The sequence below is a fragment of the Clarias gariepinus genome, chromosome 28 (assembly GCF_024256425.1).
Source record: "Clarias gariepinus isolate MV-2021 ecotype Netherlands chromosome 28, CGAR_prim_01v2, whole genome shotgun sequence".
Taxonomy (NCBI): domain Eukaryota; kingdom Metazoa; phylum Chordata; class Actinopteri; order Siluriformes; family Clariidae; genus Clarias; species Clarias gariepinus.
Genome location: NC_071127.1, coordinates 17,897,622 through 18,041,800, shown reverse-complemented (window position 1 = coordinate 18,041,800; position 144,179 = coordinate 17,897,622). Strand labels below are relative to the sequence as shown.

General features: G+C 39.6%; 1 protein-coding gene across 1 annotated transcript; it reads right to left on the bottom strand.

Moving 5' to 3' along the window:
- Positions 1–29,227: 29,227 nt before the first annotated feature.
- Positions 29,228–136,108, bottom strand: efna3a (ephrin-A3a). Its single transcript, XM_053490335.1, has 5 exons — positions 135,933–136,108; positions 33,389–33,690; positions 32,799–32,864; positions 32,242–32,313; positions 29,228–29,844 (listed from the first exon to the last, which is right to left on the bottom strand). Exons 1-5 carry the CDS (start codon positions 136,034–136,036, stop codon positions 29,726–29,728), a joined length of 663 nt encoding a protein of 220 aa, XP_053346310.1. The 5' UTR covers positions 136,037–136,108; the 3' UTR covers positions 29,228–29,725.
- Positions 136,109–144,179: the final 8,071 nt, after the last annotated feature.

Here is a 144,179-nt window from a genome sequence, read left to right as displayed (position 1 = left end):
GAGAACTCAGAGGAAACCCAGTGTGTAAAAACATGTGGAACTCCACACAGGAAGTGACCCGAGCTTCGACAGGATTGACAGCTCGACACTTTCCCGCTCTCGCACCACGCTGTTCTCCTGATCGCATGCTACCTTTAATTCTCTTGTGTAAGGCCCGTATGAGGTTAAATCGTAAGCGTCTGGGATATTTTAAAAAATATTATTACAACTCATATTTCTGTAAAAGCAACCGAGTGTCACTGACCTTCTCCATATGTGAATTAACCGCTGTAGTTAAGATGTTCAGATTTTTAAATTTTTTTGCCAAAAAATAGGTATTTGTATTTACATTCTTACAAGTAAAAAGCTGTATATGCTGAATGCTCAGGGAGAAATCCTAGAAAGCCAATCCTCATGAAAATACTAATCTAATATACTGTATATATATTGAGTTTTAGCTTTCTAGGATTTCTAGTATATACCATAGGATTTTTATATACTGTACTAGAAATCATAAAAAGCCGAAAAAAAACATATCTATCTATTTATCTATCTATCTATCTATCTATCTATCTATCTATATATATATATATATATATATATATATATATATATATATAGATAGATAGATAGATAGATAGATAGATAGATAGAAAAGCCAAAAAATGTTTACACACATTAGATAATTTATATAGCATGATGTATATTATATTAACCTCTTATGACCTCATACGACATGACAGGACAGGAAATTTTCTGTAAACTACATTGTCTACACACCCTTGTATAATCTTCATATGAAGACCATTAGGTATAATTCTTTGGCCAGAGTAAATGCAGTGTACGACAGTGGAGTCCAAGGCTCAAGAGGTTAATATAATATTCATAATAGTATCTCATTATTATCATAATACTATATATATATATATATATATATATATAGTATTATGATATAATATATATACACAGTACTGTGCAAAAGTCTTAGGCACCATATTATATGCTGTACCAGTTTATATATATATATAACTGGTTTATATACCAGTTATTATAAATTTTAATATATATATATGTTTATCATGTCTGCATAATTATGTACTAAATAATTCTGTATTTCCATATATATCTTAAAAATTATTTAAATAAATAACATTACAGGAGAATATAAGCATGGCTGTAAAGAAAGAAAATATAGTACAAGACATTTTTTTATTTTTCTTATAAAACTGCACAAATCTGTGTCTAAAACTCTCTTCAAATATTGAATGATATATCATTTTTTTATTGTTCTTTATGGAAGTTTCTTTTATGCAGAAATGTTTTCAAAAGCATCTTTTGCTCATGCCATATTTTTGTACGTACCCAAGACCTTTGCACAGAACTATAAGTAAAACAGCTGTTAGGTTTTACTGAGCTTGCTGGAGAATATAAGTTTATCTGGGAACTTTTTCACACTCGCTCTTTTCAATTTTTATGCAAATCCTAGGAGCGTACATTAGGTTTTTTATTTCCATCTGAAAACTGGTCTGTCTCGTACTATATTTCTTTCTTTACATCCATGCTTATATTCTCCCTTAATGTTATTTATTTAAATAATTTTTAAGATATATATGGAAATACAGAATTATTTAGTACATAATTATGCAGACATGATAAACATACAGTATATAACAAACTTGGTACAGCATATAATATCGTGCCTACGACTCTTGCACAATACTGTATGTAGCAATGTATATATATATATATATGAAGTACATGTACATGTAGCAATACTGAAATTTCAGTTTCCAAGACATTTCTGTTTCCCGAAACACTTTTATCACTTTATTCTCCTTATCCTGATAAAACACACACACAAAAAAACAGGTTCCAAAGAAACACTTTTGCAGAACGCAAGCTTTCAGCTCCTATACCTGTCGTCATGTGATGTACGGTTGTGTAAGCAGAAGAAAGACACTACTTAATTATTAATGTGTGAAGTTTTTTAGTGCTTGTCTAGTTCTATACCTCGAGGGAGCTCAAGCCTGGATCTGTCTCTCGAGCCCTGGGTTAAGATTTCGCTGTCAGAAATGGTATTCGCACATGAAATACATAGACCTTGACTTGTGTGTAACAGATGGTTATAGATATGCTGAGGACATGCAAGGTGTGTGTGTGTGTGTGTTTTCATGTGTGTGTGTGTGTGTGTGTGTGTGTGTGTTTGAATTTATGCTTAGCACATGAGCCTTAGGCTGTTGTGAAGGAATCTGTGGAAGGATTGTGTGTATGTGTGTGTGTGTGTGTGTGTGTGTAGTTGCGATTCAAGGAGACCACAGTGCCTCAATATATCTGCAGGCCAGATGCTAACTACTCCATCTCCTTCTTTCTTTGCCCCTCTCTCTTTTCTTTCCACTTGTGGTTACCGTGCGCCAGTCTATTCATTAAGGGGCCCTTAATGGTCACACACAGGCCTTTGTGTGTGTGTGTGTGTGTAGGGTGTAATGATGTAAGGATGGCTTATTTGGAATTTCAAGCTTGTGGAGATTATATATATATATATATATATATATATATATATATATATATATATATATATATATATATATATATATATATATTTTACCATTGTCTCAAAGCTGTATTAAAATTAGACTTGTGCTTATTATAGTATTTTTTTTCTGTCTGTCTTTCTTTTCCATTCATGTCCTTTTTAGTTCCATGAATTGAAATGCCATTTGCTTTGGCACAGGAGGTCCTCATTTGGGCCTGACACAGTGTACATAAATGTGTGCGTGTGTGTGTATTCGTGAGTGGAGTGTGTGCACCACCCACATACAGTGTATTACAATTTCTGCAAAATCCATGATGTAATGAAGAAAAGGAGAAGCGAAGAAGGTGCTAGAGCTGCCTGTGCAACAATACTCTACGATCTCTACACCAGAATATCCGTTGTGTGTTGGAGTTCATGTACGCTTTGAGAAAACTCTGCATAGGATGAGGACGGATTTCTCCGAATGCATTAAAAACCCGCGTGCTAACGCAGCACCGTAGGAATACTGCATTGTCGGCGGGAACTTTCCCGCGACTCCTGCACTGTTTCGGGTTTCCTGCGCCGTGTTCTCTGCCCTCTCGCAGTGTCTCTATTTATTTCTTCGCAAAAAAGCCTGCTGTGGGGGAGTTTAAAATAGTGTGCGGTAGCCCAGTCAGCTGACGCACAACCACAAGCAAAGCAAAGCAGAGCAAAGCGAAACACCCCTGAAGCACAGGACACACTAATGCACAGGAAAGATCAAGACAGGACAATCGCAGGATTGCGCAACATGTCCCAACACTAACGCTTAAGTGCTGTCTCAGGAGGTGTAGCGAATTTTCTCTTGAAAGCCGATCCACAATGTTTGGCCTCGTGGCACATAATGACTTCAATAAGGAACGATAGGAAGGAGGAGAAATCTGATCTCAGATCGGACAGCCTTGGAGGCCTGCAGGACTGAGGTTGGATCTCTGTGGGAGCGCAAGGTCCTGCTGTCACACACTTCAGCACTTAGGCTTTAATTACGGCTGCTAAGCACTACCAGCTGGGCGGGGAGTGCAGATGTTTCGCACACGCGCACACACACACACACACACATTTACGCACAACATTAATGAAGGTAATTCCTTAGAGATTTAGAAAAGCTTCGACACACAGGGATGCTAGAGATGTATGATATGCCGTCTATATGAATCTATTCCTCATCTCATTAACTGACTGTTTAACAGATTTCATGAAACAAATATACTTTAATAGGATCAAATATGCCAGAGCTAATATCTGTGCCACAGACGAGATCTGTTTCCTATCTGTGGAGTCGTGTCACGGCTCTGTTTCTGACAGCACGTCCCTAACACTCCACCTCCCCCAATTACTTAAACCCAAGGGCATTTATCAAGTCTCATTTTTCTTTTCTTTTTTTTAAGATCGTATATTACTCTTCCTCTCAGTGTCTCAGTTTGAGAAGCCTTGCGCCTTGTGTGAGCTCCTTAATTGCCCAGGTTAAATGTTCTGTGTTACATCGCTGCCGAAATCTTCCTTGGACTTCCCACAGCACGTTGAGGCAGGGGTAGCTCAGTGGTTAAGGCATTGGACTACTGATCAGAAGGTTCCAGGTTTAAACCCCACCACCATAACCTTGCCATTGTAAGGGTCCTTGAGCAAGGGTCTTAACCCTCACCTGCTCAGATGCGTAATAAGATAGAAAAGTCAGTCGCTCTGGATAAGGGCATCTTCCAAAGTTAATACAGTAGGTGCCCAACACCCACTTACTGTATCTCAAGGCATCACACCCTGCACGCCACCACGTTCCCTCTGCCTTGACTGGACCGTCCCTCAGAGATCGTGGAAGTCATGTGTCCAGGCTGTTTTCTGTCCTGGCTCCTAGGTGAGGGAATGAACTTCCTCTAGATGTCCCTACAGCAGAGTCTCTGGCAATCTTTTAACAAGTTTTAAGAACTATCCACTTCTTAGGTGTTTGGATTAACCTCCCCAAAAGATCATTCCTTACCATGATGGTACTTCTAGTCAGTAACCTAGTGAACCAGTGTAAGTATATATTTATTGATGGAAACTGAAAAGTGCTTAGGCAAGTCGGACTGACTAAGGGCATCTGCCAAATGTCATAAATGTTAATGTGAATGGGCTACACACCACCTCTACCTCCACCATCAATCTTTCTAAGGGTTTAAATTTACTCTTTTAACATTTCTTCCTTGTCTCTGTGTGTTTAGGTCCTGGCAAATAATTGACCTGTATCTGCATCGACATCCATCTCAAGCTCTCGATTAGACTTGCTTTTAACCTTCTACAGTATATTGTAGCATTTTACCACCAGAAAGAATGTTGGAGAGACGAATGAGCTTAATTGCTGCCCAATGCAAGGACTGGGAGTACTTTATTTAACACAGCACTTGTATAGCATGAGCAGCACATTCACACAAGAACCACATCCAATTTAGCCTTAGCATAAACCAGAACACATTCAACAGGTCATACACTCAACAAACAGGGCACTAACCCAAACACCCTTCACCAACATGGTGAACACATAGCAACCCCTCCCGCGAAGCATGATGGTCATCAGCTGCCGCCCCGCCTACGCCACAATATGTTCATTTGGCTATTATCTGTTAGCTTTTGCTTACTTTCTGTTTTGCTCTTTTAGAAGTATTAAGCATGTTTTTCTATTCCAATGCTTCCTTTCCTTATAAATCAGTGGTTGAACCATTGGACTACAAATCGGAAGGGCACATATACAAACCCCAGTACCACCAGTACCTCAGCTGGACCCTTAAGCAAAGCCCCCAATATTCTACCATTTAGATGTATAATGCAACAAAATGCAAGTGGCTCTGGATAAGGACGTCAGCTAAATGCCATAAATACAAATTGTAAATAAATACAAACATCTGGTGGTGTTGCTGTTCACTATTTCCACAGCAGTATTTTAACCCTACAGTGTGTTCTCTGCGAACACTCTTAAGCTTTTAACTTTAATTCAGTGCCAGATTATCAGTTAGTGCAGGTTTTTCCTGTTAAACAGGAAACCATTCTGCTCCAAGTAGGAAACTTAAGGTGTCGATTTTTAAGTTCAAACCCTGACTGGTCTTTCTAAAGGGTTCCAGTAGGTTCTTGAAAGTTCACCCATGTCACTCCACTGCTGCACTGGATTCCTGTGGCTGAAAGCAGAGCCTTTGAAAGGCATGAATTGAACCAATTCCTCTTTGAAACCAGGTAGAAAAACAATACAGAGTTTGTTGACTCCAGGTGCTGGGAGGAGCACGACTGTCCCTTGACTGTCAATCAATAAGCACTTAGAAAAATCAAAGACATATTTCTTACGTTCTGTATATCCTGACATGCTTCAGACTTCAGCTTTCTTTGTTGTGTATAGAAAGAATGCAACCCTAACCTTGCTCCTGTATACCCTTCTGCTTTGGAAAGGAAAGCCTTTATGCCAGCTTCTATGTGTTGTTAAAAAGGATATACAGTAGACATTAACTTAGCCAATCAGAATTAAAGTATTCTTAATTATAGTATAACATTCTTCCTTTACAGCAAATAATCTAATGTGAATACCAATAAGGAACTGGCTTCTTCTTGCTTTTTTTTTTTTTTTGAGTGCTTTTTTCTTTTCTTGGATTATTCATCTGCGTAGGTTATTTGGGCAGGTTTTACTCTGGAGGTCCTTCCTGGCGCAACGCATCCATTTATCCAGGCTTGGGATGCACTAGGTCTTAGTGACTGGGATTTAAACCGCATAAGTGCATAGGGTTAGTGCCTTGCCCATGGGCCCAACACATGCAACCCAGTGGTGGAGAGGCTCAAACACCCAACCCCCAAATCACCCACCCAAAGCTTTAACCACCTGAGCCATCACTGTTTCTCCGTTGCTAGCGATCGCAGCAAAGGTGTAATACCCTAACCAATTGCTTTTAAGGTCCCATATTGATTAACACAGTTTCAACAGAATATGCCTCCAGCTGAAATGCTTTCAGATAATCCATAATTTAACACCTCTAACTGCTTTTATTTCACTCCTCTTCTGAACATGCTGTTTTAGTGTCTATTAGCTATAAATGAGCTAATACTGAGCCACACCCCACCAGAGAACAGCAAAGTTGATTAACATGCCAGGGGAGGGGATTTTCTTATATGAAGTCACATTAGGAGAATTTGCTAATCTGATTTGCTTGTTTAAGCCTCTGACAATAAAAAAATGGAAAAAGGACAAAAAAAACAGGTGCTTTTTTTTTCTTTGAGACTTGAGACCCAGATTGCATTTGTATTCACTTTCACCTTCACTCCCAAACACACAGACCCATAATCAGGGTAGAACTAGGAACCTTATACTGCTAATGCGTTCCAATGTGTGCCTAGACAATCCTTTATTTACTTTGATAAAGTTTGATCATTAGTAAGCAATGTATTCACATTATAAAGAATATAGCATGGGAAAATTGAGGGGTGCTACTACACAAGCTTTCTTTTGTTGCCCTCGAGCTTGAACTAAGGAAATACAAAATGACCCTGATGCTCATACTGAAAACCTTTTCAACACACCTATCACTGTAAGACTTCACAGAATACAGATGTGCATGAGCAGTGACTCATAATCCCACTAACTGCTTTCACCCAGATGATAATGGAGAAGCTTTTCAGGGTCTGGTTCCTCTCAAGGTCTATCACTTATGTTGTTTCAGTGAGCTTTTATATTCCAGCGGTGCCTTCTGTCTCCCAATCTACATTTATATTCCTGTAAAGCTGTTTACTTATAATGTCTATTCTTGAAATACATGCATAAATACAATAGAATTTATTTTTCAGCTAAGATGGAGCAGGCTCAAATGGTTAAGCCTCTGAGTTACTGATTGGAAGGTCGGAGGTTCAAGCACCAGCACAGCCAAGTTGCCCTGTCAAGCCCTTGAGCAAGGCCTTAACCCTCCCTGCTCCGCGGGTGCTGTATGCTGGCTAACCCTGCACTCTGACCCCTTACTGGGATAAATAAAAAAATAATTTCACTGTGCTGTTATTTATCCATAATCTAGGATTCACAAATTCAATGGGTTATTGTTCATGTAGATGAACTTGGCATGAAATAAACCTTGCAGTTTGGGCTAATCACCGCTTCGTATGTCATCACAACTACATCATCGTGCCACACACTCTACAATTTGAATGACTCAAAGGTGATGCAGAACTGTTTTCCCTTCTAAACATATTTCAGTCCAAAATTAGTCTGCTGTCAAAATAATATTACTCTTGTTGTGGAATTTATGAATAATATTGCCTATGGAGCTAACATTAGCCAGTCAGTTGCAGCATCTGGTTGTGTTTATTGCTCTGTGCATGGTCCACAGTGCCAGTGCCTTGTGCCACTACAGGGGTGTGTGTTGTGGTGGCACTGACTATAAAAAGAACAGTGACTGGGAAAACCAGGCAGATATAAGCAACCTTTTTTTTTTTCCAAGGACATTTTAACTTGTTTATTCCCAAAGGCCCACAAAGCAGCTCCTTAAGCCCTGATTCTCCTACTGAGCCTCAGTCAATCTCTCACCATAGGCCCCTTAAAATGGCTTCTTTTGTCTGATTTTCTTCATGCCCATGCCAAGTTCAGCTTCAGCTCATGTGCCAAACTTAAGTCCAAATTCAATTCACCATTCTCAGTGCGTGCACAACACCAACTCTGCTCCACAAAGTCTGGGCGTGGGGACAGTCAGTATTGGATGGTGGAGTCGCTGTCCTGGTCCACCTGAAAAGGTGCAGCCTTTTGGGATCCATGTCTTATTTCCAAGGGTTATTTCATGCTTCTTCCAAGACATTTAGTATATTTCACTTCCAGGCCGCATCCTTCAAAGGACAAATTTGAAGATTGATTATGTCGTAGTGTCACGACTAAGGCTCCTTCAAATGCAGCCTTCTTGTTTCCATGAGGAACAGGGTTTTGTTACACGTAGTTAAGTGGTATTACATGACGTTACCCAACGGCCCACATTTGACCTATGCCACAACCTGTTTTTTTTTTTCCTAGATCGTTGTATATATTAATTTTGCTCCATATTACATTGACATGATGGTAAGGGCAGAAACAACCGGAAAAAAGGAAATCCTCTGTAGACCAGACCGTCTCATTTTGGTTCGGCCCCTTTGGTTCGCAGTCAGCAAAGGCCACCAGCCTACGAGAAACGTGTCCCCGGAATTGAGACACACCCAATACAGTATGTCTCCAGTACTTATGTGATGTTTAGGACTCTTATTTTGACGTTTGTGTTTGCCACTGTTTCTGTTTCCACTCTCTTTATTACATCCTGATAAGCTTCAAGTTCTAGTGTCTGTTAAGTGTTATTCAATATGTTTTTTTTTCTATTTTAGTATGTTTATTAAAAGAAAGTCTCAATCTAGCCTCTGAATTCCTGACATCCTGAGCACATCCCGTAATTCAATCCTTAAAACTATTAATAAGTGCATTTATTTATTATTAGTGTGCTCTCAAGATACAGCGACAAAAACAGCAGATTCTTGGAACGCATGTTGATTTAAAAGACTGCGTTTATCGGCGCTGGGAAATGGGCACAGCTCATGTTATGAAGTGTTCCTTCACCAGTCTGCTTGTAAGATCATATTCCTTACAGAGCGGCCTAAGAATCCATAAAAGCTACATACTGATGTTTACATAAAACTTACATAAATACCAATTCAGTGTAATTGAATGCTGTGTTACTCTGCCTTAATGTGATGTTTTGATTCCGATTGCCATGGCACTGTTTTGTGGATTTGGGTAGGGAGAGGTTTTGCACATGTCATACATCCACTGGTGCACCACTGAGCGAAATGTTTTGCACATAATCCCTACTTTACATATTGCGAAAGGAAACATTATGCACCATGAAGTAATGGAAAGTGGCCGATGTGGCTCACCCAGTGCTGGGACACATGTGGAGGTACAATACAACACAATAGTATCAGGGGGTTCAAGTGGTGAAGAAACTTTAGAGTCTCGTGCAGTTACTTAGAAATTCGGCACAAATAATATCAAACACACATGGCTGCCTGGATCCAAGCCTGGGGAAGTTACTCCTACCAGCTGGGTTTGTCGTACTGTACAGAGAGTCCAGGGACTGGGTTTGGTGGTTAACATGAATCTTGTAGAGAAAAAGTCAACAATGGAGGAATGAAATAATAATAATGGTATGAGTTTTATAATGGAAGAAATACAGTGTTTAAATGTTTAATAAGAGGCTAAGACGCATTATTATATATGTATATTTACAATAAATAAATAAATAAAAACTCAATGTCACCCACTAAATTTCCTTTTTTTTTTTTTTTTTTTCCATAAACACTGAAATGGAATGGATAGGGCACCATTCCATCGCAGAGCACCACACACACATCCACACACTCATATTCACATAGGGGAAATATCATTGCCAAGAACAGGAAATTAAAGCTCCAGCAGACACGGTTCACTGAAACACTCTCAGGATCAATTAATCTAAATTTCTGCCACGACATACTGTACATCAAATGACAGTTTTACATTTTACTGGAAATATTAAAAGTAAATGTTAAACATAAAACTTAAACCTGGTTGCCAGGTTTACGTCATACCGTATTTACGTATATCATACGTTTATATTATACGTCAATTTGTTGATTTGTCAAATTTGCAATTTGACCTCAACATCAGTATTTAAGACATTTTAAAAATATATATATTTAAATAGAATTTCTTTAAATTCCTAACAATCAGCTATCTTTATTTAACATTTACAGTTGAAATTTACATTGAACCTCAAAGCAAGTACAGTACTGACTCCGTGCACATCCAGGGTTTGGGGTTCTGGTTTGTGTGCATAGGCTTTGCATGATCTCCTGTGCCTATGTAGATTTCCTTCTCACACTCCGGTTTTCTCCAACAGTCTAAAGACATGACTGGCACACTTCCAAATTATGTGCTATTATGTCCTGTGATGGCTTGGAGTTCCATTCAGGGTGTCTTGGATTGTCTTCAGGCCCTCTGCAACCTTATAAATGATAAGAAGTATAGATAATGGATGGGTTTATAGACACAAGCCCTTTTTGTTATGTGGATGGTCTCTTCAGTTCTGACCATAAGTTTTCATGAAGCTGAATTCTGGAGCCTGGGATGACCATCGATTTTTCTGTTCCAACAGTGATGTCGGTATTGATTTCTTTTTCAAAGATCCATTTGTCGTCAAGTTTTAATCTCATGGCAGAGGCAGCAAACTCGAATTTATTTTCCTTAGATGTCTTGCACATAGTTTTAAGCAATTTTTAGATCCATTACCTGATTTGTGAAGGTCAACAACAATTTATCTCTTTTGTGTCAGCGAAATCTGCAGTTCCCCTCATGGCTAACAAAGGGAGATCACAATAAAAAAAAAAAATCATAATATTCCTTTAATTGCAAATAATAATAATAATAATAATAATAATACAGTATTATATAGACCTTTTATAAATGAGCCATGAATTTGGTTTGCATTTAACACTGCATCAGTTACAGTTACACCGTTGTCTGGGACTGCCACAAAGAGTGCCCTAGACACTGTAATCTCTCATACAACAAATTTCAAAAGACAACAAATCCATTATGCTGAAATTAAACAAGCCTTTGATGTAGCTTCATATAAAATCCAGTGTACAGTATGTAAATCTTAGACTTTTATAAGCTTATTATCTACTGTACACTAGGTAATTATACTTGTTTTTGATTTTTTATGAGATTTATTTCACATAATTAAACATATTGCTGCTTAATGAGAGACAGTGAAGGATTTTAACCTCATCTCTTGTTCTATCTGCCCTGCTGCTCTCTTATTAAAACAGGTTTTACTAAAAGTGTGAGATCACTTCTAAATCCACTTCTATATAATGGTGCAGTACACTTTTCACACCAAGTGTGCAAAGAAGGCCCTTTAAAAAATCCCAAATGAGGAATCAATGTGTACCGGTGAGGTTTGAGAGGCTCCAAGTGGGTGATTTCAGGGGTAGTTCAGTGGTTAAGGCATCGAGCTACGGTTCGGAAGATCCCAGGTTCAAACCCCACAACCACCAAGTTGCCACTGTTGGGCCCTTGAACAAGGCCCTTAACCCTCAACTGCTCAGATGTGTAATGAGGTCAAAATGTAAGTCGGTCTGGATAAGAGTGTCTGCCAAATGCCTAAATGTAAATTTCATCGTTTAACCATCAGGAACTGTGTGACTCACCCTCATATTACTAACTAGTGCTAGAAATACTTCTCATTTCCTTTGCCTGGTAAACATCTTCTGATCACCATTGAAGCCATGGATACAGTAACATCCTACAAAAGGGTAAAGGGCTGAATGGTTCTCACTGTTCACCGGATTCTGCTTGCATTCCTGGCACTTAAGTTACCTTTCCCACCACAACAAATGGGTCTTTTCCTAATCTATACTGTGTAATCTCCTACAGCATGGAGAGGCAAAAAGTGATGCCATTAGAACATCAAAGATTGCTTTATGCCCCTCAAACCTGCAGGTCTGCAAAGAGAAAAACAGCAAAATGCAAGAAAAAACAAATAAAGAAAAAGGTTTTCCCAGAACTGAGCACCGACTGGAAGTCCATCCATAGCTTTAAGAGAAAAAAAAGTCTTATTATTCTACGTACATAGTTGAAAAAGGCTTGCATTGTTTAATAAAACAAGTGTCACAGATCATAATAGACAAAAGTTTACTTAGGTGTAGCGGGGTGAGACCCTAGTCATTGACAGTTGTTGGGTTTGGTACAGGTTTAACACCAGATGTCCTTCCTGACCCACATCCAATGGCTGGGTTTTGGGCATTGGGTATGACTCGAACCCCAGCCTTTGTCATGGCAGACGAGAAACCCATCACTAAGCCACCAATGCCCCCTAGTCATTGACAGTTAGTAGTACAACAGTGAAAAGTAAATAGGCATTAAAATTGGTAAAGTCCATGTTTTTAATACAAATTGTACATGATTACATTGGAAAATAAAAGCAAATGTTTAAATTTAAACCAGTTTCCTTAAACAGCTAGAGATGGAAGCCAGTCTTGTGAAGGAAGTCGTTTGGGATATTGCTGAGAAACTCCTGAATCTGTGCCTCCAGGTCCTCCAGTGTGTGAGTTCTGGTCCCGTACACCTCCCTCTTTTTGAGTGGCCCCACAGGGGAAAAAAAATCACATGGAGTGAGATCACGAGGTGCAATGTGCAAATCATCTTACTCACACTATACTGTACTACTGGATCCTCAGTTAAACCTACAGGTAGAAAAAAAACATGGACTTGGTTTTGTTCCCCATAACTCCATAACACATTTTGTAGTTTAGCAGAGTTTCTGCAATACAATTAAATAAATAAATAATAATAAAAAAAGATTTTATGAAGTACGACCCTGAAGTCAATAATCATGGCTTCTTTTAAAACTGCATGCCAAAGTAACTGAAGGAAAATCCAGAGGTGTCACTTTACCTCTTTAATGATGTCAGAAAAGTCTGAGGATGAACAGAGAATATGTAACAGAATATGAGAAATGTACAGTAGCTCTTTTTTTTCTAATTCTTTTTTCCAGGAAGAAAAGAGAATGCTAGTTTTTTTACCTGAAGACCTGAAGCAAAGCGGCCAACACAAAGATCTCTAGGGTTGTGTCCCAGAAATGTTAAAAATGCAAATGTAACCCCTAAACCACTCGGAGCAGTTAATTTGGAATAAATTATCATGTGTGGAAATATTTGTGATTTAAAGGTCCCAATTTTTACTATTTCTATAACAAGTTAACCCAGGTCTCAGAGCTTCCCCTAAAGTGTTTGAAATACCCTCAAACTTATTTTGTATCCATATCCTTAGCTTTCCACTTGAGCAAAGCACAATTAAGCAATAAGGCATTATTCCCTTATATGAGGTCACAATATAGGGATCATCCAATTAGTTTGTTTAAACCATAACCAATACAAAAATGAGGACAAATAGCAGGCTTTTTTCCTTAATGATTTTTGTTTGTACATGCACATCATGTCTAAAAATTACTAAAAAGTGCATTTTGCATAATAGGTTCCCTTTAAGATATAAACTTTCGGCTTATTCTCTTTTTGACTGCCTCGTTTTTTGTACATATTATGCTATGGAATCTAAACATTACATATTTTGCCATCATAGCAGTCCATACGTCACTCATCTGCATTCATCCAGTCTCTGCATCTGAGCATGCATATGAGAATAAGAATAAGAAGTTGGGGGGGGGGGGGGCACAAAATTATTTGCTACACTACATCACAACAAATTTCAGTGTTGGTGTGCCTGTCCTTATTTAAGTGGCTGCAGTGATGGATGCACTCATTTTGAGCTCAGTGGCCCTATTAAATACCAACCTTCCTGTCACACACCTCATTGCCACACAGCCCTCTCAGCCTTTGTAAGATCGGGGAGAGCTGCATAGGCCCTGTGCATCTAAAAGCCATTTTATTTTAACATTTAGTCACACTTCGCTTTTTGCATTCATCTTTCTCATCCCTATTTTTCATTTCTATGTATTTAAGAAGTGTGTTATTATTTTATTTTTGGACTTTTAAATGAAGTATTTTTCACCCATAACTAGATGACTCACTGATTATGACATCACTAGTGGCACAGACTGATGAAGTACTGCACAAAATAATACACTACACCACATGCAATTGCAGGAGCAAAAGCCCTATGATCATCTCCACCTTCTGTCCAAAACAGAACATGTGTTAGGATAATGTTAGGTACAGTTCTGGTGTCTGCTGTCAAATTTGGTTCACTCTAAAGGCCAACTGGTAACTTTAGATTATTGTAAATAAATATTGACATATTGTGTTTTATTTTCATTAGCCTATATACTGTACATTGAAACTAAATGTTGTTTCTCTCGTACAATACAGTAACAATACGCAAGGCTACATAAAATGCAAAAACACAACAGTGCAAGAAAAAAAAAATTTACATGACAATAAATACACAGAGCATGGCCAATAAGCTGTAACTGATTGTTTAGTATTAACGGTAACATGACCACTATTTCCAGGTGAACTGTACAACATTAATCACATTGATCACCAACTACTTTGTGAAAGGATCATGGGAACCCAAGGTTCATCCATGCTGCATGGACCAAAGGCCAATTTCTAAGAAAGTTAATGATGTCCACAATAGAAAGGCACCAGAACAATCAGGTGGCCAGCAGACTACGGGGCCCAGCAGGCAAAGAGCCCAAGGCGGCTGACTTGGCCTCCAAACATCCTAGATCCCACTCCAATCAAGCATCCAGGTCTGATCCAAGGAGGCCACATCCCGCAACTCACAGCACCCAAAGGATCAGCTGCCTGGGTCCTTGTATCAGACACACTACACATCCAGAGGCACTGTGGAGCCAGATCCCAAGGGGACGGAGCTGCCCCAGTGGGACAAGAGGAAACCTCAAACCAAGGTGGCTTCAAAGTTAAGGGTTTTAATGTTATGGCTGAACAGTGTATAAATACAGAATTAATTTTGGCGGAAAATGAGTTCTATAAATAAAAATATGACTGATGCAACTTTGCCAAGTGTATTTGTGCAACATTTTGAGTCATACCGGGCTAGGTGATTGATTAGCCCAGGAGGATTTTGAGACATAGCAGGATGTTGAGTAATCTGACTGTTGGAGGAAAGAAACTGTTGCATAGTCTGCTGGTGGTGGTACAGTATTAATGTTCCTGTACCTTCTGCCAGAATCCATGGGAAGGACGAAAGGCATTGTTTGTATACTAGTGGCTTTGTGGATGTCGTGATGGAGACCCTTTTCAGTTGTTCTCACAATCCACTATAGGGTCTTGGGGTATAAAGACTGAGCAGTTCCCATAGCACATGGTCAGGATGCTCTCTATTATCCCTCTGTAGAAGAAGATGATGATGGGAAGGGGGGGGGGGGGGGGCATGTGAATTTGGAGGTGGGTCTTTTGGGCCAGGCAGGTGGTATTAAAAGTTCAGAAAAGTCTTTCTTCCACATCAAGAAACTTGGATTTTTTGACTTTCCACAGTTCCACAGTTGTCATCTACTGAGCTCCTACTGAATCAACAACCATCTATTTATTCATCTCAACATTTGACCCCTACAATTAAATAAAGTCAAGGGCAACAGATGGGAATGTTCTAAGAACCCTATCGTTAGGGTAAAATCATCCTTCCATCTCTCATACCACAGCAGTTTGTCTTTGTAGAAAAAAAAAAAGATGGAGGATTGAAACCCTGTATTAATTATAGTGGTCTAAAGCCATAATCTCATTGGGATTTGTGGAAGGGATGAGTGTAAGACCACTTTCATGAAAGCCTTAAGACGCAATGAATACCTGGTAATATTCTTATGGTTATATATAATATGTCTTTAGACTTACAGACTTACATTAATTGGCCACTTCAAGAGATGCTGAATAGATTTGTAATGTTAGTGGCATTCTAAAATTGGAGACATTCTCAGAAAGTGCATTTTGTCACTAAGCCATGAAAATATACTTAAATTGCATACATGTGCATTACTTTCTAAAAAGCTACATATTGATAATTGAAGCTATAATGGTTTAATATTGTAGGTACTAATTGGCACTAATTGGTCAGAGGGCACTAAATACCTCTTCTTTCTAATGTCTCATAAAAACCTGGAAAATGTCTTCCAAGACAATCAATGCTCCAAGACTTAAACTCACTTAGATATACGGACCAGGATTCATACAAACCAAAGATTATGCTGTTTGTCAAAAAATACCTCCAAACTTCATACCTACCACCTGTACCTACCACTCCAAAACATAAAGTCACATAATACTGTAGTAATTGTCTCAGTAAAGGCCTGCTGTCTTTTAGCTTTAGCTAAACTTGCTACTACTATGGAGACAGCAAGAAAAATATTTTAGGAAGTGTTACTACAGATACTATGAACAACACATGCTGTCCACCTTCCACACAAGCCGTCTAAGAAAAATCCTATAAGCATTTTGGCCTCAGATACTCACCAATTAGCACTAGGAAAACAAGGCTACAATTAGGGAACAACCTAAACAACCCTCTTTTGGACACTTGAGGGCTAGAACTAGAGAGGATGGCCAAAGACAACATGGAGACCCATCATACTGTAGTGACCATGAAGCCAAAAAACACCAGCAGACATGGGGAACCCTACAGAAAGTGGTCATGGCAGAATGGGGTGGAAGAACTTCACTGCTGCCATGCATGTCATGGGCTAAGTGGTTTAGGTGTTGGATGACCGATTGCAAGGTCACATATTCGAACCCCAGCACCACCAAGCTGTTACTGTTGAGCCCTTGAGCAAGGCCTCCAAACCTCAAATGTATGAGATAAGTTTACATTGCTCTGGATAAATGCATGTGCCAGATGTCATAAATGTGGTCCATCAGAGGACTTTTTGACTGTTTGATAGATGGGTACTGTGATAAGAACTCAAGGAGGTTCACGTTGATCAATAGATTTTGGACTCTTTGAGGTTCTCGCCCATTTCCAGGTCACTTCCTTGCTCGCTATAGCTTCCTAGCTATATAAACCTAGCTATATAAACGTTAATTAGAATACACTTTATGCTGTTTTACTTGTGTTTTCACACCAGACTATGTTTGTGCACGTGGATCCTCACATACTTCATCTGTGTCTCCATTGTTACCCAAGTGCTGTGGTATGATATATGCAGAATTTTATATACTTATATATACACTCGCTGTGTGTTGTGTGTATGCTAATGAATGAGAAGTGTATGTTGTGATGTTTGCCCCAACTTCCCTTCTCCTCCTCCTTCCCATTTACTGGCTATTCTTGGAATGTCCAAATTATAGTCTGTCAGTATGTGGCTGGGAAGTGTGGTTCTTAAATTCTACTTTTCCCCTCCAATCTGTTTTCCTCTTTCGCCATCTTTCTCTCAACCCCCTCTCTATGCACATTTTTTATTGGTCATAACACTACTTCATCTCCCTCATCACCCACTTTCCTTGTTTTATTGTTTGCTTCCTTTTTGGCCAGGTCTTAGCAGGCTGTAACATTTACAATTACTTTATTCTGACCTTCTTACTTGTCCTTGCCCAAGTCATTCATGATGTTACTTTTTAGGAATATTCTATATTCTGATTTTTTTTTTTTTTTTAAATAAGGCATATTCGTTGCTCTTAAATCCCCCCCCCCCCCCCCCTCCTGCATGCATTGTTTCCTTTCATCTATTTCCTTTTTCTTTCTTTCTTATAATTATAACAGCAAAAAGATTTGGATCCATAAATGATTCAAAGCCTTAAGTATAATCTCAAAAGTGTGAGTAAATGTGTGAGATTAATGTTTTTTTTTTTTTTGTGTGTGTGTGTGCCCAGTTTAAACCAGTTCATTGTGTTGCTTACTCATCTCTTCTTGCTTGGGACCAGATAGTTTGGGATGTAGAGCAAAGTTAAATATTAAACACATGCCGGGTGGAGTTTGCTTAAATCTGTGCTGTGTTTCAGTTATTTATGATTTTAAACTTTAATGTTCTTTTGTGATATTGGCTTGAGTAAGGAGCAGTAATAAATCCAGCAGTAAAAGTAAGACAGTTTGATTTACAAGGGGAATTCATGTCAAACTGGGATTTTTTTGATTGCGCAAAATAACAGAACACAGTTATGAGAATAAAATCTCCTTTTATTTCTCTATATAATGCCCTTATACACTAATACAGTACGTTTAAAACGTCTAGAGTTCCACCATAAAGGTAAAAAACTTTCTCCGTATGCAAGAGCCATGATCGGTCTGCCTGCTTCAGGTCTGAAACGCTGGCCTCCCAGGAATTCCCAGGAAATGTCTCAGGGCTAGGTCAGGACTGTACAGAAGATGTTGCAATAAGTTTCTGTAATGTGCAAGTGGTGTTGGTCAATCGCTGTGTGTATAGTTCCCACAGACGGATGAGTCTCTTCCACAAGTGGGTGACAAGTTATCCGTCGATTTTCAAGGATCAGGCTGTTCCACTCGCTGAATGTTCATGGGAATGACTGCAATGTGCCTCGTTGTACTGTACGGCCTTCTTTAAAACAGTTTCCACTCTAATGCACCGTTCCAATTTTGCTACAGCTACAGTACGAGTCTCATCACTGTACTGTATTTAAAGTCAGTGGCTTTTACCCCTTCATTCACCAGAAATTACATCAAAAGTCCCAGTTTCACTTGAACGCCCCTCATAACCACAATATGCTATGCAGAAAACAATGAAATGCCATTTAAAGCCTGTCTCATTCAGTCACTCCCTCACCAAGTCCCATATTCATACGTACATCGGACACTTTGATTACAAACTCATTAATGCTTTATTGAAAGCAGTTACTGCTTCACTGTTCTGTAACGGGAAAATCTGCTGATCCATCGCTGCACTTAAGCGTTAGGATTAAACAGTGCTGAGTGTGAGCAGATTCTTAATGTGTGTGTGTGTGTGTGTGTGTGTGTGGTTATAAGGGTGTGGGTGAATGCTTGGGTGCGGTTGTTTTTGTGCATTCACCCCAGCTGTTGGATGCATTGCAGATGTAGCAGCAAGAAGAAGAAGAAAAAGCTGATTATTAGCTGCAAAACAGTAAAGTGAGTCAAGAAAAAGAGAGACTGGATAAAGCATGAAAACGACATTAAGCAAATGAAAGCAGTTAAATTATTACAGAAAATTAGTACAAAATGACCGCAGGATTGAAAGGAATGGGTTCACTGACCACGTTTTTAAGGAAAATCTTATAATGGCTGCTTAAACTGGTTTCTGACAATAACTGTGAGTTCACCGTAGTTCCGCGGTGTTCCCGCAGAGTATTTATGGTACATAAAGATACAGATACAGGTGCAGGTGCAGCAGGACACTCACAGTGGCTTGTGGCAGCATAGTCAGCATCTCACATTTCTACATCAATTCATAACTTGTATGAAATGCAGATGTAGATTTCTTTAAATATCCCACTCGGTTTACTTTACACCACACTGAGACAATTATGATTTAAACCTAGTACTCTGGGTAGGCTGTAATTAGATTTAGTTAACGTTTTTTTATACTACTTAGTACTTAAATGTTGCCACTTTGAAAGTCCAACACTACAGTTCATGACCTTATGATTTGGAGCATGGATGCAAGACCACCACCGTGTGGAATCCATGCTAGGAAGAACAGAGGGCAGTATGACCACCAACCTCCAATTCCATGTGATGACTCTGGGCATTTGCACATTTAGCCACAATATTTTGTGCACTGATTTCCACAAGAAGTAAAAACCCTGGAGGAAAAGCTTGTGGAGTAACCATTCTGCTGCAGGCACAAGCAGGGGCCGGGCATGTCCTTGGAGCTTGGTGCCGTCCAGAGGTGTTCTGCTAACTCAACCTCACCAACATGGGCCCCAGGTCGGTCACCAGGTGTTCGCCGACTTGTCTGTGCCGGCCACAGTGATTGTGATTAGCTTGAAACACATGGCTGTTGTCAGGTGTTGCCCAGAAGCTGGACATTCTGGAGTACCCTGACATGACTCGAGTGATACCACAACACCAAATTAGTCCAGGAGCACCTGCAGCATGCCAGAACAACAGCAGTGTATGTTCTCATTATCATTCCATTAACATTAAATAGATACCTGTCGCTGGGGGCTGTTGGCAAAAGACTTCCTTTGTGCAGGATGAGATCAAACTGATGGTGCTAGAACAATTCATTGATTGTCTGCAGCAGATTGGATCCAGTGCCACTCCCCAGTGTCACTCACAGAGGATTACATCCCTCTGCAGCAGTATTTACCTATCTATCAATTTAATTAGTCAAAAGCTCATTCATGACGATGCTCAAAATTGTAACAAGTGACTTGAACCCCTGTTGTTTGTAATACAAGACGTTCCACAAGGCTTTCCCCTTTTGAATTATTATACAACGGAAAGCCCAGTGGTGCCCCAGACATCATTCATGTGAATTGGGAGACGGGACCTTCTACCAGCGGAGATGAAATTCAGTATATTCTTGACCTAAGAGCAATACATCGTAGACTGGTTCTGTTAAAACACAGGAGACTCTGTTGCAGTTTCAAGGACAGCAATCCTGACTGTAATCACTTAGGAAAATTTACCCCGGGAAATATGGTCTTTGTTTCATTACTCATGTTGAGCTCTAAATTGGGACTCTTTGAGGTCACACAGCGATTTGGAGACACGTCCGGCAAAGCGATAGAGGCGATTTACTCAAAATTCACCACCTCATTCTCTTAAATCTGCGGAGAGAGGCAGCTCAATTCACTCTGGTCTCCTGTGGAGACCACATCTCACATCACAGTGAGAGCAGATTGCCAAGTTGCGGGAGGAATGTTCTGACATGTTTTATCCTGAAAATGTGATCTGTGATGAACTCAAGGCTATGCTTGACATGAATGTAATCAAGGAGTCGCGCAGTGATTGGAACAGCCTGGTGGTCTTGCTTGATGCTAGGCACATCTTGCTTTTATTTGACACCAGGTTAGAGATATTGGGATATTGGCAGATGCCCTTGAATCTCATGTTTTCAAACCCCCCCGATCCCCCCCCCCCCCAACCCCACCCTCCACCCCTGCAGTTCCGATTGTTTCAATTTTTCACCCTTTTCGAACCCCAGTAAAGTCCGGGGTAGTCCACCGTCTCATGCGGCGGGGGTACATGGCACTGGTTCATGAAGGGAGTGAGGGACACGTAAGTGGCAACAGATCTACACTTTCAGTGAATGTCTCTAATTAGGTTTTTCTGTGTTGCACCCGAGCGGCAAATCCAATAAGCTGAGGGAGCGATTCAGGTATGTTTGTGCCTGTGTGAGTGAGAAATCTAAGGAAATGTTCGTGGCAACACTGTGCTTTGACAACAGCCTCGATTCTTCATGGCATGGAATCTGCAAGATGTTGGAAACATTGCTCTGAGATGCTTTATGCAATTCATGAAGACTTTTCAAGTGATGATTGGCTGGTGTTATTGGTATTGGTATTTTCAGGGCCAACATGTGCCAAGAACCCATTCCCCACACCATTACAGTATACCACCTCCACCAGCCTGGATTGGAAAGACAAGCCAGGTTGTGTTATAGATTCATTGATGCCATGTTGTGATCCTACCCAATGTGGTCCACGGCAGAAATCAGGTGTGTCTCAGCCTTCTGTTCTTGGCTGACAGGAATTGAACTCCAAGTGGTCTTCTGCCATTGTAACAACATGATTTCAGGTGTCGTGCATTCTGAGATGCTTTTCCGTTCACCACAACTCCATAGAATACTTATCTTTTATATCTTGTAGTCTTTCTGGCAGCTTGAACTAATCCGGTCTTTGCCTGCTCTCATCAACAAGGTGCTTGGATCTGCAGAACTGCTGCTTGCTCTATGTTGTTTTCTTTATTGCACCATACTGAGTAAACTCTAGAGACGGTTGTGTGAGATTCTGATGACTTACCTTATGTGAACATTGAGCAGAGCTGCTGGCCCGCGTCTGTGTGGTTTTATACATTGCACTGCTGCATAAACATATATGCAAACATATATTCTCACAGTGCTCACTGGGTATGCATACTGCAAACATGGGGAAATTATCCAATTTTAAAAAAGGAAGCAGTTAGGGTTTTTTTTTTATTTCCTTTTAATATAAAAAAATCTGTTCCTCTGCATACTGTATTTTCATCACTTAAACGGTATTTACATTCAAAGAACACATTTGACTTTCAACTTTATTCTATATTTAGTCCTGTGTTTTACTTGCGAAGGCTAATGTTTTCTCTCTCTTTTTTCCCTCCCCCTTGCCTGTCAAATAGCCGGGCCAAGAAATCCACAGAGCCTTGGCTGGGCCCCAAATTAGAGTTGGAGAAAAAGCCCAGGAGGAAGCGGGAGCGTCACACTTAACGCATGCTCAGATGTCGCTGACATTTCCCCATTCATTTTCACTGAACTGAATAGTTCACCTTTGTGGCATTTTCTATCTTGTCTCAGGGCCAGGAAACTTTAATGACCAGCGACTTCTTGTTTAAAGAATACACTCATTTATCATTTAATAAGTGCTGTGAAGTATTCACATTTATTATTTTTTCAATCTAGATTTTTTTAAAGGTTTCCTTTCCAAGAGAACTGCTAACCAAAAAAAAAATATTTGAACTTTATTAGGACTAAATAATTTAGCATCATGTGCATAGATTAAACACTGTTTTGTTTTGTTTTTTGTTTGTTTTGTCTAATGTAAACTCTATAGACGTACAGTATGTAATTGGTTTAAGTGCACTGTTCTAATAAATAATATCAAAGGTGTGCCTGTTTGTTTACCTTTAGCAATGATTAATAAAATAAAATCTAATCTCAAGCAATGTGCTTGATGAGTACAAATTAAGATTTACCTACTAATCGACTAAAAAGCATATATGAAAATTGTGTTAGAGCTGTCACAACAACCTGCAGTACACTTTGTGGTGGGTCACCTGCTACTAGACCCTATAACAACATAACCTCCAATATTTCATACATAACACATACTGTATACAAGTGGTGTTCAAGTCAAACCGGGACTTTCTGGTGAATGAACGTATAAAAGCGATTGACATTTACAGAAGACTTTAAGCATGGAACGGTGATGAGAGTTTTAGCTGCAGTTAAACATTTGAATGGTTTAAGAAGACCATACGTCTATGACTGATGACTCAGAGAACATTGCAGGCGTTCCCGTTAACATTCAGCAAGTGGAACGCCTGATCCTTGAAAATCGATGAATAGCTTCCACACGTTTGGGCCATTAAAGGAGTTCCTGGGAGGCCAGTGTTTCATATGTAAGTAAGACAGAAAGTCAGATTCTGGTAATGAGAAAACTTTCTACAGTGCCTTGATGACATCCAAGCACTAGTGAATCACAGGGATAAGTGCACTAGTGTAGCCGGAAATTATATAGAGAAAGACAGGGAGTTTTTACTCTTATAACTGTGTTCTATAATTCTGTACAATCGAAAGTCCTGGTTTGACTTGAACGCCCCTCATACATGAATAATACGTTTATCTGCATGTCTGTTAACAGTCTCCAACATCCCTGTCTTTGAAAGGATATATTATGGCGCCCTCTGTGGGTCAAAAACCTCACCATTGTTTCTATCATGCAGTAGCCAGACATGCTGGAGTTCCCGCTTCACTCTAACCCCAGTACCACTCTTAAATCACCACATGCTCCTATAACAGCGAATAATCTCTTCTGTCCATTAGAAAAGGTTGTGAAGACTACTGCTTCAGACATGACGTTACCTGGATAGTGTGCACTTCACACTCATTCTGTTCATCTTCACACCCCATCCTCTACACAGTCATAACAAATATTAAATATTCAGTTTAGTGTCATGAAAAAAGGTTCACTTGCTGAGATTTCTTCCTCAGGAGTTTACAGGAGCAGCAATAACAATAAGCAATAACAAATGAAACAGCAACAAATCAATCATGCATCAAAACATCCTGAAGTATCTGGAAAACTTCGACTGTTGCACTCCTATTTATTGCAGCAAACTCCAGCAGCCTTCATGATGCTTTTTTTTTTTTTTTTGGCTGAAAAGTGGTCCATTATGTAATAGGTTGCTTTCTTTACTGACATACAAACATTTATTTGTACCATTCCAGTTTTTTGTTGATGTTGAGGAAAGAAAATGCTTGGGAAGCTGAAACATTTTTGTACTGACCTTGTTATGCAAAAGTTATAAAAGCAAACATCTATAATAAAATTGATGCTAAAAATAATAAAGTGCCTTTTATACAGTGCTGTATATATTACTCACTCACTCATCATCTATACCGCTTTATCCTGTATACAGGGTCACAGGAAGCCGGGAGCCTATCTCAGGAGGCGGGGCACACCCTGGATGGAAGACACGAACATACAGTACACACACTACAGGGAGCGCAGAATTATTAGGCAAATGAGTATTTTGTCCACATCATCCTCTTTATGCATGTTGTCTTACTCCAAGCTGTATAGGCTCGAAAGCCTACTACCAATTAAGCATATTAGGTGATGTGCATCTCTGTAATGAAAAGGGGTGTGGTCTAATGACATCAACACCCTATATCAGGTGTGCATAATTATTAGGCAACTTCCTTTCCTTTGGCAAAATGGGTCAAAAGAAGGACTTGACAGGCTCAGAAAAGTCAAAAATAGTGAGATATCTTGCAGAGGGATGCAGCACTCTTAAAATTGCAAAGCTTCTGAAGCGTGATCATCGAACAGTCAAGCGTTTCATTCAAAATAGTCAACAGGGTCGCAAGAAGCGTGTGGAAAAACCGAGGCGCAAAATAACTGCCCATGAACTGAGAAAAGTCAAGCGTGCAGCTGCCAAGATGCCACTTGCCACCAGTTTGGCCATATTTCAGCACTGGACATCACTGGAGTGCCCAAAAGCACAAGGTGTGCAATACTCAAAGACATGGCCAAGGTAAGAAAGGCTGAAAGACGACCACCACTGAACAAGACACAAGCTGAAACGTCAAGACTGGGCCAAGAAATATCTCAAGACTGATTTTTCTAAGGTTTTATGAACTGATGAGTGAGAGTGAGTCTTGATGGGCCAGATGGATGGGCCCGTGGCTGGATTGGTAAAGGGCAGAGAGCTCCAGTCCGACTCAGACACCAGCAAGGTGGAGGTGGAGTACTGGTTTGGGCTGGTATCATCAAAGATAAGCTTGTGGGGCCCTTTCGGGTTGAGGATGGAGTCAAGCTCAACTCCCAGTCCTACTGCCAGTTTCTGGAAGAAACCTTCTTCAAGCAGTGGTACAGGAAGAAGTCTGCATCCTTCAAGAAAAACATGATTTTCATGCAGGACAATGCTCCATCACACGCGTCCAAGTACTCCACAGCGTGGCTGGCAAGAAAGGGTATAAAAGAAGAAAAACTAATGACATGGCCTCCTTGTTCGCCTGATCTGAACCCCATTGAGAACCTGTGGTCCATCATCAAATGTGAGATTTACAAGGAGGGAAAACAGTACACCTCTCTGAACAGTGTCTGGGAGGCTGTGGTTGCTGCTGCACGCAATGTTGATGGTGAACAGATCAAAACACTGACAGAATCCATGGATGGCAGGCTTTTGAGTGTCCTTGCAAAGAAAGGTGGCTATATTGGTCACTGATTTGTTTTTGTTTTGTTTTTGAATGTCAGAAATGTATATTTGTGAATGTGGAGATGTTATATTGGTAACACTGGTAAAAATAAATAAATAAATAAATAGCTAAAACTAAAAACAAACTAAAAACTACTCCCAAAAATATTCAGCTTTGATATTAATGAGTTTTTTGGGTTCATTGAGAACATGGTTGTTGTTCAATAATAAAATTATTCCTCAAAAATACAACTTGCCTAATAATTCTGCACTCCCTGTATGAGCAATTGGTGAACGCCAGTTAGCCTAATCTGTATGTTTTTGGGGAGTGGAGGAAACTGGAGTACCCGGAAGAAACCCACCAAGCACAGGAACTCCATGCACACAGACCCCGAGGCAAGAATCCAACCCTCATCCCTGCAGGTGCAAGGCGACACCACCGTGCCACCCTGTTTAATTTAATATTTTTATCCTGCTGCATTTGGGTTATGTGTTGAAAACATATTTTATTGTATTTGAACATCATACAATAACTATTTAAATAAAAATGTAAATGACTGAGCTCAAAAGGTTAAGGCTGTGGGTTACTGCATTATACCTGATCTTAAGGTTGGGGGTTCAAGCCCCAGCACCGCCAAGTTGCCAGAGTTGAGCTCTTGAGCATGGCCCATAACCCTATCGGCTCCAGGGGCTCACCCTGACTGACCCTGCACTCTGACCCCAGCTCCTAACAGGAATATGCAAAGAAAAACCCTCATTTCACTGTGCTGTAAGGTACATGTGATGAATAATTGAAACTGACTTACTTACTTGAACAATACAATTATGTGGACATCCGCAAACTGAAAGTGATAGGCTTTACCACGGTCCTGATCAAGAAGAATGAAAGGATGATTCACACACTGACTTATATTCAATATTCAGTGCAGCAAATTACCAGCGTAACACAATGAGGAAGTAATTAAGAAAAACCAATCAAAAGACACGTACTGTAAGAAGGTTTCAGGACGCTGCTGCTGCCAAGCTCGTAATGGTGTTTGTGTTCTAATCAAAATAGTCAGGATCGCTCCCCGTGTGGCGACAATGTTTCGATCCAATTTACATAAACTAACAACTTGATGTTTATGAAAGAAGACTTCGGAGACTACAACACACGCAGTAAACACAACGGCTTAGTGTTTGTTTAAAAGTAATGTGGAAAAGTGAATCAGCTGCTCCATATCAGCTGCAGTGACCTGAATTGCGACTGGTACAGTAAGTTCACACGTCTTATTAAGCAGCAAGTGACACTATCTTCACGCCACACTTGCAGTATTTTAGCACTGGGACTGTTTTCCGTAGTGACACGTTACTGATTTTTGTTTTTGACGTTCTGCCAGAAAGTGCACCCTATGTTTCCTTCAAGTTTATTAGTGACTTAGAAGAAAGCAAACAAGGTAAATTATAGGGATGTAACGGAACGCATAAATCATGGTTCGGTACAATTTTTGGTACATTAAAGTAAAAAACAAAAAACTATAAACTAAACCAAAAAAAAAAACTAAGTACTTTTTGTGTATTTATAAACTTAAAATGTAACCATATACAGTGAAACCTCGGATTGCGAGTAGTTTGCAAGTGTTCCGCAAGACAAGCAAAAATTTATTTTTTTAATCTTGACTTGAAAAACAAGCAAGTCTTGGTTTACGAGTAGCAAGTATTGGTAATCGTCTTCCCTGCTGGGTCTCTTACTGGTATAATCAACATCTTTGCACGCGTGTACTGTTTATTATAACACTGTGACCACGTGTGAGTGTAAAACATTTTATTTTGTGTTTGTACTGTTTCTTATAACACACGTGTGTGCGCGCGTGTAAAGCAAAAGAAAGTCTCATTAGAGGTGAAAAATCCATGTTCTCCCTCAGCCTGTTGTTATGTATGTATGTGGGCTCAGACAGGTTAATTTGTTTTATTTTTACTTTATATTTTGTATAAATTATTTTTATGTATTTATTTATTTGGACTGGGGAACGAATAATTAGAGTTTTCATTATTTCTTATGGAAAAATAAAATTTGGTTTATAAGGGTTTTGGAATACGAGCCCGCTTCTGGAACGAATTATGCTCGTAATCCAAGGTTCCACTGTATAAACTTGCAAACAAACTAGACATATTTTCCTGAACACATAACCAGTGTGGGCTTAGTGGTTAGCACCATCATCTTGCACCTCCAGGGTCAATTAGGCTTAATTGGCGTTCCCAAATTGCACACAGTGTGTGAATGTTGACTGGAGGTCCTACCATGGTTGTAAAAATGGGAATAAATACGATAATTAACATTGGCCTCCATGGTCGCTAGTTGTACTACAGAGGTATAACGATGGATGTATATTGTATATTGTAATATTTACAGTTTCCAAATAATAACTCCAGTCAGATTTAAGGTACAACGGTTTATTGTCAGTTTAATTTTTTTTAATCATCATTCATGAATTCTTGACACGTTTTAGTCATTCTACTCATAAGTAAACATGACCGGCACTAAAGTTTCCAACAATAAACACTCAGTAACCTCTCTCACAAAACCGTCTCAGGGTCTCACGCGCTTGCATATCGAAAAAAGTTACAAATGTGTAGCTAAAGAAATATGAAAATCCTAAAATGCACACACTCGCTCACACGCACACAGCATAAACACACGTACACATATTTAAATACATTCTTGCCAAGCTTTTGAACTTGTTATGTAAGAATTATAGTGCAGCCATGAGAATAAATGACCTCTGAACGTGACACTTCCCCAAGCCTGACACTTTCAGTGTATCAAAGTACAGTAGTCTGAATATACAGTGAAGTTTCACAATGATTATCTGGAATAGCTGGCACACGTCTATGCATGTTTGAGAAGAAAGAAACAAGCGCACCAAAATAAAAATGAAAAAAAAAAGGAATAAAAATTTTATGAATTCCCTTTGAGAGAAACACCAAAGAAACAACCTTCCAAAAAATATCCAGAAGTTCCTTCATTCATCCTAAAAACCAACCACCACAAGTCAGTCACATTAATAAATAAATAAATTAATTAATAAATAAAGGCTTCAGCTCAATAAATAAATAAATAAATAAATAAATAAATAAATAACGCACCGATGACACACAAAGCTATTATTCAATGGAAACTGTACAGTAAAGCATATTTCCCAACTGCAAATTCTTTCATATAAAATGTTGTTCACATCCTTTTACAAAATGATCGCTATTCTAAACAGTGACACGCCTTCTCAGGCACGGTATTATCGGTACATTATACACGGTTATTATTTCCTGGGTGGAAAATCAAACAAACAAACAAACAAAACAAAAAAAAACATGACAGGAAATTAACCACTTGTAAAAGAAGAGTTTAGCTTTTTTATCAGTAAGTATCATTAGCTTCCTTGCTTCTTATTCACTGTAAAGACCTTATGTGAAGTTCAACCTGTAAGGTCAGGTAGAAAGAGAATACAGACAGTGGAGCTTTACTGTATATACTGTAAGAGAACGTTAGCTCTGGGTGCCGAGCCGAGATCCGCATGTCTGATTTTAACCTTTAACCTGAAAAGGTCAAGAATTCCATTATTACAGTAGCTTAGGATCTGAAGACCAACTTCACACTGTGAGCTAATCAATATTTCAAATACACGAATTCGTCTTGTTCCTTCGCTCTCAAAACACGTTTTAATAATCCGGTGGAGTCTTCAAAGTCTCGCGCTTTGACTAACAGTTCGATGCACAAGATCTGACCAAGGTTTGGTCTTTCCACCAATCTGGGAAGGTTCAATGTTATTCGAAATGTTACAGACTTTGAGATGTACAGAGCCTACAATAATCCAGATGTGGTTTTCTGTATAATTAGATGACAACTGCTTCGAAATTCCATTCGATATCTTCATCTGTTACATCCTAAGAACATTTGTCTTCCATCACAAGGGCAAGTTCACATATCAACATTCAGATTGACTCAACAATCATCCATCAAATCCGTTCAGTTGAGGGCTTTTAAATTTTTTTATTTTATTTTGGATTGTTCTGCTTTGTCCAGCCCTCGGTCCCAAAGGCCACTGGTGTAACAGATCTACTGCTATGATTTCCTACAAGTTCTACAAGTAGCTTGGAGACAGTAGCTAGGAGATGAGAAGAGCAACCAGGAGGAGCATCACAATGGTCACCAACAGACGATCTCGAGAGGGACTGCTCCCGCTGACGCTCTTCTCCAGTTTGGGGATGTTTTGGTTAAACTCATCTAGTTCAGTGAGAAAGGGAAAAACAATCAGAGACAACGAGTAAGTCTCCAGAGATACATATTAACATATCAGATGCATGCAATTAAAAATACATGTTTCATATCAGATTGTTTCTCAATTCATTTTTACACCAACAAAGATCAGCATTCCAAGTTAAGTTGAGTTGAGTTACACGTACATAGTAAGGATTCAATACTAAAATTGAGTAAATTGGTATTCAGAGTTCACAAAGTGAGGGGTAGCTCAAGACTTTTGAACGGTACTGAACCTCGAGACCCAAGAGATCTTTAGATTTATGCACATGGAATAAAACAGAGATGTCTCAGATGTTGAAATGAAGAATGACACGGCTGAGGTTTAATATGATTAATTCATAGTGTTGTCTTTAAAAGTATTTTAATTTTTTTTTTCCAAATGGGGGACTTGACATGAGCCCGCATCATAATCAAAGTTTTAATCTAAAAATAAGCGAAAGTTATTAATTAACTTAATTAACGTTCGCTGTTAGCAAAAGCCTGCTGAGCTTATTGTTCTACAGCAGCACATCCAATTAACGAAATGCGTTATTTCATTATTATGACAAATCATAATAAAGATTTAAAAGTGAGATAAAACACCTTCATCTTGCACACGCACACACACACACATTGTGACTTAACGAGCTTGATTAGGACGCCACTTACACAGATGTTACATTCTGCCCTTTTTATATTATTGTAAATATCAGTTTTTTAATATGATGTTACGTTAATATGATGTTAAGGCTAACTGACAGGCCGTAAGATGGATAGAGGACAGACAGTCCAGACATGGGTTCACCGGCTGTGTTGGGGGACGTAACTGAATATGAAAAAAGATACCGCTTATTATCAACGCGGGAATGAATGGCGGATTGTCCAAGTGCAAGTTTATCTGGGAGCCAAACTATTTGCTCCTGGTGAAAGCACCATCTAGCGACCATTGTGTGTCAGCAACAGCTTCCCATTCAAAACAATAGGCGGTCAAAAGACCGCTGAACCGCGTTATTAGTAGGTGACACTGGCGGGGCGCTTCTAGTGTTAAAGTAACATTACAAAATTACTATCTTTAAAAAGTAATCCGTTACGTTACAGCGTTACTTTCTGATAAAAGTAACTAGTTCGAGTACTTTTCACTGCAGAAAATGAAAACTCCTTTGTGATTCCTCATGCATGTTGTTTTAGTCAAGACCTTTATAATTATTCTACCATCATCACTCAGCCAAGTTTGTGCCATAATCTGTTAACTACTAACACCCCTATCTCACCTACACAGTTTCGCGCGGTGCCTGTAGGTACGGTTCATCATGATTTACCGCAAGTTTTGGCGCTGTGGTTAGGTTTCCATTTTTCTACACGTTTGTCCTCGCATAGTCAAACCGCATGCATAGGTGAGATAGGGTTCTAACAGCAGGAATAACTTACAAACATTTTGAGGGGCATACATGGATATGTAAAAGTAGGTTCCACTTTCATACACACACACACATAGATATACAAAACCTTCTAAAGTGCTTTTGACTCTCAGGGAAATTGTGCGTCCTGTCTTTGTTGATGTACGCTGATGTGCACTCAGACACTGAGCTGCTCAATGCCTTCCCAGAAACTCAGGCATTATGTCACAACTAATACCTGGCAGCAAGGAGCCTTTTACTGCAGTCTCTGTGTGAAAATATGGGGGGTGTGTGTGTGTGTGCGTGTGTGTCATGTGGATGGATGGGTCACACTTTGCAGAAGGAAAACTTACAAAGACCAATAGTCTCTTTTCTTGGCATGCAAAGAAAAATTAGCTTTTTTTTGTAGGAAGAAGTTGGATGAGAATGAAAGTGTAAAGAGTGAAAATGTTTACGCAATTGATTGCTAGTAGACTAAATGCAGACCTTTATAAGACAGTTACCATCAAAAGATCTCGCTATTCAGTACAATGAAGAAGTCTTGGACACCCTCTGTTTATAGTACTTTGTACTTTGTACTTTTTTATTTTTTCAAAAAAGGAAAGCAGTAAATTAGATAAGTGAAAATCGACAGATGATTTGTCGCTGACTTGTGGGAAAGACGTATCTGTCCGTAGCCGCAATCGTTAACCAGCACCACTTGCACATTACTCAGCTGGGAGTTATTGACACGTCCCCCGTACAGTCCTGACCTCGCTCTGAGACATTTCCACATCTTTGGGCCTTTAAAGGAGTTCCTGGGAGGCCGGCGTTTCAGAAGTGACTCAGACTCGAAACTTTCTATCTTTATTAAGTGCATTAGTTTAGTGAAATAAAGGGAGATTTGACTTTTTATAACTCATCACAAGTCGTGCTTCGACTTGAACGCCCCTGGTGTAATGCAAATGTTGCGCGTTTACTTGTATGTGTGTGTGTGTGTACTCACCGATGTTGTGTATTTTAGGTCTGGCTGTGTAGTCAGAAGGGTTTTGGTCTGCATCATCGCCTGCATGCGAAACTGCAGAAAAATAAACACCAGCTAAAATGTCATCTCAACCGATCCGGGTCGGTGTTGTAAATCAGCATCTGCCTCTCGTATGATAAATGCAAGGTTTGCCAGCTCCAGCCCTTGGGACGTGCCTCAGTGAGGTTTTTTCTTTTTCTCTCTCTACACCAGCATCCCTGATTCTATTTTAAAATTATTGAGCCTCCCCTGGAGAGACTGGCAGCACTGAGTGTCTAATGAGATTGTAGATGGATCCTGGAACCTTCCCCGGTGCAGAACATTTCACACTCCTTTGGATTCTGAGGTTTGTGCATGTGGCAGGGTAAGGAGTTGCTCAAATTAGTTGAAAATCAATTCTTTATAGCTTTACTGTATGTGTAATTTTTGGGCGGAAGCTATTAAACCGTTAAAATTGAGGCTGTTATCTGACATACTGTACATGTGCGCTACACTTTATATGTGCGTGTGATTGCGTTTATATGTGAAACAGAACTCACGTGTTGAGCAGCACACAAATACCCTCAGTCTTAAACAGCTGTGGCCATGGTGATGGGTGGGTGTGGCTGCAAAAAAAACACACACACAGTAATATAACTCCTGTCACTCTCCCGTCCAATTACATTCGATAGATTGGCTATTAAAGCAGTCAGTATATTGCATCCCTGTGGCAACTCTGCATACATATTAGGCTTTTAAAAGGACTGCTTAATTTGCAAAGCATGAGTTACCGGAGCACATACAGGTAGCGGTGATGCTAGGAGGTATTAGCGGAGAGGGCAGGGGTATCTCAGTGGTTAAGACATTGGATTATAGTCCAGAAGGTCCCAGGTTTAACCCCCCACCACCAAGTTGGGCCCTTAAGCCCTTAAGCAAGGCCCTTTGACCCCTTAATTGCTCAAGATAAAATGGAAGTCACCCTGAATAAGGGTGTCTGTTAAATGCTGTAATGTAAATGAGACTCCTGCACATTAAGACCAATCTTTACCTGGTCAAAAACAACCCATTTCTAAAGGGTAAAATTAACGACTAAAGAAAAATGATAGCTCCAGATAAACGTACACTTTCTTAATTAGCTAACCATACTTACATATGTAGTAATACTCGTGGCCCACGTTGAACTCGTAGCCGAGCGAGAAGGCACTGTAGCGCTGAAACTTCTCCGAGAATTTGATCGGCGCGTGTGGTGCGTGTGGCCGGTTGCACTCCCAGCGTTTGAAGCCCATCTGCGGATCACAGGTGCGATAGCCGCGGTAGCTGACCATGTAGAGCACATACTGCTCGGCCACGCCGTGCTCCAGCGCCCCCCGCTGGCTCAAGTTGTAGTGCGGGCAGTAGATGTCCAAGTAGTCATTGACGTTGACCTGTACCGTGTAGCCCTCTCTCCGTAAACTGCACGAGAAGAGAGAAAGAGATGACAGAATGTTTTTTTATGGCAAGGGAGCATCAGTGTCCATCTATAGAAGGGTTCATCCTGGCAAGCAACAAACAAACTAAATAGAACATCAAATCTGCAGAAATGTGTAGCTTCATATACAACCACCTGGGCATATAATTAAACAGGTGTAGCTCCAAGGTATTGGACTATGGTTCAGAAGGTCCCAGGTTCAAATCCCTGCCACTGCCAAGGTGCCCCATTGGGCCCTAAAGTTCTAAAGACTTCAACTGCTCATAAGTGTATAATGAGATAAGAGTGTAAGTCGTTCCGGCCAAATGCTGTAAATGTAGCACAAATAAGCATAATATCAATAACTGCATTCAAACACATTTCCTGTTCTATTGACTTAATTGTAATTCTACTTCCAAAGCTTTATCTTATTCTGGTGGGTGTTGAGCTACAGACGCTTTTTTGTTTGTTTTTGTTTTATTTGATGAGATGCATCCAATCTCATTTCCTTTTTCCCCCTGATTTATATTTCTTTTGGCGCAGTTTAGCAAGCAACAGTAAGCTACAATGCTGACCCACTCTCAATTACTTTCAGCAAGCTTTCTTTCCTGATCACGAATGCTGGAGAGAGCCAGAGTGTCACTGTGATTGACAAGAGAGAGATTACGCCCCTCCCGCACAGACTGCACAGAAAGTTTGTACTTTTTTTGGACTCATGGTCATGGGTTTAAACTGAAAATCTCCACATTATAAAACTCTTAATGCTCAGCAAACATTAAATAAATCTTTAGAAGTTGTCGCCTTAAGAAATAAAATTTCGCAAGAAATTTGTCTCTGCATGTTTAGCAATTTTGCCATACGCGCGAACAAACCGAGCCGAATCGGGCGCCAGTAAGTTGCGCGTACTGTATGTCCGGGAACCGTTCAAAACTTTGCAACAGTGGAAACCAAGCGAAGAGAGTTTACTTTTTATTTTTTTTTGCATTTCGTGCAAGATTTAGTGAAGACACAGCACAGCACCATGTGTCTCAGGAATGTTAGCTAGAAAGGACGGTAGCAAAAAGAAAAGGGAGTCGCTTTTAGTTGTGTTTTTAAAGCAGACGGTGCAAAAAGGAATCATAAATTACTTAAAAAATACTTTCATCTCAATCATGTTTCGATTGTTATGGTTTTTATATGCAATAAAAATATGGTTATAGTGTTGGAAATTGGTAATAACTTTTATCTGATTATCTGCATTTACATCATTTCCTATGAAAAAACACCTACAGCTAAGGCGACCTTTACACTACACTGAATGATGTGGAAGGACTGTAGGGTGATTACCGTCACATACTGAATGACAAAATATAAAACGTTAAGAAGTGAAAGTCCGAACCTACAGGATATTCAATCTGATAGCTGTATGTAAAGCGAACAGGACAATCAGATTAGCGGAGCAGCAGGAAGTCCAAACCAGGCTTGTACCATATTGATTTTCCATGTTCCCCATTTTCCATTTTAGCTCAAACCATTTGCACCACTTCAGCTGTAGGGAGACGAGCGGAGGCTGCAATAATACTACCAGCTGTGCAATCAGGAGCCGCTCGCCAGCACCAACCATCACGGGAACTCGGCTGGATGGGGGGTTTTACAGTAATGCTTTGCTTTTTTACCCTTAAATACAGTGCTGTGGAAAAGTATTTGCGCCCTTAATGATTTCTTTTTTGGTTTTTGCATATTTGTCACGCTTATATGATTGAGATAACCCGAGTGGATACAAAATGCAGGTTTTAAATCATAATTGCATTTATTAGGAAAAACTTGTACATACCTACCCGGTCCTATGTGTAAAAATAATTGCCCCCTTGCTACTGTAAATCATAAATGATTTTTGGAAAGCTGAGTTTAATTTCTCTTGCCACACCCAGGCCTGATTACTTCCAGACCTGTTGAATCAAGAAATCACTTAAATAGAACCCGTCTGACAAAGTAAAGGATGTTAAAAAAAAAAGAAAAGCAACACAGTCAGTCCTGTCACTGGTTTGCTGGTGTATAATTGGTAATCAATGTTATTCATGTCACCTAATTGTTTTATTTTTTGCTAATTATTTGCGAAGTGTCAGCTTTTAGGCAGCATGGTGGCATAGTGGTTAGCACTTTCATCTCGCACCTCCAGGGTCGAGGGTTGGATTTCTGCCTCGGGTCTGTGTGCATGGAGTTTGCTTGTTCTCCCCGTGCTTGGTCTATAGACTGGCAGGTCTGGTATTCTAACATAATCCAAGTAAACATCACTGGGAGGTTTTGCCGTGTAATATCATGTAGGTATAATAACATCACTGCATCACAGCAGCCTCCTTCAAACTATTCATACTGTTATTAATTCCCTTTCAAAGCCATGTTTTAATTAAGAGTGTACGGTATGTTCTGATTTAGTTTTTTTTATTCTCCTTTCCCCCTTCCAGAAATAATAACTTCCGAAAAAAAAAAAAAAATCCCTGAACATAAAAATATATCAGAACATTTATTACCAGACTCTATTCTATGTTCTGTTTAATAAAAAAAGGATCTTTTTCCATTTACCTCGGCTACCTCATAATAACATCAAAATATACCAAACCCCCAACGGATTAATCTGAAGAAAATCTATTTTAAGGTCATGCATTAGTGATCGCAAACGTGTACAAGAAGACGAGGGAATCCATTAGATGCAAGTTGTCAGCCAGCTGGTTCTTTCTACTTTTTTATAATTAAACCCTGTTCATATTTACCTACACATCACTCTCACACCAGGACCAGCCTCAAATGGAGTGAAAATACAGAGAGCATTCGATGTTGCCATCTAAAGGCTCATTCCTGCAACTGTACCATAAAAAGTGTCTTCAAAGGTCAAGGCTTAAAAACTGCTTCCTAAATCCTTTAGCAATACGAACAAGTAAAAAGCTTAAAGCTAAAAATCAGATGCTGGTGAAGGTAATGAGTAAAGTACGACTTTCTTGAGTCACATCACACCGTGGAGCAGCTGCTGTGCATTCTTTACTAGCGCTGTGGTCTTTGAAGGGAGACCAGGAGTGATCTCGGTGATTGATCTTTCCATAATGTACATTCTGCGATTATTCAACTAAAGCCACCCCAGATCATAACAATACCTCCAGAGGCGTGCACAGCGGGTGCTATGCATGATGGGTGCATCGCTTCACGCGCTTCCCTTCCTACCCTGATGCACACATCACCCACATGACGAGTCTCACTGACGAGATGAGTCTCAGTAACGAGTGGTTTTCTTATGGACACACAGATCCCGTGAGTTCTCTTCACATTGTGTGTATATGGAATATACATATATATTGACATATTATAATTATTAAGCTCTGCTTAATAACTCGACCAATCGTTTAAGTCATCTCGAACCACATTTCTTCTGTAAAGTTGACATTTCAGCACCATCCATCCAGGTTTTACACTAATAATAATAACCCAATCCTGGTCATTTCTGCAATCTCCTTAGTTGTTGTCTTTGCTTGATGCAGGGCAATAATTTGTATATTACTACTGTATCCTTTTCAATGACTACGGGATGCATCCGACATGATTGTGTAAAAAATGAGAAACCCCCCACTCATCGCCTATACAGCTTTATCCTTTATCCAATTTGGGGACACCAATCAGCATGTGTTTTGGAGTGGGAGAGGAAACCCACCATGCAAACTCCATGCGCACAGACACCAAGGCAGGAATTGGACCCGGACCCTGGAGGTGCAAGGCCACAGTGCAATGTATTAATCTCTGCAGGAAATTGTGCAGTCAAATAAGTGTTTTCTGATTTAAATCCAAATGCGACTTTTTTCTTCTTCTTTTTAGGCATTTTTAAAGTTACAACCTGAAAGAGCTCATTTTCCATTAGGGTCGTGTGAGAGCACATTTTAAACAGTAGGTGGCAGTCATTTATTTCATGTTATAGCAACAGTACCTGTACTTCTCTCATACACTGGAACTTTAACACTAATGCTAAAATACATTTAATCTGTAGGTCAGGTCCCATAGGAGATGTTTATTCGCTAACAAAATAAAGACAGAGAAATGCCACTCACTCCTTCTCTGCATTTCTAAATATACACAATTTATTTGATTCGCTTTTGGTCCAGCATTTCCATTTTCATATCATTTCCTTAAATCCAATGCTTTCTGTTCTCTGCATGTTATTATCTGTATTGCATTGTTATTCGTTAATAATTCTAATGAAAAGTGTTGCTGTATAAATTACAGTGTAGATACAATATACACTTGAGATACATGCAGAACAGCAGGTTTTTTTTTTTCTTAATTGTGTCCGAAAAAGTAATTTTCTTTCAATTATGAGGACACACTGTCTCTCAGTCTGGTCTGGTCTGGTCTATCCCAGGAGACTTAAGGCACGAGGTGAAGGTACAACCTGGGCCAATCCATCGCAGGGCACACACACATGCCAATCAAGCATGGGGAGAACATGCAAACTCCATGCACACAGACCCGAACCCGGACTCTGGAGGTAGAAGGCGACAGTGCCACCTAGGACATACAGTACTGTAAAATGGCAAAGAGATGCACAAAAGAAAAGAATATGGCAAACTTGATGTTGAAAAATATGAATTAGTATTTCTGATCCACAGCACTGACATGGAACATGCTTGAGTTTTTGTACTTTAGCAGGTAGGTAGTGCAACCTAACGAAGCACTCAAAGAAAAAGGTTTTTCTACAGTATATCTATTCACCCACATATCAGAGCATTTATTCTACCATGTGAGCTAAAGCAGCAGTCTGCCTTAACCAGAGTAGAGCAGCACAACACCACCACTGCTCAGGATTCCAGGGCACAACTCAGCAATAGGACTTTATTCAGTTTCATGAAGAGCCTAAAGAAAAAGGCGCATGTTTAATCGACTCTGCTTTTGCTGATTCATACAGATCCCTTTTTAGATAAGAAAATGAGCTTTGTTAGTTAAAAGGAGATGAGTATGCTGTAAAGATGAGAACTGTTTATAATCAGACACAAAAAGAAGCAATGAGAGAGAGAGAGAGAGAGAGAGAGAGAGAGAGAATATGAGACGTGCGGAGTCACACGATGATTTACACATCTAACCCAAGGTGATAACACAATCTATTTCAAAATGAGTGCCGGGGCAGCGTGATGACACTGCAGGGGGGAGGGGGGAGTTGGGGGGGGGGGGGGGGATGTCTCAGCAGGATCTTCTGATTGTCAAAGTGTTGTGATGATGTTGATTTGGCAACAATACAGATGTTGGGTTGTTTTGGGTTGTAATGGATTAGACTGATTTTGATGTAATTATGACGATGGCGTGATGATGAACGAATGCTGCAACAATGATTTCAAAACAATATTGATACCAATACTAATGTCCTGAATGTCCCGGACTCAAGCTGTGGTTACTGCAGTGAAAGCAAAGTGTGTTTACCCCTGGACCACTAGAGGGCATGCTGTTGATGCTAGTAAATGCACAAACGTAACAACAAGCGCCACAAGCACCATATTACAGTCGAGTCGTTTGGGGGCTAAGATGCAACTCACAGTAATATTCCTGAAAGAAAACGAAACATTCCAACAAAAAGTGGTGCGTGACATGAGATACAAGCACTACTGCAGCTGTCGTGTCTGTCCCGATCTCCCATCGTAGTTCCAAACCCAGTTAGAAACCTAAGGGACTGTGTGTGAAATGATCTAAAAAACGGTTTAAATTTAGTTGTTTTAAGGCTGTATTTGTAACGTTGTGTTTGGGTCATCCATTCACAGGTGTTTAACATCATTTTATCAGAGTGAAAATTTTCGAAAACAAATTTGTTCCGACACTGGGTCCCACCGCAACATACAGTACAGTAATCACAACTACATTACCTCGCTCAGGGTTCCTGCTGTAGATACTGGTTTGGGGTATTTATATTTTTGTAACTGTATATATTTTGTTTACTTCTTGTTTTTTTTTAAAGATTTTATTTTCCAAGTCGTAATATATTACATAAACATGTTCACTGTGAAATACAGTACAATCCAGCAATGTTCAAAAGTCCCAAAAAATACAACAACAAAATGTAATGCAAAAGAATACCAGCGTAGTTCTTTACATATTGTACTAGAATCCTTGATCGATCAATGTTGAATTGCTGACATTTGCAAAGTATTTTACACGTTACTTATTTACAATATGTAAGTGGAATATATAACTTGTTGTAATGTAAAACAGTTATCCAACAACATTCCCAGAACTTCCAGTACATTGGAAGTACAAATTGGAAGAAAATAGTTTGAACATTCTCAAAACTAAAATTATGTTCTTAAAACTTTCTACTTTCCTAAAACTAAACGAAACTCAGAACTCCAGTTTTCTCCTATTTACTCTTTAGTTAATTGGTGATTTAATCGATTATGCAATTTAATCAATCTTTTGTTGGTCGATTCAATTAATTGACTTGATGGGTCAATTTTCAGACTTAAAAAATTACTTAAAAATGTTTAAAAAGTCTGAACTGAAATGAGGATGGGTTCCCTGTTGAGTCTGGTCCTGACAAAGTTTCTTCCTATTGCAATCTCAAGGAGTTTTTCCTCGCCACCCTCACCCTCAGCTTGCTTATCAGGGACTTGAAAAGTGCTATATAATTAAAACTTAATTAAATTTTATTGAAATAAACTTTTTTTTTTTTATTCCTAAAAATACTGCGCAGCTTTCGCAGAAAATACATATTCTCTTCTTCTTTTAAACTCATGAGTGGTTGGCGCAATACTGCCACCTAATGGGCTGGAGAGTGGAGTCGAAAAAGGAAAATCGCTTTGTACAGTGGGAGACATAATATTTAAACAATCAAAAACACAGCATTTCAATGCTCATTAGATACTTTTAGTAGTTTTTAATACTCCAAAACCTATAAGAAATTTAGCTGGTTGAGCTAAAAAATCAGGCACAAAACATGAGTGCTACTAAATCAAGTTGAATTGAAGATCGCAGTTCCTAAAAATGAATTCGAATCAATCATCACATGTGATACACGGCTCTATCGGTTACGCTACACTACATTTGTTGCTAGGTGTTAATGCTTTGTGCATTAATACTGTATGTGTGTGTGCATGGGGATCTGCAGTGCACTAGCATCTCATTAATGTTGTATTCCTATCGTGATGGGGAATTGCAAAGCTACAGCAAACAAAGATATTCTATACAATCGTGTGTTTGAGGAAGAACCATATATGTGTGTGCTGGTCAGGTGACCACTAACATGGTTAAATACAGGGTCATTACCGAATATCACTGTCTTATAGCTCTGAGCCTGGAGCACACTCTCGCCCTGATGGGTTTGTTTAGATTTTTCAGCCTAATGATGCCTTGCTTCACTGGCAGTGACAGCTCTTCGGGCTTCATGTTGAGAGTTAACAGCAACCGGATTTAAATGGAAATGCCACACTTAAAACAAACTATAGACCATTTTTCTGCTTATTTGTTATTTGGAAATAACACGGACAAGGCAGCCCAGGATGCATTTGTTTGATAAGGTTTCATGTTTTAAAAAAAATGGGACACTAATTGCTGATAGTTTCCTCCATGTCTGCCGGTTTAATCCCAACCTACAAAACCATATATTTGTCTGGACTAGGGACATTAAATTGCCCCGGCTGTCCCATCCAGGATGTATGTCTGCTTTGTGCCCAGTGTATGCTCAACCGTGACCGTAATAAGGATAAAGTGCTTTCTTCAGATGAACGAATTAATGAATAACTCCTGACGGATATTGACTGGTGAGGCAGAGTTTCAACAAGTCCAATTTATTGTGCATTGAGCATTAGACAGAAATACGAGTAATACTGCTGGTCTGTGAGAGTTAGATCTAGCAAGTATTTTCAAGTGTAGTAGTCTAATGATATTGTACCCTGCCTGGCCAAAAAAGAGCCACCATTTCACAGGGGTGAAATTATTGGAATGCATCAAGCAAAGCAAACATTAAAGTGACTGGACTTGAGTGAAGAATGAACAATGAATTATTAAAAGCTGCAAGGATAGTGCTGAACCATCAATTTTGCGGAAGTACCAGGGTCATAAAAATACCACAAATCATCCTGATCAGAGATGGAAAAAAAATCAGCAGCATCAATAAGCAGAATCATTAATCAAAGCTTGAGGCAGATGAACAAAATATTAGTTTTTTATTTTAGTCCTGGGTTGGTTTTACGAGTGCAAACTGAGTAAAAGTCTTTCATTTGTAGCTTATCTACAGTAGATAGTATTACCATAATAGACTTCTTTTATCTCAGAAATCCTGCCAGGATAAGAAACACATCCAGGAACCTCTGTGACCGTGGAGGCCAATGGTGACCATCATCATATTTAGTCCCATTTTTACAACCATGGTAGGAACATTCACATGCTCATTCACGCTCTACGCACAATTTGGGAATGCCAATCAGCCTCATCTGCATGTCTTTGGACTCTGAGAGGAAACTGAAGTACCCAGAGGAAATTCAAAAAAGCATGGGGAGAACATGCAAACTCCATGCACCCAGATCCAAGGCGGGAAATGACCCTGGACCCAGGAGATGCAAGGCGACAGTGCTTATCACTAAGCCACTGTCACTACAGGGTGCAGAAAAACTAATTCATGCTTTTTTTACCTCTTGTTTAAACTACTGTAATGCCTAACTGTCTGGATGTTTTACTAGGTGCAACAATCAAGCTCCAGTTAGTCCAGAATGCAGCAGACAGAGTCCTTACTACAACCAGAAGATATGAGAACATCACTCAGGTCTTATCCACACTGCATTTGCTTCCAGTGAAAATTATTTTAAAGTACAGTGAAACCTCGGATTGGGAGTAACGCAGTTTGCGAGTGTTCCGCAAGACGAGCAACGATTTTTAATAAATTTTGACTTGGAAAACGAACAAGACTTGGTTTACGAGTATCGTGTAACACGCATGCGTTTCCTGTTTTAACGCCGAGCATCACGTGATCACAACTGAGCGGTTTTTCTCTTTCTTGTGCTGTGAAATTGTGGGTAATCGTCTCCCCTGCTGGGTCTTAGTGCGCGTCTCTTACTGGTATGATCAACATCCATGCACGCGTATACTGTTTACTATAACACTGTGACCACGTGTGTGCGTAAAACATATTTTATTTTGTGTCTGTATGCATGTGTGTACAGTGCACATGTAAAGCAAAAGCAAGTCTCATTAAAGAGGTCAAAAACACACACACACACATACAGAGCCCTCCTACTTTCATCTTCACAGACATACACAGACACTCTTTCTCTTTGCTCTACACAGAAACACTGCTCTGTCTCAATTTTTTTTAAAGGTAAAGTGCAGTTTTTTTTTTCTTCACAGTGATTCCGTTAGTGTGTCGCTCAATCGAGTGTCATTAGAGAATGTTTCCGTTGTATACGTGCGTGTGTAAATAAAAGAGTGGAGGAGGGGTAAATGTGTAAGACGAGAAGGGGGAGAGAGAGAGGGGCTTCTTACTTTAGCATCACACATACACACACAAATACACAGCACCTGCGCGAATAAACGGAAACACTTATCTGTCGGGATTTATAAAGTGCAGGTTAATTTGTTGTATTTTTACTTTATATTTTGTGTTAATTATTTTTAGGTATTTATTTTTTTGGGCTGTGGAACAAATTATTTGAATTTTCATTATTTCTTATGGGAAAATTCTATTTGGTTTAAGAGTGTTTTGGAATACGAGCCCGCTTCCAGAATGAATTATGCTCGTAATCCAAGGTTCCACTGTACCACTTTTGACCTATAAACCAGTAAATGTTCTTGCGCAAAGGTACCTAAGTAAACTCGTAGTATTTTGTGATAAATAAAAAAGCAATTTGCTGGTACCTCATATAATGAAAACAACAGCCATCCAATTAATGTTCAAGACTCGGGCAAGGTCTAAGTTAAAATCTAGGCTAAAAACCTATTTATTTAGCCAAGACTTTTATATAAAATAGATTTGTCTTAGGTAAAGATGCAAATTTGGTGGACTCGTGGACTGTGTAGTGATTGGTTGCTTTACTTCACACAAAGGCCTCATGTCTGTGTTTCCTTCTGGCTCTCCCTTTAGTTATGCTATCATAGTTAGTTCTGATCTAAATACACATTAACCCTATCCCCTCTGTGTCTGTGAGCAGAACTAACTATTCTCTCTATTCCTTCCTCCCTGTATCCATTAGCCCACCTCTATATCTTTTTCGTTCCCCCATGTCTCCCCTGCCTCCATCTCTCTCTCTCTCTCTCTCTCTCTCTTGCTATCTTTGTCAAGCTACATATGGCACTCCTGAGATACACATGATCCTGACCTCTTCTGCCCTCCGGACCTGCCTGATTCATCCTGATGCCCTACTTCTGGTTCGAGTCCTCGTCGCATGAAGAACACTCTATTCTGAGGATGGTCCTGTGTGGTCTGCTTAAAGAGGACGGTTCTGCTTAATAATCATGAAGAAGGGATTGGACTGCTTTGGTAAAAAAGAGTTTTCTGTGATGATTTTGCGACTGCAATAACTTGAACTTGTTTTAGTCTCAATAGGTGAACAGTCGGTAAGCTCATCAATATTGACTTTAGTAACTGAACTGCATTTCCTGTTTTACAACCGCACTTTCAACCTTATAAAAGGCCTTGGTTCGATTCCCAGCCAGTGATCAAACCCCCAGCCCCCCAGACTGGATGCAGTGCCGGTCCCGAGCCCGGATAGAATGTGAGGGTTGTGTCAGGAAAGGCATCCGGTGTAAAACCTGTGCCAAGTTGTTGTGCGGACTGGATGGCGACTCCTTGCTGGGAGCACCCAAAAGACCAACAACAATTGGCCTAATCTACATGTCTTTGGACTGTGGAAGGAAACCAGGGTACCTGGGAAAACCCACCAAGTACTGGGAGAACATGCAAACTCCATGCATAATCAAACCCGGATCCTGCAGATGCAAGAGACAGTGCTAACCACTACACCCCCTACTGATATTTTAATTATTTCTGTAAAGCTGCTTTACGACAATGTCAGTTGTTAAAAGCGCTATACAAATAAAATCTAATTGAATTAGATTGAATCAGGTCCAAGTAGTACACTTCCCCAGAGAGTCAGTAGAGTGTGCATGGCTTTTTATTTTTGCTTAAAATGTGTTAGGATTTGCTAAAAAAAAAAAAAAGTCAGAGTATTTTGCAAAGTTTTAAGTAATTCAAGTTGCTTTTGATGGCGAAATTAAATAGGACAACACTAATTTGATGTTATATTCTGCCTACAGGAGAAACACAGTGTTCTAATTTGACATAAATGGGGTAGGCACAGGGGCTTGAGTAATCAATGCATGAATAAAGACTAACCAATTTCTCTTTTCACAGAACTTTTTTTTTATAGCTGATGAATGCCGTCTGTAATAATCAGTATGTTGAAGGTTTTTATAAATCCCTCCATTGGAAAAAAAAAAACAGTCAACACAAGATACCTAAAAAGGAAATCTAGCAGCCATGCATCACAACCTAGACTTAGATTAGGACCAGTTTAGATTAATTCAGGCAAATGATTGATTCAGGCTGCCGGGTTCTGGGTTCTCTTACCCGAAATACCAACGTAAAAAGTTATACTAATTTTGCGTTCTTATGTAACTGTTAACTATTAGCTATTTAGCTTCTATGATGAAGAGAAGGTGAAGACGAATAATAAAAAGGTGGTGGCAGTATCAGAATAGCCTGCGGCACAAATCGTAATGGAAAGGCGGAGATTCCTGGGCTTTAAGATTTTTTATTGTAGCTCGTAGAAACTTTAGTGTCGCTGCAGCATCTCTATTAAAAGCAATCAAAATAAATTAGCCACTTCCCACCTCGCGGGGCGTTTGGAAGCTTAAAGAACGATTCACTCCAGCACCCTTGCTAGATGACATCTCCAGAACATTGAAGCCCCTTTGTTGTCAAGAAAGAAACATTAGGAGAAGAGCTAAAAGCTGCTCTATCACAACACCAAAACATATCTGTTGCCCATGAAAACACAAACTGTCTTCCACAGAAAGGATTCATGATGCAATAAATCTGGAGCTCCTTGCTGTCATACCTGTGCTGAAAGAGCTGAGACAATGGCTCGAGGGCCTGCTGCATCCGCTTGTTGTTCTTAAGGTATGACAGACCGCTGTAACCTTGAAACATCAAAACTATATAAAAAAAAAACCTTTAGGATTTCATGACTGAAAGGTTCTAGGAATAATAAAAAACAAACACTTTAAAAGAGCCGGAATAACGAGAGCACTGAAGGCATTATTCATGTGCATTTCCTCAATACTAATGATCGGCTCAGGGAATTTAAATTCTATAAGATTTTGTTTATATTCTTCCCGTCTCATTTGTACCAGTTGAATAGATAGAAGGGAAGGATAAATCACTAGCATGGAATAAGCAGCTTATGTGTCTGTGATAAGCAGATTATGCGTTCAAGCAAGGTTTTTATTTGCGTTGTCCATATGGTGGATCATAATGGTGTTGATGTAACGGTCACCTGCTTTTGCTTCTCTGAGATATGCAGTATTAGAGAACAACAATTATTATCAATATTATTATTATTTAATTCATTCATCTTCTATACTGTTTATCCTGTTAGAAGTCACAGGGGGCCTGGAGCCTATCCTGGGGCACACAGGGCACACTCATACACAATGGGCAATTTGGGAACATAAGTCATGCTAATCTGCCAGTCTTTAGGAGGAAACCAGAGTACCCAGATGAAACCCCTTCAAGGACAGGGAGAACATGCAAACTACACCAACAGACTCGAGGCAGGATTCGAACCCGGACCCTGTAGGTGTGCAGCCACAGTGCTAACCACAATGCCACCTTATTGCTATTATTACTATCATACTGTACAATGGTAGGTTTGGATGCAGTGCATGACCCAAGCCCAAATAATATGGGAGTATCCAGCGTAATGGTGACCAATTGCTGGGAGCAGCCAACAAACCAACAACAACCTGGCATGGAGTGGCAGTTGTAAAACCCCTGTGAAGTTGTTAATTGACACCCTGATGGTGACCTGTGGGTTGTTGTTCCAAATGTCCTTCATATATGTTGTTAGGGTCTGAATCGAGGTCTGAACGACTCTGAAACCGCCTTGAGAGTGATCAAACTACGCTGAAGGACCTTATGATTTGCATGTCTTGACGGTTTACATTCATAATTAGAAATGACGCTTATCTGACACTAATGTAGACGCATCTGTCCTCTGAAATGTGCACATTGATACGTCTTTACTTGCACCATGAGGGTTAAAACACATCATATTTGTGCAACCAAACATTCATTTTAAACAATGGATGTAATTTTAGCGAGGACAACAAGCAGTTAGTCGGTTGTATTTGTTGCGCTACAGAAGAAGGAAGAGAACCAAATGCCTCGCTTTAGCTGGTCTAGAAGCTCTTGTGTGCACTGTTATGGAATCCATGCACTGCTGGTGCTGCTGCTGATGATGCGCAGAGACAAAAGGTGACATGAATTCTGAACTGCCTGTTTTCAGTCAAAATTCTCATTCAAGATCTATGACCACATACAAACATTACTCTGATACGATATTTAAAACATCAGACACGTGTTTCATCCAGACATAAAAAAACTGTAAAAAAAAAAAAAAAAAAAAAAAAATTATAAATTGGATGTGAGTCACTTCAAGCTGATAGTCCTTGGACACCTGGTCTGTTGAGAGAGGATTGTTCCATTTTGACATAGATGGCCTTCTTGCTCCTTTTTTAAACCTCTGTTTTCTGTCAAACGTCTGCTGTACACTGTGTCAGCTCAGGATAAACACAGACCATTTCTTATTTGGACAGCAGTGGCCAAATGTTTTACAAAGTCTGCTGCTTCAGTGTTTTTAGACCTGATGGTAGCGCTCACCTTTTCTTCTCCAGACAAGCTTTTGTTCCAGATGCCTCAAACAATCAGAAAGAAGATTCATCAGAGAAAATGACTTTACCCTCACCAGTCCTCAGCAGGCCAATCCTTGTACCTTTTGCAGAATATCAGTCTGTCCCTGATGTTTTTCTCTGAGAGAAGTGTCGTCTTTGCTGCCCTTTTAGAAATGTATGAAGGTGAGCGCTACCATCAGTCCTGTGTCATGGCAAGAATAGATCATCCTGAGGCCATTCATGTGTGATGTTGCTTTTCAGCAAAGGGAGTGAGCTCACTTACAATTTTGCCTAAGAACACAAAAATAAATGAATAAAGAATGGTACATCCTCCGAGAGAAACTTCTCCCAACCATCCAAGAACAGTTGATGATGAACAATGCCTTTGGGTTTTTTTTTTTTCGGGTCATGGCCAGGAAACTCCCCAGACCTTAATCTCATTGAGAACCTGCTGGTCTGTGGTCTGGAGAACTCCCTAGACCTTAATCTCATTGAGAACCTGCTGGTCTGTGGTCTGGAGAACTCCCTAGACTTTAATCTCATTGAGAACCTGCTGGTCTGTGGTCTGGAGAACTCACTAGACCTTAATCTCATTGAGAACCTGCTGGTCTGTGGTCTGGAGAACTCCCTAGACTTTAATCTCATTGAGAACCTGCTGGTCTGTGGTCTGGAGAACTCCCTAGACCTTAATCCCATTGAGAACCTGCTGGTCTGTGGTCTGGAGAACTCCCTAGACCTTAATCTCATTGAGAACTTGTGGTCAATCCTCAAGAGGGGAGTGAACAAACAAAAACCCTCAAATTCTGACAAACTTCAAGCATTGATTATGTGAGAATGGGCTGCCACCAGTCAAGATGTGGCCCAGAAGATGATTGACAGCATGCCAGGGCGAATTGCAGAGGTCTTAAAAAAAAAGGGTCAACACCGCAAATATTGACTTTCTGCATAAACGTAAAGGCTTTGACGCTTACGAAGTGCTTGTAATTATACTATTTAGTACTGTATACCACACATCTAACAAAAAGATCTAAAAACACTGAGGCAGCAGACTTTGTGAAGTTATTATTTGAGTCATTCTCAAAACTTTTGGCCATGGCTGGTACACTATGCTTAATTTCTTTCCTGCTTTGACAGTTTCAACAATAGTTCTGGCCTGGATGGTGATCTGGCTCTAGGAACACTACACTTCTTGGCTGCAAGATCAACTGGAGTTCAGCTCAGCAGAAAACCATGCTCCCATTAACCTCTTCATACACTTCTGCTACTCCACAGGTGCTGCTGGGACGGAACGTCAACAAACAGGATGCCGGGAGCGATGCAGGTGAAACGTAATACAAGTGGAGTGATTTGTGTTTGATGGTTTGTTGGCTTAGATTTTTTGAATGACTTCAATAAAAGTGAGACTATTGACAAATTAGTTTAATTTTTACCATTCCATGCCCAGTGAGTGAAACAGCCAGGAACATGCACGTGAGTGATCTAGACTGGATCACCAGAACATGACTGCTTGTTCTACTGCAACCTCAGTGGAGCACCATCCAGTTCTTCTGTTCTTGATCCCACCTGTTGCAACAGGTGGGATCAAGAACAGAAGAACTGGATGGTGCTCCACTGAGGTTGCAGTAGAACGAGCAGTCATGTCAAACATCGTACCTGCTGCACAAAGAGCTAATGACCTACAGAACTTTCATGGGAGAGGAGCTGTGTGGTGTATCCATGGACAATCAGCCTGAGAATGATATAGAGCCCTGTCCATGTGGTGACACCAGGTGCTTATGAAAAACTACACACACCTCAAAAGAGATGTGTTGTCTGCAAAAAAAAAAAAAAACTGTGGAAAATCCCAGATGGCATCCTGGAAGTGCGAAAGCGGCGATGTGCTGCTTAGAGCTATCAAGAAACTGATCTGAATCCTGGCATGTGGATTATATTCTTTAAACGTGGAACAAATACCTGTAATCTGTTTGTTTTATTTGCATTTTCTTTTTACACCTTTTCCCAAAAACAATATTTTTTTCAACATCTTATTTGCAATAAATGTCTGACAGATTACCCGTGTTGAGGTGAGCAAGTGTACACCCGGGGAGGAGTGTAAATTGTTTTGGGTGTGATGGTTAAAGGGATAGAGAGGGTATTAGTGCGTAAATAATCGTGCATATTAATGAGAGATTGTGAAATTCTCTGTGCTGTCTGAAGAAAATGGGATATTCTCATAAAATTACGTTTACTAGCTTTTTGAGAATTTTTGTTCGATAGTTTTTTTTGGCAAGCTATAGATTCTCAACCTACCATACTATTAATTAGTAGAGATTTTTTATATTAATGAATCGTATATTTATATTATTTAATGGAGATTTCAGTTTAAAAAAAACGTTAATAATTGTTAAGTTAGATAAACAGTGCTAAAATTAGATCATGACGAAACCCTCCAGTTAACTGGAACAACCCTTTTATATGTCCATGTGGAGTATAATGTGACATCAAGGCCTCTAACTTCAGCTGACATGGATGACTTGTTATTTATGCGCATCACAGAATGTGAACTCACCCAGGGCTTTAGGTCAGTTAAATATTCGAGCAGAGCAGGTGGAGGCACGTTAGGGTGTTTATAGATCTGTATTTCATCTGCATACTTGGCTTTCGTTGACATCGGCATGCGAGAATCAGAAAAACCAGTTTTAGAAATGTATACTGTATATAAATCTTGTGGCGCCATGGTGGCTTAGTGCTTAGCATTGTCGCCAGGTCCTGGGTTCGATTCCCGCATTGGGTGTGTGTGCAAGGCGTTTGCATGTCCTTCCCGTGCTTGGTTGGTTTCCTCCGGGTCCTCTTCACTGACTACATGTTACTGTTTTAGGTTAGCAAAAGCAAGCAAACAAAAGCATGAGCCTGGCCAGCATGCTGGAACTTTTACTTGGTTGGTGGTCTTTCAGCTGCTCTTGTCAAGGTGACCATCTGATCTGCACACACCTTGGCACAGGTTTTATACCGAATGCCCCTCCTGACACAACCCTCCTGTTTTTATCATCCAGTGGCTGGGGTTTGTACATTGGCTGGGAATCAAACCCATGCATCCTCACGCTGGGCAAGAAACCCACCACTGAGCCAGCAATGCCCACAGTAGAGGTTTTACTAAGCTAACAAATGATCAAGTTAGTATTTTACCTAAATCTCCCAGCTTTGCATAAAAGGTTTGAAATGTATTTATTTTCTTTTATTCCGAAGTCTATTAATGCTTTTTCCTCTAACCCACACTAGTAAGTAATAAAGTAACAGGTGGCATTCAGCTGATGTATAATGGCATCAAATTAGGCATGGCGTGGCAAAGTGACAAATCCAAACGACTGGCTCAAACAAAATGACAGACACATGGATCAGGTCAGCTGCTGCAGTCTTGTAGTCTGTGTCCTAGTCTGTGCGGCTGCTCAGCTTGTGAACAAAGCTTCCCGTTCACCAAACTACACCCCTATTATCACCTATCAGGCGTGTCCCCAGAGCAGACTCGCGACCCTGGAGAGATTTCATCTCACGCTTGGTTTGGGAACATCTTTTGTTCGCCTAGGAGGAGGCTCTCAATACAGAAATCTGAACTGACCTCCTCAAAGTGAATGAATGAATGAATGAATGAATCCTCTAAAGCCCCTGATTCACTGAGATTTGAAATGATGCCGGATAATGGTGGCTAATTGTGCATGCAAAAAGTGGGCATGTTGTGGGTCATTTGCAGAAAAGCTGTAATGTCACACTACGCCCAAAGCGGAGGTAGAAAACAATATGCAAATGAAGTGTTTGCATGTATCATTTGTTCCAGGTAGCTGTAGTAAATTCTGAATCCTAGCCACACGCTTAGCTGCGCGTCTACTATCACACCAATTAAGGGCTGTGGTTTGCATTTAAAAACTGTGCAAAATGTAATTTCAGCACATAATAAGGCTGCTGTATACTCAGAGTGTTCATAGAACAGATGATGTGTGAATAAAAACCTTTTCAAAGCCACTCTATAAATGCTGTTAAATGCTTTGCTAATATTGTCTTTCTAGGCGCCTCCTTGACCATTTTAAGGTACTGAAGCTTGATCTCATGACGGTTCTGTTATTAAAACCTAAATAACAGTAAAATTTTGTTTTTACCTCAATCTTGTGGATAAACTGAATACATTCTCTGACTCTAAATGTTTCATTTTGTGCATGCAGCTGTTTCCAAAGTAACTTACACTTTTAGGTGGAAATGACAAAGTTCATATTCGTTCATGCAAACGTGTAAAACTGGACTACATACTGTACTCACTTGAAAGACACATTCCCCTAATTTATCTTCAAAACTCAGCTTTCACATTTTTGAAGCGCTTGGTATCTGAGGGACAGACGCTAAACCTACTGCTCTGATGTTGGTTTTTCAAAATGGAGATCAAGTCCTTAATTTACTTTCACACTGACAATGTACACTGTACTTTAAACCTTAAAGAAAATACATCTTAAGCTTCTTCACATCTTAAGGAGCTGACAATAAAAACATTTCAAAATGTCCAGTTCTTAAGCGGTGCTTGATTGTGCGCCACATGGTTCAATTGAGAATAATGAACAATAATGAGAATAATAATAATAATGAACGAGCGAATGAATGAATAATGATGGGAATTTATTTAACAAAAGTCGTAAAAAGCTGTTTAATAGCAAAAACAGTGTGCAATTTGTATATAATTTATTTGTGATTCTGAACTGAAGGGTAACCTGCATAAATAAGCACCTTGTGGCTGTTTGATTGAAAACGTGATTAATTTACCGATGTTTATTATTATTCACCACGAAATGATTAACAATAAGAATAACCATAACTAATACAATATTAAGCACTCATTGGCCATTTGATTGAAAACTGACATTTGGACAGTATTGTATACACCAATCAGCATGCACACATGGACCAAAAGCCAGGCAATCTGGTCAGATCCCAGCACAAATACAGCTGAATACTGGTAAAGTGATATAAATCTGTCCCAGTTGAGCCGTTTTCATCCTACTAGTTACCTGGTAACAGGATCACGGACACCGGAGGTCCATTAATGCCCACAACAGACCAAAGTCCGATCCGTCTAGTCCAAACCCACAGAAAAGCTGCCTGTGCTGCCCCAAGGGCACATGAGGAATCTATACAATACTGGGCTTGATGTTTTACATTGTAATCTTATGGCTGATTGATGTGTACAACTGTATCCTATAACCTGCATAAAATCGTAGACAAATGAGTGATATATCTGATCCAAATTTTGATAGAAAGCCACAAGTTGTTTTCCCACTCATGCTTTCATGAAGGTATAAAACTGTATGCATATGTACAGTATATGGAAGGTTAGTGGGAGGTACAGTAGGTGAGTAAAAATGCCTTGGCAGTTGAAAATGTTTCTCTAGCAAGACCTTGGCCAAAAATTATTTAAACTCTGGATGGAATATGTTATGTCTTTACATATGGTGGTGAAAACCATGCAACAAAAATCTGAGCATTGCTGTGTAAATTATAAATACATAAACATTTTACCTCTTTAAAATCCACAAGGTTTTGCATCAGAGGTTTTTGAGGACATCAGAGGTGACAGCTTATTCTGTGACACTGCTAATCGTGTGGGCTGATTAAATCTTTTTTTTTTTATGGATAAAATTCTGAATTAAATTAAAGTAAGCTGTAATGCTGTGTCAGCATATCTTTTAAACTAAGGGTTCTTAACTTTTTATTGCCCAGTGACCCCATTTTTCTCGCCTGTTACATTCAGCCTAGATCATTACTTTGATTTGATGTGCACAAGGGCACAGAACATTGCATCCCATTAATAACTGCGAGCAAATGGATGCGATTGTCAGCTTTGTCACATTTTCTATTACATTAGATGAGAGAGCTGGTAAAAATCTCCTGCTGCCACATCAGCATCTTAAACCAGGCCTGCCACATGTGGTCTCGTACATTAAGTTTGAGACGCGGTTTTAAACAGTGGGCCTGTATTCCTTAGAGAACACACTTAATGAACAAAAACATTGTCGTTAATATTTTGTTAATATGCAGTGTGCTTCTTGCAATGCAAAATAATAAATAAGTGCTGCTTCATAAGCCTGCCAGATAACAAGAGTTGAATAACAAGCGGAAAATTACCACCAGAGTATTAGCAGAGCAATATATTAAACTCCTAATCATTTATTTTTTTAATTGAAATGTCTTATTTTATTCATACATCATAGTATTAGTCGTTTTGAATTTTTCAGTTTTAAATTGACTCGATTTTATGTTTGTGTGTATATTACATACAGTGGTGACATCTTAAGACCTTTAAGGCCATTATATTACAGTATGTCCTAGTGTAAGTACCCGTCGTTGATAGTTAATACATTTGTAGAAATAGTTCAAAGGTTAAAGCAAAAAATTAGCTTATCAGCTTCAATGTAATAATTGATATTATTATTTCATGTTGAAGGTTTCAAGTTTAGCTTTTCTAATTACTATCTATTGGTCTAGGTGCGTGTTTACATTGAGCAAGTAGCTTATTAGTAGCTTAATTTTAAGTAGATTATTAAATTCGGGACATAACTAACAAGAATAACATCTCTTCTACTTAACATTTCAATTTAATTCATGCAGATTAAACTTCAGTTATGAATTTTCGCAGATACAAACGGACCACGGTTCTACGAACATTCGTAGATGCGAACAAAACGCAGAAGTAGTTCACGTGTATTATACAAAAAATAGACAGCACAGTGAAATAGATACCAATATTTACAATTATATACAATATTTTCAGTGTGTAAGTGAATGCATAAAATGTTTAATATATTGTATGTGTGGGCAGGTTTTAATAATAAAAAATGTCAGCCCTGATGGTAAATAATCATAATTTCGGAAAAACATTAACAAAACAGAGTTCACAGTCCAATACAGTGGAAAACAGCTCTAAGACAAAAAGGCCCAGATACAAAACTGTTACATTTAACTAAGAGATTAATTTCCTTAGATGCGATTACAAATCTGAATAAATTTAACTTGTGAATATGCTTCCAAGATGGAACTTGTTCATAAGTAGGGGACTACATGTACTGTACTGCCAAATTTAATTTAATTCTGTCCAGCCAGTTTTGCATGATGCTGTGACAAAAACTGATATAAATGAAAGAGCGAGTTCTGACCAATGTACAGACAAAACCTTACTTTTATTTATATTGCTATATTTTATATTATTTTTAAATTAATTTTAAATGTATACATTTATAGAAATCTGGTAACATGTCAAGTATTGTGTTACTTGCAAACATAAACCCTTCTCTGATGCAGGGGTGAGATCTAAAATTTAGCCAATGGGATTTTTTTTAATTTGCTATTGCTATATGGTTACTGAACACTAGAGGCTTTTCCTGAGGCCCTGCTGAACTATTATGTGCGCCATAATCAGGTTGCTGATCAGAGGGTCATGTCCCAGTTGCCACTATTGGTTTCCTTGAGCAAGACCTTTAACCCAACGCCCCATACAATACAATGTCAGTGCTGTAGGAGGGAAACATGTTTTATACATGTATTTGTTAAAATTTAGAGACTACTGTAGGTAAAATAAAATGACAATTACAGCTAAAGATCACCTGTATGATTGGATGATTGCTTTCTTTATTTAAAAGGAAAGATGTGCAGGCGGCAAGGTGGCTCAGTGGTTAGCACTGTCACCCTGCACCTCCAGGGTTGAAGGTTCGATTCCTGGCTTGGGGTCGGTGTGCATGCGGTTTGCATGTTCTTCCCATGTGAGTGTGTGCATATGCCCTGTGATGGATTGGCACCCCATTCAGGTTGTACCCCACCCCTGCCCTAAGTCTCCTGGGACAGGCATCAGCCCCCCAAGCCCCCTGTGACCCTGTATACAGGATAAAGTGGTATACGATCCCAAATCAAAAAAAGTTGGGACGGTATGGAAAATGCAAATAAAGTATTGTCATCCAGTCTGTTACCAGCAACAAGTCCAAAACCCAGGGTATGTCATGGTATGGGGTTGTGTCAGTGCCCGGTAGTGACCTCTACATACTGTAGAGATTTTGTAGCACAATATGCTGCCTTCAAGAAGACATCTTTTCCAGGAACGCCCATGCATATTTCAACAAGACAATGCAAAACCACATTTTGCACACATTACAGAGTCCTGGCTGCGGAGAAAAGGGGATACAGGTACTTGACTGGCCTGCCTGCAGTCCCGACCTGTCTCCAATAGAGAATGTGTGGCGTATTTTAAAGTGTAAAATGCGACAACGAATACCCTGTACTGTTTCCCACCTTATGACTTGTTTGGACGAAATTACACACTGAAACACTTCACCACGTGGTGTCTTCAGTCCCTAAACGTCTTGTAAAAAAGGAATGGCAACATTACAAAGTAGTAAATGCTTTACTGTTCCAACTTTTTTTGAAATGTGTTGCAAGAACCAAAGTTCAAAAAATAAAATTCATGAGGATCACAATAAATAATGCACTGTTGTACTGTATTGTCGGCAATGAAATACAAGTCAAAGTCAATTTAGAAATCATTACTTTCTTTTTTTATTTGCGTTTTCCATATTGTCCCAACTTTTCCTGATTTGAGGTTTTAGATGATAAAAGATAAAAAAAGGAAGTAAGTGTATTTGGCTGTAATTGCTGTTGACTTTTTCTAGCCATTCTGTCTTTGGGCTCAATGAGGTGTTTCACTTGTTTGGTGGTTTAGTGGGTCGTGTTTTGGGTGTCCCCTAAACGTATGTTTTTTTTTCTTCTCCCTTTTAAAATCTAAGGTTTGATTGTGAATAGTATATATTCAGAACAAATACATGTTGCAAAACATGTAATAGCAGCCATACTGTTGGTTCTATAGTCAGATTTCAACTGGCATTTAGTTGCATATGGTTTTTAGTTATTTTGGTTGGAGCTCACAGTTTTAAAGGCCCAAGCTTAAATAGCACAGTTTGCTACTGATTACAGTATTATAACTGAAAATATGCAATCAGCAAGAAAAAAAACAACAACTTCTACTCTGCCTCTTTAGTGCATATTGTCTGTCTCTAAAAAATTTTTATGCTTAAAGGCAAGTGCTCGCGTTTACTGGTGGCGGTAAAGTTAGAGTAAACTACACCACATACGTGATTTACATAATCTGCATTGGACACTCAAACAAACTGATTTAAGTGTGTGTGTGTGTGTGTGTGTGTGTATTCTGACGCTGAATAGGGTTCTGCATCTGTTATCTTCAGGCATTCCGGCTCATTCCTCACACTAACACAGCACAAAGGGATCCATTTGTTCATTTTCCAGTGTGTTCTTTAACCGTAGAAAAGACCGTTTAAAGATGATGGCTGTAAGACAAAATGCTTCTGTGAGCTACTCCTGGAAGAAAATGTCTAGCATGTCCTTCTGTACTGTGCAGATTATTCTGACAGCAGCAAGTGCCAAGTTATACATATTCAATGAGAATTCAGGGCTGCATCCTAAACTGTATTCTAAGCACTAACGCAGGACACATGATACACTAACATACTAAGCTGGAGTACAGTTCGGTGTTTGTAAGAATATTATTATAAGCAAATTATTATTATCTTCCCCATTAGGCTTGTAGGTACAGGTTTAACCTGTGAAGCCATCTTACAGTATGAGTTTCTTCTAGTAGTAGTACGCGTATTAAGTATTCTTCATGCCTCGTTGATGAGGTTTGACGTATCTCAGTAATCTTCCCACCCGAAACCCTGAGACACAGGATTATCATGGTGACACGCAGTTCATGAATATTGTACTAGAGGTCATTTTTTTGTAATCTGACTCAATAATCATCCTCCGTTTTTTATTTCAACTTAAAAAAAATTGATGCATTGAAGCTTTATAAGCATTACGGGAATTATGCATGGAGTCGAGGTGATGATCAGCAGCTCATCCCCTACCTGCAGATCTGAGCATTTGGCTGTTCAAATCCCTCTCGTAGAAAAAAAAAAGGTCAAGTTAAGTAATCTGTGAAATAGCATCAGTGAAATAGACGTCAGAATAATCCCCTCGTTATGTGTGAGTTCATTAATGTTAATTTATTTTCAGATGGGATCATATAACTCTATTTTTCCTAATACTTAATTTTTCTTATCTCCCGATCCATGCTTCGTTTTTTGTTAATATGCATACACATTTATATTTTCATCGGATAAAAAAAATTATTTGCTAAATACGGTTTCCTGCCCTTTTATGTTTTAATGTCTGTAACTTTTTGAAATTAAAGTCTTTTAACTATCTTAACTGTCATTCAGATGAAACTTGACCAAAATAAATTTCACATGAAAAGATATAAACCCTAAAAAGTATATTATTCCAAAATGCAAAATTGTTGAGATATTGCAACATGAATTTGACATGGTTACGGACACTACAGTTTTTTTTTTTCAAAAAACCATCTCTCATGCAAATCACTGAGGTCACCCTTGAATTTTAATGGTATGCAGTTAAACAGTATGCGTTAATGATAATTATTGGGCAGATTTCAAAAAGCAATTATAACTGAATAAACTATAGTTTTCTATGTTTTATGGCCACATAACATAAGGTGTGTGTCTAATACAGTATGGAGCATTTAAACCAAACCACTATTTGGGAAAAAAAATCCTTAATTTTGCACGGAATGCTTTAATTTAAGCAACAAGTTTAACAAGTCATATGCTTCCAGAAGCTTACACCAATTTTAGTATCAATACACATAAAAAAATTAAATAATCTGCATTTTTTAAATATTATTACTTTTTAGAGCGAGACGGTATAACGCTGAAACGTTACGGCCATTTTTGCAGCAGATAAAAATGGCTGAAGTTACTGTAACAACTTGATATTTAAAGGAAAGAAAGATTCTGTGCAAAATAAAGGATTTTTTTTCCCCAAACAGTGGTTTTGTTTAAATGCTCTAAAATAGACACACAACTTATGTTACGTGGATATAAAACATATTAAACTATAGGTTCATTTGTTATAATTTCTTTTTGTAATCTGCTCAAAAAATGATAAATAACACATATACCATTATAATTCAAGGGCGACCTCAGCGCTTTGCATGAGCGGTAGTTTTTGGTACTGTGAAAGCTTAAAAAGCAACAACAACAACAACAACTGTAGTGTCCGTAACCATGTCAACTTCTTGTCGCAATATTTTAACAATTTTGCATTTTAGAATAATTCCATGTTGCATAAACTTTAGAAGTAGCTTCTTGAGCGTATTCATTTTCTGTATTATATGTATAACATAAAAAAAATAAAAAATCACTAAATCAGCACCAATACTATGTTTTGGTTGAATGGAAATATAAATAACTATTGCGCACATTACAATGCAAAACAATTTAAGTCCGGTATTGTTTAGGTTCTATACGCTTGTGTACAGTGGGACCCCTCACGGCCTCTTGTGCTGTGGTGTCTGGAGCCAGGATGTTTGCAGTGGATCCTTTGGGTGCTGTGGTTTTTGGGGTGGGGCCTCAGTGGATTGGACTTGTTTGTCTGGTGCTTGTTTGTCATCCCATGGGTGCTCAGTCAGATTGGTGTCTGGGGAGATGGAGGCTGGATCGGCAGCCTCTGGCTCTTTGCCCGTTGTGCCTCGTGCATGGTGGGCAAAGAGCCAGGTGCACTGGGAGTTCTAGTAAACTTCTATTTTCTTCCTTTTTTTTATATATTTCTATTATTCTGAATTTTTAAAAGGATTTCTGCTGCATTGGCTTTTTTGTGAGATTGAGCTAGACAGGCTGGCCTTGGTCCCCAGTGGCATAAACAAGCCTCGGGTGCCCATGATCCTGTCACCACTTTACTGGTAGGGTGAAAACTGCTAAATTGGGACAGGTTTTAATCACATACGTTTTTTTTTTTTTTTAAATAAAGAAATTGAAGCTTGCCTTTAATTGTTTAAATATAAAAAATGCAGATATCACAAATGAACACACAGCTGATGATACACAGGATCAATGTTAAGCGCCCTTTCTTAACCCTGTATAATCGTTATGGGGTGCTAATATTATGGCTGATCTGTGTCTGAAACTCACTGTAGACGAAACGTTCGCCATGGGTACTGACTGCGTTCATACATTAGCGGCCTGTCACATTAGCAGGGACGGGAATTGTTTGTGGGTCTATGCGGAAAAGCAGGTTTCCCCTGATGTAATATGCTGTAACTCGCTTTTATGTCCAAGTCGTTTTGTCATGAAATGTGCTGCGTTACAGTTATTTCTGCATATCACAGGCAGAAGCGCACGGCTCATAAATTCAGCTCGTGGAAACTTTAGTAAAACGTGACATGCAGACTGTTTTTAATTGTCGCTCGGTGTTTTTATTGATGTTAGTTTAATTATGTCCTCTGTCTCAATTTTGTAGGAAGTGTTGCTTTCAAGACATTTATGTCTCAAAGTGGTTAAATCAAGGATTTATACTCTAAAGGAAAAGTTGATAGAGATGAACACATAGCAGGATTTTACTGATATTGATACTTTTAAATCTACCAACACGTCCGTATTAAGATCATATTGATTATATATTGATTAAGTAGCATAACATGAGCTAAACTAAAAGTGACTGACACCTGAACTAGCTTGGCTTCATTAAAAAAAATACAAAATGCACCTGTCAATTTTAATACAGCACTAAATCACTAAATCACAGAATTAATCTTAGCCACTGGCATCTTCACCATCTTAGTTCACACCTGCGCTCGTCCCCGAGTCCCGGCTGATCTGATTGCAAGCTGTCAGTGCTAAGTATGATGAAAACAGGGTTCTGTGTGTCTCGAAGATGGATCAGATCACTCACTCACCTTTAAAGGAGGATAATATTTGTAGTGCATTATTACATTGGTACTGGACCTCGGCATACAAGCGCCTCGTCTCACAAATTTGTGCCATAAGAACTGAAAATTTGCAAGAAACTTGCCTCGGCATACAAAACATCTCGCAAAGCGAGTTTATATAATTTTTTATGTTTTCTTTGCATTTGGTGCAAGATTTAGTGAAGACACGGCACCATGTGTCCCAAGAATGTAAGCAAGGACGGTAGCAAGAAGAAAATGGAGCCACTTTCAGTTTGGTTTTTAAAGCAGTCGGTGCCGAGAGGAATCATAAATTAAGATTAAGTGAGTTTTTTTCTAAATGTTCTGATTGTTTTTTTATACTTAAAAATATGATTATATTGTTGGAACTTGGTAATATTGGTAATATTTTTGGGTGGCTGGAACGGATTATCTGCATTTAAGTTAGCAATGTAGATTTGAGAAGGAATAATTCCCGCCTTCTGTTTTAAAATTGGTTACAGAAACACGACTGGTTGGATGCTTTACTACATATGAAATGTGAATCGATCAGAGCTCCATCCTCAGCCAGAATCGCATCAGAATCGGAACCAAAATTTCTGAACTCTAGTATTTACCTAATTATCAAAAGTTTACACCCCCCTCTCTTTCCAGTCAATCCTCATTAGTGTCCATAAATAAAGTCCACATACAGTAACTGCGCCTAAATAGTAGAGTTCTTTAGCAGCTGCTTTTTGTAGCTTTCAGAAGAAAGGAGTTCTTTTGTTGTTTCTGTTCATTTCTGTTAGCTATCCACTTATGATCGGATCACTGTATGACAAGAATTGGCTGGTTATCAGTTTGATTAGCCGTGACCGCTGATCAGTCTCAGATATAAATGATTCAGAACCAAGCGCAGAAGCTTCTGAGTGCCCCAACAGAAACGCATTTTTATGGCGTGACATTATTAAAAATAGCGACAAATTAGTCCCGCTTTAGAAGCCGCACGCACCTGCATACTCACGGCCACTCAACCCGCGCGCTCACCGCCAAGTTGAGTTTTGAGGCTTTTAAGGCGGTAAAACATCACTGTTCCGTTATAATCCTACAGGTGGCGCACTATAAATTATTTACACATGTTTCTCCCTTAACATATGTTTATGTTAACTTTGTTAAATAATAATTAAGATGGATGACAGTAACAGTGCTCGGTAAAAGTGTAGCTTTTTGTTGAATTTAATCTGAAACTAGATGGCTTTAAAGAACTCCTGTGTTTAAGGTTAGTTTATATTGTTTAAATTCTGCACTTTGCTTTTAAGTGAGAAAACAGATGTCATAAGGAACGGGTGACATTTAAATACTCATAAATTCTTTTGAAAGGTTTAAAATTGTAACAAAAGGGGGTAAATTTTATATGGATGAAAAAGGAGATCTATAAAATTGTGATACTTATAGAATCGGCACGGAGGTATCATTATATATCATTATATCGTACTGCGAGGTGACTGGTGATTTTCATCCATATAGTTATTATTTATAAATAGGCTAAGAGGTTAGGCTAGAAAGGTTTTTTCTTCTTTAAAATACCGTTTGCTTACGTACAGGTGGTGTGGGTCTGTTTTGGGAGAAAGCTGCTTTTGGGGATGAACTTGTGGTGGGTAATAAGTGATCTCTCTCTCTCTCTCTCTCTTTCCCTTTCTCTCTCTCTCTCTCTCTCTCTCTCTCTCTCTCACTCTTTCTGTCTAAGCCTGTGTGTGTGTTGCTGTGAGCAGAGTAAAGCAAACGGTAAGAAGGAAGCAGCAGTGAGTGATGTGTAAAATATTTATGCTACTGTTCATCACAAACGGTACAGAGAGAGAGAGACAACCGTTAGTCCTTCCTAAAAAAATGGCTGGGGTAGATAATATAATACACCTGGGGTCGATGATATAATACACCTGGGGTAGATGATATAATACACCTGGGATAGATAATATAATACACATGGGGTCAATGATATAATACACCTGGGGTCGATAATATAATACACATGGGGTCGATAATATAATACACCTGGGGTCGATAATATAATACACCTGGGGTAAATGATATAATACACCTGGGGTAGATGATATAATGCACCTGGGGTAGATGATATAATGCACCTGGGTTAGATGATATAATGCACCTGGGGTAGATGATATAATACACCTGGGGTAGATGATATAATACACCTGGGGTAGATGATATAATACACCTGGGGTAGATGATATCGTAAACCTGGGGTAGATGATATGATACACCTGGGGTAGATGATATAATACACCTGGGGTAGATGATATAATACACCTGGGGTAGATGATATAATACACCAGGGGTCGATAATATAATACACCTGGGGTAGATGATATAATACACCTGGGGTAGATGATATAATACACATGGGGTAGATGATATAATACACCTGGGGTAGATGATATAATACACCAGGGGTCGATAATATAATACACCTGGGGTAGATGATATAATACACCTGGGGTAGATGATATCATACACCTGGGGTAGATGATATAATACACCTGGGGTAGATGATATAATACACCTGGGGTAGATGATATCATACATGTACACATGGGGTAGATGATATAATACACCTGGGGTAGATGATATCATACACCTGGGGTAGATGATATAATACACCTGGGGTAGATGATATAATACACCAGGGGTCGATAATATAATACACCTGGGGTAGATGATATAATACACCTGGGGTAGATGATATAATACACCAGGGGTCGATGATATAATACACCTGGGGTAGATGATATAATACACCTGGGGTAGATGATATCATACACCTGGGGTAGATGATATAATACACCTGGGGTAGATGATATAATACACCTGGGGTAGATGATATCATACATGTACACATGGGGTAGATGATATAATACACCTGGGGTAGATGATATCATACACCTGGGGTAGATGATATAATACACCTGGGGTAAATAATATAATACACCTGGGGTAAATGATATAATACACATGGGGTAGATGATATCATACACCTGGGGTAGATGATATAATACACCTGGGGTAAATAATATAATACACCTGGGGTCGATAATATAATACACCTGGGGTCGATGATATAATACACCTGGGGTAGATGATATAATACACCTGGGGTAGATGATATCATACACCTGGGGTAGATGATATAATACACCTGGGGTAGATGATATAATACACCTGGGGTAGATGATATAATACACCTGCGGTCGATGATATAATACACCTGGGGTCGATGATATAATACACCTGGGGTAGATGTTATAATACACCTGGGGTAGATGATATAATACACCTGGGGTAGATGATATAATACACCTGGGGTGGATGATATCATACACCTGGGGTAGATGATATAATACACCTGGGGTAGATGATATAATACACCTGGGGTAGATGATATAATACACATGGGGTAGATGATATAATACACCTGGGGTCGATGATATAATACACCTGGGGTAAATGATATAATACACGTGGGGTAGATGATATCATACACCTGGGGTAGATGATATAATACACCTGGGGTAGATGATATCATACACCTGGGGTAGATGATATAATACACCTGGGGTAGATGATATAATACACCTGGGGTAGATGATATAATACACCTGGGGTCGATAATATAATACACGTGGGGTAGATGATATCATACACCTGGGGTAGATGATATCATACACCTGGGGTAGATGATATCATACACCTGGGGTAGATGATATAATACACCTGGGGTAGATGATATAATACACCTGGGGTAGATGATATAATACACCTGGGGTCGATGATATAATACACCTGGGGTAGATGATATAATACACCTGGGGTAGATGATATAATACACCTGGGGTAGATGATATCATACACCTGGGGTAGATGATATAATACACCTGGGGTAGATGATATCATACACCTGGGGTAGATGATATCATACACCTGGGGTAGATGATATCATACACCTGGGGTAGATGATATAATACACCTGGGGTAGATGATATCATACACCTGGGGTAGATGATATAATACACCTGGGGTAGATGATATAATACACCTGGGGTAGATGATATAATACACCTGGGGTAGATGATATCATAAACCTGGGGTAGATGATATCATACACCTGGGGTAGATGATATAATACACCTGGGGTAGATGATATAATACACCTGGGGTAGATGATATAATACACCTGGGGTCGATGATATAATACACCTGGGGTCGATGATATAATACACCTGGGGTAGATGATATAATACACCTGGGGTAGATGATATAATACACCTGGGGTAGATGATATCATACACCTGGGGTGGATGATATAATACACCTGGGGTAGATGATATAATACACCTGGGGTAGATGATATAATACACCTGGGGTAGATGATATCATAAACCTGGGGTAGATGATATCATACACCTGGGGTAGATGATATGATACACCTGGGGTAGATGATATGATACACCTGGGGTAGATGATATCATAAACCTGAGGTAGATGATATAATACACCTGGGGTAGATAATATTATACACCTGGGGTAGATAATATTATACACCTGGGGTAGATGATATACAGTAATACACCTGGGGTAGATGATATAATATACCTGGGGTAAATTATATAATACACCTGGGGTAGATGATATAATACACCTGGGGTCGATGATATAATACACCTGGGGTCGATGATATAATACACCTGGGGTAGATGATATAATACACCTGGGGTAGATAATATAATACACCTGGGGTCGATGATATAATACACCTGGGGTAGATGATATAATACACCTGGGGTAGATGATATAATACACCTGGGGTAGATGTTATAATACACCTGGGGTAGATGATATAATACACCTGGGGTAGATGATATAATACACCAGGGGTAGATGATATAATACACCTGGGGTAGATGATATAATACACCTGGGGTAGATGATATAATACACATGGGGTAGATGATATAATACACCTGGGGTAGATGATATCATACACCTGGGGTAGATGATATAATACACATGGGGTAGATGATATCATACACCTGGGGTAGATGATATCATACACCTGGGGTAGATGATATCATACACCTGGGGTAGATGATATCATACACCTGGGGTAGATGATATAATACACCTGGGGTAAATGATATAATACACCTGGGGTAAATGATATAATACACGTGGGGTAGATGATATCATACACCTGGGGTAGATGATATAATACACCTGGGGTAAATAATATAATACACCTGGGGTCGATAATATAATACACCTGGGGTCGATAATATAATACACCTGGGGTCGATGATATAATACACCTGGGGTAGATGATATCATACACCTGGGGTAGATGATATAATACACCTGGGGTAGATGATATAATACACCTGGGGTAAATGATATAATACACCTGCGGTCGATAATATAATACACCTGGGGTCGATGATATAATACACCTGGGGTAGATGTTATAATACACCTGGGGTAGATGTTATAATACACCTGGGGTAGATGATATAATACACCTGGGGTGGATGATATCATACACCTGGGGTAGATGATATAATACACCTGGGGTAAATGATATAATACACCTGGGGTAGATGATATAATACACATGGGGTAGATGATATAATACACCTGGGGTGGATGATATCATACACCTGGGGTAGATGATATAATACACCTGGGGTAGATGATATAATACACCTGGGGTAGATGATATAATACACCTGGGGTCGATGATATAATACACCTGGGGTAAATGATATAATACACCTGGGGTCGATGATATCATACACCTGGGGTAGATGATATCATACACCTGGGGTAGATGATATCATACACCTGGGGTAGATGATATAATACACCTGGAGTAGATGATATGATACACCTGGGGTAGATGATATCATAAACCTGAGGTAGATGATATAATACACCTGGGGTAGATAATATTATACACCTGGGGTAGATAATATTATACACCTGGGGTAGATGATATACAGTAATACACCTGGGGTAGATGATATAATACACCTGGGGTAAATTATATAATACACCTGGGGTAGATGATATAATACACCTGGGGTCGATGATATAATACACCTGGGGTCGATAATATAATACACCTGGGGTAGATAATATAATACACCTGGGGTCGATGATATAATACACCTGGGGTAGATGATATAATACACCTGGGGTAGATGATATAATACACCTGGGGTAGATGTTATAATACACCTGGGGTAGATGATATAATACACCTGGGGTAGATGATATAATACACCTGGAGTAGATGATATAATACACCTGGGGTAGATGATATAATACACCAGGGGTAGATGATATAATACACCAGGGGTAGATGATATAATACACCTGGGGTAGATGATATAATACACCTGGGGTAGATGATATAATACACCTGGGGTAGATGATATCATACACCTGGGGTAGATGATATAATACACCTGGGGTAGATGATATCATACACCTGGGGTAGATGATATCATACACCTGGGGTAGATGATATCATACACCTGGGGTAGATGATATAATACACCTGGGGTAAATGATATAATACACCTGGGGTAAATGATATAATACACGTGGGGTAGATGATATCATACACCTGGGGTAGATGATATAATACACCTGGGGTAAATAATATAATACACCTGGGGTCGATAATATAATACACCTGGGGTCGATGATATAATACACCTGGGGTAGATGATATCATACACCTGGGGTAGATGATATAATACACCTGGGGTAGATGATATAATACACCTGGGGTAGATGATATAATACACCTGCGGTCGATGATATAATACACCTGGGGTCGATGATATAATACACCTGGGGTAGATGTTATAATACACCTGGGGTAGATGATATAATACACCTGGGGTGGATGATATCATACACCTGGGGTAGATGATATAATACACCTGGGGTAGATGATATAATACACCTGGGGTAGATGATATAATACACATGGGGTGGATGATATCATACACCTGGGGTAGATGATATCATACACCTGGGGTAGATGATATCATACACCTGGGGTAGATGATATAATACACATGGGGTAGATGATATAATACACCTGGGGTAAATGATATAATACACCTGGGGTCGATGATATCATACACCTGGGGTAGATGATATAATACACCTGGGGTAGATGATATCATACACCTGGGGTAGATGATATAATACACCTGGGGTAGATGATATAATACACCTGGGGTCGATAATATAATACACCTGGGGTAGATAATATAATACACCTGGGGTCGATGATATAATACACCTGGGGTAAATGATATAATACACCTGGGGTCGATGATATAATACACCTGGGGTCGATAATATAATACACCTGGGGTCGATGATATAATACACCTGGGGTAGATGATATCATACACCTGGGGTAGATGATATAATACACATGGGGTAGATGATATCATACACCTGGGGTAGATGATATCATACACCTGGGGTAGATGATATCATACACCTGGGGTAGATGATATAATACACCTGGGGTAGATGATATAATACACCTGGGGTAGATGATATCATACACCTGGGGTAGATGATATAATACACCTGGGGTAGATGATATAATACACCTGGGGTAAATGATATAATACACCTGGGGTAAATGATATCATACACCTGGGGTAGATGATATCATACACCTGGGGTAGATGATATAATACACCTGGGGTAGATGATATAATACACCTGGGGTAGATGATATAATACACCTGCGGTAGATGATATAATACACCTGCGGTCGATAATATAATACACCTGGGGTAGATGTTATAATACACCTGGGGTAGATGATATAATACACCTGGGGTGGATGATATCATACACCTGGGGTAGATGATATAATACACCTGGGGTAGATGATATAATACACCTGGGGTAGATGATATAATACACATGGGGTAGATGATATAATACACCTGGGGTGGATGATATCATACACCTGGGGTAGATGATATAATACACCTGGGGTAGATGATATAATACACATGGGGTAGATGATATAATACACCTGGGGTCGATGATATAATACACCTGGGGTAGATGATATAATACACCTGGGGTCGATGATATCATACACCTGAGGTAGATGATATAATACACCTGGGGTAGATGATATCATACACCTGGGGTAGATGATATAATACACCTGGGGTAGATGATATAATACACCTGGGGTCGATAATATAATACACCTGGGGTAGATGATATAATACACCTGGGGTAGATGATATCATACACCTGGGGTAGATGATATAATACACCTGGGGTAGATGATATAATACACCTGGGGTAGATAATATCATAAACCTGGGGTAGATGATATCATACACCTGGGGTAGATGATATAATACACCTGGGGTAGATGATATCATAAACCTGAGGTAGATGATATAATACACCTGGGGTAGATGATATAATACACCTGGGGTAGATGATATCATAAACCTGAGGTAGATGATATAATACACCTGGGGTAGATAATATAATACACCTGGGGTAGATAATATCATACACCTGGGGTAGATGATATACAGTAATACACCTCGGGTAGATGATATAATACACCTGGGGTAGATGATATAATACACCTGGGGTAGATGATATAATACACCTGGGGTCGATAATATAATACACCTGGGGTAGATAATATAATACACCTGGGGTCGATGATATAATACACCTGGGGTAAATGATATAATACACCTGGGGTAGATGATATAATACACCTGGGGTCGATGATATAATACACCTGGGGTAGATGATATAATACACCTGGGGTAGATGATATAATACACCTGGGGTAGATGATATAATACACCTGGGGTAGATGATATAATACACCTGGGGTAGATGATACCGGAGCTATCCAAGTCAGCACCTACAGTTCGCTTTAATTCAACTGTTAAAAACATAATTTTCAAAGTTGTCCACCAGAACCGGGATCATTGGTTGAAAATCAGCTCTATTTCGCAGTCCAGGATGTGGCCACTGTCCCCACCAGGCTTTCTCCTTTTGAGTTACTGTATCACAGGAAGCTCACAGAGATTCTAGGGGGACAGTCCAAAAAAGATGATCCTAGACCAATGTGCAAAAAAAAAAAACTCCACCGTGTGGATGACTTCCCACCAGAGAGTTCGCTCCAGGCCCGGGAAAGAGAACTGTGGCTCTAATTGGCACTGTGCAAATTGTCTGCGGCTCTAATAGAGACAATTCACACTGGGAAATAAAGTCATCATATTATTCCACACCTCGAGCTGGAAATGACTTGCAAAGTGGCAAAAAGCCTTTGAGCTAGGGAGTCTGAATACGAGGTACTGTGAAAAAAGGGGAACAAACAGCGGCCTCTGAAACAGTGGAAGGAGGAGATCCTGGTTGCTCTGGTAACGAGTGTGACAGAGAGGAATGAGTTAGGACTGGAGTGTTCAATAATTGCAGACCCATTTCGATCTCTCGCCATCCCCGACCCCGTCCCCGAGGATAGAGGTTGCCAAGTCGCTAGGCAAATTTTTGCTTATGAACACTGACCTGATGGAACAACCGTAGCGCACCAGGTCCGGTCCGGTATTCGGAGCAGAGCCAGCGAGCATTTATTAGTGTTCAAGTGGCTCTCTGTCAGGACTCGCCGCTTCATTCTGTAGGGTTTTATTCTCCCTTTTTGTGTTGCTCTCCAGCCCTTATCTAGCACTGAGTGTCTGGAGCAGGGAGCTGTTTGGAGATGGGTTCGAGGGGTAATAAATAATGACTGGTTTCCTGATTTTTTTTTTCTCTCTCTCTCTCTGTGTATTCAAAGTGAAGTGAAAGCTAAACAGGAAGCAGTGAGCAATCTGGAAATCTACAGCATTATTTGGTTTAAAAGTTAACATTACTGTTTACCGCTGTACCAAGGGCATGAGCAGAAATACAAAAAAAAAAAAAAGCTCACATCCACTCTCACCCTGTGTGTGCTGTGTCCACTGAGAGTAACACTATCAACACAGCATGGCTGGATATCCTATTCCATATACTTTATTTGTGAGCATCATCAGTCTGCCATCCATTATCTACTGCATGCTATCCGCGAGCTATAATACATTAGGTTTAAAGGCTACACCAAACGTTTAATAAACCTCTCCAACATCAATACCCGGGTTCGTTGGTTTTTAGATATTTCTCGAGATAAGCTCTCGTATCATTTATTCATAGGCGCAAGTATTTATAATCGCATCATTTACACAGAAGCCTGCAATATTTCATCCGACCCGAGGGGGCCCTTGGGTAAAAAATAAATAAATAAAAAAAATTGTTGTGTAATGTATGATACATTAAAGTCATGTCTTTTGAGAATGCTTTATCTACGTTTACCGCAGTTCTCTACACAGTATGCCACATCAACATGTTAACAGCAAAACAATCTGTCAAAACACTAGGCTAAATATACGTGCAGTACCCAGGGAGGAAAAGCCTTATGGGACTAGAATATGAGAAAGTAGAAAATAAGTGCATGAAAAAAGATGAGCTGTAACCCAACCTTGCACAAAGAAAAAAAAAAAAATGTCTCATAAAGTAAATACGTAAATAAGGAAGTCAGACAGTCAGTGTGTATTGTACAGTATTGTATGGTCAGTGATCCATGAGTCAGTGAGGTTTAATCGTAGGAATTATAATCCCTAAGAAAGTCAGTCAGTGAGCCAGTACATACTGTAAGTCAGTGAGTAAGTGATTATAAGTATTAAAGTCCCTATTTAAGGCCTTGTTCACACGGGGGTTTAATCTTTGGATAAACGAACGTGCTCTGATTGTCCTAGACATTTATGTTGCATTTTGTAGGCCTTGTTCACACCGGCGTTCGTTTGTCTCTGTCTAACGTCAGCCTGCAGCCCAAATTGTAGTTTGTGTGTTAACCTGTGGGGGCAGTGTGTCGGGAACTGGATATAAAAGCCCGCCGCTACCAGGTTCACTCTCTGACTGCACAAAGTTGGATTAAAGGAAGGTTTTTGTGGTTTATGAAGAAATGCGAAAATTTCCGCGTAAATTTTTCAACAATTACATTTTTTTATTTTGCCCTTTTCCGCATTTTCCTATGTATAGCATGTAGTATTATGGGATATATCTGGTCCTTCGAAGTGTAAAATGAACGTGAAGAAAACGCACCAGAAGCGGTTTCCTTGCGTTCGTTAGGTTTTGAACGCCAAGGAAAAGCTGCATGCAACGTTTTTTTAATGCCGTATAAACGCGCAGCCGGACAAACGCACGTTACCAAAGCCCGTGTGAACACTCTCATTGACTCCTATGTGTAGAAAACACTCGCCGCTTGATCCGCGCTCACTGGACCCTACGAATGCAAGAAAAACGCTCGATTTTAACGCCCGTGTGAACAAGGCCTAAGTAAGAAAGAAAGAAAATCAGCTATTCAGTCACTAAGGTAGTCATTTAGTCAGTTAGTCACTAAGCCAGTGTGTAAGTAACTCCCCAGATAGCATGGGTACGTCGCGGAGACGTCTGCTAAAGAGCGTATCATCTGGTAATTTGTTTTTTTATAGTCGTATTCTGATTGTCTGTAGATTGTTTGAGCTGTTAAATGATACATCGTCTTTACATCTATACGACGTCTATACAACGTATCTTTATATATATATATATATATATATATATATATATATATATATATATATATATATATATAATATGGAAATAGAGTAGAGAAACACCAAAGGAGAATCAACCAGTAGTGCAATGCAACGGCGATGCAAGCCGCCGTTAAACTCCAAAGAAGAAGAAGAGAAGAACAGTTTGTTGAGAAGACCAATGTTTGGCGCGTTTGTGGAAAAGATAAGCAGGAATTAATTCCCATCTTTCTAAATAGAAACGAAATACTGAACATAAATGTCACCTGCTGTTTAGCGATGTTTAGTCACGTTATTTTGGTTTAAGCTATTTCTCGTATTTTTAATCACACTTAAAATACCGACGGTTATATGCGCGTGCTTAATCTGCGGTTCGGTTCTGGTTTCGGTCTGTTCTCATGAGTTGTGAAGCGAGAGGAAGAAAGTATAAATATTGTTCATTTGATAAATTAAGTATCATGAATTTTAATTAAATCTATCTCTGTATTTTTTCACAGGAGTTTGTGAGTGAAAGTGTCCTGTCTGCATCGACTTCAGGAGTTTCCTGACCAACCGTCTCTAACGGTCATATTTAAACGTCATAACAGTTATAACAGGGAGGGGGGTGTTTTAATTAAACGACGTCTATCCGACATGAATCAGACATTCGGCAGATGTATGAACATCTTATTAACATCGCCTAAAGAGCGGATCAGGGTCGTTTTAATTCATTTACGTCTTAAATACGTAGGCTAAACGTCGTTCTAACACAGACACGGACGTCTCGGCGACATCTGCCAGATGAAAAAGACGACGTCGCATAGACGTCTCCGTGACGTGTGTGCGCTATCTGGGTCAGTAAATATAAGTAAGTAAGGAAATGAATACTGTAAATAAGAAAGCACACAAATAAATACACAAGTAAGTAATTAAGTTTACTGAAAATACTAGAGACCAGAGGCCAGTATGTGCCATAAATAGTGCAAAAAATGTGGATTCGCTGCTGCTGCTGTTGCCGTAGCCGCCGCCGTGTCTTTTAATTTCGGTTGCCGAACATTCGGTTTCATCCCTATCAAAGTAATTTAGTCAGTTAGTCAGAAGGACAGTATGTACACAAGTCCATTGTCATCCATTCGTCCACCTCTGTAGTCCAACTAGGGGTTGTGGAGTCCAGTGGTGATTACATTGTATTTATTCCCATTTTACAACCTCCGATCAACATTCACATTCAGCATTTTGGGAGGAAACCGGAGTTCCCAGAGGAAGCCCACAAAACACGGGGAGAACTCCATGCACACAGACCCCGAGGCGGGAATCGAACCCGAATCCTGGAGGTGCAAGACAACAGTGCTTGTACATAAGTAATTAGGTGAATCTGTCAGTTAATCGGTAAGCCACTAAGTCAGTGAGTAAGTAATTAATTAATTGAGTAAGTAGGTAATTAAGACAAAAAGTACACAATTAAGTAAACAAACAAACAAAACACACAAAAAAACAACAAATAAAAGCACTAAAGTGTGTTTCATGCTTTATGGCCCATGTCCATGTCCCATATAGCCTCTGCATGGCTAAGATGGAGTAACTTACTGTGCTTTTGCACGGGTTAATGAGGACTGATGACTTGATTACTACAATTAATAAACAGCATTCTGTGACGGAGTACACACGGCTGTGTACAGTGGAATACTGCATGCTGATCGCAGTTTGTTTGAGATTTACATTCCCTTGTTAAATCAGGGGTTCGTAATTTGCCTTTATGTTTCAGATAGCATTAAATACGCACACACACACACATGCACACACATTCTGCTGTTCATTATCACAGCTATTCCTTTCCCCATTTGCACATTCACAAATTACTTTTCACACTCGCGCAGGCAAAACCGGCAAATGTGCATACATATACAGAACTTGTTAGCTCTTCTAATGAGTGTTAATTACTCTACCCACTGACCGACAGTACCACCTGCCAAACCATCCCGGACATCATGGGAAGATGTTTTGCAGTATGCATCTGTAGGCGTGTGTGTTTGTGTGTGTGTGTGTGCCTTCACTGTATTAGGAAGCAGGCACATAAACTAGCTTGCAAAATGTGAAATGGTTATCTAAAAATACCTCAAGATACCCAGTGTGGGCTGAGGCCACTGTGGCCTGATGTGCCTAATCTCGTTCCTTAATGGTTTTCTGAAAAGAAAGATGCAAGTAGGGAGGACTGGAGAGAGAGAGAGAGAGAGAGAGAGAGAGGCACTGACCCATCCTAAGTCACCCAGTGCTTATTGCCCCTGGGTATATGGAAGAGAGCAAAGGAACAAAAGAAAAAGAGAGAGCAAGAGATAGCCGGAGAAACAGCGAAGACACACAGGAGCAGCGTGTTAGATAAAGAAGAGGAGATGAAGACCTAGCTGCTAAGGTCAGGAATAAACGGAAATGAGGAGGTGCCAGAAAAGCCAACGTGTAGATATCGTAGAATAAAGTATATTGTTCTATAGAAAGAAGCTGACAGGAGCCGTTTGAAAGAGTCTGGTGTTTAAAGAGGAAGCAGCTCTATAGCTTTTGGTGTGGAAGGATAAAACTCGATAGCAGCATACGGTCCTGTTCAAAAGTATTGGAACAGCAAGCTATTTTCAGTGTAGGTTGGATTAGAACCCTAATACAGATGATAGATCAGATTTCAGCTTCTATTTTCCGGATATTTTCATGTACATATATATTTTCATGTACAGTAAATGTGTTAAACAACTGAGAACATGTGAGTGAGCAAAAGTGCTGGAATGTACGGTACGGTGGCTTGGTGGGTTCGATTTCCGCCTCTGGTCTGTGTGCATGGAGTTTGCATGTTCTCCCCATGCTTGGTGGGTTTCCTCCGGGTACTCCGGGTATCCTAACACAGTCCAAAGACATGCAGGCTAGGCTAACGCTAACTGGCGTTTCCAAATTGCCGGTTGAAATGTTAAAGTTTTACTTAGGTAACAGTTAAGTTTACTTAAGTATTAGTAATATATATATATATCTTTGAAAGAAAATCTTTGTTTGGGAATATTGTTAATGCAAAGAGAGGCACTCTTATAGAACCATCACAGCCTGAAATCTTTATGCCACACTGATGAAGTATTATGACGTATTATACATATAATGAAGGGTTAACCCAAAAATACATCGCTAAATATAATAAAAGTTAACATTTGTTTCTTTTGCTTACCATGGAGTAAGGTTGCATGTGTTACTGTAAGTTATGACTTAAAATTTAACATCTACTACTATTTACAATATTTCCTTTTATTTCCTTTATTCGAGGTGTAGCCAGGGCGTATCCCGGGCCGTGAGGTGGGAACACGTCCAGGATGAAAACACCATGCACATACCGTACTGTACATTCACACAAAACTTTAGACCCAGTAGCAATAACTCCTGGCGTACACCATCTACATACTTGCATAGTTTTTAAACAATAGGAAGAAAACTGGAAACTGGAAAACCTGCAGGAAACCCAGAGAGGAAAAAAAACCTAAGAAACTTTATATAGACAGTAACCTGTGTGTACGGTCACAGGCAACCTGTTAAAGCACCTGTTACTATAACAAGCACTGAATTAAAATACTATTCGGGTTATTTTTAAATAAAAACATAAGAAGATAATCAATAATAAATAATGAATCATACATAGCCAAAATTAAGCGGATTAAGAACAATAACTGCTTCAGTAAAATATAAAACTTTTCTAACATTTTTATTTTACCATGGTCCAAGGTGGCTTAGTCGTTAGTACTGTCGCCTTGCACCTCCATGGTCCGGGTTTGATTCCCACCTCTGTGTGCATAGAGTTTACATTTACATTTAGGCATTTGGCAGACGCTCTTATCCAGAGCGACTTACATTTTTATCTCATTACACATCTGAGCAGTTGAGGGTTAAGGGCCGCGCTCAAGGGCCCAACAGTGGCAACTTGGTGGTTGTGGGGTTTGAACCTGGGATCTTCCAAACCATAGTCCAATGCCTTAGTTAGTTTGTATGTTCTCCCCATGCTTGCTATTTTTTTTCCGCGTACTCACACAGTCCAAAGACCTAAGGCTCAATGCCGTTAGCAAATTGGCAAAAATTGTTGACCAGAGCTCCTACCATGGTTTTGAAAATGGGAATAAATACAAGGGTCACCACTGGCTTCCACGGTCCCCAGTTGGACAACAGATGTTCCTAGATGGATGCATAGATGGTCTAAGGTCCGATTAAAGCCAATCGCAACAAAATAGACATTTGTGTATTAAATTTCATTCTGCTGATCATCAGCAGACTTTTTCAAGTGTTTCCAGGGAATTACACATACAGTGTTGTGGCACTGTTTCGATTTGCGGAAATCTGCAAAAGATCACAGGTTTCTCCATTAGCAAGTGGAAGAGCTGTGTGAGCTACAAGTGTGTGTTATGGAGAACATCCTGATCTGTTGCACCACCGCTGTCTGTCACGCAAACTGTTCCGTCTCAGACAGGGAAGCACTGATGGAGATTGCTCAGGCTATCACTGGCTCACGTTTTCCTGCCATTTACACAGAGAGGTGCTTAATAAGTCCTGCAGCGTCAGGAAGGATCTGCCTTAGCTCTGTTGGCATCTGGGGAAAAGTCGAACAATCTCATCTCACCTCAGCTTCATTTCATATGAGATTTAATAACTGGTGCCTGTGCTCATGCTGCCTTTAACATTGCAATAGTAGTGGTGTCTATGGTATACAGTAGTTTATAGTGTAAGGACAGTATTTGACGTATTGTATACTGTAGCTAAAGAATTATTTGGGTGTATTCAATTTTTTTTACTTTTTCCTCCAAAGAGTCTCAGTTAGACCCTCATGAGACGACATGTGTAAGAAACCTTAAGAGGAAAATATCTGGCTAATACCAGATAGTATGAGCATAAATCAATCCCTGCTCTATCTGTGTGCTCTAAGGTCAAATGTCAAATGTGCATTTAAATACACAAAACATGTTTTACTCACTTACTGTCTATCCTGCTTTATCTTGTATACAGGGTTGTGGGGGACCTGGAACCTATCCCAGGAGATTTAGGGCACGAGGTGTGGTAAACCCTGGACAGGGTGCCAATCCATGGCAGGGCACACACATACACACACACTACAGGCAATTTTGGGAACAGCAGTTAGCCCAATCTAATCATGTACTTGGACTGCAGAAGGAAACCCACCAAGCATGGGGTGAACATGCAAACTCCATGCATACAGAGGCGGATTTGAACCTGGATCCCGGAGGTGCAAGGCGACAGTGCTAACCACTACACCACCAAACATAAAATGCATTTTGTTGAGGTTACCAACTATTCACTGATAGACACTTGATGGTCCAAACTCCAAAATTCTAGCAACTGCAGTCTCAAGACAAGACAGAAAAACGGTTTTCATCAATGCAGTCCAAAGCCATCTTAATGCATGTTAATAATTATACTGCATGCATGCATGCACCATATCCTGCTAAAACTCAAAAGTCAATAATTCTTCATAAACATTATTCCATCCATCATCTATAGCAACAATCCTGTATGGGGTTGTGGGGGACCTGGAGCTCATCCCAGGGCACAGCATGGTCTACACTATGGATGAAGTTCCAATCCATTGCTCGGCACAAGCACACATACAGTACACTTATACACCCAATAACAGACTATGAGCAATCTGGAAACATCAACCTACACCGCATATCTTTAGGAGGAAACCGTAGTACCCAGAGGAAACCCCCCATGGAGAAAACATGCACACGAGAGATTCGACCCCAAGCCTAAACATGCAATGTGACAGCACCACATTGCTGGTAAAATGCTCGACCCGATCATCCAGGTCGCAAGTTCCAATCCTAGGTGATTCTGTAGCCTCCTGCAGCCACGAGCCTAAAGAGAGGTCAAGCTTTCTCAGTGGGAGGCACTTATCGCTCTCACATCAATCACGGCTCTACAGCCACTCATCATGGGCGTCCATGAGTGTCTCGTCCTCCGAATGTGTTACGCCGCTCCCAACAGTGCGGTGGTGTTGGTTTTGGTGGTGCCACTTGGCATGACCACGTGGCACATGATAGCCTTCACCTTCCCTGTTTGTTGTACCTTGAGAGGAACCAGTGTCTGAAGAAAGCCCATCCACATCTGGCAGATTGATTCATTTTTAATACAGAAAACATGTTGTGCAGCAACAGGAAATGCAGGAAGTGGGAGGAATAATGGGTGGGAATTGGATACGACTAATTTAGCGCAAAATAAAATAATCTAACATGTCAACATTAGATGGTTTACGCTGCAATGGCAAAAGCAGTAAAACATGTGAAATCCTAGTGTAGTAATTTTAAATGGTATAGAAAAAAAAATCAATGCAATCCATTTGATCCGTTAAAATTTTTAATTATGTCGTTATTGAAAATGCCCAAATGTATGATTTGTAATCTAAATTATGATTGATTAAATAATCCCTCTGGGATGAAAAAGTCCATCAATTCATCATTGTTATTTCAGTAAAAAGTAATAATTGGTTCAGCCCTACTCACACACCTAGGACAATATATCCTCTCTAAAAATCAACCCAGGGGACTGCTGGTATTACAAGGCACGACAGTCGTATAAACTCAACCACAGCAGTGAAACTATTCCTTCCCACTTTAAGTAAACACTGCACATACAGTGCATTCAGTAGCAGGTAAAAAAAAAAATGGGACAGCCTTAAATATGCTGGGCAGATTCTACATTAACCCCTGCACCTCCCAGGACCTGTCAGCAGCCACACTTGCAGTAATCCCTTCCATAACTACATCCTATTAATCTGACTGTAACTCCTGAATAATGTATAACAATTTACTTTAGGATAAATGACTCATAGACAGTAGAGATCCATAAGATCAAGGAAAAGCCTCGGCATTGATGGTGCACATTACAAGAGCCTGCACACGGCAAAGCTAAGCGAAGAAACACGCAGCATGAGAACGTGATAGGGGTTTCTACTTCAAAAGCAATGTTAGAAATAACTTGATGAAGGCATGGAAAAAGAGAAAAGGGTAGGAAAGAAAGAGAGAGCGGGAGAAGAGAAAGAGCCAGATCTATTTTTGGAGTGTGTAGAGTTTAATGGAGCCAGTTAAAGCAGTGATGCATACTCAGTCACCTCGCATACAAAGTTACATGCCTGATAACAGTTAGATAACTGCTAAACTTTTTAACACGTGTATGAGTGATGGTGCATTTTATTTTAGGGTTGAGCAGATCAGACCAATCTGATTAGCTGTGCCTGGAGAAATGCATCCCCGAAAGACGCCGCGTTTTGAAATCGAATGCTATTTTTACGGCAGAAATAAATAACTTAGAAGATAAACAATTCCCAGCCCTTTCTTGTTGTGTTCGCTGGGTAACAATGTAGCTGAGTAAAAAAGCGAGCATCTTTCATGCGGAGAGTGAATTAACCCTACCACGCTAGCAGCACATGCTAACCACATGGCCGGCTGGGTATTAGATTATTGGAAACGAGGGAAACCAGAACTCCAGCTCCACTGATGACTCTTTGGCCAGCAATTAGTTAATTAAATGATAATTAATTGTTGATATTGTTCCGCACTCGAGTACACTGACGTATGTACACTCTCTGATATAGTTAGCCACTATTGATGGGAAATCCGGATCATTTTACTGACTCGGATCTTTGAGTCAAATCATGTCAAACGTCTTTGTGGCAGATTTTCCCAGTTTCACGTTCACGTGTTGCACCAACACTGAGATATCGGAGACAGATGGTGCACATGATGTCACTTTTTAAAGAGCGGCACCCTTCAATGTCTAGGTACGGTTAGCTTTCATATCTGATTCAAGCTGCGCCACAGGTCTGAAATATACTATGGAGTAGTCTTATCTACAGAAATGTAAAGAGTAAGACAAAGTAAAAACATTAAAAACTAAACACTCTTTGATGTACAAAGATGGCGTTATTTGTCAGAGCATGCGGACCTTAAAAAACAGGATTTTTAGCCTAGGCAATATGATAAACTGAATCGCTGGTACATTCCTGGACACGGTACATGTCTGAGTGTTCACATTACATAAATGTACTGGACTTTGAAAGTTGTTTTAAATGCAACATCAATGCCATCCAATATCTGTGTATGTGTAGAGCACTGATCTTATCTTCTGAACTATGTGTAGACCATAGCTGATGAAGTAACAAGGCAGGCAAGAAGGTCACTACTACTACTGCAAGAAGGCTACTACTGTAGTCGAAGGTTAACTTTGTGTATGCTTGTATGCTTTTTCACTTATTTTTACACTTATTACTTATTGGCTAATCACAAACGTGTTAGGTGCATACAGGGTAACCCTACCGCCCCCTGCTGCATTGGAAAAAACACACAAGGATCCAACAGGGAGATGAGGCGGTAATGGAGGAAACCAAACTCTTGCCCAGTTTGTGGAGTCCAGCTGACTTAGCGAACTTAAGGATTAATTGCGAATACTGTCACATATGTGAATTCAGCACAAGTTTAGGCACGTGTGCACACATGGACGCCAAGATACCTAGCTGATTCTCTCTGCACCTGGCAGCAAGATGGAGTAAAACTGCTGAAATCTTAAGTTAAAGTCTACTAAAGCAGCTGCTCATGCATGGAAAATACAGTTTTCCTATAGAAGAATTACCACTCTTAAAGTTTGCATAGTATTTAGCTGTTTTTCTTAAAACTCATGAATAATTCAGCAACTACTAAGAAAATTATGTAGAGTTGGATGACAGGTCCTAGGATTTTTATGGGGCTGAGATTGCCTAGTTTTATGAGCTAATCAATAGCCAGTCAATGCTGCTTCTCTTACTACAGTGAAAGAAAGAGTGAGAGAGAGAGAGAGAGAGAGAGAGAGAGAGAGAGAAAGAGGACAGAATGAAAGAATGCATAAACAAGAACAGCTTAAGTGAGGATGACGGAGTGCACGAAAATAAAAGTATGAGAAAAGAGCAGATGGATGGATAAGGAAGGATAAGAAAGGTGAAAAGCGTTTCTGTCACTTTCCTTCCTCCTCCTAACCCTCAGTTTCTCCATCACTCCATCTGTTGGCAGTAACCTTCACTAGGAGGTCACATGGGAGATGATGAATGGAATCAGACACAGAAGAGAGAGGCGAAGATGTATGAGTGAAAGAGAGAGAGAGAAAGAGAGAGGATCAATCGTGCAGCTTTTCATTATACCCGACCTGGCTTGTGAGCGTCACCTTTTTGCTGCATCTGGCTCAGGTTTAATAAATATAATGTTAAATGCTAAAAGATTTCAGCTATACTATAAACATGACTTGGCGGAGTACTGTGTATGATCACATGATGCCAGTTTATTTAAAATGATTTTCGCTTCTATTCTATTGCTTTGTGGCAGACGCCAAGTCAAAGCATAAAGCGACTGTTACAGAGTGGTTAGCACTGTCGCCATGCGCGTCCAGGGTGTGGGTTTGATTCCTGCCTCAGGGTCTGTGTGTGTGGAGATTGCATGTTTTCCCTGTGCTTCGGGGGTTTCCTCCGGGTACTCCGGTTTCCTCCCACAGTCCAAAGACTGTTAGGATAATTGGAATTTAAACTGCCCGTAAAGAGTGCCTGTGATGGATTGGCACTTTGTCTAGGGTGTACCGTGTCTCATGCCCTAAGTCCCCTGGGATAGGCTGAGTAAGTATATAATAAAGGAATGTCTAGACACTGCTATGGTCATAGCAGTTCAAGAGCCTGTAAATTATCCAATTCTAATGGGAACCAGTAGCATGAGGTCATACGAGTCATATTGATCCAGACTAGACCGGACTCTAATGTTTGCTGACCTGTTGGCTTCTGCTGCACAAGTCATTTCAGGATTTACATGAATGTGTCCATGTTTGGAGAGCCATGTTATTTATTCCAGAAGCTCTAATGTCCTGGTGGAGACAGCTGAAATGATGGACAGAGAGCAGAGATGGCCTCCATAACCATCTGTGCGGATTTAAATCATCTATCTCATTCTCTGTTCTCTCTTATTCACTCTTTAGTCTTCCCAGGTTTGGTGCACAAATAGTATGGTGGGAATGGGAGGGATTCAGTAATACATACACTAGCCACATAGTCAATCTGACCAGATGGCAATGGATTTGGAAATGGACAGAACTAACTCCTGGGGAGATTAGACTAGGAGAAGGAGTTCTCATCAAGCGGAGAGTGTAGAAAGAATGAGCAATATTTGGCGATCTTCTTGTTTTGAGAACAGCAAGAATGAGAAGCGCTCATACAGGAGAGGTTGTCACAAGTGAGGCTGAGGAGAATGACCCGAAACCTGCAGAAGGTATTTAAAGGGACACAGCAGAGAATTTTTTTATTTTTAGTATAACCAGGAGAATAGTCTATGGGAAAAATGAACAAGAATTGCCCAATAATTCTGTAGCTTTCTGCCAGGATTGCTGAGATTGGGGAATTGGGGATTGGGGGGCGCCCCACAAGAGCCCAGGAAATCTCCAAGAGTATGGTAATTTTCTCATTAAAATCACTCTCCATGAGATTTTCTTGTTGGACTCCTGTACGTCTAAAGGGGGTCTAACGTTAAATTATCTAAAAGTTATTACTCTCACTCATCGTCTATACCACTTTATCCTGTATGCAGGGTCGCGGGGGGCCTGAAGCCTATCCCAGGAGACTTAGGGCACGAGATGGAATACACCCCTGGATGGGGTGCCAATCCATCACATACTGTACATGCTCATTCACACACCATTTGTAAAGGTGGAAATGGCAATTAACTTAATCCACATGTTTTTGGACTGTGGGAGGGAACTGGAGTACCCGGAGGAAACCGACCAACCACAGGGAGAACATGCAAACTTAGATACAGACTCGAGGCAGGAATCAAACCCGGGCCTGGAGGTTCAAGGCGACAGAGATAAACCACTGGGCCGCCTAGATATTAATTCATTTATATAAATAAAAGAAAGTTTTGTCTGTGCGTTGGTTAGAACTCACTCGTTCAATGCTATCTTTACTTTTTATACACTGGAGGACCCGAAACCAGTCTCCGAAAATTTTCTGCCAGTCTGCCTTTCTAACCAGATTAGGTCACAACATCTAGCGGTTGTTTTCGCGTTTTTAGCGTTTTTGCCTTGAGATGGGCGTGGTTATACACGTCACACAAGAGAGACAATCAACGCAATAGTTTACAGTTTATACTGTAGACATAATATGCCGAAGACAGAAATGAGGTAATGCATCTACAAGCTGGGACAATCCTCAATACACAGACACGATTGTGCGGCTCATCATTGCTCATTCCAAAAAAAATGGGACGTACGCTATGAAAACTGAACCTCGCACTATAAATGAAATCAAAACACAAGCGTCAAACTTTCGAAGTACTTAGATATCTGCCTGGAGTTTAACCTGCACCATACTGTAAGTGAAATCAAAATGTTGAGTAAAAGCGAGTAAAAGTCATGTGCCGGGTCTTTGTATTAATAAGTTAGACAGAGAGTTCTGTCGTACAGAAAGACAGACAGACATGTACGTGGGCTTGAACCTGAAATAATAATAATAATATCACTGATTACATTAAACTCATCAGATAATTTTTACTTTTAACCTTTAACTCTTTCTACAAACTCTTGTAAAAATTTACACAAGAAAAATTTACAAGATTACTACTTCTTCTTTTTTTTTTTACGTTGGTTGCTCAATGTGTGGTTGATGCAATACTGCCACCTACTGGATTGGAGTGTGGAACAGACGATTGGCAGGATACAAGATTATAGCTTTGTACAATCAATTTAAACAATAAATAAGAGTTAAATTACACAGTATTTTAGTTCTTATTAGATACTTTTAGTAGATTTAATACTTTGAAATGCAGCTGCTTAAGACACACTTGGCAGCTAACATGCTATTGCATCAGACCAAATAAAAAAAATCTTAATAAACAAACACATTCGACATTCCGCCTATGAGTGACAGGTCTATTAATCACAGGTCCACAGATTACAAAGCTTGAGAAGTGGACAAATTATCAGTCAATGGAGAGAAACCAGACTCCAGCCCCGCGCGCTTTGTGTTAATGGACCTGAAGCTAACTTAGCACGCTTAGCGTTGAGTGAATTCCCCAGTGAGCTCAGCTAATAGAGAAGGCTTTAATCGAGGAAACACAGTTTTTAACAGTTTTTATTTCTTTTCATCCATTACGTCTTTCACCTGATGACAACCTCGTCCTCTCTCCGTTCCCTGCTCTCCTCCTTCCTCCACGCTTCATCCCTTACGCAATCCTTCCTTCTTTGCTTTGTCCATAACTTTTTAAATACTTTTAACATATATATCTTTTCTTCTCTCATCCTGGACTATTTTTTTTTTCTAGTTCTTTATGCTTGTCCTTGCTCAGAGTTCTCACTTATACCCAAAGTATTGTCATATTCTGTTCTCAGTCTACTTCTAAAAGTCTGTTTCTTACTTTTCTAAACCACGTGTCATCCTCCTTTATAGGCCACATACTTCAGTTCAAACAGCTTTTCTATAGATCCATGCATTCTCTGTAGAATAAATCAGGAATGTTCCCGAGCTAAAGAACAGACAGACCAGATTTAAAGACGGGTGGTTTAACCCTTGTGCGTTGTGCAGACAGATAAAGCAGGCGAGAGGCTGACTTTTTGCAAGTAATTATTTCTAGGACAGGACAGAACTTTAAAGTACCTGCTGAATTTGAACTGGAATTTAAGAGCAAAGAATCCATTCTTGGTGTGTTTACTCCGACTGTGCTTGGCCCCCTCTTGCCCTCGCTCATCTACTCCTCTGCCCACATTTCTCTTCTCATTTTTCTCCTCCCCTCTATTCGCCTATGTTATTACTGAATCCACCCTAGTTCAGACTCAATCAGTGCCCTGTGCTCCACTGACCTGCACACGGCTATTGCTGCTCACAGGTGAGATGGAACACTTGCTCGCCGAGTCTCTCCTGTCTCTCATTCTCCTTCGGCTCTGCTGCTTAGAATAAATAAAGGAATGTTTCCCTCTGTTCCCCCAGCTCCTTTCTTTCATTGTTTCTTTAACACCTGGCACTTATAACAGGCTGTCAAGGTCTTTCCTCTAGATGCAGCCATGTCTCAAAAGCAGCATGTTGTGCACATTAAAGGGCACCAACTGTATTACGAAAAATATACTTTTGAAACATGTTTGGACTTTCAGGTGTGTCTCCATTGTGCGTTTTTTAAAGCCTTTTTTCATTTTAGTCTTATTTCATTCTAGTTTTTAAAAAGTCAATTAGATTTTTCCCCATTCTGATCTCATATGTAGTGGTTAACACTGTCACCTTGCACCTCCAGGGTCTGGGTTCGATTACAGGCCAGGTTCGAATCCCGTCTCTGTGTGCATGGAGTTTGCATGTTCTTCCCAGTGGGTATTCCGGTTTATTTCCACACTCCTAAGACATGTAGGTTAGGTTAATTGGCATTCCCAAATTAGCTGTAAATGAGCGTGTGAGTGTGTGTATGTGTGTGTGCCAGCGACGGATTGGCACCATGTCCAGGGTGTACCCCGCCTTGTGCCCTAAGTCTCCTGGTATAGGCTCTAGGTCTCTGCGACCCTGAAAACAGGATTAAGCGGTGTAGATGATGAGTGGGTGGGTGAGTGAGTGTGATCTCATACAAGAACATACCCTCCCCCAGCTTGTTGATCAGCTCTCCTGTTCTCTCAAGGGGCGTGGCTCAGCAATAGCTCATTTACATAGACACAGAAACAGTGAGCTCGAAGAAGGAGTGAGACAGAGGGTATTCGAGGCATTGAATCTTAGGGGTACTTCAGATGGAGCCTTACTGAGTTATGTTTTATGAAGAAATGGCTAAACATGAAACCTTTAATGCAAGCATATATATATACTTATAAAAAGTCAGCAAGTTATACAACCAAATAGTCAATTAAATTCACAAAAAAGTCACAAATTGTAAAAATGTACATGCAAACTGGTGCCAGGTATGTCTGAAGCATTAGTACTGGAAGCACATTTATGCATAGAAGTTGTAGACACATCATAGGAATATAAATAACTGGATGAAAAGATATTTTAAAAAAAATAGTAGTGGTGAGTCACCGCACTGAGGCTGAGTAATTTAAATTATACACTTGCTGGGGAAAAAAAAAGTCTAATATTTCACTTGATTGCCTTTGATTACAGCACACGTATAATTCCTCCTGCTCCTAGAACCACTGTTTTACAATTTAAGTCCTGCGATTTCAATGAAGAAAAGCAGATAGATGTGATAACCTGGTCATTCGGTATATTCGGGTCATCAGCTGACTTCATTTTATTGCCGCATAACGTTGCTGAGTCTCGACCTTTTTATTTGGTTCGTGTGATTGAACGTGCTATTTAACTTTGAGGGGTTTTGACACTCAAACACAAAAGGGTTGTACAGTGGACATGATGAGTGCATAATGGGTGCATGGCTTCATCCGCTCTGGATCTGGATCATCAATCTGGAATCATCAGGTCACATGACCTTTTTCCATCGCACCAGAGTCCAGTGCTTATGCTCCCTAACAAACTAAAGGCTTGTTTCCTGTTTAGTCTCGCTAACAAGTGGTTTTCTTACAGTTGTTTTAGTCCCAATCCTGTAAGTTCTCATCACATTGTGTGTGTATGGAAATGTTCTTACTTTCACTATAAAACATAGCTCTAATTTCTTAGTTTTTTTATTTTTCACTTCATTAAGCATCATTCATGATTTTTTAGGACCACATTTCCTCTGCAGTTCAGGACTATCCTTCTAATAAAGTAAGGTTTAATGATATAATTCCTGTAGTGCTTCCCTGATCTAACAAAACCTCTACATCTTTACATCTTCATATGCTGCACTGCCCTTTGCCAAACTAAACCAATTTAAAATAACCCCCTCTCTCTCTCTCTCTCTCTCTCTCCATCATCCTTGACCTGTCTTCTCAAGGCCCCAGTAGGAGACCTTGTTCCTCAGCATTGCTCCAGTGAACATGACTGGCATACAGAGAAAACAAAGAAGTCAGTATGCACAACACAAAGAAAGGAGGGAAGATAGAGAAGAGGAAGACAGTGACTAAGACACACACACACACACACACACACAGAAAGTGAGTGAGAGAGTCCCAAATTGTGATTTATTATCAGTTATTCTCCAATTACATTCCAATCAAACCTCCACGTCTACACCAAAGCCCCTTCACCTAAGAATCTTCTCCCGTATGTGTGCACACACAATGACACCTTCAACAATGACCATATGTCACTTTATTTAAATTAAATGCCATGGTCGTACATCATTCCTTTCTCTTTCTTCGTCTCAGACCTCAAGTGCACCTTGAAGCTTTTGACTGCGGGTGGAGCTACTGGTAACCGACTCCTCCAAAGCCACCCACTGAGGTGCTCAGGAGCTTTACAGAGTAACTAAGTATACAGCATGCATCTTAATGCAAATTCAGAAAAGTTGGATATTGGATATTATTTCAGCCATGCTTCACACTCGGAATTGATTTTAGTGCGCCACAATAACTAGAGCAGCCGCACTGTTCTGTCACAGGGTGGCACTTTTGCAAATTGCTCAGTTGGCTTGTTAAGTAGTGATTTATCACCATAGCGATAACTTCGTTCCAACCTTCGGTTCTTTCTCCCCAGTTCAGGTTTCCCCAGTGTTGTGTTCTCCATTCATTCAATCAATCTGACTCGAAACTTACATGTCAGTTGTCCATCATTCTATTACTTTTCTTACCGTGAGAAGAAGAAAAATTAAACACACAACACTCTATTAGTTACAATTTTTTGGTGACTGGAAGGTCCAAAATATAGCCCAAGCATACATTCTCCTATTGTATATGGTAAACTATAGCACATGCTATTACACAGGGTGGGTGAAAAGTTCCTAGGCATTTAAAATTGGTAAAAAAAAAGTTTATTATGTACTGTATTTTGTGTTGGGGGACGTTACTAAAGTAACTAATTACATTACAAAGTTACGGTCATTAAAAACTAATCAGTTACATTACAGCGTTACTTTCTAATAAGAAACTTGTTAGAGTACTTTTCCACTGCAGAAAATGAAAACTCCTTTGTGATTCCTCATGCATGTTTTTTTAGTCAAGACCTTTTCTACCATCATCACTCAGCCAAGTTTGGCCCATAATTTGTTAACTACTGATACCCCTATCTCACGGAAAAACGGATTACATTTTTCAAAAAAAGGACTAAATAACTGAGTACAGTGGAACCTCGTATTGCGAGTTATGTGGTTTGCGAGTGTTCCACAAAACAAGCAAGTCTTGGTTTATGAGTACCGAGTATCATGTAGCACGCATGCGCTTCTTGTGCCGAGCGTCACGTGATCCAACTGAATGAATGTTTTTTCTCTCTCTTGCGCTTCAGAATTGTGGGTAATCGTCTCCCCTTCTTGGTCTTAGTGTGCGTCTCTTACTGATATAATCAACATCCGTGTGTGCGTGTAACGGTTTGCTTTAACACTGTGCTCATGTGTGTGAGTGTAAAACATATTCTATTTTGTGTTTGTAAGTGCGTGTGTACAGCGCGCTTGTACTGTTTCTTATAACATTGTTGTTCTTATTGTGTGTGTGTGTGTGTGTGTGTGTGTGTGTGTGTGTGTGTGTGTTTTGGGCTGTGGAATAAATTAACTGAGTTTCCATTATTTCTTATGGGAAAATTTGCTTTGATTTACAAGTGTTTTACGAATTATGCTCATAACCCAAGGCAAAGTTAAAGGGAATGAATCTCAAATGGGATGTTCAACAAGGACAGCGGCGCACAAACTTTTAATTAAGCAGTGTACTTTATCAAGCAACTATGTTGACTTGTGCAAGACTGCAAAGACAAATGTGAAAATAAATGCTGTTATCGATACAGAATTAATCCTGCTTAGTTTTCTTGATGAAAGATCAACATTTTCTAGAAAACGTTTATAATATTATTTATTATTTTTGGGGTTTTTTTGGTTTAACATTTTTAATTATAGTCACAATTACAGGAAGATTTTTATTGAGGTAACAATAAAACACACAACTGCATTTTAAGGGGAAGCTATTATGCTAACGGCCAAAATACAGTATTGGTGCTGATTTTATGTTTTTTTTTAATGTTATATATATATATATATATATATATAGAGAGAGAGAGAGAGAAAAAATGTATGTTCCAAAGAGGCTACTTCTAAAGTTTACACAATATGGAAGTGACCAATCATGCTTCCCAGAAAAATTAAATTTACTAAATTCATTATGTGTCCCAAAAATGGACATTTTCCAATTTTTCCAGAGTGAGAGGTGGTAAGTGCTTGCCCTATCACTGATCCCTGGTTCAAAAAAATGCGGTAGGCTGGCGTCACATGGTTCGGAGGAAACATGACATTGTATTAAGAAAATGTGTTTCTTTTTATCTGATAAAATGTGTATGGATTTAGCTGGAGCATTAACACACACATTTTGGAAAGTTCTGAGACATGTGTAATAGTAATAGAAATAGTAAAATATGGAACCTTTAATGTCTCTGAGACTGTGTCCATCTCATATGTCATGTCATTCCACTGTAGTCTTCCGGTTTTCCGGAAAAATTAATAATGCGCTGATCATTGCCTTCATTTTACAGTACAATAAAGTATACTTTAATAAGTTCTTCTACTCCATAAATTTAACATAGCTTACTTTAAACAATCAATTTATCATTCCTGGTTTGTAGATGATAACGTTTCGGCAGTCAAACAAACCAGAAAAGTAACACATTGAGCGAGAAGAGGGATGAGTGGGAACTATTGGGAATAATTATGCCATTAATCCAATAAACAAGTGTATGACAATTAGCACGTTGCGATGAAGGGCTGCACTAGGAAGCTGCACTATACTGCTGTGAGGCAGGTCATGACAGGTGGCTCTGCTACGTGACTGTCATTAGAGCTCACGTCTCTAATGCTCCAGGGGGACGGGGGGGTTAAATTACTGCTAAATCATGCATCATTAGTTCACAGTGTGAAAACAGTAAACAGGTTATACAGTAACAGGGGATCTTGTTTTACATACTGTAACTTATAATACATAGAGTCACGTCCATAAATATTTGGACACCGACAAAAGTATTTACACTAAGTCCCCTACTTATGAACAAGTCGCGTTCCGTGTGTGATTCCTCAGAATTATGCAGATGGCTGAATAATTCATGTTAAAAGATGATGAATGTCTGCCATCTTTTTATCTCGCTTCATTCTCTCAATTTATTTTCACTTTAGTTTTCATCATTATTGCTTGCCGCTACCTAGCAGTACCAGCTTCATCACCACTGCTTTTACGCTCGCTTTCGACATTCTGGGATTCACGCTGCATGCACGTGACAATGTACGCTGGACATGTGATCTAACTTCAGTGATTGAATGTTCGTGAACGCATATTTGTATCTTTGAAAGTTTGTAACTCGAATGTTTGTATGTAGGGGACTGTATTTATTTTTTAATATTAGCTGTCTAGCTATTGTATTAGAGCGGAAAATAAATAATTAACCAGAATGTCTGTTAAAGGTGCAGAGTAGCATTCAATAGAGCAACTGGGTTTGGCACATGATGTAAACCAGTGGTAAGCTTTAAGAAGATAAATACCAGTTTAGATTCCCGCCAAAAGCCCATACAGTTCTGGAATGACATCCTATGGATAGTTTAACAAAAATGAACTTGAAGAGCGAAGTCGGCCAATACATAGTATTCGGGCTGAAAAGTGTCTCACCTAGGTGAAAAAGTGAATTTTTTATAATACTTAATGCCTTTTATCTCCCAATTCCAGCTTCATATTTTGCAAATATGCATACACATTTATATTTTTATCTGATAAAAAAAAACACGTGTTAAATACAACTTCACGCCCTTTTATGTCCGTAGTGTCCGGAACTTTTTTGAATTCAGATCTTTCAATGATCTTAACTGTCATTCAGATGAAACATGGCTAATTTAGATTACTCATGAAAAAAGACATAAACCTGAAAAAGTGTATTAATCTAAACTGCAAAATGTATAAGATATAGCAACATGAATTTGTCATGGTTACGGACACTACAGATTTTTTGGGGTGAAATTTTTTTTTAGTTTGCATAGAATGTTTTAATTTAAGCAACAGTTTTAACAGGTCATCTCCTTTTACATACAGTAGATTTTATAAAGAAATATGAATAATTTTAATTTTAAATGATTATTTTTTTTAAACGAGACAGTAAAACACTGAAGTATTAAAATTTTGGGGGCACATATTAAATCATCTCTCCAAAAACGCCTGAAGTTAGCAACTTGAAATTTTTAAGAATGCAAGACTGGTCACTTCCATGTTGTATAAACTTCAAAAGTGGCTTCCTTGGCACACTGTATTAAATGTAGAACACAAGAATATTAAATCAGCTCCGATACTGTGTTTTGGCTGGGTATTTAGAAGGGAAGGAACTGCTCAGGATCTGGAACAAACCATCTGATCATACTGTATAGAGTGGTCTTGTATGGCTGCCAGTGGAAATGGTTCCCTTGCATTTACTGATGATAAAACTGCTGACAAAAGCAGCAGGATGAATTGTGTACTGTACAAGTCTGCATCTATTATCTCTTATATTCAGCCAAACATCTCAAAACTCATTAGTGCTACAGAGCACAGATGGACAATGACCCAAAGCATACCCAAGACTGTTTTTACAGCAAAGAAGTAGAATGACCCGCAATTGGCAAGTCAGTAGGGTCAAGTGTTTAGTCTAAATGAGCTTCAGTTCACTTGCTGACGGCAAAACTGGAGGCAAAACACCACAAGACCAAGGAGAACATGAAAAAACATGTGCAGTTAAAACCTGGCAGAGCATCACCAGGGAGAAAACCCAAGTGTCCGGTCATGTCTGTCTGCTCCAGTCATGGAGTGTGATGTCATTTCATTTATAATTTAATTTTGTTAAATTACTTTTGGTCTATCAAATAAAAAAAAGGAGAAACCATTGCAATTCCTACACTGGTCTTGATGTGAAGCCTGCACTCTGAGACTGTTCATCATTTAATTTACTCCGCTTTACTGTGGTAGACTAATGAAAGAACTAAAACCCTTGCAAATGTCTAATTATCTATGGACTTAAGTGTAAGTAAGGAAAACTGTTATTATGGTCAGCCACTATGGTAAGGATGTGCAAAAGTAACGTATCACTGAAATAATCAATGCAAAGAACAGACGCTGTCCGACACTTCACCAGGCTCTTTCAGTAAAGGCATGGCACGAAATGTCCAGACACATCACATCCCTAACACTGTGTTTCATTTTAACACCTGACAGCTGACAGTCTCTGGAAGAGGGCTGTTATTCAACAGAATAATGTGTCTGCTTTAATATTCAAAAAAGACCGATTTCCAGAAAGCTTCCTTTGACTTTATCTAAAAATCCCCCCCAAAAAATACCACTTCGTTTTTAAGGCATTTCAATTATGATACTGTATACCTAACAAACTAAAAAAAGAAAGAAAGTCTCCTAAATTTTACGTTAGCATACTGTACAGTCTACTGCATACTAGATTTCTTTGAGCAGAAATCTATTTCGCAACAACCCGAATACCACTAGGAAGTCCCAGCAAGCATTTATGGTTGGCAAATTATTGTGGTGACACTAATTTGGTAGCGTAATGGACGTTGGGTTTATGGAGCGTTGGTATTAGCTTTTTGGTTTTTGAAAGACTTAATTGACGTATGGACTTAAATGATAATGCTGAACAAAGGCCATCTAAAATGACTTAAAAAACCATTAATACCAAAATTAGGTTGGAGCGGGACTCAAATTATGGTTGCTGCAGTAAAATCACCATGTGCTTACCATTGGACCACTAGAAGACATGCTGATGATGCTCTTAAAGTGTCACAAAACAATACAGAAATTTACTAAAAAATAATAAATTAAAAAGCAGCCAAAAGTAATAAAAAAAGAAAAAGCTTAACGTGCTGTGAAAGATCTGACGTGGTGCAGTTGGAACCCTGTACAAACACCATACTGGCTGGTCACTAAAGTAATTTGGGATCTAAGACAAAGACAATGAAACAGAGAGGTAACTTCAGGTGTGACACGAGATACACATGCTGTGTGTGGGAAGCTGTTCTGTCCATCCCAATCTCCAGTTGGAATTCTATACCATGTTAGAAAATTCAAGGAACATGAATGTTTTCAGACTTTGTGTAATTGGGTGTTAATCAGCAAAACTGTTCAACATAATGGTGACCATTTCGCAGTTTTGAGATGTTGTGTTTGAGTCGTTAATTCAACCCACTGGAGAGCACACGCTCGCACCCCAAATCATACACTTCGGGCAATTTAATAACACCAGTCAGGCTAGAACTCATGTCACTAGCTGTTGGGGAAAACGCAAAGCAGGACATACTGTATACAAAGAGAAGAAAACATGACCAGAGATATTCAACAGAGAACATAACACTCAGGAATGAGGTCAGCTTCAAATACACAAGCGTCAATTAGTCATAATAAAAGACAGGTTAGGACAGCCTGGTTACATGTGTGGTTCCATCTCAGGACAAACATAACAAACATTAACAAAAAAGCTCTTTAAAAGTTCCTATAGCAGGTAGCAAACCCTAGAAATTATATCTCATATCTGCCATGCCAGGAAGATCTGTAGCTGTGAGTATAAGTGATCACCTGGGACCAGGAGAAGCAGAAAAATGAATGAATGGGTGTAACAACATCTGTAAGGGGCAGATCTGCGAAAAAATGCACCGCACTGCTCAGAACAAGCAGATCCGTGGTCATCCTCACGCTAGGTTGCTAAGCAAAGCCGCCAATCAGAAGAGATGCGCTACACCTGGTAGAGAGCACATCGCTCCGGTATTAGGACAAACACAGAGGCAAATTTTTAACGGCTCCCGAGCGTACGTGCGACTTAGCCGTCATTCAGGTCGGTTCGGTCGCTCATATGCCAAAACTTTCAGTTCTTAAGGTAAAGATTTCCGCGGGGTGTTGATATACCAAGGTATCACTGTTATATATATATATATAAAGTTATCAAATAAATGTAAATGCTAAAAAAAAAGTTTTAAAAACACATACTTTTTCCACTAAATAAAACATTTACATTTGACCATATCGGACCTGAAATGTCCCTCAATTTTTCATTTCAGAGATGGCACTCAGGGAATAGCCATACTGTACTTCTACAAGAGAAATAATCTCACTAGTAGCAAATCCATAATATCTTTACTGAGATAGTAAATGTTCGATTTTTCGGATGCAAATCTTTTCCAATAGTTTAATTTCACTGTTTCTTCTTGTTTGTAATTTGCTCGTCTCATATACCCTTAATATACACTTTAAACAGGAAGGAATCTATTAAAGAAAAACTATTTCAGACATTTAACCTTAAAGCTGTTTGGCTCAATTCCAAAATCCAAATATAAGATGTTTATCACATTCATTATTATCTGTATAAATAAATAAAAGATTTTGTCTGTGCATTGGTTCAGTGATGTCTTTACCTTTCATACATCGGAGGACCGGTTTCAGAGGAAATGTTCTCCCTGCATGTCTGTCTGTATGTCTGTATGTCTGTCTAGATAGATTATGTCACAGCATCATGCAAAACAGGCTGGTCATAATTTAATGAAACCCAGAAAAACACCCAGAAATAATAATAATATCACTGATAACATTAAAGCTGATTGTTATTTTTAGCTCTAACCTTATAACTATTTCTACAAAACCTTTAACCCTCAATGACGGCTACTTCAGTTAGTGCGCTACAAGTATTACATTCCTCAAAATAAATAAAAGTCATGCCAAGCATATACAGTCGTGTTCTGCCTCACCGTCATGTTACAAAGCCTGTTGCCTCATAAAGAAACAGCCAGTCAGTGTGAGACGTGTGAGACACCACAGGGAAAGCAGCGAGCTGTGGCTTTATAGATGACATGAGAAGACACCTCTCTCTCTCAGTGCTCCTGAAGTCACCGCCCCACATTCAAGCCTCAATCTGGAATCCAGTAAGCCGCACCTCGTCTCTCCCTCGGTGCATTTCTTTTTGCTTTCGGGTTTTCCAAGTTCCTACGGCATCTCGACAGAAAGCACCGCCGCTCTGCTGCCTTCTGGAATTCCAAACGACCTTTGTAGACCCGCTGGTTTCCCGAGCTGCCAGACGACTTTGCTGACCAGCTGGCATGCTGGTTTCCTGAATCACCCTGCTCCACTGGCCCATGCCTTTCTTCTGTCACAAAGTACCCCTCTGAGAGAGCCTCATGGTGCGGAGCGAGTGAGCACTGTGAACACGGAATACATTCCTGGCATGTCATGCTGAGTTGACTCACATACGTGCATCCTGTCTTCTGTTACGGCAGGCCGAAGTGTAAATTCTGAGAAATCACTTAATATTTTGTTAAAACAGAACTCGTGCTGATCAGCACTCGTCACTGATGGCTATTCTAAACTCCTCTAAAGCAAACGTTCTTGGCATGGAGTGATAATGCCAACTGTAAATGCTATTTAAAATGCATGCAGAATGATTATACAAATTATCTTCCATTATATATAATATAATATAATATAATATAATATAATATAATATAATATAATGTTCTTATCCCAATTCTATTAATGTTAATGCTGTATTTTTGGCTTGATAGGCCAATAATTTGACCCTCCTAAAAATGACACTTTATTGAATTAGCCTCAGCCGGATTTAGTACTGTAGTTTTGTTTCAAAAACTTTGGCTGAAAAAAAAAAAGGTTAATTTTGGTCAGAGAGAAAAGGGTTTTGAGCTAAGGTTATTAAATAGGTCTATAACAAAGTGTCAAACATTGATTTATTTATCATCTACACTGCTTGTCCTGTACCCAGCCAAGCCACATACACCTCTGGGTGATTTGGGACCACCATTTAGCATAACCCACGTAACCCACCAAGCACTGGGAGAACATGCAAGCGCTATGCACACAGATCCAAGGCGGGAATCGAACCCTCAACTCTGGAGGCGCAAGGTCACCGTGGTAACCACTACCCCACCGTGCTGCCTGGGGTGTCAGTCAAATACATACCCTCTGCATAAGAACAACCACCTTGCAAACGGATTGTCTGCATTTACATTATTTACTATGGGAAAATGCGTTTCGCAATACAAACTTACGCCTTAAGAACTTAAGTATTTGTATACCGAGGTATAGCTGTATAACACTTTTAACTTTAATGTTAATGAGAAAGTGATTAAATACACTTCAAAGCTGAATCCCGTTCCCTCTCATGTGCATGAGTGTTACAGAACTGCATATTTTTGTTTTTGATGACTGAATCTAAATCTGTACACATAAAGGGAAGTACAGAATTCAGCTGGTAACATTACCTTCCATACGGTTCCTTACCCCGAGTTGGTGTTTTATCCGTTCTTAATCATTAAAATGGTAAGTCACCAGCAGGGCAAAATCAACATCACGCAAGCCTGGAAGAGGCTTTTTAGCCGTGCATGAAATTCACGCTCTGGTACAAAATTCTGGAGATGTAGTCGAGCTAATTAAATCATTAGAGCACAGCTGTAATCTTGTGTGCATTGCTTTGCTCATTTTGTAAAAAATAAATAAATAAATAAATCAAGTTTAATTTTAATTCGAGGGGTGCACCTTTACACCTTAAGCATGAATCATGAAAACATTTTTTTTTTTGCAGATGTACTGTACTTGACAGCTATGTGTACTGAAATAAAATAATGGAAATGGCAAGACATTCCTTTGATGGAGATCTGGAAACCTAGCGTAGCTTTCAGGAACAGCCCTGCTTTTTGCGCCAACCTGAGTCTGGACACAATTAGAGTTAAATCACAGCGCTCTTTATTCCCTACGTGTTCCCCAACGGTTAAATTATTTGGTGCAGCCTGCAGTGCTGCGGCGACTGTGGAGCGAGTTATTGTTAGCGTGTCACTCAGCCCTAGATAGTACCGCTGCTCCCCAGCTTTGTATTTGACCAAGTCCTTAAGGAACCTTCTAAGACTTCTGTGTTTTGTGCGCTCATTTCTAAGCACTCTTCGTCAGCCTACAAGATCTTGGGTTTCATTAGTGTATCCCTGGTGCTTTTGCATAGAAAATGGTAGAGAGCCCCTGTACAATTCTGCACCATTCAACACTAATTGCTGCCCCCATTTGGCAGGAGGGTTGAGAGAGAAAGCGAAATGAAGTGGAGGAAACTAACATGCTGGGCAGTCTGCCACATCCTTTCATTTTCTGTCACAACTGACAAGCCCTAAACTTCTCACTCTCCACTGCTTTTCACAAAGGCTTGGACTTTACAATAGAGCGGTTTTATCCATGCAAGATCAGCGTCATCCAGCATGTTTTTTGGAAGCACACGCATCAGCTTAGTGTTGATGTATCAGATTTCTTCTGCTAAAACACTTTGGTTTTAGTACACACGCGCAACTCTTGATTCTAGACACACTTCATAGAAAATATCAAATGAGGAAATTCACTCACTCATGGTCTTTATAGCGTGTACAGGGTCACAGCAGGCCTGGAGCCTATCCCAGGATGCTTTGAGCAGGAGGCGGGGTACACCCAGTTCAGGACACATGTACACCCTCATTCACACACTATGGGCAATTTGGGAACACCAATAAGATTAATCTGCATGTCTTTGGACTGTGGGAGGAAATCAGAGTACCTGAAGGAAACCCACCAAGCATGGGGAGGCGGGAATCGAACCCGGACCCTGGAGGCCACCGTGCGACCCTCAGATTAACAAATTAAATAATAAAAGTACTAACACATCCAATAGGTTTGCTTGAGCTTAAGCATTTTTTAAGCAAATTTTTTTTAAAGATACATACAGCATCCTTTAATTATCTGCATGCTGACATTTGGTGCTTGGGTGAGACTCGTTCTGCAGCGTCTGATAATATGGGACAATATAATCTGCACTCTTCAATTCAGTCTTCTGAGGATTGAGTACAGTACACAGAATTGCGAAAAAAATGAATTCCTATAGTGATGGCTATGTAGTCAGATTTAAATCCCAATAAAAATAAACGAAAGAAAATGCCTGGAAACATCGCAACCCCAACTTTGATTACTTTCTGCACTCATAATTTGTTTTTTTTCCCTTTTGACTATCCTTAATAACCTGCTGACTGATTTTACAGAAAAGCAACAAAACATCATTCCATTATGCATCTTAGGTTCTCGTTCCGATTCTAAATGGAAAACTATAAAGGAATTTAAGTACTGTAGGAGTATCTCCGCATGTTTTACAGAAGGCTGCGGGGTCGATACCCCTTTGAGGAACCCCAGCCCTGTTGGTGCACAAGGCAGTGCACTCTCATTGGTGGTCACAAACCTGAATAAAATGGGAAAGGGAGGGCTGCATCAAGAAGAGCATATGGCATAAAACCTGTGCCAAATTAAATATATGTGATCTGGTGTGACGAGCTCTAACGGGAACAGCTGAAGGAACAAGAACAATTACAACATCTTCACTACTGTTCAGCACAGAGACTTTTGTAGTTATTTCAGTTTAATCATGAGTTTAGTTCAGTCTAACAATGAATTAGTCATTTACAAGCAATTCTAAAATTTAATAGGTTATAATAAAAGAAAAAATAACACTAATGCATGGTAGGGCACAGTGGGTTTCCTCAACGTTCTCTGGTTTTCTCGCCCACAAGTAGGTGGATAGCCAATGCTAAAAAGCTTCTCCATGTGAATAGGCATGCAGGGTAGACAGTCTAGTGATAGATTCAAGACATGCATGAATGACATGCACTAAACTACATTTAGTGGCATTTAGTGTAGAGAGAACCCTGAGAGAACCCTGAGAGAACCCTGAGAGAACCCCACAAAGAAGCATGACTGTGGTAGCCTCATGTTGTAGGGATCAGGCCTTCCGTACTGTATGTAGGACCCAGTAACCCAGTTCCGCAAAGTTGAGGGATAACAAGACACCAAATGGAATTCGATCCTAGAAGAAATCTCGCTGCACAAAACCTGCACAAAGTTTGAGAATGAGATGGTGGTTCGTATGCTGGAGTGGTTCAGAACGAAGAACCTGATGGTGTTAGAATGGCACAATCAAAGGGCAGCCTCAATCTGATTAAGGATCCCTGACAAGACAAGAAATTATTAATATTTATTTATTTATTTTGCATTATGGATTTTACCAATTTTTTTATGGATTTTTAACAATTTACTTTAAATTGTTTAGGATGTAGATCATTGTAATTTATCAGATAAAGATGTAAATAGTACGATGGCAGGAAATATATGAAGCGTCAGTAGATGACTAGTAAGTATTTGAAATATGAGTTCTGTGTCTTTTAATTATATACTGCTTGGCTTGCATCAGGTCAAAGCAGATGAAACTGCATTTTATTGTCTCTATACTGTACTTGCACTTTTCACAATGACAATACAGATGAATCTAATTAAATTTATTCTAATATAATATAATATAATATAATATAATCTTATAAAATATAATATAATATATAAAAAAATAGGCGATATGAAATGATTAGAATTGAGTTGAGAGCTGACCACTACAATATTGAAACCTGAAAGTGTGCTGAACCATCACCTTTGTGGAAGAAATGTGGTTACTTTAAAAAAAAAAAAAAAAAAAACAGAGGTCACTTATACGCTTGGTGAAGTTGCACCATAATATAATCAATAAATAATTTAATAATGAAAGCAAGAGCATTTCCATACGCTCATGATTGAGACTAAATAGTGTGTCCTAGTGTGTCCATAAGAAAACCACTTGTTAGTGAGACTTATCAGCAAAAAAGGCTACAGTTTGTTAGGGAGCATAAAGACTGGAGCAATGGAGTGCAGATTCCAGAGTGATGGGCGCGTCAGGGTAAGAGGGGAAGCGCATGAAGCGATGCACCCATCATGCATGTTATGGTCTGTGGTTGCGTTATGTGGCAATAAAATGAAGTCAGCTGACGACCTGAATGTACTGAACGACCAGGTTATCACATCTATGGAGTTTAAGTCCCGGATCTAGCAGGCATACGGTATATAAGGAGTCATATTGTGAAAGACTGATTCTGGGTTTCTGTTCATTTTTACACATAATTGAAGCACAAAATGTGATTTTTATTGGCAGGGAGTCTATGCAAATTATATGAAATGATTTTTTAAATAACAGAAACATACAATTTCACCTTATTTTCTGTGTAATAATGCGAACATACATCTTATTAATGTTTTTTTTTCTATTAGTTTGGCTATAAAAAAAAATTCAACTTTAAATCTAGATCCCAAATATTTGCATTTTAAAAATACAAATGTTATGTAAATAAGATGAACCGTCCTGGATTCCCAGGGAAAAGTAGAGTGTAGATTTTACAGTGTTCAAAGTCAGCGTTAAATCGTAGCTGACATGTGCTAGGCTGGCACCATAACTGCAATGAGGAGAGGAGAGGAGAGGAGAGGAGAGGAAGCGTGTTAACTGTAATCTCCATTTCTCTAATTTACATAAAATCTATATGATTGATATTCCATTTTTTATTATTATTTAGAGTTCTAGACTTTGGAAATATAAAATCCTATAAATATTAACGATAGTAAATTCTAGTAAGGACAGCGAGTGGTGTAGTGGTCAGCACTTGTGCCTTCACCTTCAGGATTGGGGTTCGATTCCCGCTTTAGGGTCTGTTTGGAGTTTGCATGTTTTCCCCGTGCTTGGTGGGTTTCCTCCAGGTACCCCAGTTTCCTCCCACAGTCCAAAGACATGCAGATTAGACTAATTGGTGTGAGATATATAGACCATAGTGTGTGAATATGAGGGTGTACGTGTGCCCTGCAATGAATTGGCACCCTGTCCAGGGTGTACGCCCCTCGTGCTTTAATTCTTCTGGGGTAGGCTCTAGTGATAGGAAGTTTGAATCATTTTAGTGACTCGGTTCTTTTTTTTGAGTCATTTAGTTCATTTAGTTCTTTTGATCAAAAATAAAATGTTGCATTTTCAATAAACAGACACCCAATACGTGTACACGCACAAATTTTGACTTTAGTTCCAGTAATTAAGATACTACAATGCAGCCAAGGACATATTATAATAAACAGAATGAGTAGCTCACCTCTCATATCTTCTAGTCTGAGTCGTTCATTCTTTTAAATCTATTGCACCACATAGCATCTATGGGAGTCCTGTGACAAGCAAACGAACAATTCAGGACCAGTAGACTCATTGAGGAGAACCGTTTAATTCTGTTCCCTGTGTACTGCACTGCATAGCGTCTATGGGAGTCACGTGACTAAGGAACGAACGACTCGGAGTAGAAGAGTGATTAAGAAAGAATCGCTCAATTCTGTTTCCTGTACATAACCTACGAAAGTTTTCGCAATGATTTGAACATGCGCGCCCAGTAGAAAAAGGACCAATCCCTCTCCGAGACGACTCGTTCTTCTGAGTCACGTTAAAGATTCGTTTTAAAAGAACGAATCGTTCATAAATGACCCATCACTAATAGGCTCCAGGCCATACGCTATAGGGCTTTATTTTAGAAGCTTTAACCTTTGACATTTTGAGCAAACTATGACCCATTTACGTGCAAAAGCCAATGCTTCATGACCAGCCAATCAAGTCGCTTCTTTGTGTCATGTGATCAGTACTGATGTGATCGCTACAAGCTACTTAGCACAGCAGATTCGTTTATTGGTTCAATGGTGAAGCCAAGTCTGCAGTCACACTATCAGTTATACCGTAAATGACAGTCACTTAACCTTATGGAATGCTGGAACGTAAGCACTTTGGTGAAATTAGCTTGTAGTACAACCTCCTGTTTCACTTCGCAGCTGATATGTGATTCTTTCTCCTGCATTTAATCAAACTGGCTTTCCAAATTTAGCAAAGAACTACTGTCCAGGACGTACAAGAGACATAAGATACACACCCTGTGTGTGGAAAGCAGTTTCCTTCACTTTGTCTGATCCTATCTGCCGTTACTGTCATTTTTCAAATCCTAGGGGACGACGGCCGGACATGCAGCTGGCTGACGCATGAACGGACGTCATACGGTGCAGATCCGTCTTATGATAGCAAACTGTCATCATTTACAGGGGGAAAAGTGGAACACAATTTTCCTTGATCTAATTTGCCTCCGCTACTTTCTATTCGACTTCCAAAATCACAATAAAATTTTTTTGCTATTCTTTTTTCATTGAAACCCAATCAACACTCTTACTGGTACAAAATGGCATACGTAAGGCTACAGGCTAATTTATCCATTACAACAAGATTGTTAGAAGTAAAACACAGTGAGGAGTGTACAGTAGCTCGGGGTCTGTTGAGATACTGGACTCTTGTAAGCGGTGTGATCTTCTAAAGTGGCATGAGTTGAAATATAAAGTAAATCTTGTAAGTTTGTCAGGACTGGCCACCACCTTTATGATTTACTCTCCTAACCTTTTGGCTAAATATAGTTTAAGTAAGAATTTAAAACTTTGTGTGTGAATGAGAGGAACGGTGAGGCTTCAGGGAGCAGAGGTAAAGAAGGTGCAGGACTTTAATTACTTAGGGGCAACAGTCCAAAGCAATGGAGAGTGTAGAAAGGAGGTAGAGACGGGTACAGGCAGGTTGGAATGGGTGGAGAAAAGTGTCAGGTGTGTTGTGCAATAAAAGAGTATCAGTGAGAATGAAAGGAAAGGTGTACAGGACAGTGGTGAGACCAGCAATGCTCTACGGCTTAGAGACAGTGGCGCTGAAGAAAAGACAGGAGGCAGAGTTGGAGGTAGCAGAGCTGAAGATGTTGAGGTTCTCTTTGGGAGTGACGAGGATGGATAGGATCAAGAATGAGTTTATCAGAGGAACAACCCATGTTAGATGTTTTGGAGATAAAGTCAGAGAGGCCAGTTTGAGGTGGTTTGGACATGTTCAGAGGAGAGATGGTGAATATATCGGTAGAAAGATGCTGAGGTTGGAACTGCCAGGCAGGAGGTCTAGAGAAAGAGCAAAGAGGAGATTTATGGATGCAGTGAGAGAGGACATGAAGTTAGTTGGTGTGAGAGAAGGGGAAGCAGAGGATAGGGTTAGATGGAGGCAGATGATTCGCTGTGGTGACCCCTAAAGGGGAACAGCCGAAAGACAAAGAAGAATTTAAAACTATTTTCACTCTTGTTAATTACCCTAACTGTCGGTAGCCAGCTTCGCCAATCACTGAAGGATAAGTGTTGGTAGATTCTCATGGTTATAGTGAATATCAGCACGGCCTCCTACAACCACATCACAGCCGTGCTAATATTCAGTGCAACAGCACTCCCTCTTGTGTGGTATTGCTTAATCATAAAATGTTTAAGATATAGAAATGATGCATGTTGGAAAAAGTATTATACACTAGTTTGTTTTTCGCCTCTACCGATTAAAAGATTTTCCAAACACTCATATATTAGTATTTTTTAAATTACTTTTTCTATTTTGTATAAGACAGGTGCAAACCACAGACCACATACACTCTATTTTCATCTGGCCTGATGTTCATGCTGATAGGAAGATGAATCAATGTATATTGCTGGCCTGAGCAAATGGGAATTAGCCTGCACAGATCAATGATTTATTTGTGTTCGATCAGTTTATAACTATACAATTATCATATATATATAGTGTGTGTGTGTTGGCCTGTCTCTGTATTAATCAGTAAGTTTTCCACAGTTTTTCAACAACCTCAGCGTCTTTCCCCAATGACTCACCCTTTACAAAAACTCTTCATGGACGTTCACTGTTTGTCCTTGTCTGTATCATGAAATATCAATCACGGTAGACTGCAAACAAGGCTGCAGCAACAATAAGGTCATAGTTGATTAATCATGTGAGATTAATTGGCTTTTAGAATGTGGCATTTGTTTTTGTTGACTTCTTCCTCTAGGGTTAATTTAATTAATATTCCCTGTTCCCAGTAGCAATGGTTCATTTCAATTACAAGAGAATTTGTTTTCAAATAAAACACATTAAGACACATGAAATGTCGTGTACTAAATGGCAATAATTGTTATTTCATCATTAACATTAAGGAGACAAAATTGACCAGGCCAAACGTAACCTCACTTATTGACATTCATGGCATTTAGCATTTTTATCTCATTATACTGTACATCTGAGCAGTTGAGGGTTAGGGGCCTTGCTCAATTGTCCAACAGGGACAGCTTGGTGGTGGTGGTGGTGGTTGAACCTGGGACCTTTATCACTAAAGCCTACTCAATTAACTGATGACCAAAACATTATGCTACCACAACCATGCTTCACTGTGGGGATGGTGTTCCCCAGGTGATGGTGTAATTGATGTAACTCAGCTACAGATACATGATCGCCAGTTGAACATGATGCAATTTCAAGTTGAAGAGACCATCTGATTTAGGAATTGTAAGTCAATGAGATGTTTTCTTTATTTTAGTTTCTTGGTTAAAATTTGTGAGTTGCATAGATATCACCATCACCTGGGGAACACCATCGCCACAGTGAAGCATGGCTGTGGTAGCATTAGGTTTCCTTTAGGCTTCCGCAGACAAAGAGAAGACGGGCTGATCTGGCGGATAACGCGATGATTGCCACATGCTGTGTGTGATTACAGTGAGATTTTTTTACTCTCGGACCCAGCAAGAGGCATGGACAGAGCTTTAAACATTGCACCCACGTTTGCCGGAGCATTGGCTTGGACAGTGCAATAAATTTGAGCATAAGCTCGGAAATAGTGGGACAGATTTTTATTTAGTTTTTTTTTTTCTCACTTAGTGTAAAAAAGCGTAGTGAAAAGCTTGAGCAGGAAAAATAAAGCAAGCCCAAAGCTCTGTCAAAGTTCATCTGTTTCCCGGAGTCTTTGTTTCCACCCACCTTTCCGCACACCGGGTTTTACACTGTTGTTTATAAGATGGGTGTTCAGGTCAAAGCGGGACTTTTGATTGTGCAGAATAACCGAATACCAAATAAGTAAAAACTTGCTCTGCTACTTTACACTAATGCACTTATCGCAGTGTTTCGGTAGTGCTTGGATCCATCAAGGTAGAAGGATTTCTTAATATGCTGGAGCCATGGTCTGTTTCACATCTGAAACACTAGCCTCCCAGGAACTCCTTTAATCTCCCGAACACTGCTGGAAATGGATTGGCGTGAGATCAGGGCTGTATTGAAGATGTGGCAATAATTAGTTAATAAGTCACTAAGTTGGGCTCACGACTGCAGTCGGATCCAAACCACCTCAGCTGGGTTCATCATGGCATGGACTTATAGCCGTCTTCAAAATGTTTTACACAAAGTGGCCTTTAACAATTTTTACCAATTTTATAAGCTTTGAACTTTCATGATTCGTGGAGCCACAATTTTAAAGCAAAATAAAACTGCATCGTTCTTTGTCACATGATCTGTGACGTGAACCTTCTGTATTATCTGGGCAAATAGGATGAATAAATGAATCTGTTGGAATTTCGGAGAATGTTGAAGTTAAGAAAAGGATGGATACAGCGTGTTACTGCCTTTGCAATGGACGTCTATGATAAGGCTCTGTGATCAACTACTGACGTGAAACTGAAACTGGTAGAGGGGTTTTTGTACTGGTTTTGTACATGTTTTTTATTATCTTTAACAATATCTGTAGTATTTTCAAAGTTTTATTTGGGACAAAACCACGCGTTCCAAGTTCCTGCCTTGGATTCACTACAAAAACACACTCAAAGCATGAGTTTGCTCTATTTTTTTATTATTATTATTAAAACTCAAGCAAACAGTCGGAATGGATTTATCTCGTTTTGCAGCAAAACCCAGCAACTCACCAACCAAATTCTGATATTTTGTGGGACGTGAAATCATTTGGTATGTTTGGAAATGTCTGAAGAAACATACCAAGCAGTTTGGGCTAAAATGAGCTAATGCATTTGAATGCATTTTTACTGTAAATTGAAAGAAATATACAGTAAATTCATAAGTTATAAGCTCTACGTGAGCAACACAATCGTTACATTGACTCGTCACAGCCTCACTAATCTGAAGCACCGAAACGGTCACGGTGTGATGTTGCTGTTTAAGGTATGGAGACAGGGAATCCCCCGAGCACTCCCTCACCCCATACCCAGCAGTGGTCCTCGCCATCCTATCAGGCACACGGGCCCGTGTCAGTGCCACAGTGTAATTTAGAATAAATACGATGGTAAAACTTTTAATTCAAAAGCGCTGCCTTAGGGACACAGGCATTTGCATACAAATGAACACAATTTCCTGTTTGTTTCGTATGCAAATGAGGGCAACAAAAAAATGTAACAGGTTCAGGGCTGTGTGTGTGTGTGTGTGTGTGTGTGTGTGTGTGTGTGTGCATGTGTGTTTATGTGTTTGTGTGTGTGAATAGAAGATTTGCTTGGCAGCTCAAGCTGAGCATCGTGTGTATGTCATATGCCAGGGCACCCAAGCGAGCCGCTTTAAACACAGCCCCGTCTGAGCTATCAGGCTGGGGCAGGAGGTAAATTCATCCGTCCTAGAGGGAAAGTTCATCCTTGGGGAGGCTTTGCGGTGTATGCGTGTGTTGATTTTACCTGCGACCTTATCCCCTGCCACTCACACTTGAGCACCTGAGCACAACGGGAGGGAACGCCATCGTCTGAACCGAACACCACATGAAGGTGCACAGTGGGACGAGGAGTCGGGGAAAAAAGAGAAAAAAAAGTCTAAAAGTGTTATCCGAAGGACAGAAAATTAAGAATGCATGACATAGTATGAAACGTCAAATTATTTAAAAGCAGTATTAATATTCCTGTTGCAGTAATATGTATAAATTTAACCTTCTTATAGTGGAAAGTTTCTTTGTCCTCAGATTAAAGAAAGGTGTGAGTAAAATAATAATGCCACCTTTACTGTTAATTTAGTGTCGATTGACTCCATACATTAATCCTAAAGTTATTCCGGTTGTTGTTAATCTATTTTATTATTATTATTATTATTATTATGATTAGGGCCCAAGCACTATAGGGTGTGCAGGACCCTTTGGATTATTTTTTTCCCAACCTTTTGAGTTTTTTGGGTGTCTTAACCATTGTGCTCAAAAACTCTGGAAGACTGGAATCTGCTGCCATTCGGATCCCTGAGAGTAGCTACGCCCGTGGCCCTCAGGGGCCCTCACAAGAGACTTTGCTGCATTGCTCATACACACTCTTACGTAGGCCCACAAAATTCGGTAAACATTTAGAGCTAATCGAGCCGAACAACTTTCGCGCGTGTTCGCACGTCCTGGGCTCAACTCAACAGTTATAATGGGTCATTCGCCAAAAACGCACCCGATGGGTTTTGATATACTCCTCCTAGGGAATTTAGACGATCGCCACCAAACCGGGCCGATGTGATCTAAAGACATTGAGGATGCAAAATTGCGAAGGGATTTTTTATATCTCGAACGAGTCAGCCGTGATAATGTCTTAAACTTATGCTTAAGTGGCCTTATATTGAGTGACATTATATTCAGTGACTCATCCGGTGACATCACATTCAATGACATCACATTGAGTGACATCATAGTGTGATGCTTTTCTTTCAGACTCTGCGGCCGATTGAACACACGTACACATCACAAATTTTAACACACACACACACACACACACACACACACACACACACACACACTCATACAGTACATTACACACATGCACACATACATATACACACATTACAAATGTTAACACACACACACCCTCACACACTAACAAGACACAAACACACACATCACTAATGTTAACACACAGACTCACTCACACACACACACACACACACACACACACACACACACACACACACACACACACACAGACACCTTTTTCCCTCACTCTCACACACACACACTCAACAAATATTTAAGGTCCAAACTGACATTAGCCCTGTAAAGTGTGTGTGATGTGTTTAAGCGGTGCATCTGGGTGGCGATGGCATTTTCGAGGTCTTAACACACTCAAATAACACACAGGTTGTGCGGTGCCCCCGGGGTGGCAAGGGCACAGGGTGCTGGAGCCCGTCATCGTTGCTTGCAACTATATTTATTATTATTTTTAAATAATTCTATACTTCCGGGTTTGATTCCCGTCTCCATGTGCATGGATTCGGCATGCTCTCCCCATGCTTGAGGGTTTCATCCTCAAAGTCCTGTTTTCTCCCACAGTCCAAAGACATGCAGATTAGAATAATTGGCGTTCTCAACTTGTCCGGAGTGTGTGAATGAGCATGTGAGTGTGTGTGCCTCGCAATGGATTGGCACCCCGTCCAGGCTGTACCCCATCTCGTGCCCTAAGTCTCCTGGAATAGGCTCCAGGCCCCCCGTTACCCTGTGCACAGGATAGCGCGGTATAGACGATGAGTAAGTGAGTGAGTGTAATACTATGGATGAACACCAAATAATTATTGACTTATTTCAATTACCTGAATTATGTAGTAGAAACTTGTTTAAAGTCATGCATACACATAGGATTGTAATGCAATGTCATTCTTAAAAAAAGAAAACGTTTCGACGTTTTCCCATATATTTGTGCTACGACTATGTTATGATTTTTTCCTCCAAAGTACTGTATTAAGACAAAAGTCGATAAAAGTCAATGTGCATTAATGCATTCTTTTCCTCTTTTTTTAAAAAAGTAATGACCTTCAAGATAATAAGAATAATTTGTTATTTTATGCAATAAAATTATTATTGAACTTATACAACAAACGCTAGTTAGTATGAAGTCCTCTTCTAAAATTATTTGGGGCTGTAGGAAAAAAACAGACTGGACAGATGAATCAGGGTTAAGGGCCTCACTCAAGGGCCCAACAGCGGCAACCTGGCAGAGCTGGGGCTCGAACCGTCAACCTTCCGATCCATATCTAAGAGCATTAACACACTGAGACAACAGGTGCCCTAATTAGTGCGTGACACAAGGCACCTGTCCAAAAGCTTACAGTAAATATGCTTTCTTTACTCTTAATAAACAGGCAACTTCAGACGCATTAGGTGTGCATGTGTGTTAGTCCCTCTGTCCTTAATCGGGTCAGTGTATCAAGCTGTATTGGACACGTCAATCAATAATTCATCTTTATTCAAACATAGCTTTAATTATAGCATATTCATTTTCAAAAAACATGTGACATCATCGCTGTTTGTACACTGTGAACTTACAATAAGTCCTATTTCACACACTCTGGTGTTACTCTGGTTACTATCACACACATTATTTATCATTTCATTTCATTTCGCTCTATAACACCGCTGTAAACTCTGATCCCCACTTTTATCGTTTTTTTCTTTCTCTTTTTTTCTTGCATTTTCCTGTAATTGTAAATGCATTGATGTGGTTCCTTCCTTACATTCTTTTTTTTTTTTACTGTAACAAGACAAAGCGATTTCCCTCAGGGATTAATAGAGTTCTTTGAATCCTAAAAAACTTGAATCTTCAAAACCTGCTGGATCCGGCTGGGCATAGAGTCAAAAAAGATGTCTGCATCGCTCCAGTGTCACTTGTTTAAGCCATGCCTGCTTGATTGCTTCCTGAAAACTTGCCACACAAGTTCACAGTTCAACCGAGTTTTAGCCATTTTTCATGCGGAGTTGAGCACCTTGATTTCAGAAAGTAAACGTCCTGCCGCATATTTGTTCCATCCATGAATTAAACCAGCTGACAGTCATTAAAAACAACTCTTCATCCAGAACTCATAAGTAACATCACCTGCTTTGTGCGCAGGGAGAACTACTGTATAATTAAACAATATCACATGAGAGAGAGTGCTGTTGTACTGAATATCAGCACAGTTGTGATTTTGTCTATATGTAGGTGTGTTTTTTTACTGAAAGTGCTTTTTTAAACTACAGAACCATACAGACCTACTTTGACCCATGCTGCGACCAACAGTGTAATTAATGATTGTTAGAGCAACAGTGACACGGAGTGATGCATATCATTATATCGTCGTCCCAGTGCTGTTGTGCGCAATATCATCACTTGTGAAAAGCCTTTCTTCTAATCAGAATGCTTGGCCAGGACTAACTATTGTACAATACATGGTATATGTGGTATGGAATAGTCTAAATACTTTTGGCCAGCACCGTATAATACACGGTATAATATATTGTATATTGTGTACATTTATTTAAATTTTTTCCCATTACTGGAGCCTATCCCACAGTGGTGTAGTGGTTAGCACTGTTGCCTTGCACCTCCAGGGTCCGGGTTCGATTCCCGGCCAGGCTCGATTCCTGTCTTTGTGTGCATGGAGTTTGCATGTTCTCCCCGTGCTTGGTGGGTTTCCTCCCACAGTCCAAAGATATGCAGGTTAGGCTAATTCGCGTACCCAAATTGCCCATAGTGTATGTGAGTGTGCCCTGCGATAGATTGGCACCCTGTCCAGGGTGTACGGCAGATTTGGTAATGCCAATTAGCCTAATCTGCATGTCTTTGGACTGTGGGAGGAAACCGGAGTACCCAGAGGAAACCCGCCAAGCACGGGGAGAACATACAATACAGTAGCTCAGATGTGGGAATTGAACCCTTGACCATAACAATTAATAATAAAATAATTTGTCTTCTAAAAATTATAATCTGCAGTGTAATGTAAAAAAAGGATCTTATATAAACCTGGTTTAAAAATATAATTTACCTTATTATTAATACTTACGTTATTTATTAAGACTATTAAACCCCAATTTGCTTTCTATTTACGAGATAGTCAGGAAAACTAACCAAAAATACTAAAAGAAAAAAAAGGGTTTCAGCTTGATGTCTGGTATGATATTTTGTCCTTGCATCACAGAGAAAAGATATTATTCATGTCTGGCTGTCATCTTTATATTTTATTTTTTTGCTGCAAATATTTAGGTCCTTAATTGACGCAGTTTTGCAATTTGGCCTCTATACGCCACCACAATGGAGTGGGAAGAAATGTGATTGAAGGAGTGTAGACGTTCAAGTTTAGTTCAAGGATTTTAACAAAAAATATTACATTAATACGTTGGATTTTTTATTTATTTTTTTTTTACGAAATCAATTGATTTTTACAGACTCAGAAGCAACTGTCCTGAAATTACAAGGAAACAGATCACACGTAACTCACATCTTAATTGCTTCATCTCTAAAAATCAGTGAAAGGTTTTGTCTGTTCTTTGGTCAGAACTCACTCTTTCAGTGGTATATTAGAGTTTCATATATTAGAGGACCTGAAAGCAGTCTCTGCGAATTTTCTGTCCGTATGTCTGTATGTCTGTATGTCCGTCCAGACGGATTTTGTCACGTCATCACACAAAGCTGGCTGGACAGAACGTAATGCAACTTTGCCAGTCGTTCACTATTTGCTGGAAGTCGAACCTTCGCCGTAAATGAAATCAAAATGTCAAGTAGTGGTGAAGTTATGAGCAGTTTTGTGCATAATGCGTACTGTGCATGCGTCAAACTGTAGGCGCGTCTTAAATCGACCGAATTTAATGAAACTTCCACCTGAAGTGTAACCTGAATTTAACCATAAGGTAAATAAAAAATATGTTGAATATAAAGCGATTAATGTAAATAAAAGTGATGTTATGTTGAATTTAAAAAAAAAGATTCTATTAAGCTATTTGTTTTAGTAAACAATGGGTACTTCCACTAGTTTTAAATACATAATGGTGGTGTACAGAGGCATAATCACGAAAATATATAGTGTCACTGTCCGAATACATATGGACCCGGTTTCATTAGTCTTTCCGTATACCTGTTGCATGTTTTTAGTCTTGAAAGGATAACCTTTATGCTAATTAGTCTGCCTAATTAAAACTGTCTTGGCCAGTGTGTAGTGTGTCACACCACAGGGATGTGTATTAAATAAAAAAAACGTCTGTAATAAAATAAAGCACAAATTACCTGGAAATGATATTCTCATTCCAGGTGGGCAAAGCCAGTGATTTGTCAAACCCTGTATACCTCCTGGCACTGGACCGATTTCAGACATGTATTGAATGCACCACTTAAACCTTAAAATAACAGGCAGTTAGAATGATGAGCGCTCATGATCTGAGTTGGCGTGAGGTGATGACTTTTTCAGTGAAGCTTCTCAGGCTGTCATCAGGATGAGCATCTCAGATTCCTCATCATAACCGGTGACGTTTATTCGCTTCGAAACGTCCACTAGTCACAACCAATCCTCAGAATACGCTTAGCTGAGATTGCGCCTCCCCTTCCCCGTCTCAGCCGATCACCTCGTCACGGACAGGATTGCCGCAGACTCCATGGTTTACCAAGCGAATCGTGTTAGACAATTACTTCCTGGTACGGCACTCTGATTAAATCTGTATTTAACTGGATTAAATCTAGTCATGATGGCGCATCCCCCACTGTGTCTAACCTGCAGTCATTTCCTAAATGTGCAAGACAGAAGCTGGGATGGAGGGATCAAGAAACAGGTGCAGAGTAAGACTGGGGATTTAGGAGCTTAAAGTGAATACCAGTAATAGCCCATGTGGACGTGTGATCAACAGAGGTGTATGACCCGGCCCAGGCAAGGAAGTGTGTATTGTGGTGCGGAGGTGTCTATCAGATCACATAGTGTATGCTGATATTCTATATAAATTCCTATAAATTAAAAAAAAATGCAATTATTTAAATTAAATGCAGTTATTATAAATATTATTATGAGTAGTAGTAGGGGCATTGGTGGCTCAGTGGTACTGGAGGTTTCCCGTCTGCCATGTGGAGGGCCAGCCCGGGTTCGATTCCTGGCCAATGCCCAAACCCCAGCCTGGATAAAATGGGAGGGTTGTATCTGGAAGGGCATCCAGCGTAAAAACCTGTGCCAAGTTGTTGTGTGGATCAAATGGTTCGCTGTGGCGACCCCTAGATGGGAGCAGCCGAAAGACTGACCACAACAAGTAGTAGTAGTTTTAGTACAGTGGCACCTTGGCATATGAACACCCCATCTCACGAATTTTTACCTAAAGAATTTAAATTAATTTTTCTCTGCGTGCAAAGCATTTTCGGCATACGAGCGACTGAACCGAGCTGAAGCGGCAAAGTTGTGCGTACGTCTGGGAGATGTCCAAAACTTAAAAGCGTCGGTGGCAAGCCAAGTGATGCAAGTTTCTGTATTGTTTTTGCATTTTGTAAAGATTTAGTGAAGACATACGTAAGCAGCATGGGTCCCAAGAATGTTAGGAAAAAGAAAAAGGAGCTACTTTCAGTTTCGCTTTTTAAATCAGCCGATGCCAAGAGCAATCATAAATTAGGATAAAGTGGGGTTTTATGTCTATTTATTTAATATATAACGTATTTTATTTCATAATTATACATCATTTCCTATTTCGTCGTAAGAAATCGCCTCTGGAATGAATTAAATTCGTATGCTGGGGTACCGCTGTATTTAATTTTATTTAATCCAAAGCCCAATTTACTTTTATTTACTTTTTTCTTTTTATTTATTTTAGTATTTAATTTATTTTTAATATCACACTCCACAGCACTGCTTAATGTCTGATATGAAAGTAGGCACTCGTGACTTATAAACGCATACTTTTCCATTTTTTCTTTACCAAACATCATACAGTAGGTTTAAATGTTAAACTTCACTCTCGTGTTTATGGTACACAGTGTTTTACTAACCATGACGCTTTGGTTATGCGGGCCGTTTTATTTCTGTACCAATGTTATTGTGGAGAGGTGTGAATTATCTTCCCAGCAGGGGGTTCACACCCCTCCCATCTCCCATCACCCTGCTCACGGGTACCTCGAGTCAAGTCAAGTGGCTTTTACTGTCATTTCAACCGTATACAGCTGGTAAAGTAGACGGTGAAACAAATCCCTCCTCTGGGACCATCGCGCTCCATAACAGAACACAAGACTCAAAAAAGGCCTACGACACAGGTGCAGACAGAGAAAAATTTCCAATTAAATACAAAAACAAACCCCAAAACAATAGGCATAGAAAAAGAACGGTGAATTGCTCACCAGAACACAGTTTTAGAGACAATAGAGTAAAAAAGGATATTACAATCAATCTCAATGAGCCGTAATAATGCAGGTAGGGAATCCAGTACATTTTAAAAGTTGCTTTACATCCGATTGTTTGTGGTTGTTGGTTAGTGTGTGTGTGTGTGTGTGTACTTGTGTTTGTTGGTGTCTGTCCAACCCCTAGCTATTGAGGAGTCAAATAAGCTTGAGAAAAAGAAACTCTCCTGAAGTCTAATGCCATCCCTTTGGTTTTTTTCAATGTTCAAAGTTTCATTAGTGGACCCGCGCATCACTAACTCTAGTAACCCGCGGACCCCGCGGGTAACCCACGGGTCGGGTTGATGCGGGTAAAGAAATTGTCACTTTATTTGCGGGGCGGGTTGGGGCGGGTCATTTAAAACAAAATAAAAAAAGAAAAATCCATGTATGTTACGTGCATTTCCCTATAGCCTATATTACATATTTGGGAATATCTATTTTCATATTTTATTAGGTTCTTTGATAAGGTTACGTCACGTGACAAGTCACGAAAGCGCCAAGCAGCTACCACTGCCAGTCACAACAAAAACAAAGAAATCAAAGTGAAGATGGAAGACGAGGCGCGGGAGAAATTGAGCTCGGGAATTTACATCATTAAAAGAAAAAAGGTCAGGCTGCTAAATCTAATGTTTTAGCATTCTTTTTCTGCACAGCGAACGTAAAAAGCCTAAATGAACATTTCCGTGTGATAAATTAAAATAGAAATGTCAGTGGTTATTTGGCGTAGGCTGTAAACGCTAAAGTAGAAATAACTGCCCTGCCCTATACAAATCTAAAATAAAAAATTGTTTAGCTTAGATTACAAACGCTGCTTTGTAAATGTTTAAAATGTATATCATTACTGTATCTTGGTATTAATATGACCTGATTTATCGTCTCATATTCATAATCATATGTTGCTGCCAGTTTACAGACGATGTTTTCAAGCACTTTCAGGCTGAAATAAAGGCTGTTTTCATTTGAACTACAATGCCTAGTATGTCTATTTAATGGTCGCGGGTGCGGGGCGGGGCGGGCTGTAAAAATAGATACAGTGGTGCGGGGCGGGTTGGGGCGGGCCGAATAATTTCATAAAAGCGGGACCCGCGGGTTGGAAAAATACCCGACCCGCGCATCACTACTCCACACCTCTTGCTTTGGCAGTGTTGGACATCTCATTTCTGATCTGGACTGACTGAGGTTTCATGTGTAGGAGTTGACCGATTACGATTGTCTCATCCAGGCTGGACTTCTGCAATGCACTCCTCTGTGCTGTACTGTATATTCAAAACTGTGCTGCTAGGATCCTGATGCGAGCACGTAAATATGACCATATTACCCCCATCCTTAAATCTCTTCTCTTAGCTTCCTGTTCCATTCAGAATTGAATACAAGGTTGCCATTCTTACCCACCAGTGCTTCTATGGGGATGCCGCTCTATATCTCAAAGAACTTATTACTTCACATACACCTACACGCAACCTCCGCTCTGTCTGAGTACATCTTCCGAAACCTCCGGAGACCAAGCTTCATGCTATGGGAGATCGGCCTTTTTTGCTCAGCGGCACCTGGACTATGGAATGCTCTTCCAGCGTATCTGAGGGCGACACAGACTGTTAAAACTCATCTTTTTATCAGAGCTTTTGGGTTGAAATAATTTGAGGTTTGCTTCAAATATAAAGTGCATTATAAATAAGATGTTTTATTATTATTATTATCATCAGACTGGCTGATTATCTGGGCTGATATTAAGCATTTTTTATTTAAGTATCAGTAATTTCTGCTCCGAGTGAGATTGTCTTCAGTGAAGACTCTGCAATTTTATGAGAGGAAAAGAAGCCCAGCAGGAGAACATGCTGAGAACATTGGAGAACATTGGAAAACATGCTGAGAAACTGCACTTTCTGCACCTTAGTCTAGAATGGTATTGAAATCTAATTAATGGAATCTGGAATTTCCTTCTCGATCAATAAAGTATCTATTTATTTAGCTATCTATCTGTCTATCTATCTACTACTTGAGACTTAAATTACAGTACAAGTTCTATTATTTCAGATTACATTGTACTAGCTTACTTATAATTTCTTTACTTTGAAAAGCCATTTTATTTATTTATTTATTTATTTATGTAATAAGAAATGCTGCTACATGTTTAAATGCATGTGTTTTATACAACAATTTTGCGACAAAATGTGCTACTAATAACCGGTAACGGCACCGGACCTGACAAAATCCTATTGGTCGATCCCTAGTGCTGGGAAATACAGTAATTGTGTTAAATGATGAACTGAAGCCTAACAGCATTTAACCATATGTGTCTTTTTGGTTCAGGTGGGTAAGTGCCAGATGGAGAGCAGTGGTAATTGCAAAGTGGTCGGAAAGATATGAGAACTGCAGGGGGTCCAGTCAGGGGGCAGCAGGGTCTTGATGTGCCTCGTGATGAGCCTTACAAAGCACTTCATGATGTGTTGATGCGCAACAGGACAGTTGTTTCTGATGCAAGGGACAGGAGACCCCCTTGGTACAGGGATGATATTGGTAGCCTTAAAAAACTCAGCTCAGGAAAATGTCGAAGCTGTCAGGGAGAACATTTCCAAAGTGGTCTGCACATTCTCTGAGCACTGCTGTCCAGTCCAGCAGTCTTACACGAGTTGACCCTGCATAGAGGGCAGAGTTTCCTTACATGAGCTGTGCTAAGAGACAGTACCTGTTTGTTGGATGAGGGGTGATCTTCCTTTGGTCATTTTGATTTTGAACTCCTTTTAAGTATAAGTTATACAGGAGCCCTCCTTGTCCTTGACAATCATTTAAAAATCGTTGCTCAGTCTTTGATGGATGCCTCATTCTCTTTATTTCTCCACTGGTGTCTCCTGAGATCTGCCTAAAGACGTGGTTAGATTAATTGGCGGAAAGCCTGCGGCCATTTCTTTGTTTGAGCAAGCTTTTTTTTTCCCCACACCCGTTCGATTCCTTTCATGCTGTGTTGTTTACTTTTTGCCTAGCATTATCATACGACTTCTGACAAAGGTTCAGAAGAACTTTGCCCCGATTGATACATTTTGAAATGTGGAAATTGTGAAGACAAATTATTGCAAAACCAGCAAGAAATCCATCCTTGTTTAATGCTGTGGGTTGGGACAGGTGGTTCTAGGGTCCCTGGTGAGCTTGTGGTTATCAAAACAGTGCATGCTTACTATAGAACCTGTGAAGAACATTGGGTTGTAGCATCAGAAAGGGAATCCATCAAACTTCTATAGGATTTCCACCTGTTTTTCCGATAGAAATCCTACGGAACATATTATGCCCCTCCCATTTAGAGAACCTGACTGATTTTGGTCTCCTTTCCAAGAATGCTCAGAATTTGAACTCTGAATCTCCCATCAATAGGGCAAGAGATTTAATAGCCAAAGTGCAGATCACTGAAATTGTGTGGCACGTATGGTCTTTCATATCAATCACAGTGACACTAGACAATCATTGGAGGGCTCAGATGAAGCATGTGAGGGCCGTCACCATCCCTGTTTGGCAGCCGGTGCTTGATAGGTAAGAGCCGTAAAAGATGGTGGGGAACTGTCCATGACTACTTTAAAAAAAAGTGGCATTGTTAATGGTTAACATTGTGGGGTTAAAGCCATTCTAAGTAAATTATCAGGCATGCAGACTGAATCCTGCAGGTCAATTGAAAATGTGCACTGTCTCCCGAATACCTGAGAGCCAGCCTTGCTCCTGTTTAATGAGACTCCTGCTTTATTTACTGTGGCCGGTCGATGTATTAGAATTCGAACTGGGCAACACAATAAACCGACACTGGTCTCATTTGTGGAGTGAGAACTTAAAATCAATCCTGAGCAACGTTGGAACTGAAGAGATACACAGGTCTGCATGAATAATACATGAAGCAATAAAATGCTGATGAGCTGTCTAATGAGGCTAAGGATGGGGCTGTTGACAAGCTGCACTTCATCCTGAAGCCATTTAAAAGTGAAACTGAGCAAGCAATCTGGTCAATATGAAGGCTTTAGGGCTTTTGGTATCTACCACTTCATTTACGTCGTGGGCATGAAAAATATTGCCAAAAGTCTAGCTGTGTCTGAATGAAAAATACACTTTACATTTACAGAAAAATCTATTTGCATGAGCACATTTGTCTGGACCTTTATGACTTGAAAGAAAATCCAGTAATTAGTACGATTTTATTTGGTTAGAACCAAGTTGCAAGAGTAGCCATGTCATATTGCTTGTAGGACGTCAGATATGAAGCGAGCAGCACACACAAAAACCATGCTCCTTAACACACGCTGTTCCACACACAGTATTTAGTTGATCATTAGTAGCTGCTTTATACCGATCAAGTTCACTCACTCATCGTCTATACCCCTTTGTCCTGTGTAAGGGGTCACGGGCGGCCTGAAGCCTATCGCAGGAGACTTACTGTACAGTACGAAGTTCACTCTGGATGGGTTTGATCACGTCAATTAGCCCAACCTGCATGTTAATGGACTGTGGAAGGACACCAGAATCGAACCCGGACGCTGGAGGGGGTCAAGGTTCACTAAGCCACCATGCATCCTCTCCCCCCAGTCATGTTCAAGGTGGTTGAAATGCTCATCAGGATGAACTGTATATCAGGAAACAGAACCAAACAATTTTTGCACGACGATATAAAAAAATCAGCTTCCCACACATTAAGTAGGTCATCTATAGAATTCCCTATCCCCCTACTTTCTCCCCCTTACTTAATTCTCCTTTTTCTCTTCCTTTCCTGCTCATATACGGTATGATCTGCTTTTTGTCACCAGCTGTGGATGAGGACGGGTCTTATTAGGGAGGTGGGGGATGCACGAGCACAAATGTAATACTGTCTGAATATTGTCTGCGACGTAACACATAACGTCTAGGACACAGGACAAGTGTACTGTAAATGAATCACGTGTGCCTAAACTCCCCATTTTTGGAGGCTTAAAAAAATACATTCAATTCAGCAATTCAATTAAAAGGTATTACATCAATTGATATTTTGACATTCTGATTCTTAACATTAAAGTATTTAAAGAACTATCCAATTATTATTATTATTATTATTATTATTACAGCAGCAGCTGATGCCAAATTAAAAACAGGAAAGCACCACTGGCAGTAGGACACCGTTTCTGTATCGTAATAAAAATGGTTTTGTCCAAATGCTGTAGCCTTTTGTCTTAAACAAAACTGTGCAACCCTTGTTGGTGAAGCCTTTGCTGTAGTTCCTGTTGCTGTTGCTATGGCGACAACATGCGAGACAATAAGCTGTGATAAGCAGAATAAATTCTCTGGACAACACATGGCATTTAAGCGGAGCTTTATTAATGCTGGAAATACGTAAAGCAGAGTCGTAAACAGGACACAGGCAGCGGTCAGGCGATCAGCAAATAACATTAACAGGACCGATATCAAGGCTCGGTACATACAGTACAGACATGGAGCAAATAGTGCACAGTGTGAATGAGGTGTGCACAGTGTGAATGAGTCCTTGTTTGATGTGTGTGACAGAAATGCGGGACAGGTGTGCACAGGTGAACTTAAACAATAGCGATATTGCAATGGTGGTTTGTAGGTTATACTGCGCTCGGGGAAACGGAGTTTGATGCCAATTCTGATGTGGATTAGACACTTGAAGCTGTGATTATGGTGTGTCTAGTTCATGTGTAAAGATGTGTGATAGTGCACCATCACCAAGCATTTAACTGATCCCTGATCACAAATTATTATCTTTTTTTTATTACATTTTGATTTCTTTGAAGATTTGACTTTGTAATAGCAGAACTGAATAACAATAACAAGAAAACAATATGAATAAGAGATACAAATTCTGAAAGATTCACGAATTATTAATACTAATCAGCTGTTGTGCTGATCCCAAGAAAACAAAATTGCGGTAAACTTAAAAATCAATGAAAGGGTAATTAAGTTGGGTTATTTAACCCATTATTTTAAAAGTTATTTAATGTACATATATATATATATATATATATATATATATATATATATATATATATATATATTAGGGATGGGAATCACCTGTCACCCCCTGATAGCATATTATCACGATACCTACAGTAGGTGCCGATTATATTAAAATTGCAATTCTGTATCACAGTTTTATAAATATCCCAATTCAAAATTACATTTTTTTTAAACCATCAAAAAGTTCAATGATTAATTAAATGTAGCACGTTCCTTATAGCATTAGTTGTTGTTTTTGTTTTTTTACTTAAAAACCAAGTACAGCATTTAAACAATGCAAACTAACTTTAAATATGACATTTAACTGAGCAGCACATATATAATTTATATATATATATATATATATATATATATATATATATATATATATATATATATAATTTAAGTTTTACCTCCTCAAATGCCTCCAAAATCTTCAAGTCAACTTGACAATGAGGAGTGGACAGAATACAGAATAAACAGAATATATCTGAGGATTTTAACACGTGTGATTTTTGATAATGTATCACCATAAAAATGTGTTCCTGTTGCGCCACTCGGAAGCTTCTGCACTCGATACAGAATCGTTTCTACCTGAGGTTAATCGGTCGATCACCGGTCACGGCCAGTCAGCTTGAAAACCAGCCCAGTCTGGTCACTGGCCGATCGACCGATTCGTCTCTATTATAAACCAACTCAATTTTGGATCGTTTTTACACCATGGCACGATGAACGTTGTTTTTACTTTGCGCTTGGCATTGTGAACTCTCAGTAGTAAGTGACGGAGCCTGACCCAGGCGATTGGATATTCTTTTCCCGTCTTACAATAATGAGCATCTGGACAAGCCTCTTCGGTTCACACTCCTGCTTCCTCTCTCTGCTGGCTGTCGTCTCAAGCCTGTGCACAGGTTGGATCTGGACTATGACAGCTTCTGACAGGGTTTTCACTATCCTGACATATCTCACCTGTGTGTGTGTGTGTCACGTCCAAGTGTTTAAATGCAAGTGTGTATCCTGGTAATGGAGATGGTTATAAATAAGCAGAGTAAGATTTGATTAAAATGAAACAGCAGCAGTGTGGGGTCATCTCCACTTAATGATGGTGCTTTTCGGTGAATATCAAGTGAAGACTAAAAACCCTGCAGTGCAGATAAAAATGTATATATTCTGAAAGCCTGCACATGCCATACATATACAGTAAATACACTTTACACCTAGGCTAAATACCGTATATTCAGGCGCAGTGGTTCACGACTCCATACAGTACCTTTCCTGTGCCATGTTAGTTTAGGGCATCTACATCATTGAGCTCAGAGAGCATTTTAAAAATAGTTAACTGAGATTTATTCGTGTAGCGCTTTTAACAACGGACACTTTCGCAAAGCAGCCTTGCAGGAATACAAATTCCAGAAATGCATTTAAAATTTAAAAACAAACAGATTTGATAGATTTTCCTTAAAGCCCTCCTATAACTGTGTGCTTTATGGTCAAAAGTGTTAATTGTTAATTACCATGAAATATTTTTTTTCTACAAACTGTTTACTGATCTGTTCAGTCCTGGGGATTTTAGCCCTAAAACTACCAGATCGACTGCAGACAGATCGACAAAGCCATCATAGTGCAACTGTTTGTTTAAAATGCGGTCCGAAGCCATCTTCCATGGTTTCTAAGTGGAACCGTCCCCAGCAGTCACATGTATCTAAATTAATGCTAGGCGGATTTAATACACTCACTAGATCAGAATTCCAGTGGGTCACATTTTGACATACTGAAGGCTGATTGTCTCTTAAAACGGTCTGAACGATTCCAGGACGGTAATTCAGACGTAATGACTTTTTGAAGCTTCTGATCAGCCAGTGGCATAAGGAGTATTCATTGCACCGCCGGTTGTATTTAAGGCTTTTCCTTTGTAGCCACCTTTTCACTCTTGATAGCATGTGAAAATTCAAGTGACTAAAAAGAAGAAGAAGAAGAAGAAGAAGAAGAAGAAACTTAGTTTAAAAAACCTGTTTCCGTCTACGAAGCAATTACTGAACTAGTAAAGGTAATATATAAAAAAAGAAATAAAATATAAAAATACTGGGAGCACACAGGGATCTCATTATGGGTCTCATTAAGGATGAATTTTGGTCCATGAGGCATCACCCAGCAAGATTTTTTGGTTGTAAAAACATTCTGGCAATGTTACGGATGCTGCGACACTTCTGGCATTAGTGTTTTTTAAAAGTCCCTTAAGATTTTCTCTCATTATGCATCTGAGGGTTAAGGGCCTTGCTGAAGGGCCTAAAAGCAGCAAACCACACCTCAAAAGAATCTATCCAGTGACAGAAACTTCAAAGCACTTTTGTTAAGTTGCTCTGGAAAAGAGCTAAATGTAAATGGTGGGGTTTGAACCTGCATCCCCCTAGTCAGTAGCCCAATGGCATAACCACTGAGCTACCCTTGCCGACCAGTACATGTTAAGTTGGATATCTCATCCTTTATTCATGTCATAACCCTGTGGTGCCATAGGTGCAGCTCCACCTATACATATGAACCAGAGAACAAAGGTTATAAAAATAACCATTTATTCCATTTCATTTAACACATATTGTATACAATATATTGAATATTGGATAAACCCTTCCAACCAGCCATCAAACTCATGAACAAGAACTCTCAATAACTCTCTGATAGCTACTCTAACACATCATTGACCCCACAGAGAGGACAGAATGGGCCACTGAGGGGGCCATTATATTAAGATGGTAAAACCGTACAAAAGTGAAGATCTGCTGCACAGATATTATCCACAGACATACCTTTGAACAACACACATGATGTTTCCATAGACCTGGTTGAATGTGCCTTCACACCCTGAGGTGATGGGACTCCTTATCTGCTGCTATAAGCTAAGGAGCCTCCATGATCCAGTGAGAAAGCCGCTGTTTGGACAGGGCCTTACCCTTCACTGGACTGGCCAAACAGACAAACAATTGGTCACATACACGCATCATCTTAGTGTAGTCCACGTAGACCTGTAGTCCACATAATGGGCACAAATTAGGCAACCTCCCCTGCTTCCCAGATGCAAAGAGAAGAAAATTGATGCCCGAAGACCATAGAGCTATAAGCAGCGGAGACGACATAAGATTCAACCCATTAGCAGCAAACTTATACATGATATATACACAGACAAAGCATGGAGATTACTTACCCTTCACTTGTCAGTCCACAACCACTAAACATTATCAAGGTAGAATTGTCTAGAACGGTTTTGTGGATTGTATTCTGTTCTCAGTGCTGATCAACACTTCTCTTCGCTTATCTAGCAGATGCTAAAAGGGAGAAGAAGTTCTGTATTTAACTGACTCAATTCTATCAATTGACTCAATTGACTCAAATGGGCCTCAAGCCCTAACAATAAATGGTAAGAAGGAACGAACACTTTGTTGCGACACATTTGGAGTAAAACCCTGAGCTATCAGGTTGGACCTCCCAAAAGGTAAGCATACAAACTCTACAGATCGGGACGAGGGTGAACCACTTCTCCCCTGCCTGTGACAAAAGGTCCCTGAGGAGGGGAAGCATCCATAGCTCTGTTGCTAGAAGACTATTTCTGCATATCACTACTTCCAGTTCCACTAGGGGAAAGGCATACAACAGAGTTGAGGATCAAGGGAGTGCTAGTGCAACCATTTTCTGTTAAGAAGAAGAATAGGGAGCAGTGAGCATTCTCTCTGTACTCAAGGAGATCCACTACTGCCCTGACGAAGCACTCCCACACCTGAGTCGCTACCAACAGATGTAACCTCCATTCCCTCACAAGCGCCCCAAACCCTTTACCCCAAGAGAGAGAGAGAGAGAGAGACTATCACGAGATTTAGGTTCCCTGGAAGGTGAATGGCTTTGAGTGACAAAAGATGGACACTGGGCCACAGCAACAGAAAGATGGAAACCTAATCACAGCGCCAAAACTCGTGGTGAATCTTGATGAACCGCACTTATGGCCACCGCGCGAAAATGCGTAGGTGAGATAGGGGTGTTAGTAGTTAACAGATTATCGGCCAAACTTCACTGGGTGATGATGGTAGAATAATTATAAAGGTCTTGACTAAAACAACATTCATGAGGAATCACAAAAGAGTTTTTATTTTCTGCAATAGAAAAGAATTTGAATGAGGTACTTTTATCAGAAAGTAACGCTGTAATGTAACTGATTACTTTTTAAAGAGTTTGTAATGTAATTAGTTACTTTAAAAAAAGCAACGTCCCCCAACACTGATGTTGAGTTTTCAACACCCCCAGAGGCACCACAGCAATCATAAACATTATAATGCACATTAACTGTAAAAACACTCGGAAACAAAAGTTGTGTCGCAATTGTAACAAAGCGGGACAGTGGTTGCTAACAGAACATAGTTCCAGACCTACCCTAGGTAATCTCCTTCACCTTTTATCAGAACAACAAAGGGTTGAGCAACCACAGTTGTCCGCACTACTATCTCTATAAACGTGAACTGATGTTCTAGGCTGACTTGGGCTCAGTTAGCGCTTTTCTAGCCTGGAGAATTCCCAGGTAGATGGGTCCCGCTTTGTACTGGTCTCGTTCATGAAAAGAAAAGCCACATTGCTAAGGACAGGGGTGAATGGCAGACTTCTTCGCCAAGTTAGTTTCCATGTTCATTGTGGTAAGCACTGTTAGCACAGCTAAACAGAAACTAACCAACCTGAAACATACATAATAACTCACGGAACACTTATTCACTCATCGCTTATACCGATTCATCCTGTATTTAGGGTCGTAGGAGGGTCTGGAGCCTATCCCAGGAGACTTGGGGCACAAGGCAGGGTACACCCTGGACAATGCGTCAATCCATCACAGGGCACACACAATTTGGGAAAGCCAATTAACCTAATCTGCATTTCTTTGAACTGTGGGAGGAAACCGGAGTACCCAGAGCAAACCCACCAAGCACAAAGAGAAGATGCAAACTACATGGACACAGAGATGGAAACCAAACCTGGCCAGGAATAAAACCCAGACCCTGCAGGTCCACTACACCACCATGCAGCCTGCTCAAGGACCAACACATGAAGAACACTACGTAGCTTTGTTACAATTGGGACACACTTACATTTAGGCATTTGGCAGACGCACTTATCCAGAGCGACTTACTTTTTTTTTTTTTTCCTTATTACACATCTGAGCAGTTGAGGGTTAAGGGCCTTGCTCAAGGGCCCAACAGTGGCAACTTGGTGGTTGTGAGGTTTGAACCTGGGATCTTCCGAACCATAGTCCAATGCCTTAACCACTAAGCTACCCCTGGCCAACACACCAAGGAAACCTAATCACTGGTCCACCAGGCAACCTGCTGCTAATGCTAGCAAATGCCCATATATTGCTTGGTCAAACAATGAGCACCACAAAGTAACTCCTCCAAGTCAATAGGTGATGTATCACACTGCTGTGGTTCAACAGTCGAGCTCGAAAGAGAGCTGAAAGCAACTCGGTCTACAGTGATCAGGACCTACCAAAAGTGACAGGGTCATGGCCGGCTAGGCTGGTCCATGCAGTCCGCTTCAAAAAACAAGTTGGTACAAGTTGAACCTGGGGATTGTGATGATATCAGGTGGTCTCTGGTGATTCCCACCCCTAGTTCACATTGTAGAGTACCCTAAAGTAACACCTAAAGGGTCTATACTCCGGGTAATGTAATTACAAAAACAACTATATAGGCCAGTTGTTTTTTTAGAACTGCTACAAATTCAAACTCTTTGTGACTTTTTTAAAATCTATATTACATTGACAGTTTTATTAACAAATCCCTGCAGCCCTTCTAGGGATGAATAAAGTGTGTGTGTGTGTGTGTGTGTATGTTTGTGCTTTATCAGCGTGCACTGGAAACGGCTTTGGGTAGAAAATCTGGAGAAAAAGATGCACTCTCTATAGCATTAATATTCTCAACTCCTCCTCTTCTTCCCTTCCTCCACTCTGCTTATCCTATCTGCATCTCCATCTGTCTGTTCTGGAGATATTTTGTGAATGTAACTCCCTTTTCCACCTCCAAATACATCATGTATGTCTCCCGGTTGTGCTCTCGCTCTCTCTCTCTCTCTCTCTTCCTGTCTATCTATCTTGGGATGTGCCACAGAGTCACAGATTTGTGATTCATATTCAGTTCTTAAATTGCAAACACATACTAACACACACACACACACACTCATTAAGTTACTCATTAAGTAACTACATCCCCCGCATGCCACAAGTACATTACATATATTAGGAGGTGAAATGCTGGCGCTATACCGTAGCAGGTGTAAAGAGATGAACAAAAGGAATAAGATGACTTCCTGACACTGGTGTGTATAATTTCACTAACACCCCCTGCTCACACACACATACACACGCACACTCACAAACCGTTGCACTCCGTAGTCCTTCCACCCACACACACACACACACACACATACACCAACATCCCGATTTTATTTCTCTGCTGTCTTTTATACAGATGCTCTTACAAATGCTGTTTTTTCTTTGTCTGCATGCTTCTACTCTTGTGCCTGTCAACCAAACACGAATACACACACTGCTTACGCCTGTCCTCAAAATGTCTTAAATCGGTATGAAGAGGTGCGCATATGTAGAAATATAAACAAACACAGAGACAGACAAAGATATGTCCACAGATACCTACACGTTCAGGCAGACAATAATGGAGCACAGTAGGACATTGATATTCTGCACACACACACACACGCGCGCGTGCGCACGCGCGCACACACACAGAAGTATGGTTAGAATCTGAAATCTTGCTGCTGTGAGTTAACACACCATCATCATTACACACAAAGGTACCTGCGCAGACACACATTCAAATCAAAAGGCATGTTTTAAATGATTAATGCTTGTGCACCCCCCCACACACACACACACACTCAAATAGCACCAGTCCTGCACAGTCAGGTATGTAATTGAAAAACGTGCATGTGTGCATTAAAATTAAACGCATAGTCAGTCATTCATCTATAAACGAGGCTCCTGAATTCCGGCTCACTCTCGGCATCCGGATCAACCCAAGACCGGATGGCGTGACGGGGGTTTTATCAGACAGGGATCACGGAGCATGGATCCTGCCCTGTTAGGTCGAGGTTTGTACATTTTCAGCTGGCAGATGCACTTTGCGTGGTGGTTTCTGCTCGCAGGTTAGCGGTGAATTAGGAGACAGTGAGAAATGTGGAGGCAGCGTGGAAATAATTACCATGGATGAGGGCACCGCTTCTCGGTTTCATTTCTCATCGGTGACACACTCGGGGCAATCGCTGCCTTGTTTCTTCGATCACAGAACAAATGTCGAGAGATGATAAGGCACGCAGCGAGCTCGGGACTGCAGCAGGGATTATGGAGCATTTAATTAGAGGTCGTAACTCGTGATTTCCGACCTCTGACCAGCAAAAAAAATAATAATAATAATCGCACTGAAACCATACCTAGGAACTCCCGCACATATAAAAAAAATACTTAACTTTATAAAGTAAACTAAAGCAAATTCAAGTACAGTATATTTCCCGTTTATGTGGCGGCACGGTGGTGTGGTGGTTAGCACTGTCGCCCTGCACCTCCAGGACGGGGGTTCAATTCCCACCTCAGGTCTGTGTGCATGTTCTCCTTGTGCTTGGTGGGTTTCCTCCCACAGTCCAAAGTCATGCAGATTAGGCTAATTGGTGTTCCTAAATTCCCCGTAGTGTGTGAATGTTGATAGGAGATTCTATCATGGCCATAAAATAGGAATAAATACAACAGTAATCACCATTAGCCTCCACAGTCCTGAGTCAGACCACAGAGGTTCCTAGATGAATGGATACTTTATGTAATAAGATATTAACATCAATGTATTACAGTAGTAGTATGCAATACGTGTAAATATAACGTCTTAAAACTTAATAGACCATTTTTTAAATTAATTTAGGTCTAAGAGCATTATCTTTAGTGAATTTATACAATGATTATTTCAGACTGGTTAACCAGATGTATCACCCTGTGTCACAGGTGTTCTAATAACCGGTAATTACACCAACTGTCGGTCTTAGCCCCTGTGAAAGTAAGTCTGTACGATCTGTAGTAATGAAAGGAAGAGAGAGCAGCTGCCTGCCAAAACCATTGGAGACCAGTCGCAGAAGCACTTCCCTTACGCAAAGAAATTATATTTCTCTCTATATAAACTGTCAAAATATTCGATGATTTAGTGCTCTGATCTACTGGTAAATTGAACAGATTTTATAATGTTAATATCCCTCATTGCTACACTAATTGATAATAACTAATAAATAACAGGAAAAAAGATTCAGGATTTTTATTGTCATATATTCATTGGTACAATGAAATTCTTATTTTCTCTTGGCCTCTCGAGAACGACGAGATAGAAGGGTAGTGAACAATGAAATTACAGTAAAAGGTAAATACAAAAAAATACATAAATTGATAAATGACCTGTAATAAGGTTTACCAAACCGTATTCAGAATAATATATTGTATTAATATATTACAATATATTAAAAAATACATAAGGAATTGCCTTATATTAAGAAATATATTAAACTATATCCAAATGTATATATTAATGTATGTAATTTTATATTCAACAAAATATTTTATAATATATTTAATTTGATTAAATATATCTAGTGAATTTCTTTATATTTCTTTACCATATGCATATATGTTAATGTAGTTCAAACAAAATAGACTTTATAGGCATTAATCAGAGCACACTGACAAAGTAAAAGTGTGTGTATAATTCTTAAACATGCAAAAAGTTACAATAATGTTTTAATAAAATAAAATGGTTTTTGTCTTCATTGTAAAATATATGTATATATTTTACAATGAAGACAAAAACCATTTTATTTAAATAAACAAAAATAAATAGCTATTTAATAAAATATAATAAAATAGCAATTTTATTTAAAATAGCAAAAACAGTTTTATTTAAAATAGTTATATATATATATATATTTATATAATTTGTATATATATACCAAACATATCATATATATATATATGATAGTACATATTTGTATACAGTATGTATACCTTCATAATTATTACACATCATACGAAGCCCCCAGGTAATACTAATCCTGTGCGAATAGGGTGTAAGTTGTTCTGAATTGCCAAACTAAATCTTTGTTGTTCTATTTATGGCTAACGTGAGCTGCAAAACTAACTAGCTGCAACACGAGGCTCAATCCCAAATCCTTCTCTACTTGGTGTGTGGAACAAGGGATTGTACACCCTATATAACACACTAGCTATCCATTTAGTGCTATTTTGGATTTAACCCTGGAACCTAGAAGTTAGCTGATATTCTAAAGCAGAATTAGTGGAAATATAACGTTAAATCTACTTTAAAACTACTTTCCCCTCTGTTAATTATGCTAACTGTCGGTCGCCAGCTCCACCAGTTAGTTTAGCCAGTTGTGGAAAGTTAAGAGATAATGGAGCGAAATATCTATTTATTATATTATATGAAAAGCATCATTGATATATTTCTTTTGTTCGTTTGTTTTTTATTCGATTATTATTTATAGTCTGGTCTCATCACACGTGGCCTCCTACAGGAGTCACAGCTAGCCAGCTAGTTTAAATAATGTCAGCTATCAAATGCTAGTAAACGAATGAGGCTGTTAAATTAACATGTCATTAAACAGACCATGGCCAGCGAGATCATGCAGGTTTTATTTTATTCTACAAGAAATATAAAATATGTAGAATCTTTTTATATTCTGCCGTACATTTTAGTGGACGTGAGGTCAAGTACGTCTTGCTCTTTTTTTTGTCAACTTCACAGTCATGGTGCTGCACAAGACTCAACTGGACTAATGGGGCGAGACAGAAAGGTTAAACATGACGCCCCACCCACCTAGGAAAGTAATTCACTTAGCACAAATAAGACGGATACGTAAGCACGATGATTCTCTCTCTCTCTCTTTCTCTCTAGACATTGATTTCCTGGATATTGCATATGATTTGCGTGCATCAGGGAGCTGCTAGTGTGTGGGATGTCTGGATTAGCAATATTAGAAATCAGATGAATGGAGCCGTGTTAAAATATCCAGTGTTTAAGATTCAGTGTTCTCCGTGGCACACCAGTAGAAGCAATGCTACTTCCATTTAAGAGCGGAAGCCCAAGTGTGAAAAACTGGACTGGCTAATTGGGAAAGGTTTCTCTCCCCTGTTGATTAAAGAGACACTAAGCAATCGTGGGCGTTTGTGAGCAAAACAGAGCAGTTAGTAGTGCTTTCCTCTGAATGTGTTCAGCTGCCGTGTGATGTAACATGAGCAGCAATTTAAAAAAGATACGGTGGTGATCTTCACCTGTCTAAGAGATCGAAAGAAAAAAAAAAATGCATGGTCCTCATCCTTTCCAGTTGGTTGGAATAACCAAAACGGTTGGACAGCTTGCACCAATCCCACCAATATGCAAACTGCTGGAGGATTATGCGATGCCCAGAAGCATTAACCACAGCAGATTGTCCTCAAGAAAGACTTTCCCTCAATCCTGACAAGTCCCCAAGTTCCTGTCGACAAACATCCCCGCAGCATGATGCTGTCTTTCACCGTGCTTAGCAACAGGACAGGAATTGGCCAATGACTTGTCTGTGTGGTGTGTAAATTCTCCTATGGGGCAACAGTTTTTAGGGCACTTTTAACTCCGGTGCATGCCAAAAAACGAAAGACTGTAAAGCTGAGAAAATCCAACGTGACCAGTACATAATAAGCGTTTCATCATTTCTAGTTATTCTTCCTAGAAAGACGCGAGCACCTCTCGCCACCGTGTTTCTATCAGTCACACTTTTAAGGGTCATTAAGCCATTTTTCCCGGCTTGTTATAATAAGCAATATTCTGACTGCAAATTAACTCAATCTGTTTGTTGTGCTTATTAAAATAGAAATAGAAATCTCTAGACGATATTTACGTAACCTTTTTTGTTATATTTGATATATTTTTAACCACTATTCCAGGAGACTTAGGGCCAGATGCGGGGAACATCTTGGGCAGGGTGCCAATCTATCACACGGAATATTGCTTATTATAATCATTAGCTTAGAAACCAGGTTCTCTTGGTTATTATTGGCTATCTCATGTGTCTCGTGAATAGAGAAAAGTGTGGTTGATCAAACGAGACAAATCTTCGTCAAGACCAATGTTTGGAAATTCCTGTTTTTTTGTTTGTTTTTGTTTGCTAGGAGGTCAAAGAGAAGGTCCTAAAATGGAACAGTGTTTACAGTATATCTTAATTTATTATGGATAAAATGATGAACAGCACTTTAAATGAGCTGAGAAGTGCAGTACTATAGTAGTGGAGTGCTTGATCAACTTCTCCTTTAAAATGTGCTCCCATTTCCATTACACGCAAGCGTATTAAATTAGCAAGACCTTTGACATTATTTTATTTAATTTCACCACTCACGGCAGTGAATTTAAAACATGATTAAACAGCAATTTAATGACCTTGATTTAGTATCTCGTCGTGTTACTAAATTCATTTTTAAGACTTGAGAAGAATTTGTGCAAAATACATGCGGGCGATTTGCATAATCTGAAAGGAGAGCACAAAAAATGGCTTAAGAATGTTTTTACCACATCATAAAATAGACGTTAATTTTCCTCCCCAAGAAAATTAGTTAGTTTAGTGATTTTCATTTTAATTAGACCGAATATTTCGGTCTTTCCCTACAAGCATGACGTGCACCAGGTTTTCTTTATATTTCTTTGTCTTACTTTATGCACTGTTGTAAAGTACAATAACATAAAGCCACTGAAACAACTCAACCCATTTATCACATCTGGGCACCTTAGTGCTGCCATCTGGACCGAGCAAGTTAGTGAGGGTGAAGCCAATGAGGGTTTGTCCCAGCGGTGTGCTCAACACGTCCCCCAGCATTTCCTCCTTTTCCCCCTTAAGGTTAGAGCCCGATAGCCCGATGTTGAGTTTTTTCCCTGACTGGGTCAGTTTTACTCAGAAGCGTCTAAAGCCCAGGGCATGAAACCTCCCAGGACTGATAAAAAGATCTGTATTCATGAAGTGAGACCTGAGCAGATGTCTCCGCTACATGCAATCTGGGTCAATTCACGGATTATTTTATAGCACTTATCCTGGTATAGGAGGATGAAGAGAAAGACTCTCAAGACTGCTGCTACAAGCAGATTTATAGACTACATGCATATAGCAAATCATATTCTCTGTGTGTGCAGGCGGGTCTGTGCGAGCACGTGTTCCTGCATACCTGATAAACCTTTTCAGCAGAAAGGCTTTTTGTCAGTGTTAAACAAGTCAGGAACAAACCCACAGGAGCAAACTGGGATAATTAATAGCGATGTTCTCTGATAACCTTAACTGCCATCAGCAGCTGATTTTACGATAAATGTAAAATCAATTACAAAGAAAAGAATATAGATAAGGATGTAGAAAATGATCTTTTTTGATAGATTATGTTAAAGAGATATTTTAATACTAAATGTATTGCTAGTATGATGTCATTATTAATATTATATGAATATAATATACATCATACCATTTTATTTTGCTTTGTGCACTGGTGCGCAGTCATGTTGGAACAGGAAGAGGCTGTCCACAAACTTTTCCCACAAAGTTGGGAGCATAAAATTGTCCTAAATGTCTTGGTATACTGAAGCATTAGGAGGTCCTTTGACTGGAACTAAGGGGCCGAGCCCAAGTCCTGAAAAACAACCCAACACCAGCGCACAAAGCAAGATCCATAAAGACATGGAAGAGCGAGTTTGTTGTGGAAGAACTCGACTGGCCGGCACCGAACAGAGTCCTGACCTCAACCTGAGATAAACACCTTTGAGATGAATTAGAGCGGAGACTGCGAGCCAGGCCTTCACGTCCTACATCAGCATCTGACCTCACAAATGCGCTTCTGGAAGAATGGTCAAAAATTCCCATAAACACACTCCTAAAGCTTGTGGAAGGACTTCCCAGAAGAGTTGAAGCCGTTATAGCTGCAAAGGGGGCGGGGACAACATCATGTTTAACTCTATGGATTAAGAATTGAATGTTACTCCAGCAGAAAAATGGTCTACTATATATAATAAACAACAAGAACTTTAACACAATAGTTTGATTTATTTGATATACCCATACAGTATGTGAAGAATAAGTATTTAAGTACACTTTGGTGCATTATGTTTTAATATACTGTATATATAGTCTCAGGTTTGTGCAGTTTAGAGATATAGAGTGACATATCCTTTTATCAGCACAACTTGGGCAATATGATAATAAATTGAATTTTATTTTATTTTAACCAACTATACATGACTGAGCACATAGGCAAAGCAATTATGCTGACACATACTGTATATACATACACACATAGTATACAGTATATATAATTCAGGGGTCACCACTCCACTGACTATATATATATATATATATATATATATATATATATATATATATATATATATATATATATATATAATGTATTCCCATTTTAGACACATACATACTTAACACTTAAGTGAATAAAAAATTACTGTCCAAATTAAATCCTTTTTTTCACACAAACTCTGCAGCGATTTTATTATTTCAGACCCCGACAGACACCACTGTGATTTTGCACAATACTTTTCACCACTACTTTCATGCCCTATTTAGTCACCTGGCATATCCATATTAAACCACTCCTGAATGGGGAATTGAGCAGAGAGTGATTTCGCAGGTTGATTATAAGTATGATTAAAAGGAACTTGTTCCTCCCACGTTCATTTCAACGCCATCCTGACAGGAAAATGTAATCCCGAAAAAAAAAAAAAAAGACGTGAAAATGTTTTACAGACATCATCCGGTGAAAGTAATCCTCTCTGGATACGGCTTAATGCATAATACAATAAGCCATAATTATAAAGTGACAGCTATTCAAACATGCCACAGACTTCAGCTGCAAGGGTACAAAAGATTTACAAACTGCACTTGATTGAGAACGCGTTCTGAACAAACACATGAAAACAAAAGAAGACATGAAATGGGAAAAGTGGCAGGAAACCGGGCGCATGGAGAAAGTTCAACTGCAGCCGTTTGTAGTCCAGGAGATCAATCCCGACTGTGTTCTCTATGTGGGAGGGGCCTATTGACAGTCATGATGGTCTTGATGATCATGCGTGCAGAGGATAGCAGATAGCCTGAGCGAATGGTGCAGTTCAATGGCTTTATAAGTCTCAGTGGAAGCACGTGTTAACCTTCACCCTCCCCAGCTGTGATCTGATAGATACAATGTGACAGTAAACATATGGTCAAGAGGCAGCCTGGATGATTTCATGATCAACAACACAGGATGAGCTGGTCGAGCTGGTTTATTGTCTCGGCCATCTGGGTTGATCTTATTAACTTTCTTGATCAATATGCATTTAAGATTTTCTAATTGTTTAATTAGTCTTATTGTAACAGTGTTGGAACAATAATTCATGGACTGTTTCTCATCTACCAGTTAAAGTTCAAGAACTCTGTTGGCGCTTTGCTGGTCAGACAAAGCAGGATTATTACTATTGATATTATTGCCTTGGCCTGGACATTTTACTGTTTTTATCATCTCACAGAATGCATTATTTAACTAATCAGCTAAAAAAAAACACCTTTTTTCAATTGGAGTTTATGTGTTATGTGTAGTACAGGGGGATCCTCCAGAACCAGGGTTGAGAAAGTGAGAATAAATGCCATGCAACATGACTGATATATTTTATTTATAGTTAAATATTGTTACAGCTTTTCCTTCTCTGATGTGTGTATTAGGCAACGATGCTCTAAAATACATGCCCTCTTCATCCCATCCGCAGGTGTGTGATGCAAGACAAAAAAAGAGTGCAAAGCTAAAGCAAATAATGACTCATGATTGAGTGTAATGCAGGGTATGAATTATTTAAGCATCGATTTCTGCCACTGAACAATGCACGTTTAACAATTTATTTTTTTTCCCCAAGCAGCAGCAGAAGCACACAACTCAATCTTCTAAACCAACATCTTTATTCCATTCTCTAGATTCATTGATTGACCTCTGATAGCTATGACTTGAAACAATTCATGGCATAATGAATTAAATTACAATAACAGGATTTGAAAAAAATAAATAAATAAAAAATGAATCAGCATCATACAGTGTCGGGTTAACATAACATGTTACATCAACAATAACAACAACAGTGTTTATAACATTTTCAGTACTTTCTAAATTTATAAGCAGCTTGAGTTCATAACTACTGTATACAACTAAATGGTTAATAACCTTTTCACAGTTCTCATCATCTACACCGCGTTGTCCTGTATACAGGGTCGTGGGGTGTCTAGAGACTATCTCAGGAGACTTAGGAAGGAAGGTGGGGTACACCCTGGACAGGGTACCACACTCACATGCTCATTCAAACAGTACAGACAATTTGGGAACACCATGCAGTTAACCTAATCGGCATGTTTTTTTCAAACTGTGGGAGGAAACCCATCACGCACAGGGAGAACATGCAAACTCTGTGCACACAGACCCCGAGGCGGGAATCGAACCCAGAATCTTGAGGTGCAAGTGTGAAAGTGCTAACCTCTATGCCACCGTGCCAAAGATATGGTGTATTTACAGTATACATAGTAATATAGTATGCAGTATGATAAAGTATAACTTTGTGCATGTCAAGGACACTCCATGATCATATAAGATGATATGCATATGCACCCATATGAGTGCTGAAATGTAGAAGGTATTCAGACTAAATATGTTGGAATATACAGTATATAAGTTAAGGTGCAAAGATGAATAGTGCAATATAGACAGAAAGTGACTTGATGCACAAGTGTATAGAATGCTTACTCTAAGATAGGTCTGATAGGACAGCTGCAAGTGAATGAAATAAGATATGAAGAAAAGAAAAAAAAAAAAAGATCCAGCAGGCAGATGAGGAAAGTGTGGTGACCCACTTACTGGATGTTGGAGCTGTTCCAGTACACGGCATGGCGGTTGTTCCCGTGCGTCAGGCGCAAGTTGGAGACGGCGAACACGACGAGCCAGAGCCCCGGGAAAGCCATAACAATATCCTCGGCGTTTCTCTCTCTCTCTCTCTCTTTCTATCTTCCTGACTGTTTGTGCTCTCTTTTCTCTCTTTCCTTTTTTTTTTTTTACAACATTCCTACAAGTCGGAGAATAGCTTGCAGCAGCTTGCGCTCTCGGTCTTCAGTGCAGCTCATCATGCAGGCATCCCTCTCTTTCTCTCTCTCTCTCTCTCTCTCGGCTACTTTCGGACACTGGCATTCCTTAAACAAAGCCCTCGCATGTAACGCGGTAGCTCACAACCTTACAGCTAGAGAAACCCTGGGAGTGTCAAAGCGAGGCGCAGTGATACATTGTTGCCGGGTTTGTTCCGCGCATCAAAGGGACGAAACAGCGGCTCGCGCAGCGTTCGAAGTTGTCTGGATCACAATCCCAACTGTCCACCTGTCCCTCCACACGGTACACTGCAATACCTGTAGTGCTGGATAGGAGTAGAGAAGAGACAGCGTGCGTGCTCCTTCTGCTTCCATCCGTAGGATCTCTCTCTCTCTCTCTCTCTCTCTTTCTTTCTACGCACTAGGCACGTCTCTCTCTCTCTCTCTCTCTCTCTCTCTCTCTCTCTCTCTCGTACTCTTCTGATCACAGACCTGGAGAACCCCCTGTACTGTATAGCACAGTAATTCAGCTCATCAGCTCTTCCAGAGATGGAATGTAATTGTTATAGCAAAAGAGAGAAAAAAAAAACACTACAATGTCCTGGACAGGGGTTTTACTGTATATGAGCATCCATCCATCCATCCATCCATTGTCTGTCATATACGACTTTTCTTGTGTAGAGAGATATGGGGGGAGGGGTTGTTTGTGTGTTTGGGGGGGGGTACATCCTTGATTAGAACCTCCAGTCGGCCACCACAACACATCTTTGGACTTTGGGAGAAAAACAGAGTACTCGGAGGAAACCCACAATGAGAAGATGCAAACTCGCCCAGATTTTGGTGATTTTTTTTTATTATTGAAAGGATGTTAAGTTTGGAGATAAAGTCAGAGAGGCCAGATTGAGGTGGTTTGGACATGTTCAGAGGAGAGATGGTGAATATATCGGTAGAAGGATGCTGAGGTTGGAACTGCCAGGCAGGAGGTCTAGAGGAAGACCAAAGAGGAGATTTATGGATACAGTGAGAGAGGACATGAAGTTAGTTGGTGTGAGAGAAGAGGATGCAGAGGATAGGGTTAGATGGAGGCAGATGATTCGCTGTGGCGACCCCTGAAAGGGAACAGCCGTAAGACAAAGAAGATTGAAAGGATGTTAACACAGTCTCTCTTGGAGATGCAAAAAAATGCACAATATTTTCCACAAACACTGATGCATAGTTACTTTTTATGTCATAAATTGAACAAAGATAAAAAATATATATATATATTATTGTGGCACTGTGCAAAAGTACACCCTACATAATCAGTACTTAGTAACACCTCCTCTGGCAGATATCACAGCTCGCAAACGCTTCTTATAGCCAACTAATAAAAGTCTTTCAATTTTTGTACTTGGAATTTTCTTCCATTCTTCCTTGCAAAAGGCTTCTTGTTCTGTAATATTCTTTGCGCATCAGGCTTCTGTAGATGTTCTGTTGCATACTTCTGATGTCGGATTTTATGATGGGGACGCGGGTAAGGTTTTCTTCTGCTGACTCTTCCATGACGGTCTTGTGGAACGGTGCACCGCCACTTCTGAGTCTGATCAATCTTCCTGCAGGTTTTTTTGCAGTCAAATGGAGGATTTGATTCGTCTTTCTCCAAGATTTTCCTTGGTCTTCCGGATCTCATCTTGATGTCCACAGTTCCCCTGAACTGCCATCTCTTAATTACATTTCTCACTGTGGAAACTGCAAGGTCACAATGCTTTGCTATCTTCTTGTAGCCTTCTCCTGCATTGTGGTCATCAATAACTTTCATTTTCAGAGTCTTACACAGCTGCCCAGAGGAACCCATGGTTGTTGAGGGTCCATAAGTGTGCACACTGGTTTGAAAAGTCAAAGTATTTGAAACTGGCATTTGCTAATGATAGCTGTTGCCATGCATCAGATCTAACGAGCTGATTAAGGTCTGAAACCTTGTAAAAAGAATCTGAGACTCTGGAACTCTTAGGGTGCTTAAACTTTTGCACAGTGCTATAATAATGTTTTTATTTTTTATTTTTGTTCAATTTATGGCATAAGAAGAAACTATGCATCAGTGTTTGCTGAAAATATTGTGCATTTCATCCATTTCCAAGAGAGATTGTGTTAACATCTTTTTAATTAAAAAAATCACCAAAATCTGTTAATTATCAAGGGATGCCCAAACTTTTGCATAAGACCGTATATATATATATATATATATATATATATATATATATATATATATATATATATGTAAAATTATAAGTTCAAATAAAGTTTATTGGCATAGTTATTTTAATGATGGTCATTGTCACACAGCAGCTTTACAGAATCAAAGGAAAAGTATGAAAATGTGTATGAAATGTGTGAGAAAATATGGATGAATCAAAATCATCAGATTGTCCCTTTTGTTCACTATTCTCAAAGGAAAAAAATTATGTTTTGTGTTTTACATTTACATTTAGGCATTTGGCAGACGTTCGTGTTCAGCAACTTTTTATGTCATTAGAAGTTTTCGGAGTTTCCATTATTAGATATATCCTTATACTGGTTACTAGGTTACTAAATACCATCAGTCAAACACTATTGGGAAGATTTTTTGTTTGTTTGGGGGTGGGTAAAATTTTCCATAAGGTCGACACTAAATTATGCTTTTACACCATATGCTCTAAATCACAGAGAAATTGACACTTGCTCCAATTTGGTTTAGTTTGCTTTGGTGAAAGTCCATCCTTTCAGGTTTACAGTATATCAGTCTGAAAAAAATAACAGTCCAAAATAATTCACCCCTGCATTTATGTTTAATGTTAAACGTAGGCGATTAAGGTATTTCATCAAATCCTTACTAAAATTTCATTTAAAAGTCATTGCTTAAAATAATTCTCTAATTATTATAATACTGGCTTAAACTTGGTGTCACAGTGGCTTAGTGGTGGCCTACTTTCATTCCTGCCTCAGGTCTGTGTGCATGAAGTTTTGTATGTTCTACCTGTGCTTGGTGGGTTGTGCTTGGCTAATTATCGTTCCCAAACTGCCCATAGTGTGTGAATTAGCATGTGAATGTGTGTAAGTGTGTGCCCTGCAATGGATTGGCACCCTGTCCAAGGTCTACCCCGTCTCGTGCCCTAAGTCCGCCATTGGCTCAGTTGTGATCACATGACACTCGGCGTCAAAACAAGAAGCGCATGCATGATACATGATATTGGGTACTCTTAAACCAAGACTTGCTCGTTTTTCAAGTCAAAATTTATTAAAAATCTTTGCTCGTCTTGCGGAACACTTGCAAATCACGTTACTCACAATCCGAGGTTCCACTGTATACTTATTTGTGTTGTTAAACATTTCATCACTTTATGGAAGTTTTAAATGGTCATTCATTTTTTTCCCCTGGAAAGTGCAGACCCTTGTCCTACAAAGAGCAGCCAGTTGAGGCTCTTTTCATGGCAAAAAGAAAAAAAAAAAGAAAACTTCACCATGTCTGCAAATATACGATTTTCTTTGTTCCATAACAACACATTATTAAATCCATTTATTAAAATTAGATTATGTGAAGCACCTTACAATTCTCTGTGAATGAGGTGTTACTATAGAAACAATGCCATGCCAGAGGAAGTCTGTTAATATAAACCTATCATTTGAATTACATTTTTAAAGCCATTCTGTCATGGGAAACTAATCAACACCTTCTATCCATTCACATTTGAGAATTCAACAGTTCTGTTTAAAATGCACACTGAGACAGCGCTGAAGGATAAATCCTTTCTGTATAGAATTGCTAGAAATGAAAAGATTGCTTTACATGGCACTTAATAAAATAAGAATAAATACATGGAGTCTGATATGATTGCTCATCCACAACAGGATTTTTTTTTTCATATCTCTAATAAAGGCTAAAGTAAAAAATCTAATACAGATAGAGGCTTTAAGTCAATTATTAAGAGGGAAAAAAACAAGGCTGCAAAGTGCGACCGTATACAGTATAACAGTGTGATAAAAAAAAGTGGCCAAAAGTGGTAGCAGAGCCATCAATGTATTTATTTTCCCTCAAGATCTGTTTTTTTTTTTTTGCAAGGATAGCAACATTTTTAACAGTTTGATAGCAAAACGAGATAAGTCCACATTTGCAGTTTTGAGGTTAACAAGGGTTTTTTTTTTTTTTAATCATTAAAAACAGATTTTTCTTTGAGTCCTTTGAGTGACGAGGATGTTAAAAAGCACAAATAACATAATATTTTGTTAAAAATGTGTGGTTTACTTACGTAAATGTGATTTTGCAAAAAACTATAACTCCACATCCTAGAGTTGGATAAACAATGAATAAATTAGCCCGCAGTTGTGTTTGTGGTGATTTACTGTAAGTAAGCAATCTAGTAGAAAGAAGCAGTAGCAGTAGTAGCAGTAGTAGTAACCAAAAATGAAATGGCAATAAATGACATCAAGGACAAAAGTATTGAGTTTTGCTGAACACAATTTTTTTTATTATAAAGATTGTTAAAGATAACAAAAAACAACACAAAAAACATCCACATTAGACACCAGTTTTAGTTTCACTTTGATACATCATGACAGCTTGTTAAATGGTACAGGGATGCATTTTTTTAACCTTCAGATTTTTACACAACATCCGTGGTCTCTCAGAGGTACATTATTCATTTGTGCATGTACTGTATTGAGTTGTTATGGTATTTTCACCACAGTGCTTGCATCGTAGCATCCCACAAATACTGTGTTGTATACAACCTGGTGTTCGCTCAACATGCAAATCGGATAATGTCTTTTTTCACAGAACATTTACCAGAAGTTAAGCAACACGTACATTTCATTCCTTACTGTGTGAGTGAATGCAGTGGCAGTGACAGAATGTAAGCATCCTTTTCTTGGCTTCAACATTCCCAAAAAACCCTTTGAAGACATTTAAACCACTCATCGCAGCTGCTATGTTGCACAGGATGTATCTTCGCTTCACTGATTACCAGACAGAAAGAAGTGACGCGATTGTTTCTTTAGTTCCTTATGTTCTTATAGCCTGCCTTGTGTGGCAGAAAACAATAATGTGCCAAATCTGTCCCACAATCTCATTCTGCCGTCAAACCGTTTATATAAATTTCATTAAAGGTAGTCCTACTTGTTGTAAAGAAAAAAGGTTATTTACTAGATATTTGTTGTTTTGGTCATTTATTCATATCTATTATTGACTAATAAACACATTAAAAAACAATGACTAAGCAACAATAAGTTGTATTTTGTGGAGAAATGCCTAAAAATGCCTTAATATGTGTTAAGGCTCACCCATATACAGTAGACAGGTATTGTGGGGGCCCTTGGACTTGAACTGTCGCTGGCGTCCTATACAAACACTATGACATGAATCCACAAGTGCTTCAATCAGAATAATGTAAGCTGCAAAAAAACAACAACAACACAAAACAATAACTTTGTAGATAAAACAGCAAGTAGTCACTGAGTTGATAGAGGTGAGGTCAATCCTTATGTATACTTATGTATAGTAACTTAGCAGAGAAAATGAAGAAACCCACAAAAGAATTCTCAAGAATCTTACTTGAACCCGGCTATCAGGTGAAATGCGATGCAATACAAAATAACAGTGAGTCGATCTGTATTTGAATTACCGCTGAGAGAAAGACATTTTACCTCCACTAGCAATATCTGAGAGCATTCGATAGCCCATTTGCTGAACAAATTCCTGCGGTCAAGGACAAATAAGAGGATAAGATAAGAAACAAGAAGAAGCCCCTACTGGAAGAATTTTAAATCCTTCAATGTGTGACTTCATAAAATGGGTCAGACTCTTTTATCACGTCCAGATTTCCTATGCAGTTCTCATTGTCAGGTTGCCCAAATATTTCTCTGGTGCCCCTTAAGAGCCATGAAACTAAAAAGTTCACAGTTTTACTTCTTTTCTTAAACCTACAGTCTAACTGATCTGCGCTCAAGCTCATTTCAGAACTCATAGATGGATACAAAGCAGAACTACTGCTAAAGAGAAAGCAGTGTACACAGTGGAACGAAAATACACAAGACATCCCAACGAGACTTACTCACAATGTAAAAGACCCCATGAGTGGTGGACTGTGGTGTACTAGTGCTTTTGGCTTTTCTGTGGCGTTGGACTGGATCGGCAGGTCTTTGATCTCTGCAAGCATGGGCGAGCCTTGGTTATCCATGATCCTGTCACCAGTTCACTGGGATATACAGTAATTGATAATCACTGCTAATATGTTGATATTATGTGGCTGCAGATGATCGGTGATCAAATTGCATGATTTGCCTTCCCTCCGTGAAACACTCAATCACGTAGCAGGTGTTTGAAGTTAAATGCTGGGATGGTTTTGGACAGCAACTGAAAAGTACAAGCACAGTTAGAGAGAGAGAGAGAAAGACTTTTACTATGACTTAAAGGATACAGTGAGCTGATCATTGTTGTTGTCTATACAACTTTATCCTTTAACCCTATACAGGGTTTCCGGGGGGCCTGAAGTTTGAGGGACAGTTTGGGGACAGCCCCTTCAACATGACTGCACACCAGTGCACAAAGTAAGGTCCATAAGGACATGGATGAGCCAGTTTGGTACGGAAAAACTTGCCTGGCCTGCCTTGACTGAGTCCTGACCTCAACCCGATAGAACACCTTTGGGATAAATTAGAGTAGAGACTACAAGTCAGGCCTTCTCGTCCAACATCAGTGTCTGACCATGAAAGAATGGTCGAAAAATCCCTAAAACCTTGTGAAAGGTTCCCAGAAGCGTTGAAGCTGTTATGGCTGCAAAGGGGGAGGAGCCAACATCATATTAAACCCTATGGATTGAAAAATTGGGTGCTACTTAAACTCATATGCATGTGCAGGCAGTCAAGTGAATACTTTTGACAATATAATGTACTTTCAGATCTGCTTAGTGACCCAGTGTCGTGTCGATATCTGGGACTTCTAAGCTCTGGAAATGTTGTGAGTCTTGTTTGGATTTTAGCTGGATATCATTTCGGAGATTTATTATTTCCACCTCCAATTCAACAGGACTAACTACGAACAGTCCGGCCATCTGCTCTGCAGTCTCACTTACATCTACCTCCATGTAGGGCTTGGCAAGTGAACTTGCCATTCACAGCTCAAGCTTATCAAAATCATTCAATCTGTGCTCAAACTCCTGTCCAAGTTTAGATAGTAGGTCACAATATGTCTGTATATACAAAACACCAGCTGGCTCTGCATGGTTCACCAAAACCATTACAACTGAACTGCAGACTTTAATTTTTTTTTTGTAGATGAGATCACAAATGGTTTTGTCTTCATAACTCAATTTATTCGACTTCTTTGTTACATGAGCAATACTGGAGAACCATGTATGCAAACAAAAGACTCACTTGTGTAATGCTTAGAAAGAGACTTCACAAAGACACTTTAATGTCTGGGTTATTAATTGGGAAGAGTGAAACAAAAACAAGCCAGACTGATTGTGTTTCATCATTGCAGAGCTGCACTTTATCTGTATGGCAAATCTGAATTCCAGCAGTTACACATTACTGTATGTGGGCGATCGATTGCAGGATATTGGACAGGATTCACATTTATGCTTTTTACTGATCGTACTATAATTTGCTGACCTTACTGTGTTATTCTGATACAGAAAAATAAATAACAAGACCGTTTTTCAGCAGGTTGCACAGTGGCGATGTGGTTAGCACTGTCCCCCTGCACCTCAAGCTTCTGGGTTTGATTCCCATCTCAGGTATGTGTGCATGGAGTTTGCATGTTCTCCCTGGGCTTGGGAGGGTACTCCTGGTACTCCAGTTTCCTCCCACAGTCCAAAAACATGCAGATTAGGTTAATTGGTGTTTTCAAAGTGCCCATAGTGTTGGATTGACACCTCGTCCAGGGTCTCCTTAGCCCCCCCCCCCCCCCCCCCTGCAACCCTGTAGACGAGATAAAGAACGAGTGAGTGTTTTTCAGCAATATATAGCACAAAGAATAACAAATAATAGATTAGAAATTTAGATATGGGAACTA

Bases quoted from the DNA above. Each gene is read 5' to 3' on its own strand.
- efna3a (XM_053490335.1), bottom strand. From the start codon at position 136,036: ATGGCTTTCCCGGGGCTCTGGCTCGTCGTGTTCGCCGTCTCCAACTTG. The intron at 32,865-33,388 runs GTAAGTATGGTT...TTTTTTTTGCAG, and splicing joins CCACGAGTATTACTACATAT to CCACACCCACCCATCACCAT. The intron at 29,845-32,241 runs GTGAGTACACAC...TCACTGAACTAG, and splicing joins ACCTAAAATACACAACATCG to ATGAGTTTAACCAAAACATC.